The sequence below is a fragment of the Labrus bergylta genome, chromosome 15, assembly GCF_963930695.1.
Source record: "Labrus bergylta chromosome 15, fLabBer1.1, whole genome shotgun sequence".
Lineage (NCBI taxonomy): Eukaryota > Metazoa > Chordata > Actinopteri > Labriformes > Labridae > Labrus > Labrus bergylta.
Window position 1 is genome coordinate 27,296,397 of NC_089209.1, and position 108,471 is coordinate 27,404,867.

A 108,471-nucleotide genomic window follows, 5' to 3' on the forward strand; every position below is an offset into this window, starting at 1 on the left:
TGTTTTTTTTTTCGACTCACTCTCAATCAAGACATCCTGCAAAACTGCTAGAGGACCACACACGGAATGAGCAAAGACCAAATCATTGGGGCTAAAACCTGTACTTCCCTGAACCATATGCACCCAACATGGACTTCAATGTGTTATGAAACCCCTTGAGCGGCCCCTGGCTTTGGGCATGGCAAGTAGCTGCATGATTGTGCTTAACCCCCAGCTGCTTCAGGATCTGCTTTTAACTTATGGGAAGTAAAGTTAGAAACCTCTACACTCTGGATCACATGCGGAATACCAAAAGTGGAAATAAATTACCACTGTGTCTCCGACAAAATCAGCCTGATTCTATTATTTCCTATTTGAGTCACCTAACTTCTCCCAAGCGTCACAGCGCGCCGTTTTTACCCTGACGCCCCGTTTCTATTTTCCCCTCTGTCGCTCATTTCAAAGGACAGGCACTGAGGAAGGAGGGGGCTCTATATGCACTGACACTCGCTTTTCTCACTCAACAGAGCTTGGTAGCTCATCTTACAAAGGGGAAGATAACGGTGCATTGATAATGTCCACATCAGTGATTGAAATGTTGTGCTCTGACTTTTGTCAACACCGGAAAATAAACGTTTTTTCGGCTCACAGCGAGCAGTTTACCGACGAGCCTCTGTGTTGTGATTTCAGTCAGCTACTCGTTAATACAAAGCACCGCACATCCATTGTCTATGTCCACCTTCAGTACAAAAGCACTAGATGTTATTCTCTTTTCAAGGGGGGATACTGAAATTTACAGAGCATTGAATTCAATATTTAACGGATGCAGTGTAAACAGCGAGCGTGAGATCATGCGCGACGCAACATATAATGCTCACGTGCTGTTAGGACATGGTGTAAGATAGGGTCCTAACTGTGGTGGAATTTCTGTAGTTATTTAGATTATAATGTACAGATGTAATTAGGTTTATTCACTGTTCTCTAATGTCAGTCAGACCTAACAGAGTTCAGTTGTTATTAGAACACCAAGTACAGCTTAGAGAGTGTCAACTGTTCTTCCTGATATCTGCAAGGATGTTTGGTAGACTTATTGTCTGCTCCAGTGTTATAGACGTCACAGTTTAGTCTAAGTGGGTCAATGTGACACGACCCTGATAATGGTAATGTCTTTTAGGATATATGCGATGCCTTTCGAGAAGTTCGGCAGATGTGATTGAGCAAGACACGAGTACAGTAGTGTGATGTTGAATCATGTCTCCTCCGGAGTATTTATCTGATGTATAAACTTTCATCAACGTAAGCCATCTGAGTCAACTGAGTCTTATTGTATGGAGTCAAGTCTTAGTCATTTCGTCAACAATTTGGCATCACGAAACAGGATATCTACAAACAAAGACTGGTAAGTGCAAATAATTTGTATTCTTTGCTACTGCCATGTCTGAGTTTGATGATATCTAAAGAAACTGTAATTCGGATGAAATTATTGTAAGTTTGACAGCATGAATAATATTTATATATAATAGAAATTGAATAAATTATCAATGATTGAGAATCACTGATTGCTTGTATTTGCAAATTGGTGAGAGTTGGGCTGTCGAGCATCCTGCGGGGGTGTTTCGGAGGTCTAAGCCAGCTGTTCTTTTTGAGCTGTGACTCGACACAGATAAGATCAAACTTTGAACTTATATCCTAGGGGAGACGTTCCGGGGTGGATTACTAAGAATTCATTTCGATATAGGTAAGACCAGTAGGTGAATCTGTTGTCCGGCGGGACGTAGGACTCTGTAGTCATAGGGACGTCAGAGCCATAACAGTTGTGTGCACAGTGAAGTGATTACCTGTGGTAGTTGTTCAATATTAACAGACCCAACACATTTTTTTTTAAATAAAAAACGTATACATTGTTCTGAATATGCAAAGCTGAAATAAATGATAAAAGGTTGCTTAAGTGGACTCAGAGGCAGTTGAAATGTTTATGCAATGTTCTAAATGTTTCATTGTATGTGCCTGTTGCTTCTGTTTTGTTTAATGCTATAATTGCTTTATGCACGATGGGACATCATCAGTCCCCAACAGTGAATAAAACTGAATCTCAAAAAAAAAGTAAAAAAGTAAAAATAAACAAAAACACATAGAACATCCACACACACACAATGCTGCTACAGATAAAAGCACAACACCCTTAGGTGGAACACTCTCCACCATACAGACAAGAGATAATTTTATCACACATGAAACATATAATTTTAGTCAGATATACCCTGCTGATATGCCGGCAGGAGTTGTAGGAGGAGAGAAAGGTTGGAAGTATGTGTCACCATACCATACTTGTCACATAATTTTTTTCCAAACCTAAACTCTGCTGTGATCATTAGTTATTATCACCCTACATTGTGTTCAAGTGCTCATGTTTCTGTGAAGTTTGTTTTAAATAAGTTATTTGAGGTTGAAAAATGGGATTTTACGTCATATTTGACTATGATTGACAGCCGCCGATCTTGCGTAGCTCTCTTTGTGAATAGCAAAAGTTACGTAGTGAAGGAAAGCCGAGACGCCATTGAATGTTTCCGTTCAGTTTTTTCATCTTTTTTGAGCTGGCAAAATGAGTTGTTCTGCAGTAAACTGTTCTAACCGACCTGTGGGAGCTAAGGGATCTTTGCAGCTTTTTCGGTAAGTAAAAGAGTGATTTATGTGTCATTGGTTAAGGTCGTTATCTAGCTAGCTAACACATAAGCAGTCTAAGTTAGCTGAAATGTTGTAAAGCTAGCTATTAAATGAGCAAACCTAATAACTGACATGCTATGTTTCTTGATATTGTTATGTCGTTATTGTGATTGAAATTGTATTTAAAACCAAGAATCGTTATAAAAATCTGCTCATAGATGCGGTTCATTGACTGTACAGTTATTTTACAGCAAAAAGAAATAGTCTGGTAAGGTCTGAAAAAAGTATGTAGGGCAAAAACAAAGTCACATAATTTAAATCTGGCCTGCATCATTACTAATGTGTACATGTTTACAGTCTGAGTGATAAGTGGACTATACCGAGAGTAACAGGTTTTACTTTCACCGTGCAGGCTGAAATTCATAGTACTATATACGAGGGTATATAGTACTAAACATTGCGGTGATTGTGACGGTGTCTGTATTTAACACCTTTGAAAGGACACACAACATGCTGCTGTTACGTTAGTTAGGAGGAGACATAGGCACAATAAAAGAAGACATAAAGATCACGTTTTCCCCCACACATGTTAATATGTTTTAAATGTCATGCATTTATTTTTGATTTCGCTTCAATAATCGTTAACAAAGAGAAACACCAGGATTAAACTACAGGCTATTGTTGCCTTTTTATAGCCAAAGAAAACTGAACATTCACAGCCTCTGTATTCAAAAGAATTTCAACATGGACATTTATGTCGTCCTATTTCCCTCTTCTCACCAACATTTTATTTTAAACAGGGATTTCCTTTTTCTCAGGCTGTGCGTCTCTCCTCCAGCTCGCTCCCTCCGGTGCTCTCCTCTCCATAATGTGCTCGTCTCCTCCCTCTAAAGCTGCTGCTACTCTGTAGGACGCTTTGATTGGGGCACCTCATCAATGAAATACTATTTTATATTTTATAAGCAGTTTGCCACCACACTGCACTTTTACTCTCCAAAGGCATATAAGTATGTGCGTGACAACTTTAACAAAGCTTTACCACACAGTCACACCATCCGCACAGCTGATCCAGGATTTACTGTAGCATCTTTTACAGCACTAAAAGGTCATGTACAGGCAAACAGAGAGAAGGGAAAAGAAACAATCTGTGCTCTCAAATAACAAAGCAGTCTCAAATCTTTTTGAGGAATTACAGCTAAAAAGAAATTCTACTTTGCATACAGTAGATCCTCTGATAAATAAAGTGAAGTACTTTGATTGCATTTCTGTGGTGTTCCTGTAGGAGACCATGATGCAGCCAGACTGAAGCAGCAGGTTGTGAAGGTGGACGCCATCATCTTGTCTTTGCAGTGCTGATTCTGAAGAGAACGCCTTCACATAGGACTCAAAGGTAAAATGATCTCTCATATGATTGGACCGTGTTATTGTAACTGCTATCGGCATCAAAGTATTTTAGTAACAATTTATAATCCTTCTTAAAATGTAAGGACGACTAACAGAAGATTTTAACAGCCTCTATGGTTCTGCAAGAAGTTCATGTTTAAATTGTTCTTCTTTCTGTCTTCAAGGAAATCAATGCCCAAAGGAAACCGCAGTCCAGACTCTGACACACAAATTGGCTGTCTGATTATATGAGAATATTTAACATTAGTTTAATTTATCAGGCTGGCCCATGTGATGACAGTTTACAATAATCTTCAATAGAAAGTGGCAGGAACACTTTTGTATTAAAACATAAATTCATAAAGCTGATCATATTATTGGATTCATCATGTCTTTTATATATATATTTTGTTTTTCCCCATAAATAGTTCTCCTGTCTTAAAAACAAACTTTAGAACCTGAAGTTTAGCAGAACCTGAGGACAGATCTGATTTCAGGTCTGAAGCATAAACATCACAGTAAAATTCATTATACTTTACATTTAACTCCATGATTGTTTTTCTTTATTACAGAAGATGCCCTCAGATTCAGATCCATCAGCAACCCCTGACAACATGGAGGACTCGTCCCCTGAGTGTTTCCTGTCCTCTCTCGATGGAGTTCTTCTCTTCAGTTATTAACTCTTGAAAACAGCAGCACAAAATGCCAGACTGTTTGACAAGTCTGTGATTGAATAAATGGAAATGGAATCTCATACGTATCTTGCTATGCTTATAGGCTTTAAATGTTTAATATTAAATAAGTTTGAAGGCCATTTATCTCAGACGAGACCGGCTGTGACAAGCTGAGCTCGTCTGTTAGCTTTGCTGTTGTTGGTTAAGAAGAAATTATTGTCAGTTCAAGGCCTTTTCAAATGTGAGCTAAACTGCTAAATTATTTTACTGTGACCAACACTTTGTAGTGCTCCAGTTAATCAGAGACAGTCATAGTCATCAGATTTAAAAAAAGTTTATTTAAACATTTTATGAAAAGAAATCTTCAATAAACAACCCCTGGCTTCATTAACCATGTGGAAAATAAGTAAGGGAGACCATCAGGTCCAATTGCTGGGACATAGAAGAAAGTATTAAAAGTAATTTAACAAAGAAATCCCAACAAAAATCAAATAAAGTACAGAGATCCTGGATGATTGTTTGACTGTTAGAATATGACGGAAAACCAAATCCAACACAACCCTCCAGCATCTGGTCTTTCAAACACAGGGCAACATCATGTTAAGAAAAATAAATTAAATATTGACCAGGATCTCTGTGTTTTATCTGAGGATGACTATGGTAGCCTTCTCACTGTTCACTGTCACAAAGCACCAGACTCTGTCCACCTTCTTCAGACGTCGATCAGCTCCTCTGGGTGATGGCAGAGAGGACTCTTCATCTGGGAGAGCTGCTGGTGTAAGGTCATTTCTACCACAGTGGATGAGCAGGGCATCTGGCACAGCTCTTAGTCCAAGCACAGGTGAAAAAAGGAGGAGGTTCCTTCAAACTAAGCGACCCCAGCCTGACCTCTGTAACAGGTGTGCAGACAAACGTTGAAATTAGTCATTTTTAGGTTCTGTTGATTGTAAAATGGAAAAGAAAACATCACCTTTCTATTTAACATTTAGCTGGTGTATGACTCAGTCTGATTTTTAATTTTAGAAGACTGTATTGTTAACAATATCTTGTTTTGACAATCCTCTTTATGAAACTTCAAAAAAATCACAGGATATAAACTTTTAACAGATGATTTTAACTTACACTTCACCTCTGTGGAAGATGTCAGACCAGCTGCTTTTATCTCTTCTTTGCCTAAATGAAAATACAAAAAACGATTGATTTACTGTTCACTTAAATATATTAGAAAAGCAGACATGAATCACATTGCAGACTATCAGTTTCTAACAGAATACAACATATCTTACCACTTGTAGCCTACGGTCTGTGGTGCTAACCTAGCTTAAATATAGCTTAAATATAGAACGATTTCGGCAAAAACAGAGGACCCAGCAGCCCACGTATTTTCAATAATGATCAAAATAACTGGATTTTTTAAAACACAGTGTGTTTAAATATTAGACTTTGAATACGGTGGTTGGTTGTACTTACACATTTCTTCATCGTAGACCGGCAGAGCGCTTTCGGCGTAGCTGGGCTGCGTAAGTCATCAGGGCAGTACGCTAAGTGGGCGGGGCGTGTTACCAGGGCTCCTCCCTCCGGACCCTACTGCGCAGACTCTGGCTCCAGATGACGTCAAAATCGCAAGATGGAAGCGCCCCTAAGCGGCGTATTTTGGCTTCAAGAACGTTGAGTGGGAACAGCTACAGTGCGCGCCCACTGGTGTTAACACATATTGTATGATTTGGTCTTATTTCATTTTTATTTTAATATATATTTTGGTATATGACAGAGTTTAGGTTTCATTATTTTAAAGACTATCTCTCCTAGTGTTGCTTGGTTAAATTTAACTTTTGTCTTAAAGTTCCTAGTTTAGTCTTTCGTCTTTTGTATTTCATGTTTTTATTTTGGAAAGTTTCTCTTTTGTAGGGAGTATTGTTGAATTCTCGAGTTCTCTGTGTCTTTAATGTTTTGTGATTCATATTGTAGTTCTTGTCCAAGTGTGTCTTATCTTGTATTTTATTCATTTCTGTATGTTTTCCCTCCAGTCTTGAGTGCCCTCATTGTCTTTCCCTGTGTTTGTTTACCCCATGGCTATTTAGTCTCAGTGTTCTTTCCCTCTTGTTGTGAGTTAGTTGGTAGATGTTGTATGTCGATCTATGTCAGTGTTTCCCAGTATGTACCAGTTTTTGACTTTTTGAATTTTCTCAGTTTGAACCTTTGTTAAGATATAAAGTTTTGATTTACTTTTGTTTAAAAGTAAAATTACGTTGGTTTTCTGGAATTTCAATTACAGGAATCGATGCTGTAGTTCAATCCCTTTTAATAAAGGTTTGATGGTTGAAACTATCAGCCCATGTAACACTCCCATCTTGCCAAACCCGAAGCCAGGCTGCCCTGATGAATTGAGGTTTGTGCAGGTCTCAAAGATGTAAATAACATTGTTGTGCCTTCAGTTCCGATTTTGTCGGATGTAAATTCCACACTAACTACAGAATTCACAGAGATCAATTGAAAGGAAATGCTGCATATCTTGTAGCCTGGCACATCAATGTTAGCAAATAAGCACAACCAGACCTAGAAGGAGGCAATGGCCCAACACAATTTATAATCCAATGCTTAAAGGGTTGGCATTTGGCTGGAATGGGATTAAGCAGCCTGATTGGGTTTTCCAGTAAACTGATAAATGTGGCAAGACTTCGATACTTTGACACAAGTACCAAAAGATATAGTGTAGGAAGCAGTCATAAGTCTTTTTTACACCCAAATGTCCACAAGCATCTATCCAAGGTAACAACCACAGGTGGCAGTGGAACATCAGCCCACACACGGCAACCAGAGAGATCATTAACCTAAACCATAGACATCCCTTCAATTGGAAACTCAAGGCGCACTCCAACAGGAAAACACCCTGCACCAACACACAGTCCAACTTCAACAAAAGAAACGGCACAGTATTCAGACTACTACATCCCCTTATCAAAATGTAATCACTGTTTTCTGTCTCTGGTGAAAAAGGCAACACCGAGTCTAAAATAAAGATTTGCACCTGTATCGTGCAGTAACTTCATTGGAACATGTTTTGTCACTATCAACCAAGAATACAGCATCAACAATGAACAGCTCAAAACCAGAATTCTAATCTGGGTCCACACAAACAGGTACCGTGCCTGATACTTAATTCAAGCTAAGAATCAAGACTCGAAGCCTCACAAACAGCCTTGTTTGGAACTGTGGACCAAAGGGTTTAACGGTGGATGACCCTCCACTGGCACTATAATGTTGATCCGTTCTAGTGTAATGAATTTATTAAGATATTGTTAATCTTAATCACCATCATTAGCGTAAAGTGTAAGGAAAATAAATATACAGTTTAGTATTTCATTATTCAATCAATCTCATATCCGAAGAGTAAGTTCTCGAGATGTTTTAATCCAGAAAACAAACAGACAAAGTTCTGAATTGTATTTGTATGATGGGGGAATCCCCGGGCTATACGCTGTAGAGAGAGTTTGAATGAAAAGTTGTGGTTAAAATGATATGAATGGCAGCCAAACTTGCAGCGAGTCAAATGAACAATTGCATACTTTTTTTGCTAGAAAAAAAGAAGATAGAAAAGTACAACAAACTGGTATTAAATAAAGAGGAAATGCTGATTCACACTTTAACTATACTGACTAATTAAAAATGTAAAATACGAGCATGTTAAAGACTTGAAAATAACTATAAAAATGTAAAATTAGTTATTATAGTTCTTAAAACTATGAATTAATATTGTGCCTTAATCAATAACTAGCATCCATATAGAAGCAATCGCGGTTCAAACTCCAAACAGACTGTGTTCTGTGAGGAAGGCCAGCTTTTAAATGTTTTTGGAGGAAATTCGTAAAACATTCTGAAACTGCGTGTTTGCTTTCTAAAGAGACCTTATCTGTGCTTGTAGTCCAAACGGTTCCTCTGGGTATGTCTGAATAAATTTGCCGATAAGTTTATCGATTGGATAAATATAGTTCATTGATTGCATCTCAATGCTGTGTCGCAACACTTTTGATATTATAAATATTGGTTGATATATCCTCTTCCTTTTTGCTTGAACAATGTAAGGGGAATTTTTTATTTTATTTTATTTTTTAATGTTTCTTTTCTTTCCTCTGTCATGATGCCTTTGTCTTGTGTGAAGCACTTTGAATTGCCTTGTTGTTGAAATGTGCTTTATAAATAAACTTGCCTTGCCTTGCCTTCACTGTAGGAGATTGTGTCTGCAAAACACTAATTTCTTGATGAACTTGTCCAAATTCAGAGGAAGTAGAGAAATAAAGTCCTTATTTAGGAACATTGGAATTAAAGTCCAATTTGTGCAGGTTTCATCTTTAGCAATTACAGAGTCACTTTCAACCCAAAAAATGACATGTTTAGTCTTGGTATTATTGAAAAACAGGGTTGATTTAATTTTCATTTATTTATTTTCAACATGTAAAACACAAAAATTTAAAACATTAGTTGGAAACAAATAAAATAAATACACAACATCAGAAATAAATGTCAATGTTCTTCGTTCACTCTTACATGCCCTAAAAGGAGAAGGAAGAACTTTTTTCTAATTAACTCAATTTAATAGGTATTAATTATGCAATAATAATAAAATTTAAAATAATTACTTGTATACCAAAATCGAATTATCTAATTACACACATAATGAATATTCCATCACAATAATAGAACTATTTACAGTGTGCCATCACCAATAGCATGTCTAACAAAACCCACACACTAATTAACTAAACTAAGTAACAAACAAATAATAACAAACACACCACAGTAATTTTCTTAAAATCTTCTAGTTATTGAGTAGCTTTTTCCTTAGAATGAATCCTGGACAATCGGGTTTGTACTGCAACTCATTTCCTGGTTCAAGGGCGAGTGAGTGAGTTAATTTGAAATAAGAAGCATGAGGTGTTATGTTCCCCATTTAAAGGTGTTCAGTCATTGCTTAGTTTTTAATTTTTAGTCATTGCTTATACTAAATGTTCCTTAATGTCTGTGAAAATTGTGATAGGGCTACCTGAATACCTCTAAAATGGTACATTTACACTAACATGAAATCATTTGATTTATATAGATCCAGCATAGAAAAGATGCATAAAAAACAGGATTAAAAACATTTTCCAGATTTTGTTTAGATAAATTTAAATAAAATAATTGTATTCCTTAGACGGACAGGGCATCTAGTAATATTTTTTTCTTTAAATTGAATGTATACATCCAAAACAACAGATCAAAAGAGTTTTGAGTTAGCGAAATCTCTTTGGGCTATTTTTCCAGAAATTATCATCTTAAAAGCTGATCTAAACCAACTGTAAAACAACGCATAAATAAATGGATTCAGCATTGAATTTGACAATGTAAGCCAGTTAAGTGTTTCAATTACAACAATTGGTGTGACATTGTATGTTACAGGCTGAAAAATAATACAAAGAAAGTATGGAGTCCAACATAAGAGAAACACTCCCATAACAATAGCCAGCGTTTTGGTGGCCTTTCTCTCCATCTTACTGACTGTTGCTCCAGCCTTTGAGTTCTGACAGATTGTGTTCTGAATGTTTTTTGCCTGTCTTTGTGCAACAAGGAAAATTTTAAGGTAGATACAGAGCATTATAATAACTGGGATATAAAAGGAAAAAATACATGCTAGGGTGGTTGATATCAGAGCATCAATTAAACAACTTTCTTCACATTTCCCCTGATTAAAACCTGCTATTATGATGCCAATTCCAATTAGACCAGCGACTCCCCAGCTCACCAGAATCATAAACCCAACCACATGATTATTAACTTTACTTTTATAAGTCAGGGGCTGACACACTGCGTAATATCTATCAATAGAAATACAGCACAAGTTCAAAATGGAAGCTGTACTCAGTGTTACATCAAAACTTCCTCTTATTTTACAAAACAAACTTTCGTAATACCAACAGGAAGTCACTGTAAATGCCATGCTGAAAGGAAAGACTAAAACACCAACAAGCAGGTCAGCCACAGACAGAGAGAGGATGAGATAGTTGGTTGGAGAGTGTAGCTGTTTGAAATAGATAATGGAGATAACTACAAGAAGGTTTCCACATATTGTGACAACAGACAATGAACCAAGGAAAACATATAATAAAATGCATACGACTGAAGGGTGGTTTGAAAATGTATAAGTTGTATTATAGGATACATAGCAGGGATGTATGTCAATACCAGTGAACATCCTGTTGACAGCCTCTTCTGGCTCCATGCTTCTAGATTCACCTTAAAAAAAAGCTTTCCAATGTCATCAATTCACATACGAAAACTCAAGAGCTGCATTATTTAGTTCAGCATTTTTAAAGACCAAGACATGAATTTGTAAAGAACAAAAGACATTAGATTGAAATAACAAAAGACTTAACATTTCATTGTAGACACTCAAGTTAACCGACCAGTGTTGATTTGCTTCTGTGTTCAACCAGCCACTGATCACAACCTTTGGACTTGACAGTTAAATAAACAACTCCCATCCAATTGCCATAGTTACTTTGGTGTGTGTGTTCTTTTGAGTCTGGTACCACGTTTCCACAGTTACTTTTGAACAAGCACTTGTGTACTGTATACAAATGCACTACACTCTCCAAAACTTCCCTCCTGAAAAATTTGTCTATTCTTTTATAATGTGGCTGTGTCTGAAATCACACACTCATTCCCTTCTCCCTACTCACTATATAGTAATACGTTGTGGAATATAAGGTGCACTCACTCAGCAAAATTAAAAAACATTTTAGATACACTCACTCACTCCCGGCGAAACTCATAAACTCATTTATTCATGCTCACAGACGCTGGTCTCGTGTCTCATTAGCACAAACTACAGTTACTAACATTGACTTTTTAACAGATTGTAGATTTCAGTAAAAACACTCCAAATATGAAATTTATTGTGTTTCTATGTTAATGCTGGTCGCTCCTTTTCTCTGTCTGAGAGTAGTCAAGTCAAACGCCACTGGTAAAATCGCAGATTGTAAAAAATAATGTTGTAGTACTCATTTTGTGCCTTTAATGGATAGATAGGACAGTGACTAGAGTCAGAAATCAGGGAGAGAGAGAGTAGGGAATGACATGCTGGAAAGGAGCCACAGGTCGGATTCAAAACTGGACCACCCGCTTGGAGGACTACAGCCTCCATACATGGGGCACGCAGTCTAACCAGTGCGCCACCAGCGCCCCTAGGACTCCGAAGTCAAGACCGCTCATTACCAGCACTGATCAGCTTTTTTTTCCAAGTCATGTGATAAGAAGGAAATGTTTCTTTTTAAAAGAACAAATAACTTCAATTTATTGATAATATGATTTTATCCCCTGGTTACGGCAGCAACCTTCCTGGTGTTACGGTCTAAGTGAGAGAAAATGCCTGCTGCACACAAGATGATGATTTTTCATTGATATTTATGGTATGTCTTGATCTTGCTCTGCCTTAATCTTGGTCTTGTCTCGGTCTCGCCCTGCCGAGGTCTTGGTCTTGTCTTGGTCTCAATTCTTAAATGTCTTGGTCTTGGTCTCGGAGCACTCTGGTAGCCTGTGCGTGATATCGTTTATGGATAAGAATGAAATGTTCAGTAATAGTTATATTTTTACAGTCTGATGAAAGCTGGTGATAAAGGCACAACAGCAGGCTACTGCATTTAGAAGTGATGTCACGCTGAAACTTTTAGGTGATCAACACAACATGTTCACCTCTGGGTGACCTAAAAATGAACCATCTGTAAATAAAATCAGTTATTATTCATTTTAATTGACTGTTTTTACAATAACCAGAGGTAAAACTAGTCGGGAGATGCATCAGGCTCAACGCCAGTGTCCACAACCTACACTTTGTCTGGATTTGTGGAGACGGTCTGGGCCATTACGAATGGCGGAGATGATTGTTTTTTATTTCTGTGTCACCTCTCTCAGGTGTGATGTATTACCAGCGTAATGCAGTATTTTGCGTTTATTTGCCTCTCCCACTATTTTGCGCTTGCAGTCATCCTGCTTTCTGTCCAAACTCTCCATGATATAAACCAGTAGAACACGCAAAAGCCTAACTTAAATAGTACCACCTCCACAAGGTTTGCACCTGTTGTCATTCACACAAATTTTCTTGCATCACCTGCAAAACGCCCACCAACCAACCGTGCAAATTTTTGGAGTGAACACGCAATTTAGTACTCTTTACTTGGGAGCTTAGTAAATCTGGCCCTAAGTGTACTATGGGAGGTAAAGCCTTCAGTTATCAGGCTCCTCTCCTCTGGAATTGTCTTCCAGCCGGGGTCCAGGAAGCAGACACAGTCTGTATTTTTAAGAATAGACTTAAAACTTTCCTTTTTGATAAATCTTATAGTTAGGGCTGGTGCTGGTGTAGACCAGCTCTTAGTTATGCTGCTATAGGCTTAGACTACCGGAGAAACTGGCACCTTGAGCTCCTCTCTCAACCCAGTCTCATGTCAAAATGTGTAATACCTACGTTGGTCCACAGTGCAAAACATAGTAGTTTCACAATAAGGGCTGTAAAATTGTGACATGTCTACGTTTCCTTTTGTCTATTCTTTTGTATAGGCATACTTCAGGTCACGTGACTGTCCAGTTTTCCCCTGGCGAAAAAAAAACATGGCGGACATCCCTTCTATTTTCGGCGGAAAATGCAATATTTTAAGATAGTTTGAGGCTTAAGTGTCGTTTTGATAACCTTTCTGGCGACAAATGTACAATGTATCTTGATAATCTTCGTTCGGTTTATGTTTATGATCTTTAGTTTGTTCGTTTCTACGAAGATTCTTTCAGGTCTCGATAGAGAAACGTTGGGATATTACGTTTTCTACTGTTGCTATGGTGGTTGCTATGGACGCTATCAACAACGAACCGGAAGAAAGTGGACGTTCGGTTCGCGGCTCTTTTTTTCGGCCGCTCTGGTTACAGAATTACATTTTCCCATTCAAATCCTCCATTGATTTTTCACAAAATCCTTATATCAAGAGATTGGTGCCTGGGACCAAGACAACAAGCTACCCCAACACTCGTGACTATAGTACATTCAATTCGGCACCAAAACGGCGGTAAAAACGGAAACAAAGGTATAGGTTCAAGACTGTGTACATCATTTTCGTCCAGAGTCAAGGAACTACCCATCCCACAATCCATTACGAATGATATAGTTTATGCAGTCTTTCAAGTCTCGCCAGAAAAAACGTTGGGATATTACGTTTTCTACTGTTGCTATGGTGATAGCTATGGACGCTATCAACGAACCGGAAGGAAGTGGACGTTCGGTTCGCGGCTCTTAAAACGGGTTACATCAGACCATAGACATCAAACTAAACTCCTGACACTTAAGCCTCAAACTATCTTAAAATATTGCATTTTCCGCCGAAAGTAGAAGGGATGTCCGCCATGTTTTTTTTTTTGCCAGGGGAAAACTGGGCAGTCACGTGAGCTGAGGTTAGCCTATACAAAAGAATAGGCAAAAGGAAACGTAGACATGTCACAATTTTAGAGCCCTTATTGTGAAACTACTACGATTTGCGCTGTGGACCAAAGGTAGGTATTACACATTTTGACATGAGACTGGGTTGCTGCATGTATCTATCTGTAAATCTCAGTCACTAACCCCCTACTTTCCTGGGAGCTCTTGAGCTCTCTTAGGCTCCCGGATTGTTGATGGATGGCTTGCCTCCCTATCCCTTCTTCCTGCATTTTATCCCATCTCTCCCCCTATCCCCTTCCAAGCCCGGCACAGTCTAGGCCTGTGAAGGCTGTTTCATCATGAGCCGGGGATCCTGCCGAAGATTTCTGCCTTTTAATAAGGCAGTTTTTTCTTACCACTATAACTTTTGCTGCTTTGCTAAAGTGCTCATGATGGATAGGCCGGGTCTTTGTAATATAGCAATAAGTAAGGTATTTTACCTGCTTTTTGTTAAGTGTCTCAAGATAACACTTGTTATAAAAATAAAAGATGTTATCAAATAAAAATTGATTGATTGATTGATTGATTTTACATATACAACTAGGTACTTAGGAAATAAAGATTATATAATAAAAAGTTAGGGTGTTCATACCTGAAACTGACATAACTTTGTGAAACTGCACATATTTGAATCCCTCCCAAATAGTCATCATTAATAGTCAATAGTCTTCAACAGTTCAAAAAAGATTAGCCTCTAGAAGAAAAATGTCAAAAGAGAAACCATTTCATATGCACTGACATGCATATAAAATGTACTGAGACAATAACCTGGGTTCACGATTTCCCTTACGACCAATGCATTCCAAGTAATTTCCTTTCCACACGAACTGTTACTTGGAAGAAACTATTACCCATTGAGAAACAACTGTTGTATACTTTTTGGGCTACCATTGGCCAGGGGAAGACTGCTGTGCTGAAAATCTTGTCTTTACGTAATGCACACAGCTGGACTTAAAGATGGGTACACGTTCGTGTGACCTTTTTTTTCCAATTCACTTCAGGCGCTTTTGAAAAAAATAAATCCTCTCTTGATACCAAATAATTGTCAGTAGTGAAATGGTTGAGACCATAGACTGTAAATAATAGGGAGCCACAGGAATGAGTCCTAAATCCTGGAAGTAAGTTAGCATTTTGGCGCCATGGGGTCTATCGTCTAAAAGTCAATGGGGATTTTGAATGGGTTTGTGGTTAGATGCCTGAAATAAGGTCTGTGGTTAACACAAGCTTAAGAGATGTTGGTGTTTTGTTAGACGACATAAACTACGTTAGGTAATACCCCCACTTGTGAATTTTGAAGTTTTTATGCGTCCTTAAAAAGGTGTTTGCTAACAAATGGCTAAATGAGACTGCAGTGGTTGTCGGGGACATTACACGTCATCACACCGGACAAAAATCTGATTTAAGTTACAATAAGATGTGATGTATCCTGTAGGTTTAATCTTTGCGTTTAGGCAAATATTCGGTTAATAAACAATTTATTAAGCTTGCTAAGCTAAGCTTTACTAGGTTAGCACCACAGACCGTAGGCTACAGGTGGTAAGATATGTTGTATTTTGTTAGAAACTGGCAGTTTGTAATGCAAACCATGTCTGCCTTTCTCTGGTGACTTAAAAGTCAAGTGAACAGTAAATCAATTATTTTTTGTATCTTTGTTTTAGGCAAAGAAGACTTTATAAAAGCAGCAGGTCTGACATCATCCACAGAGGCCAAGCGTAAATTAAAATCATCTGTTAAAAGTTATATATCCTGTGATTTCTGTATAAGTTTCATTCGACGATTGTCAGGTATTTATAAAGACTGTTTTGACAATTTGTGTTTTGTTATACCTCTTAGTGCATTCATGACCTATTGGCTGTGGATCAATGGACGGGTTGTTCATCTCAAAAACAACAGGGTGAGGAGTCCCTCTATAATTATATATTAAAAGAATAATATGAATTTAATTTCTGCCAATGTTTTTTGTAAAGTGTTATTGTTCTTCAGCTGTTGTTATTCCAGCTTGTACATTGTTAGGAAATGTTTCACAATTAATCATTACATAATTGCCTGTTGACAATTTCATATTGTGCAAATACAAAGCACCTCTGGGACAAAGCAGAGCACTGTGCGTGCACCACCAGAGACACAAGTTGTTCACACCTCTAATAGGATGATGCAGCATTTACCATTATATTGCATCAGACCCTTAACAATCTTGTGAAGGACAAACATTAAGAAAGTTTTCATTTATGACCAAGTAAAACAACTTAATCTGGAAGTGGCAAGCACACATTCAGGTTTTAAATTACATAAAAACTATCTCATACAAATAAGATGGTTAGTGGGGGGAGGGGACAGGTAAGGAACAGGTAAGGAACTTCACGGTTTGTTAATGATCCTTAAAGGCTTTATATGTGATTTTTTGATCCAGCAGATGTCACCCTTGAGCACCAGCATGAAACCAAAACAACTCGCGGTGCATTGTTGTGATAGCATGCTAATGCTAGCGATAGCTTTATTATGCTCGTATCTTCACACTGCATGTAAATTTACCCGAAATGACTGTGATCTAGAAACGCAGTTAAGCATTGAGTACAGTATGTTATTCTTCTTTTCTCTAGTCCCTCAATTAAACAACTTTTATACGCGAAGGGAGGAGTCAGCCAACTTCTATTACAGTGTGAAAAATCTCATATAAAGCCTTTAAAGCCTGTGGAAAAATGTATTTTAGGATTCTGCTTGATGAATGCACTGATACCTTTTGCCTGACAATAAGAGGGAAATCAGTTTCTGAGATGGATGGTGGGGGTCCTTTATGATGCTGGAGGCCTTGCAAGCAAAGCGCTGATTGTAACTCTCCAGCAGGAAAGGGAGAGGGGCACCAATAATTCTGCTAATATAACTATATGGAACAGCCTTAATCAACTTAGGAAACATTGCCAAGGTACAACTTATTTTGTCACAGCAAGATGCTGAGAAGCTCATCCATGCCTTTTGTAGGGTGGCCTGTAGAGGTCAAAGGTTCGGGAACTGTTGAAATGACACACATTAAGAAAATCGTGCAATTAGAAATGCTGCATATTAAACAGCAAATGCAAACCCCTGAAACACACTGCAAAAGAAATAAACGCGCTGCTAAAAGGCAAAACAACTGCAGTTTGAAATAAATCTGCAGAGTAGGGATGTCAAAGTAGTGGGTGGGAACTGTGAGTGCATGGCCAAGAGAGGAAAATGCTGCAGTCTTGCATTCCTCAACACCAAACCTCTCTGCTCCAAAACTTGTAATGATGGTGGTCAAAGTCTGGAGTCGCCTCTCCACATCTCCCTTTGCTGTTGCTATGATGATTCTGGCTGCATCCTCGTCGAACTGGTGCCACAGCCTGTGCTGCTCTGCTGGGGGCCACTTGATCCAATGCTGATGAACTGTAGGAGTCTTATAAGTGACTTATTACCTATGCTTATTACAAGCGCCTTAATATGAAGTGCTACCGATTTTGTGCTAAATGTATCACTGGACCATCCTGCGAACAATTTAGATACACACATAACATAACCATTGGGAGACATGCAATACAGGAGTTTGTATGTGTTATATGATGTTTGAAGTTGCTATATGTTTGTGAACGTTTCCTTAGGTTCTTTAGCTTTTGTACTTATATTTCAGTACAGTCTATAATGCTTTGGGATAATTTTCACTGAAAATCTGAGGCCTTATACCTTTACCACACAATCACCTTTTTCCTTGTAAATTTTGCAAGTACTGGTCTCAAGAGTGTGAAGATCTCACAAGCCTTGCTTCTGCTAATTCCGAACCGTTTACCGAAGTCTGTAAACATTTAACCAAGACGAAGCCTCATCAGAACAAGTAAAGGCCCTGACACACCAAGCAGATGGCCAAGAACTGGTGGCGACGAAGGCAGCCTGTGGCGTCAGCGGGCGACGCCTTTTGTCTTGGTCAAAAATTTGCACTAGAACACACCACAAAGACTACAGCCGACGGCCAACCACCATGTACGTTCTGCGGCTGTGTGAGAGGCAATAACTCTCCATGCCAGCAGGGGGTGGTAGTCTGTAATCGTCATTCCAAAAAGGGGAAACCAAGAGAGGATGAGGAAGAACGCATATAAATAAAACGTTGTTGTGATACGAGAAGAAAATATTCTCACCTCTGGTGCTCAACACTCGTAATTCAGGTAATGGAGAATAATGTCTGATAAAAAGTTGAAAATGGCACTGTCGTTGTCAGCCCTTGGTATTTTATTAGTGGAACAAGAATAGAAGAGGCGCTTCCGTATTTCTTCTCGTGCACTGGCTCTCCTGTTTCCCTTAGCTGAACAGCCAATCAGAGAGATTCCTACCCCCAACCGCGACGGGTCCTCCGATTCAAAATGTAGAGTCTATCAAAAAACAGGCCAACTGGGGCGCTGGTGGCGCAGTGGTTAGTGCGTGCGTCCCATGTATGGAGGCTGTAGCCTCAAGCGGGTGGCCCAGGTTCACATCCCACCTGTGGCCTCTTTCCCGCATGTCATTCCCCACTCTCTCTCCCTGATTTCCAACTCTATCCACTGTCCTATCTATCCATTAAAGGCATAAAAAGCCCAAAAATAAATCTTAAAAAAAAAAAAAAGGCCAACTGCGGCCCAACTGGCAGCGACAGAGCTGGACACACTGCAAAAACTAGGAGGCGACCGCTCACCAATGGACCAATGGACCAACGGACCGACGGCCGACAGTCTTCTTGGTGTGTCAGGGCCTTAACAGTTGATCATGGACTGCCAACTTGGTGATTCTAAGCTGTGAGAGAAAATCCTGTAGGGTGCACTAAAGTTGCCAAAAACTAGCAATACCTATGCCTGTGAAAAACTTGGAGTCTCTATCATCCAAGTCATAGGCTGTCATTGATGGAGAAGGATCAGTTTGTGTTGCACTGTCTGTCATTGATTTGTTAGAACAGTAGGTTTGTTCTGTAGTGTATGGCCACTGGACGCCAAGGCAGATTTTCCAGATCCTCAATGTTCACTCCTACTTCAGATTCCATGCCTACAGGCACATGTAAGTGCACACACCCACTTATCAGTATGTTTTATTTTAGATGAGGTGTAAATGTCCTGTATGTACACCTAAACGTTGTATTATGGCAGCAAGTATATTGTTTCTTATGAAAACCTAGTTCATTATATTGCCCTAGTTAAATAAAATAATGTACTATTTCACAGTAATTCAACTTAGTTGAGTGACCAGTGAAGCCCCAACGGTCAGCTACTAATGTTAGCCTAGCCATTAGCTAGCTTAAATGTGCTACTCTTTAAACCACGCTAGGCTATGCAGTTGAATAATAGTCACCGTCAAATAACAATATTCCCCAATATAAACTAAAACCTACCTTGCTCTTTTCATTGGGAACAAAGTTCTTTCTGTTAATATTCTTGATCCACTGCTGGCGAACAGCTCCGTTTTCTGACAGCCCAGAGAATCTATGTAAACCATATGGTTTCAAGAAGGGGCACTCTTCGTGTAGTAAGGATCTGTGTTCAAAGCACTCGTTTTTTTTTCCAAACTTAAAGTTTGCCGCTGTTGTATGAGCAGCCAATAACTGCACAAGTTCTTCCAGAAGCCCCTGGCATAGTTACAAACTAAGATAGCACACAGAAAGAGCACAAATGTTAACTTCTTCGGACTGCTTGTATTAAAACACGCTAATGTTGTGGGAGAGGCCACCGCAGTAATGTCGGCTTGTCAACTTCCGGGTTACAGTCTATGGTTTTTCCCCGGATCGCTCTATGGAGAACACAAGAGAGGAATGCTGGCAATAATATATGAAAACATATTTAAATGTTTAAAGGTATGGTAGGTGTTAATCTTTGGCCCTCCATATCTTCAAATGTTATGCCAAATAACTGCTAACAGCTCTTTGCCGAATAAATGCTACCAGCTGTTAAAGGAAGAATGTGCAACTTTTTGATCCAGTATGCCGCCCTTTAGCACCAGCATTAAACCAAAATAAACTGCTGGGGGGTATTCCATCAACGTAGCTAAAGAAATTTCCTGAATCACACACATTCACAAACTAGACCTGTGGACATGCATTAGTCAGTCCCTCCAGGATTTTGCGGACTTTTTGCAGCCTAAAATGCCTGATTTCACTGCAGCTTTTCAAAAGAAAATTGCAATGCATGTTGGGTTGTTTTTAGACGTTTCTTTGCAATGAAATTTCTGCAGCAAGCGAAAATTTGCGATATTTTTAATGTAAAAAAATCTAGACTTTTTGTTCATAAACTATTTTCTTACACACACTTCGATGTGATTGAGTGATGCCTATATTTTTAACCTGAGCAGAGCCATTAGCTTTGTGAAGTTTACATATTCCTCTGCCTCACTCAGTGATGTCACTCTCTCTCTCTCACACACACACTTAGACTCTTCATCTGATTTCATTACACATCCAATTTCATATTTTGCCTTAAGCTTTTAAACCACATTTTACGACTTTTTATTCCTAACTATTTTCATTAATGCATGAGCGCACACACACACCGTTTGTTTCGCAATCAGACAAGCTCTACCCATGCTTATTTATTTAACTCGCCTCGCTTCTTTCCGCACTTACAATCGATCCAGATGCAGCAGCCTCTGTCACTGTGATTTGTCTTGTATTTTGTCAGCGCGTTTCACTCATTCTCCTGGTGTGTTTTGTGGTAGATTGATGACTTTCATTTGTGTTCCACCACCATGTGTTGCAAAAAAGTTTACCCCTGCTTCCGTGCAGAGCATCTGGGAATTGCTTTGCACGGACCTTAGCTGCAATTTTTATAGGTAAATGTGCTACTTTGTGTCGGACATGTCTGCATCTGCATATAAACAAGGAAGTGAATTTGATCAATGGTCACCAAACTTTGATGACGTATGGCTCAACATTTTCACAGGGGACTGTTATGATGGTGAAATTTGCAGAGGAAAGTATTTTGATTGGTCATATTTGTAGAAAGGTTGCAGTGATTAGACACAATTGCAAGGTCGCCCAGAATTCACGGGGATTGGTTGAATTTGCGTGAATTGTTGCAATCGCGAAATCGCAACTTCCTGGAGGGCCTAATTATTGGAGAGATGTCGGAGTGGGGCTACTACACACTGCGGAGTGGGGCTACTACACACTGTTACACAGAGAGTGCACCTGTCAAGCTACCAGACCAACTTCCATATTATGGTCCATATCGGGACTTGAACCGGCCAACCTCCGGTTCCCAACCAAAGTCCCTACAGACTGAGCTACTACTTCTTATTTCTTCTACTTACTTCCTCTTCCAAAGTTTTAATGGTGGTAAATAGTGGTAGATTGAAAATTTGGACAACCCACTCTGTAACACAACAGCACATACTATAACTGAATCCTAACGTATCATATTGTTAGTATCCCATGTGACCAGGAAACATCTGATTGGATTTCTAATGTACGTGTTCATTCAGTTAATGAGATGAGGTTTGATCAAAACTGTGCAAAGTCGAAAGATCTTTGTGTTGTGGCACAGTGACAAAGACCACACAACACTGTCCATGAATTGACAGTATTGGAGTATTCCAAGGTAAGAGAACATTGGATGATAATGAGGTCTTCTTTCTTGAAAAAAGATGCTGTAGTTTCCTTTAGATGCTACACAATCTGATATTCTTTAAAATGTTTTTAATGAAATACGTTTTTTTCTTAATCAGGAAGCATGGAACCAAAGTTGACTGTGAACGAGACCTTTTTCATCGATAACATAAATATCTGCAATGATTTGGATAACACAACTTATATATTTACAAGTTACCCTGGCATAATGTGTGTATTTGCATATATGTTCCTCTGTCTATTATCCATTACCACAATATGTGGAAACCTTCTTGTGACAATCTCTGTTATTTATTTCAGACAGCTTCACAGCCCCACTAACTATCTCATCTTTTCTCTGGCTATAGCTGACTTGCTTGTGGGAGTATTAGTCTTTCCTTTGAGCATGATATTTACTGTTACCTCGTGTCTTTATCATCAACATGTATTTTGTAAAATTAGAGACTGCTTAGATGTAACTCTTTGCACATCTTCTATTCTGAATTTATGTTGTATTTCCATCGACAGGTATTATGCAGTGTGTGAGCCTTTGACATATAGAACTAAAATAAGTGTTCATGTTACTATGCTCATGATTGCAATGAGCTGGTTTATTTCTGCCCTGATTGGAATTTGTATTATAATTGCAGGATTCAGCCAAGGAACATGTGAGGAAATGTGTTCCATTAAAATTTTAATAGCAAACACTATGGGGCCTGTTTTATCGTTTTACCTTCCAGCCTTCATAATGCTCTGTATCTACCTGAAGATATTTATTGTTGCTCAGAAACAAGTGAATAGCATCCAGAGTGTGACCTGCCAAAGTAAAAGGTCTGGAGCAACTGTCAGTAAGATGGAGAGAAAGGCAACTATAACTCTGGCTATTGTTATGGGAGTTTTTCTCCTATGTTTAACTCCTTACTTTCTTTGTGTCATATTTCAGCCTTTGTCTCGTAATCCCCCTCCAGTCCTTGTGATTGAAACACTTAATTGGCTCACATTGTCAAATTCAATGCTGAATCCTTTTATATATGCTTTCTTTTACAGTTGGTTCAGATCAGCTTTCAAAATGATAATTTCTGGAAAAATATTTCAAGGAGATTGTGCTAACTCAAAATTGTAATAATTATTGTATGTTGGTATAAAGTTTCATAAGGATGAAATGTGAACAATGGTTTAAGAAATAAAAAAGGAATGTTAGCGCTTTAAATGATTAAATACAATTATTTTAATAAATCCTAATAAAAAATAATCAGGTTGATGGTTAGTTTTGTGTTCCTTAGCTGCACAAAAAATGGTGTGTCAAAACTTTGATACTTAATATTTTGACATCTTGACATCAAAGTCAAATTTACTCTTTTTTTCAATGTTAAACTCAATCTTCATTAGGAACGGCTTGCAAACAAAACTTTCCTGGACTGTAGGATAGTTTCAGTACACCTGACGCACAATACATGCGATGTCACATAATCAGAAAATAGATTTCTTGTATGTCCTTTTAAACACACCACTTTACATCAAGTAATCAGAAATTTGTGTTTAACAAATACAAAGTTCTATGTAAAATTAATTTATTTTGTAAAACCTGACTTGTTGTGTGCATTAAGCAAAACACATTTTGAGGCATAATTAAACCAGCATCCCAGACACAAAAAGATTGTGTCAAAAAAGTGTGTCAAATTCATTATGCCTATGTAAAGTTAATTCAACACATTTTGTTAAACTTTTATATTCAGTATTTGTTTTCTTTGCTATTTCTTTTTCCAGTGGTTAAACAAAACCAAACCTATTATATTTAATTGATTTCATGCATTTTCATGCGTTTACCATCTAATAGTTGTATTGTACACACAACTAGAAATTCAATCATCTTTAAAGGTGCATTAGATTTGGTAGTGAAATAAATCTATGTTATATTTTCTGAACTAAACACACAAACTTTTCAATGGAAAAAATGGGTCCCTGAAACACTGTTTGGAGCTAAAAAAGCTACCAGGAGAGTTACGATTCACTGTAGCAGACCCCCTACATAACTTCTCGTGCTACATTTTATCTTCAAACAGGGTTACAGGGACCAAGTTTTCCTCTGAGGACAGTTTGTGTGTAGAGTTATGAACATATACCACAGAATCTGTACACTTCTCCAACTTTCACATTTCTCTACCAAAACTATAAAGTACCTTGTCTTAACATTCTCACTTCTAATACAAAATAAGAGGTTATGTAAGACAAATTGTGACCATAATGATCTTGCTTTTAATTTTTTTTAAATCAAACATGACATTACAAGGACACTGCAGGCTCATAACCAGGGCTGTATTATTTAAAGGGCTGCAGTCCTGCTACAACAGCTGAAAACATTGATAATAACAAAACTGCAATAATTTCACCCTATCTTCAATTTTTTTTTTGTAATTATTACTATAAGCTGTAAACTACGAAGATCGGTTAGGTGTCAATGATTGTGCGCTGGGTTTCAGTTTTCCAAATAAATTCGAGTTATGTCAAGACCATAGGTGTAAATTAGAAAGGTAAAAGTCAGGAGGAGATGGCTTCCCCCTCCCATTTAAAAAGAAAATCTACTTGGTGTTTTGATCCAGGTACATTTAAGACGGTGACTTAAGTATGTTCATTAATCAATAAATCAACCTATCAATCTATCCATCTTTATTTGTGTAGTACCAGTTCATAAAAAATGTTACTGTAGCTCAAGACACTCACCCACATAATCCTGTGTCCTTGAACACACCACAAATCAGGTTACAGCTTTTACAGCCAAGAAGGCCTGACATGAGGGATCGACATTCACCAAAGTAGCATTTCTCTGTCCTTGATGTCATCTTTGTGGCTATAGATATAGAAGAGGAACAAATCCGTCAAAAAGGCTTGAGTTTTGAGATGCCTCTACCTGAGAGTGTTTTCTCACGTATTTAACATAATTTAGTAAATTGATGGTTGCATCATTTTACTGCAAGCTTATATAAACAGGAATGAATACCAACAGAAGAACATTGCAGGGGATTTTGCCACATTTTTGTTGGGGCTCTACCCACACGTTTAGCTGTGTTGCACATTCCATGAATGCATGATCCTTACAAGTTATACCTCATTGGAAAGGTGACTAATCAGGCTTTCCAATGATATAAAATACAACACCAATTAGTATTATTAAAGGGGGAAATAATTGACTAAAATAATGTTTCCAAACTTGAATTTCACCAAATTCATGTTACATTGGTACATAATGTTTGATTGACCTCAACAGAGTCATCTGTAGCAGCAGCCATTGCTGCTCTCACAATCAAAGTGTTAGCATCATTGTCACACTGCTCCACGGTGATCTGATGTTTCCGAAACGTTAAAGAGGAGATGGATAAGCACACAATTGTTATGAATTTTGTTCAAGAACTTTGCCTGTGGTTTCAAATGTATGATATCTGGTCGAAGCTGAATGAAAAGTAGTTACCGTCCCAAATTCATTTATAAATAAACGTATGAAGATACTTTATAATTCACATGCAACAAACAACATTTATTTTCACCCTAACAAAGGAAACAGTGGGAAACCACCAAGGAGTGGTCTTGGTGCAAAATAAATGTTTGCAAAGGATTCAGCATCCTAAAAAACCCTTAAAGGGATACTACACATTTGCATTAAGCTTTGTATCATTAGAAACCTGATAGTATTTTTGAATGGTCGTGCATCTCGCCCTCATTTTCCCCTGAGATGGGAAATCTTTGTATTTCTGAGTCTGAAAAGGAGCTTCCAGTGACGCAAAAATCGTCATTTTGTGTCATTGGAAGCTTTTGCGGTTAGCGGGGTGAAACTACAACGCTAGTTCCTCACAATTTCGACCACTGAAGCTACAGACCAATCACAGATCAGTGGGTGGGAACTCACTCCCAGAATTGAAACTTAACATCCACCATATTGCTTGGAAGCTAAGCTAACAGGCTTTATGGAGAAATCTGATAATGGCGAAAAAATATAATATAGCGGCGAGATGGCTGCTGCCGACAGGCTGGTCTTGTGTTTTGGCTGCTGCGGCCGCTGACCGTCGCTAGCCACCGGGGCCGCCGCTGGCTGCTGCGACAGAAGACCGGCCTGTCGGCAGCAACCTCTCTATATTGCTGGTCGCTGCCAGCTCAGCGGCTGAGACATAAGGCCTGCATGTTGGCGGTGGTGAGGACGAGGAGCCGGGGCCGGCTCGAGCTGGGGCGGACCGGTAGTGTCTCACTGTTTGCCTATGGACACAGACATAGAGTCTGTTTTCTGCCAGGAATTTCCAAGATCAATTCTGGAAGAAATCTCTGAATCAGTTGATGAAATGGTCTTATGTGTTGTAGTAAACATGTCTGTAAATGTTTTTATTTCTATATTTCTACTGCTATACTGTATATTTTGGAGAAACTGTAACGATCGAATTTCCCTCTGGGATTAATAAAGTATTTCTGATTCTGAACTAGAGGACCTTAGTGGGAGTGGCCTGCGGTGCTGTGCATTCTGGAATTTGGTGTCTTTCATCCACATGAGCCAAAAAGACACTTCCTGTCTTTTCTCGGCCAAGAAGGCACCAACTTCAAAATGTATTTCACATTTCTACATATATGACCCAATGTCAATACAGATTCATGTTTCAATGGGTGAAGTATCCCTTTAAGCCTGGAGAGGTGTATTACTCGAATTCTGCGGCAGTATGCACCACTTACTAGCTATTTTAAGTCTTTAAGTAGTTTGCTTATTTAATTGACAGTAGTACAAGTGCATTACATGAGACTAAATATTTACTTTTGAGCACAACCTTTTTTTTATTTACAGATGAGAAACAACCAAGGTTTAGAAGGCTGGTGGATGCATTTTCCAACCCCCTGACAGAAGTCTACCTCCTCATCTTCCAAGCAACGCTACCATTGTTCTCCACACTGAACCTTCTCCTCCAGAGAGAAAAGTCCATCTTCCTGCTCCATGGAGAGGTAAAATGGAAAGGTTGGGCTATCCTGCTGCCCAGTATGTCTGCCTATTTTTTCATTGGATGATATGTGCTTTTTCAAGTAATACATGGAAATCTTTTATGAACTACAATTTTGCAAATGACGAAGATCATCTTGAAACTTTGTGCGAGGTTCATGAAGCCGATAGCACTACAGGGCCGACAAGTCCATGACATCCTCTACAATGACCCACTAAACCAACTGCCAGGTAATGCTTACAAGTCTCGTAAGGAGATAAACCTGTATGCTCATTGTCCACAAATACACTTTTTGTGAAGATTGTTGTTATGAGTTGGGTGAGATCTCTGATGTGATGGAAAAGGCATAAAATGTATATGTAGTCTACACTGTAAATACTAACATTGGTTTTAATTAGAAATATTGAGTTGACCTAACTCAGTTTTTATCAACCTGTTAATAACACTCATTATAAATAAGTTACTTGTACTTCTAGGTCAAAAAAGTTGCCAAACTCAGTTTACTTGAATTTGAAACATTGAACAAATCAAGTACTAGGAAATTAAGTGTTTTTGTTCTCAGTGGTGGAATGCTTAAGTGACAAATTATTATATTTTGTCTGCACAACACAAAATATGATGTTTTGTTTTGTATTTAACTCGTGCAGCTAAAATGTTTAGTTTAATAATCATTAGTTAGGAGTTAAGTGTGGGAATCATTTTGGTTGTTATTTTAATTTTCAGATGCTTTGACTGATGACTTTGTGCTCTGTGACTCAGGAGATGTCCATCTGTCTTTGTAAATACTCTGTGGTTTATGTCTGTAACTTTTTGTTGTGCTGCTGACCGTCTTGGCCAGGACACTCTTGTAAATGAGATTTTTAATCTCAATGAGGTTTCTCCTGGATAAATACATTTTAAATAAAAAAATATATATTTTTATATATAAAAATAAAAATTAAAGTTATGTAAATATGAGACCACTTTTCTCATGGCACCATACTCAGTTTTTATAATTAACTGTTTGTCTTGTTCCTTCATTTTCTGAAGGATCTACTTCTTCTGCCACCCTCTGTCACAGCATTACTTCAATATTCAGAAATACAGAGATCACTCCGCAACTGCGTGTTGAGTGCATTTCTAGCTAGCACGTGTTTTCAAAGATTGTGACTGTTGAGAAGGAGAAAGCATCAATTTAACTTTGGTAAGCAAATAACCAAACTGTCTGTTTTTAACTGTGTTTTTAAGTACTCAGGAAAACATAAATTACACGCTGTGCGACTAATTGATTGTGATTCATCATATATATGAAGAATGTGAGAAGCTTTGCATTGATGTAATTACTAAATTACCACATTTTTGGTTTATTTCTAACGCAATTAAAGATATGTTTGCTTTTTAAGTGTACATTTCCCAATCTGATTTAATATGACGGCGTTCTCTTCACAGTTGCTGTTCCCTGCATACAGGGGCTTCTATAAGTTATCTCTCCCTGTAATAGCCTTTTAGAAAGTGTAAAACTGTGACAGCAGTAGTTTTATATTAAACGGATAATGATGCACATCAATGCATTTATAAAATTAACCTAACTTATATTTTGTGAGTGCGTGCGGGTGTGTGTTTCTTGGAGTTCGTGAATAACCTGCTCAGGTGTAGAGAGCGAAAAGCAGGCAGTTCATTAAAACAAGCTTTTATCTCTATTTAACTTAGACAATTTTAACACTTAATATAAACAGACTGTGTATCGTGGAGGTGTGTATATCTCTGACTGCTCCTGCTGCACGTTATGGAAGTGAAAAGTGGAACGTGCATTTACAAGCGCTATATCTAAAGAGTTTATAACGCTGTTTCACAGATGGGAAAAGCAGTTCTTTTCAGTGTACTGAATCAGTAGAATCAGTTCAGTAAAGTGATTCGTTCAAAAGATTTGTTCACCGAATCGTTCAGTACTTCTCCGCAGCTCTGTCTGTGAATCAGAATTTAATAAGCTGAAACACGGCCGAACGTTTAGTTCTGCTCGCAATCGTACTGAGAACAGCCGGTGGTGAATAATAAGCCAATGAGCTGAGAATTTCCCGACCGTTCTGTTCAGTACGTTCAGGACACAAATCACTCACTGACTGACTGACTGATAGGGAGAGAGAGTCTCGGAGGCGGAGTTCTCGTTCAGTTCGTTCACTGAACGAGAACTCCGCTCTTACTCTCGTTCGTTCAGTGATTCACGTCGGAGCTCCCGTTCAGTTCGTTCAGTGAACGAAACACTGACTGAACGTGAACGAGCGAGACTGCGAGTCGCCAGCCTCAGTCACACACACACACACTGTACTGACTGAAACACGATTGTTAGTGGATGTTAAAACAGTCAGCTGAGTGAAATTAAGTTGGATATAAAAGCCGTTTGCAAACTGACAGCAGCTATAAAAAGCACATACATTTTCTCGACACCTAAATGTTAAATAATATATTTGCTACTTCCTCAATTTTGGAGACATAAGAGGGAGAAGTAGGGGCGGGCTTTAGTGACACAGAGCTCCCGACCGACTCCGTCCTGTTGCTTCAGTCAGTATGTATCACTGACATGAAAGGAGAGGGAGGGCGGGCTTTGAGCGACTCTTACGGTCTAGAGAGAGAGACACGAGAAGGGAGAGAGGAGAGCACAACTAAAGTTGAGAAATGAACAACTCTTTTCAGGAAGTGATTCAGTTCAGTTCGTTCACCCAGATGATTCGTTCGTTTTGAACGAATCGTTCATGACCGACACATCACTATTTCACAGAGTGTGTGTGGAGAAGTTCAGACAGCAGGCTGTGTCGTTTAGTTAGCTGCAGACACAGTGAGAGTGAACGGAGAATACGGATAAACTGTTAAACTTAAAGTAAACAGCTGCGCGCGGTGGCTGGCGCTCCAGTGTGCGCGTGTGCACAGCAGCAGTGCATGTTGGTGTGTCTCCGCGCTAGTGATGTGAAAAGCAGTTCTTTTCAGTGTACTGAATCAGTAGAATCAGTTCAGTAAAGTGATTTGTTCAAATGATTCGTTCACCGAATCGTTCAGTACTTCTCTGCAGCTCTGTCTGTGAATCAGAATTTAATAAACTGAAACACGGCCGAACGTTTAGTTCTGCTCGCGATCGTACTGAGAACAGCCGGTGGTGAATAATAAACCAATGAGCTGAGAATTTAGTTGGATAAAGCTACAGTTTGCAAACTGAAAGCTGCTAAAACAATCACATTTATTTTCCCCGACCGTTCTGTTTAGTACGTTCAGTACACAAATCACTCACTGACTGTCTGACTGAGAGGGAGAGAGAGGAGGCGGAGCTCTCGTTCAGTTCATTCACTGAACGAACTGAACGAGAGCGCCGACGTGAATCACTGAACGAACTGAACGAGAGCTCCGACGTGAATCACTGAACGAGAGCTCCGACGTGAATCACTGAACGAACTGAACGAGAGCTCCGACGTGAATCACTGAACGAACTGAACGAGAGCGCCGACGTGAATCACTGAACGAACTGAGAGGAAGAGCGGAGCTCTCGTTCAGTTCAGAATCAGTACACACAATCACTTTCACCAGTCAGTCAATGATTTGTACGATCATTAATTAATAACAATTAAGCTGGGTGTCGCGAAAATGTATGTGCTTGTTGTTATGAAGCTTTCAGTTTGCAAACATTATCATGAATGACAATTAATTTAACTTAATATAGGCTACAAGCAGAAAATATGCATGTAGCTTTGTTTTGCACTACAGTTTATTTTGTTTGTGATTGCACATTTAAGTTAATATTTTGTTTGTGACATTTTTAAAATGTAGACCATTGTAAATAGTTTCTACCTTGTCTATTTAATATTTGTTTTTGCACTGTAGTTTTAGTCTATATTTACTTTTTTGTATTTTCTTTTTGATAGCCTATTGTTTTTTATCTTTTGAGTTTTTTTTAATTGCACTGTAATTTATGTTTCTCACTTTTATTTTTTATTGTTTTCATTTTATCTAATTAAAAATAATTAACAACCTAATATTTATTTGCGTACATCTTTTATTTGCGTAGTGAAACCTAAAATATGAAAAACGGATGGTGAAAGTGATTGTGTGTACTGATTCTGAACGGGAGCTCTGAGTCTCTCTCTCCCTCTCAGTTCGTTCAGTGATTCACGTCGGCGGCGCTCTCGTTCAGTTCGTTCAGTGATTCACGTCGGAGCTCTCGTTCAGTTCGTTCAGTGATTCACGTCGGAGCGTGATTCACTCAGAACTCTCGTTCAGTTCGTTCAGTGATTCACGTCGGAACTCTCGTTCAGTTCGTTCACTGAACGAACTGAACGAGAGTTCAGTTGTGTATGTCCCCTTGCTCAAAATGCTACAGGCCATGCTAAACAATAGGGACATACTGGACAAGGCCATGTGACCTGAGATAAATCTGTCACAGGTATACAAGTCTTATAGGGATGGTTCCCGCTTTAAAGACAATTCTCTCTTGACAGAAGAAGAGTTCAGGATTGCTCTTTTTTTGTACATCGATGATTTTGAGGTGGCCAACCCCTTGGGAACCTCCAGAAACAAACACAAGTTGTGTGCCATCTATTGGGTACTTGGTAATCTGCACCCTAAGTATCGCTCTAGTCTTCATTCCATTCAGCTTGCCCTGCTTTGCAAGGTCAGCAATGTCAAAGACTGTGGTTATGGTGAAATTATTCGCCCTCTTATTCAGGACCTTGTTTTTCTTGAGCAACATGGTGTTTATGTCGAACAGCTAGGAGCCAGTGTCAAAGGCACTGTGTTATTTGTTGCTGCAGACAACTTGGCTGCCCATTCTTTGAAAGCTTCACAGTAAGTCAGCTGTGTCGATTCTGTATGGCCACACGGGACGACATACAACACAAAGAGGTACGGACAGGCTCATTTCAACCAAGAACAAAAGAAAATCACGACAGACATGTGCAAGATGTATTGCAAGATTCTACCATGGCTCAACAATATGGTGTAAAAAGAGGTTGCCCACTTACCAAAAGCTTGCATCATTTTCATGTTGTTGATGGTTACCCACCAGATCTTTTGCACGATCTTCTGGAGGGTGTAGTTCCAGCTGAAATAGCCTTGAGCTTAAGGGCACTGATATTAAAGGGATATTTTTCACTGGAAACCCTGAATGTGGCTATTAAACAGTTTCCGTATACATTTTCGGACAGAACAAATCAACCCCAGCTCATCACAAAAAACTTCACTACCAAGGGAACGATCGAAGGAAATGCTCATGAAAATTGGACACTTCTCCGACTTCTGCCTCTACTGATTGGTCATCACATTCCTGATGAGGATGAAACTTGGGAGGTTTTAATGAACTTAAAGGATGTGGTGGCATTGTCAATGTCTGAATCTTTAACAGAGGAGTCGGTCTACTTTCTTGACTGCAAGATTGCGGAACATAGGAATTTATTTCATAAAGTTTTCCCGAATTAAAAACTACGGCCCAAGCACCACTACATCGAGCACTACCCTCAAGTAATTCAAACTTTCGGCCCATTATCTGATGTGTGGACAATGCGTTTTGAGGGGAAACACAAGTTTTTCAAAGCTGTTGTGCGACAAGCTCCCAGTTTCAAGAACATGCCCCTTACTTTAGCTCTCAGACACCAGAAAATGGTAGCCTTCCATTTAGCTTCCAACTCTTTTTTCAAGCCATCTGTTGAAATGAATAAAGTGAAATCTGTGATTGTTGCTTCATTTCCTGAAAATGTGCAGAACTGTCTCTGTCAAATGAATGGGCATCAGAACACAGTACTTGAAGCATCTTCTGTCTGCATAGATGGCATTAAGTACAGTGCTGACATGGTCATTTCAGTTGGATCTTGCTCAGGACTCCCAGATTTTAGACAAATAGCAAAGATTGTAGTGATCAATACCAACATAGTTTTTGTCTGCAGAGTTATGACCTCATGGTATGATGAACAGCTAAGAGTCTACGAGCTCAGTGGCACCCATTTGTCCGGCCTCTCAGTTACCCAGTTGTCTGAACTGAATGATGTGTTTCCTCGGTCACTTTACCGAGTTAGAGGGAAACAGCTTGTTACACTCAAACGGTACATATTATGCTGAGTGACGTAAACAATAAAATATTGGACTCTCACACAAATGTCTCCTCTTCTTTCAGGATAAGTTACCAGAATGGCCCAGTTATTGCTGAGAGTTGTCATCGATGAAGATGATATAAGGAAGAGACCGGATTCCATTGAAGAATTAAAAGGGATATTGAGAGATAAACTGTCGCTGCTGTACGACTTTAAACTGCAGTATGAAGATGCAGACTTCAATAATGCTCTCTGCAATTTGACTGCAATAGAAGATTTGCCTGAAAAAGCTACGCTGAAAATCCTTCCTCTAGTGACTCTCCAATTAACAGCACTGTCGTCACCTCACACAACATCGGACACCGACAGCAGCACAGCTGATACAGAGATCCTGTCCACTGCTGGATCATCCCCATCATTGAGAAGACAATGGCCAGAGTTTTTTCGACATTTTCCCAATTTCTCAATTGATGTGGACTACAGACTTAGACAGGCAGATCTTGCCTTTATGAGAGATGGATCATGTATGGCTCTCCCAAGAGATATGAAGCATGACACTCTGGAAAAACTTGCAGAGACAATGTACACTTTTAAAGCATATCCTACAGATAAGGAATTCACCAGTGTTGCCCAGGCACTGACTAGCAAGCACCCTTGTCTTTCCGAGCCTGGTCCTCAGCCGGGATGGTATGGCTGGAAGAACAGTCTTAAATTTGAAATGGGAAACTTTCGAACAAAGCTCCGAAAAGCTGGATGCGAAGATGTAACAATTAACGGCGGTAAAAAAGTACAAGCAACCCAGCGGGGGAATCATCAAGCAAGAACATCAAACGGCCAAAAAGGGGTGAAGCAAATTATCTGCCGAATTTACCTGATGAAGTGAGCCTTGAAAATGGCCGAAATATTCTTGCAGAAGAAATTAAGAAAAAAAACTAATGGCACTCTCATCTCTCATTTGATGGACCAAACGTTCCCACTACGTAGGAGAGAGATTGTTAAAAATGAGCCTGCTGTACAAATCATGGTTGAAAGATGGCCAGCACTTTTCACAGAGAGACAGGTATGTAACTGCTTCTGTCCTGGATAGTGCATGACCGTTTTAAGGCTTAACTAAATGGAATCTGATTTAGGTCAATATAATTAGAAAACACTTAACCAATCTCAAACAAAAAGAAGAATTTCTGAGAATAAAACTCCTCCCTGTATATAGTGCCCTCTACCTTTCCTGTAGGTTTCAATATTCTGTCTGCAGACCCTTGTGTTTTGAGACAGTGCCACCTATTGGATGTCTGTAAAACTGCAAAGTTCCATTCAAATGCCACTTTTTGTTAAACCACTTGTAGTTTTAAATATTTGTTACACAACAAATGAAAGATTTGAGGCCAGAGATCTCTGCACATTTGTATGAATTCTAATATAAAGTATTTTCAGATTGAAAAAGTCTTGTTCTTAGATTTGGGATTTATTGAAACATATCATTGCTTTGGTTAAACAGTAAAACATGCACTATCCTGATGTGTCCTGAAAATAGTATATTTAAAGAATCTAGAATTACACCGTAATCGTCTTTCCATCTTGTAAGTCATTTGGTTGCTAGTTTGCACAACTGTTTTGAATCAAAAGGAAGTCTAAATATACTGGTCCCCCCCTTCTCCTCCTCTTCCCCCATCCCCATTTTAATTTTTTTCCCCAGGTATTTGCTGAGTTTAATAGAATTACCAATCAGAATCTTGAGGCAGAGTTCTTCGAGACATTGGACCAGCACACCCCACGTTTTATTGAACTTCAAGTCAAAGTCAAAAAAAGGAACCATTGGACATAAACTTACTGAATTGTTGGAGAGCACAAACTTGGTGGTAAGTAATTTAATTCTTCAACTTAGGCACTATGTCAATGTGGAATCCCTTAACCACAAATTGATCTTCTCTATCTCTGTATCATTAGACACCAGACGTGACTGCACTGCGGTCTGTTGTCCTCAAAGGAATTGCCATTGTAGTCGGTGATGACCCCAGTGAATTCTACAAGACATCTTATGTAAGTACTTTTACCAAAGTAGAATTGTCACAATGTCAGAATTTTGCATTTCGATTTGATGCTAGTTACAATCAAACAAACCTTTTTTTACCACAGCATAACAAAATGACTCCCTGGGGACAGATTTGTTATTTTTGATTCCCAGCCTGTATGTGGGTCACTAAACACTTTAATGTCTAATTTGATCAAAGCTACTTTTTCTGTCTTTCATTCTTTCTTCTCTCTCTCTCTTTCTCTCTCTCTGTAGCTTTGGGTTTCATATTTGACTGTATTTATCTTTTATTTGGCACTTTTTTGTACTATCAAATGTAAAAATAACACATATTGTATCTTTTTAAAGCATGTGTTATAGTATTGAAGATTGACAACCTTACCTAGAAGTTTGGTCTGCATTTATAGCAAAAAATTATATCCATTGGTAATACAGAACTAGAACAAAGGTGATTCTATCTGTATAATTTAAAATCTTTTATGTAGTGAATCGTCCTTCAATTTCTCCATTATTTGTATATGTAGGTAAATATTTTAATACATATTAAACTTGCCATTTAAACCTCAGTCTTTAATTAATTTCAAATCCCAGGAGCAAGAGTCTGGAGTAAAACATACGCACAGTTGTAAATTTCAAATCTTTAATTTATTGATACCACATATTTATTTGGCTACAGTGTAACAATTCAGAAACAAAAAACAAATGGTTTTCATAAAAAGAGATTCCTATGGCTCGCAAACAAATTTTTATACTTCAGGTTCCATGAACCTCACTAATGCTCATTCTATTAAAAACAACACAGCATTGAAGTGCATTGAAAGTCTGCTCTTATTTGATCAAGTGTACATAATATAGAAGGAACTGTGTTGTAAACCTCTTTAATCACAAAGAGATCATTTACTTTTTTGTGCATAATGTGTGTCTCTTGGCAGGATATGTGTGATGAGGCCCTTGCGTCCATCCCAGTTGGCATACTGACTGTTGTCACTGAAGATGATCCTCAGAAGAGTCCAAGCGCCATGCACCTTCAGCCAATCTCAACTGCCATTGTCCTTGAGGGCGGTATTGTCATGGACGATTTTAAGGACTTGCTGCTGGCAGTTTGCCTACTGTTTGGGCTCACATATGCACTACATTTAGACTACCCAAAATATATGGCAAATACACTGAAATTCATTCAGTCAGTGATGCTTGGTTTGGGAACAAAAGCTCTCCCTCCAAAACTAATCACTCTAAAAAACTGCCTTCTGCGTTAGACGAGGATAGGCAACGATGGATGGATGCACACACACACACACACACACACACACACACACACACACACACACACATAGTAGAGAACAAAGCCCTATAACCACACTATTTTTTGCAAACACAGTCATTGAAATGCAGGTTCATGAGTATTTTCTATTTTGTATCTTTTATATGGCATGTTGCACAGTTGGTTGCAGTCAGGAAGTGGCAGAAGCAACGGTTGCGCATTTGTGTCTGTTTTTTAGAAATGCCTTGTTTTGGAGCAACATTACAGTTGATTTTTTTTCTTGACATTATTTATATTTTTTTTTTTCAGTATTAATTCTAACCTTAAGTTATCTGGTTCAAAAGACTTTTTGAACATGTAATCACAGGCGCCTTAATTTACACGTCTTTTTGTGTGTAATCAAGAATTTTAATGTTAGCAGATGTTGTTTGTTCCTCCAACAGAAAAAATGTGACAGTGTTAGTTAACATACTACATTTAGTAGCTGTTCATTGATGGCCCTTGACAAAATAAATGTTTTTTGGCAGCTGAATCTACCAAAAAGTGTTCAGTACAATGTTTTAAGGGGATTATTTCAGTTTTTACAATGTGTCTAAAGATTGTGTTAATTTAAGTTTTAAACAAGTTCCATTACGTTTTACACTTAAGGTATAATTATTGTATTCTTAATAAAAAGGTTAGCATATTGCACTCAAAATAATTAAGTTAGTGAAAGTGTAACACTCAAAATAATTAAGTTAGTGAAAGTACTGCACACTCGAAATCATTAAGTTATTTCAACTTATAAATCACAAGCTTACATTTTCCATAATTTTATTAAGTAAACTCAACTTATTAAATCTTACAGTGTATGGGTAAAACCCATAGATATTGTTTAAACTACCTGTACTTAATGTGCTTTATCTCTTTCTTTTCTCTCTCTGATAGGAGAGAAGCTGAATGTTGGCTTCACCACCAGAGCTACCCTCAACAGGCTCCTGGAGGCTAGAGACAGGAGACATCACACCTCAGGAGGTGCAGCTATTCCAGCAGGCAGCACTGGCGTTTCTGATCAGGGCTGTGGAGTACAGCATCAACAAACTCCCCCTGAAGGAGGCCTGTATGAAGCACGCTAAATTCGTGGACGTGCAGCTGAGTGTGGGGTGGAAGATGTCTTATACTTTGTAGACAGGCAAGGGTTTCCACATTTTCCACACATTGATTAGTTTGTTCAGTTTAATGATGATCATGGTCACAAAACAAATCCTGTTTTTTCCCCCACGGTATCTTAATCAGTTCTTTACACATGGTTTGTGTAGCATGTTCATTAGAAAGTGTAAACCTGAATTTCCCCTTGCGGAATTAATAAAGTATAAATTATTAGACACTCGACACAAAATAACATAAAAAGTCTTTCTCACTCTACATCAGTTTATTTATTACAAGGTTACACATGAGCTGTCTGAAGAACTTGTGCTACCCAACACAGAGGCCTCCAAGGAAACAGAGTGACAGAAAGAAGAGAAGATATCAGGAGAGAAGAAGGATCCTTACACTGTAACTGTTTCATATAAACCCTTTACATTCAAACATCATAGCTGCTCCCAACTTGTTATTCCCCACTCTCTCTCCTATCTCTAAAATAAAGACATACAAAAGCCCATAAATATATCAACAAAAAGTGTTTGATGTCACAGGAGGGATATTACTTCACTGTTCTTTTCCATCACTGCAGCTACTGTCATTAAAAAACATTCATTCATTTCAGACTTAATCTCACTGTGATTAACACATTAACGTTTACAGCCCTACTTTTAATATTTTAATTGACATGCTCAAGAAAAGCATGATAAGTTAATGCTACATTTATATCCTGTCCTGTGAACTTGTTGCTATGGATGATGTCATTTTAATTCTGTTGAAGAAAATGAATGGATTATCTGTTACGATAGTTGGGAGAGAGATTGCTGTTGGGCGAGCTGAGCTACAGTGAAGCTGGCACACTGCGCTGTCAATGAGGTTGAAACAGTGTGCTTTCAAATGAATTCAGAGACTATCGGCCCCACATGAACCTCCTGACCTTTCTACCTTTGTTTCTAGGATTTTTCTATCTCAATTTGAAATGCTTCTACGGCTATGAATGAGTAATAATAACTTTATTTATATAGCACCTTTTAAAAACACAGGTTTACAAAGTGCTTTGACAAACAGCAAAAACAAGAACAAACTAAACCAAACACAGAATGGTAAATGGACTTGAGCTTATATAGCGCTTTTCTAGTCTTCTGACTACTCAAAGCGCTTTCACACCACATGTAACACCTACACATTCACACCCTTTCACACACTGATGGTAGTGGTTGCTATGTAGTATCATCAGAAGTAACTAATCCCATTCATACACCACCACTGAGGGAGCAATTCAGGGTTAAGTGTCTTGCCCAAGGACACATTGGACATGTTGCCCAGCTGGGGATTGAACCCTCGACCTTCCGGTTAAGAGGCGGCGACTTTACCAACTGAGCCACAGCCGCCCCAGAAGAACATAAACAACAGCAAGAACATAACAAATGCAAAATACTAAAAATAATTAAATACAATTCAACAGAAAAGAACCCAAAGTGCACAATACCCAACAGACATATATAACCCGACCATCATGAGAACCCAGGCAACACAAGAACCCAACAACACGAGCTGAGACATAAACAGACATAAAGAAACATAAATAGACAATAGAGTAGTAACTCTCTCAGCAGAAGCAGTGTCAGTCACAGTGGATGAGATCTAAGGCTGAATCATTTAATCGATGCAGACTAGACGATTAATGTATCGATGCAGGGACAGGATGTAATCGATGCTGACAAGGGTTAGAAAAAAACATCTGCTAACCGCTAAATGTGGTTGTTTTGCGCAGCGTTGAGTGAGTTTGTTTTACCTAAACACACACGGTGGTGTGTAATGAAAGTAACGTAGGCTAACAGAGGGATCTGTGACAGAAAACAACATCAATTGAGTCCCGGTCCTGGTCTTGCTGACTTTATGAGCAGAGTCAGCTGGTCCTGCAGGCTCAGACCACAGTGCTCCACTGCAGGCAGAAACGACTTGACTCGGTGTCTCTTTAGCTGACCGCAGCTCGGGTTAGCATCTTCATCACAGTTAAAGGTGTGTTTAAAGTGATGCCTCGCTGTCTTAAGTCCAGGATAACTAAAAGAAGGGGGCTGTGGTGGTGACTCGGGATAAAGTGAGCGGCTGTAAACAGTTGTCACAGTTGACTCCCGACCGTATCACCGCTAAGTGCACCTCCGCTAAAGCTGCGTTCCTTCGATGATAAACACTTTCTACTTCCGACAAGTTCTTCACAATAAAAGTCCCCTGCCTATCTGAAGTTGAAGTGCTTTTAATGTGAAACATCCATGTCAGGAAATGGGGTGTTTATGACAGTAGCAACTTAACACAACTCGTCTGAAATAAAAAGGAAAGAAACAAAACTAACCCTGAACAAAGCTCACAGCTAAAGACTACAACGTCCTGAGAAGAGAACACACAGAGACTTAAAAACATATTTTCAACTAACAGAAACTTATTATCTATAATGTAGGCTACCTCTATAATTGATTTATTATAACTTCCAGCTAGGCTAAGCTAAGTCAACCAGCTACAGGTGGCTGGCTAACTACTGCTGCATACGATGGTTCATCATGGCTGTGACTCAGTGGTGCGATCTCTTTAGACACCCTCGCCTCCAAAGCTAAAAACAAACTACATTTCTTACATGTATCATTATCAGTAAAGGAGGACGAGGAGTAACTTAACATCTGACACGTAGAGCAGGAGAGACAGAAAAAGAAGCCATTGTAAGCCAGGTTTGTCGCTAGAGAGATATTACTTCTGTTTGTCTAAACGTTCAGGATTTTAGAAACAACAGTAAGAAACTATGCAAAATGAACAATTAAGCTTTTAGTTCTATTGAACAGCACAGAGGAGAATAGAACAGGAAGTGACGCAATACACTCACCGTAGTACGTAGTAGAGACCTCCATCTTAGCATCATCGTGGTCTTCAATCTCCGAGCTACTGCGGGCTGAAGAGAGCTTCTTCTTCGTCTTCATGCTGCAGTTTCCGGAGCACTTTATGGTTAAAGCGTCAGTATGGTGTATTAGAGATTCATACGATCACATAGAAGTGAGTTGGATGGTAAAGTGTGTGAAAAATCGAGACAAGCAGACGGAGCTCAGAAAATACGCTGCACCAGGTCCGCCATCTTCTTTTTCTTCTTCGATTGAGTTTTATGGCGGTTGGCAAACAAATTGGTGCATTTCCGCCACCTACTGGTAAGGAGTGTGACTCAAAACATCTAACGTATACTACTTTCTGTAAATAATAACAAAAACGAAATGAAATCTTCTCAATCAACTGAGTTTGTCTAAGGTTCTGAAATAGAATCCTACAGTTTCATTTTCTGAGTTCTTTTGTAAGATATTTATTAAATGTACTTTAATAAATATCTTACATTATTTATAGTAGTATATATTGCATACTGATTTAGATAGTAGTATGTAGTACGTGGTTTCAGAAACAGCCTCAGTGTGTCTGGTGTCTCCTTTGTCATATCTGTCATTTTCATTTCACTATGTTTATGCAGCCTCGAAAAAAATACCATGTTGGCGTGGAGGTTGGGTGTTAAATTACAGTTCCTTATCTTACTGTTTTTATGTAGTTAGTTTGGATTCTGGATGTTTTTAATTTAACAACAATGTTGTCAGTTCATTGTTACATTTTCCCCATGTCAGACTGCTACTCGTGGCTCCTTGTTTTCCCTTTTTTGTTGAGCAGTACGTTTTTGTTTGCCTTTTTGTTTAAATAAATCTTTTTGGTTACTACAATTGGGTCCAGTTCCCTGTTTTTACATTCTGTGACAGGATGGTTTTTCCCACATTAACATAGAGGGCTTCTTTAACATAACTTTCAAACCAACAGTCTTCCCTGTCCAGGATGTGGTCTTTGTCATCCTCAAAGTAGTGTCCTTTGTCCTTCAGATGTAAGTGGACCACAGAATCCAGTCCTGAAGAGCTGGCTCTCTGATGAGGAGTGTGTTTGTGTTGTGGTTGTTTAGTATCCAATGTATAAATCCCTGCACGCCTCTTCACACTGGATAACATAAACAACATTGTTTTGTCTATGTCTGTGAGTTTTGTCCTTGGGGTGGAGCAACTTCTGCCTCAAGGTGTTGGCTGGTTTGGATCTTCAACCAAGTCTGGTTTGCTTTACACACACACACACACACACACACACACACACACACACACACACACACACACACACACACACACACTTTAAGTTTTCCCAACTCAAATGTATTACTTTTGAAAATTATATTTTCAAGTTATGGATACTCGCCCTAAATTGATTTGATGACACTCATTCAAATTAAACCCAACCAACTCTTCTACTCAATAAAATGTATTTGTGCTCAACCCAAAGCCTGGGGGAAATCTAATCAAAAAATTAAATTGGGCTAAACTTATACACCGAAGGAAAACAATAAACAAAATAATTTATGTGCAGGTCACCTTTTTTATTCCAGTTTAAAACAGTCTATACAACTTGAAACAACTGGAATGGTTTTGTTGATCCAGTCACGTGCACTGTATTTTAATGGAAACATTGACAGTGTTTATTTTACAAAGGATTTAAAGAACTTTAAACTGTGCTAAAAGGTGCAAATTAAGGACATTATTATAAATAACCAATAAATGTAAACAAAATATGAGAAAATAACTTTTGTGGAATCAAAAGCAAATAAAGATCCAAAGAGTGAACATAATGAATCACACATATTATGTGCTGAGGTAGATAAGGAACCTTATAAAATGATTACCTTCAGATAAAAAACAACATTATGAAAATGTCCATCATCCAACCTGGGGAGACCCGTCACATCAAGGTCATCAAGACAGCAGTACATCAAGGAGCTCCACAAGCTTCAGGAGGAGGAGGAGGGTTTGCACCTTGGAAGACTGTATTCATGCTGTTCAAATAAAAATAGATCTCCTCCAAACAACTTGCAATCAAACCATTTTCTTCCCATTTTAAAACCCTTTGTCCAGTTTAGATGGGAGAAGTTGATATTATGTGATATTGATCTGGGAAGACTACATTTCTAAATCATTTTTAACTGTGTTTTTATTCACAAGTTATTGATCTTATTTACTCTCCATGTATCTTGATTTAAGAGTGGGGCTGTGTTTAAGGGCATATTTTTGCAATGACTCTGTTCCATCCCACTTTCAGAAATGAACTACATTAGTATTTGGTAAAAGAAAATGTCGAAAGAATAAGAAGTCGTGTAAAAGTAGACTTCCTTCCCTAAGCTATTGAGTTGAGCATTAATGCACATTTTAGTCTTGTCATTTCAAATCTGAAATGTATACTCATAAGTAGACATAAAGGAGTGCATTTATATAGAAATATTTATTTACCGTATTTTCCGCACTATAAGGCGCACCGGATTATAAGGCGCACCTTCAATGAATGGCCTATTTTAGAACTGTTTTCATATATAGGGCGCACCGGATTATAAGGCGCATAGAATAGAACGTGTTTACAACTGAACAAGGCTGGGAGATATTGTGAATATATAAATATAAATACGTATAAAACGTAACGTATAAAACTACAAAAACAAAAGTACATAAGACGATTTCCCCAAATAATAAATTATTTCTTTGACGTTTCTCTTAACTCTCAAAACGTAGTTTTATACGTAGTGCATTCACAATAACTCAACGTTGTTCAAACGTTAATGTGCATATTCACAATATCTCCCAGCCTTGTTCAGTTGTAAACACGTAAAAGAAACACAGTCTGATACCGCTAATTCAAACGTTAGTGCAGGGGTGCCCAAACAGTCGATCGCGATCGACAGGTAGATCGCTGACTGATTCTCAGTCGATCGCGAGATGTTTTGTCAATATAAAATACAATTGTAAAATAGAAAAGTGATTTCAATTTCATCTCATTGCACTGTTTCCCACACACAATACCTGTGTTGGGAGCCCAAGTATACTTCCGACCTGTGTGTATTTAATTTTTCATTTATTCATGAAATTGCTGCGTGCATGAGAGAGCGAGCGGCGGAGATAGAGAGAGAGAGAGAACGCGCGCAAGAGAGAGTGCAGGCATGCGCAATGACGTGCAGGTAAAACCGGGGGGGTAAATGTTTTACCAAAAAGTCATATATAGAAACTATGCTACGAGTATTAAGCGCATTTGATGAAGCTGCAGCTACTTTTCTCTGCTCCTCTCTGCTGTCATGACTGTGAGCATCGCAGGGGACGAGACACACCAACAAACAACGCACACGCACGCACACACACACACACACACTTGCACTGGAGCGCCAGCCACCACGCGAACCTTTTTACTTTTTACTTTTAGTGCTACAGCACACAGTTGATCCGTGATCCGTCCGGACCGAGGTGGGAACACACGTGACCCGGTCAAACAGTCGGTTGGACTTTACTCCGTTCACTCTCACCGTGTCTGCAGCTAATTTAACAAAAGCAAAATCATTTCACAGCAGCCTGCTGTAGTCTGTAGTCTGCATTATTTTTTACAGAACTCTCATTTATTATTTTCTGCTTGTTGTGTGAGTATTAAATGCGTTTGTAGGCTGTTGGTAAAGGCTATGGCTCACTATGTGGACTGGTAGATCTCGGCAGACTGGTAACTTTAAAAGTAGATCTTGGTTCAAAAAAGGTTGGGCACCCCTGCGTTAGTGCATAACTCAACATTGTTCAGTTACGTATAACACGTAAAGCTCACTTTTTCAGTTCATTCCCCGTCCATGAATCCCTCGAATTCTTCTTCTTCAGTGTCCGAATTGAACAGTTGGGCGAGTACGGCATCCAACCATCCCTCTCGTCATTATCCGAGTCAGTGTCGCTGAGCGCCGTGTACAACCAGTATGGATCAACCAATTAACCAATTGATCCATATATAAGGTGCTCCGGATTATAAGGCGCACTGTCGTTTTTTGAGAAAATTAAAGGCTTTTAAGTGCGCCTCATAGTGCGGAAAATACGGTAATCTGAAAAACAACATTAAAAAAAATCTGTTTTTACAGCAGAGATGAACATGTTTACAGCTTTGTACAAAACAAACAAATAGGTGTGATTAGCTCATGTCTCACTCATGGACACACACTGTACGGGGGGGTGAATGTTTTGATGACTCACCATTTTGATTTGATGAAGGATAAGAGTTATTCACAATAAGGCGTCTAGCTGACCAGCTTGACAGGCGGGCGTGGTGTAACGGTTTGTCAAGAGGCTTAAAACCCGCCTCAGCTCCAGCTCTCAGCCTGTGGGTGACATCACTCAGGCCATCCGGGGGAGACCTCCCTCACAGCGAGCTGTTGAAGAGAAGTAACTGAAGTCCACCCCAGAAGAACCAACAAATGCAGATGTTGTTGAGGCTCAGGCTTCTTCCTCTGTCTCTGCAGCTCTCTGGGCACCTCGATGGACAAGTCACCAATAATCCACACTGTGTCTATAGGAGAAATACAAAGGTGTTCAATTAATACCTCAGACAAGACAAAATGTACAGTTAACTACATGTGACAGCTCAGGGTGTTTTTTTGTTATGAGCCACATCTGCAGGAATAATATTGAACAAGGTAGCTGCAACTCCTAATAATAGATGCCAGTCTTAAACACTATTTTTTCTAATACTAAAGTTTTTGTTGTGAAGCTGACACTGTCCACAGACTCCATGACTTCACAGGGTTCTATAGAAAACAAATGTCTTAAAATAAATACTAAATAATTATATTTCAATTGTCATGTTCACCTCATCGCTGTTGACATCAGTAAATATAAGACACAGACATTCCTCTTTTTGTCAGAACAGTAACATGAACTGTATGCTTTGTAATATTGATTTCTTCTGGATGTCTCATTTATTTACAGTCTATGGATAAAACTTTGTTAATGTATTGCTCTGCTGACACTGACTAAGTCTAACTGCTCTGACAAATAACTAATAACCATGATTGTATATTTAAAAAAGTGTAGTTTTAAGATTTTAATTAAATATTTGGGTTGAATATAATTAGTTTTAACTGTGTTGTAGAAAAGTTAAATGTTAACTTACTGTTTATAGAGTTTTCTCAGGACGAGCAGCAGTAGGGGATGATAGCAGCCTAGCTGTTAGCTATGCTGTCAAGTGGACTGCTAACGTCGAGCTGAATGGGCAGAGTTAAGTCCAGCCGGTCCCGCCTTACTGCTGTTGCTAGGTTGATCCGAAGTTAGGTTGAAACTGCAAATCCAATATGGATGCGGCCGTTGATTGGACTCATTTTCTGCCTATGTCACAGACGGGTCAGGGTTCGTCCAGTAATATTTACAGTCTATGGTGGAGACACGTAGAAGTTTTTAGGAGATGGCCCAAAAAGGTAAAAATGATCGGTGTGTCTGGGAGCTTAGATATCGTTACAGTGAATGACATAGATGCAGCAATTCTGTATGTATGCATTGCCAGTTGCAATCATCACACTCTTCACATGTTTTGATGGTCTGATTCGCGTTTTTGGTAACAGATGTGATATTTCACGGCAGTGGGAGTGGTCAACAATTAGATTTCAGATTAAAGAAGTATAAGGATGAAAAGGCATACATTTCATGGTTATTTAATACATTTAGGCTACGTGGTTAAACTAAAGGTGTGAACTACTAAATAGTTTAGAAAGTTGCTTCATGCACTTGATAAAGGTGGTAATGGTTCATTATGGTGATTTGTTTTGAAGGGGAGTGTGTAATGGATATAAGATTAAAGTGACTATGATAATACATGTTAAAACTAAAGTGTCTTTCTGAAATGTTTGGGTAAATATCCTTTAAAATCGAAAAAGCTAGTTGTTGGGTTGACTGCTTCAACTGGTGGGTCGGCTGCTTCATCAGCCATGTTACCAGAATAAATGAAATGAAATGAAATTAATTAAAATGTTATACCACTCCCCATACTCCCTCAGTTATGACTAACTTTGTAACCTCTCAGCCCTTCAAGCTCCAACGAGGGACCAGACAGGGATGTCCCCTCTCGCCCCTTTTGTTTGCATTAGCAATTGAGCTAATGATAGTAGCTCTTATTTCATCTGTTACCCTGGCTCTGGTCCTTCTTTGAGCTCCAACATGCATTCTAATTCCTCTCCCTTGTCGTTGTCTCCCTCCTTTCCCATGTCCTGGTACTCGTATGCACTTTGACACCCTGGACACTTTATGCGCTGACACTTTACTCTTTACACTGTTTACATTTTCTACATTTTGAATATTTATATTTCTCTTTTTTTATCTTATCTTACAGTATATTTCTACATTTACTGTATTTGTATTACTGTAGTAATCTTTGAGTGTTTATTGTATGGCCTTGCGGAACAGTCTTTCACATTTCACTGCACATCTGTTCAGCATTTGACAAATCTTGAATCTTCCTCTCCCTGCTACACGTCTTCCTCTCCCTCTCAAGGCATTGTATTTACATTCTTTATGTTGCTCTATATTGTTCCTTTTCCACACAAGATCAGCTCAAAGAGGTCCTTTTTTTACTGTATAACATGTGGGAACCTCAACACCTGAGTGTGTTCCTATGGGAATCAGCTGTGATTTATCTTTTTGTATAACTTCAATCAGCTGTTTCTCAGTAGCAATGGAAAAAATACAGGGGATATATTTGTGTTTCAATCTACAATATGAACAGCTGTTCACTTTGACTTTAGCCTATAGGTTAGGTTTCGAACATGATGTTATCTGTTCTGACATACAGTGTGAAATCATTAGTAGATTTGGCAGTAAAAATCCATTGTTTTGGTCTTGGTTGAGCTTGTGTGTAGTTCAAGCATTTTAAATTTGTGTTAAATGTATGCATTTTGTGTCAAAGCAACAAAAAATGTGTTTCTTGTATAGCCTACACAGACAGATGTTGTGTTAAGAGTTTAGGAAAATTGTTAAAAGTGCTGAAAAAAATGTCATAGCAATCGAAAAAAACTGTAAATATGAAACACACAAAGGGTCACTTCTCCATTGTTTATGGTCCTGTTCAAAGTTACAAGAGTTTTGGAGAGAGGTTGTCGAGACACTTTAATACATCTGAGGTGAATCTACCCATGTGCCCAAAATTGAGAGTTTTGGGACTTATACCAAAGGACATTAATCTCAATCTAAGCCTACTTCAAGCCAGACAGACTGTTGCAAAATGTTTGAAATCTATACAGAGACCGACTACAAAGGGCTGGCTAATGGACATTGTACAAGTTATAGCCATGGAAGAACTAACATACCCTTTGAATGGAAAATACGCACTGTTTGAAGAAATATGGACTTCCTTCTTGGACTTTGTGAAGGGCCCTCAATTTCTTATGGCTCTATCAGACATCCGTTGAGCAACACAATGCCTAACTATCCTTTGCCTCTGTACCAATGACTGTGCCTTCAAGTTCAGTGTCTTTATTCTTCTTATAATTTAAGCTTATTTAAATTTAACGTGTTTGTGTCTTGTTGTTCTTTGTAAGAAAAATATCTAATAAATACATTTGGAAAAAAAAGAAAAATATATATAACATGCCGCTGCTACGTCGCAGTGTACGTAGTGATAGACGTATGGCACATCGCCGCCGTTGCTACGTCCTGACGTCACACGTACTGTCAGTTTCTCTGTTAAATACAATAGAATGGAATGGATTGTGTGGCATATGTTTGACAGCTAAGTTATCCTGTCAGTTAGATCAAATCTGACACAAATAACATGTAATAACACAATAATGTGTGTGTGCGAGACTGAGAGAGTGTGTTTGTGTGTGTGTGTGGGTAAGAAAGAGTGTGTGTGTGTGTGTGAGTGGATGGGTGTTTGTGTGTGCGCATGTGTGTGTCCTAGTCCTGGGTTTAGCATTAGATTAAACTGGTTTCTCTTGTTTCTTGTGTTTTGATCTCACAGTGAGTGTTTCTTTTTTCCTCTCAGACTGACTTCAGATGAGAACATGAGTGTGTGTTTTAGAGGAAGAGGAGGACAGAGCAGAGTCTCCTGGGGGCGGCTGTGCGTCTCTGAAGAGTGATCTGTCCAAAGATGAACCTCCATACTTCAGTAATGAACCTTTACCGTCACACATAAAGTAAGCCTCCTGACAACAGAAACAAACCTGGTAGCCTTCTCGTTATCTTTTTATATTTACAGCTGCTTTTATAGTATTTTTCATCAGATAGTTTATTAAAGATTCATAGTCAAGTAAAAACCTCTAAAGGGAGGCATCCAGGAGGCATATTTAACAGATGCCCAAACCACCTTAACTGGCTCCTTTCGATGCGAAGGAGTAGCGGTCCTACTCCAAGCTCCTCACCCTATCTCTAGGGCCGAGCCCAGTCACCTTCCGCAGGAAGCTCATTTCGGCCGCTTGTATCCGCGATCTAATTCTTTCGGTCACTATCCATAGCTCATGACCACAGGTGAGGGATGTAAACCAAGATTGACCGGTAAATCGAGAGCTTTGCCTTCAGGCTCAACTCCCTCTTCACCCAAACGGTTCGGCACAACGCCTGCATTACTGCTGACGCCGAGCCAATCCGTCGGTCAATCTCACATTCCATCCTCTCCTCACTCGTCAACCCTGGCAAAGGCCAACAGGCACCAGGAACGTGTCTGACTTTGTGCCGAGGATGCGGACACAGCTCCCACTTTTGTCATCTCGGGGCGAATCTCATCCACACCTGGCGCCTTGCCACTGAGGAGCTTTCTGACTGCCTCAGTGACCTCTGCCAAGGTTAGTGTTAAGGCTTCCCCCGGATCTTCAGACTCTGCCTCCTCTTCAGAGGACGTGTTGTCTGGGTTCATGAGTTCCTCAAAGTATTCCTTCCACCGCCCAACAATGTCCCCGGTCCGGGTCAGAAGTCCTCCACCCCTGCAGATAACAGCCTGGGGCAAACCCTGCTTTCCCTTCCTGATCCGTCGGATGGTTTTCCAGAACCTCCTTGAGGCCAACCGAAAGTCTTTCTCCAAAGCCTCCCCGAACTCCTCCCACACCCGGGTTTTTGGTTCCGCAACCACTGAAGCCACAGCCCTCTGAACCACCCGATACCTGTCAGCTGCTTCCAGAGACCCCTGGGCTAACCAAGCCCGAAAGACCTCCTTCTCCACTGGTGTCCACCAGTAGGTCCTATGGTTGCTGCCGTGACAGGCACAGACGGTCTTCTGACCGCAACTCCTAGCTTCCACAAGGGAAGTTTTGAATATGTACCACTCGGACTGCATGTGCCCAACCTCCCCCGGGATGAAAGAGAAGTTATTCCGATGGTAGTAGTTGAAGACTCCTTGAACAGGGACATCTGCCAGACGTTTCCAGTTCACCCACACTACACGTTTGGGTTTACCAGGTCTGTCCGGCAGCCTTCCCCGCCATCTGATCCAACTCACCACCAAGTGGTGATCAGTTGGTGGTGGTCAACCGTCAGTTGACCTTTCTTTACCCGAGTGTCCAAAACATACGGCCGCAGATCTGACGAAACAACTACAAAGTTGATCATTGATCTTTGGCCAGGGGTGTTATTGTACCAGGTACACTTATAAACATCTCTAAGCTTGAACATGGTGTTTGTTATGGTCAATCCATGACTAGCACAGAATTCCAACAACAAAACACCACTCGGGTTCAGATCGGGCAGGCCGTTCCTCCCAATCACCCCACTCCAGCGTCTCCATCGTTGCCCTTGCGCGCGTTGATGTCCCTTAGTAGAACTACAGATTCCCCAGGCGGAACCCCTTCCAGGACCCCACCCAGAAACTCCAAGAAGACCGTGAACTCCAAACTGCTGTTAGATGCATATGCACATACAACAGTCAGAGCCTTCCTCTCTGCAACCTGAAGTCGCAGTGAGGTGACCCTCTCGTTCACCGGGGAGAAATCCAACACAGCAGCGCTCAGTAGGGGCTTGTGAGTATCCACACAACTGCCGAGTGCCTCTCACCCTGGGCAACTCCAGAAAAAGAGAGAGTCCAGCCCCTCTCCAGGAGTTTGGTTCCAGAGCCGGTGCTATGCGTTGAGGTGAGCCCAACTATGTCTAGCTGGTAGCACTCCACCTCCCGCACCAGCTCCGGCTCCTTCCCCGCCAGAGAGTTGACGTTCCACATCCCCTGAAGTGGTCTGTGCTGCCCTAACCCTCCGCCTGCCACCCGGCTTTGCATGCACCACGTCTCTCACTGTGGGTGGTGGGCCTACAGGGCAGCGGTTCCACATTGTTGGTTTTGTCGGGCTGATGGAATAGGGCCCCCCCCATTCAAAACAAGAACATTACCTTGTCTGAATGCCCAGAATTCTGTTTTATTTTTAAATAAAATAAAATATAAAACAAGTTTGTTATTGCAGAGTTCAGTGGAGCACACAGAGAGCAGAGTCTCCTGTACCCAGCTGTGTGTCCCTGAAGAGTGATCTGTCCAAAGATTCTCCCCCAGACTTCAGTAATGAACCTGGACCCTCAGATACAAAGTAAGTCTTCTTACTAACTAATTTTCACTTCACATTTAATTTCTACTCACATCAATCTACCAGCTTAAACTGTCTGATTCAAAGAGAAATCATTTGATCATCTTTAAAAATCCTCCTTATTATACCCGTCATCCATTCTGTTTGTCAAATGTTAGAGTATTTGTGCAGTGATCTTTTCCGTATCACCACTGTGTGCAGTTTGGTCATTCAAAACAAGAACATTACCTTGTCTGGATGCCCAGACTTCTGTTTTTTTGTTTTTTATAAAACAGAATATAAAACAAGTTTGTTATTGCAGAGTTCAGTGGAGCGGACAGAAAGCAGAGACTCCTGTACCCAGCTGTCTGTCTCTGAAGAGTGATCAGTCCAAAGATGTTCCTTTATGCTTCAGAAATGATCCTAGACCCTCAGACACAAAGTAAGTCTTCTTACTAACTCCTTTTTTTTTAATCTTCTTTTTATTTATGTTTAACAAACCTCTAACAAATAGTATCTCTTCCTCTTACATATTAAACATGCATGTCTGCCACAAGTGGCAGAACATGACAATCCAAGGTGTTTAGTATAGGACAGGATATCATCTAAAGAACAACAAGTAACTATGTACGGGCAGGAAGGGATCATTAATGTTTCAAGAGACAGTGAGAGAGAGATGTTCTTTAGTCTTTATAACCATTTTCACACATACAGAAATCTCCTGAAAAACTCCGGAGATTTGGCTCCCCGGAGGGACTTTAGTCTATGTGTGAACGCAAACAGCCGCATTTTTCGGGCTGACTTTACCTGGAGTTTCTCCGGCTAGACCCCTAATATTTTATCTGCAGAAAATCTGAGTGAGCTGATGTGAGAACGCAGCAGCATATGGCGTTTATATACAGTGACTGCCACACAGTGCATAAAGTGTCTGCACGTGACCACTACGATCTCCATGCACGTAATTAAACGGCTGCATTATCTTTTCTGCTCGTCAGTATGTTGTTCTCCTCTCTCTTGTGGATGTTATCATTCCATTGGATTACACATAGCATTGATATAAAGGCAAATATTCTCATTACGTCTTACCTCTGGAAATCCCCCGAGCCCCCTCCCCTCTGACAGGGATAGTCCCCCGCTGTGAGGAGCATATGTGAACGGCTAGGTCGGGAGAATCTCCGGAGAAGTCCTCCTGTAAATATCTAGATATTATCCGGAGTGCATATGTGAAAACGACTTATGAAAGCAGGAGGGTTAGAATACAAGAAACAATCATCTCACTGCAGACTATGAGCTGAATACAAACATAAGAAAGAAGGTGTTGCCTGCTCTCTATGGTCATCTGAGTGTTTAGATTTTGTTTGATAAATCTTCATATTTTCTATCAGTAAACAATCAGCTTGGTTCTAAAGATATGTCTTTACAGGGGGAGGAAGAGGAGTCATGTTATAGAGGAGCAGCCGTCCTGTCCTGTGTGTCAGGACGTCCTGAAGGATCCCATCTCTACCAGCTGTGGACACCGGTTTTGCAGACAGTGCATCACCTCATACTGGGACCAGTCTGGTTCACCAGGAGACTCGTCCTGTCCTCAGTGTGGAGAAAGATCCAAAACAGGACCTGGACTGCAGCCAGTCAGTCAGAGCAGCACTGAACAAAGTAAGACAGTACACCTTTCTGCTTCTGTGATCTCCTCCTAAAACAGGACTTTTATTGGTAAATGTATAGAAATTAAAACTCTTTTTACTTATTTTACAATTACATTTTAAAGCAGATTCTATAATTCTTTCTTCCAGTAGATAGAGGTCTGCAGGAGGTTTTAGATGAACATAAGGTTAGTCTCAGGAGGAGATGTGAATGTGTGACTGAGGGAAGTGATGAAACAGGAAGTAGAACCCTCCTCAACAGGATCTACACTGAGCTCTACATCACAGAGGGACAGAATGAAGACGTGAACACCCAACATGAGGTGAGACAGATTGAGACAGAATGTAAAAAGAAGACCCTCCATGAGACTCCAATTAAGTGCCAGGACATCTTAAAAGCCTTACCCGACCAACAGAAACAAAAGACAGAAGCTCAACCCAACCAACAGAAACCCATCAGAGTGGTTCTGACAAACGGTGTCGCTGGTGTTGGAAAAACCTTCTCAGTGCAGAAGTTCACTCTGGACTGGGCAGAGGGCTCAGAGAACCAAGACGTCAGTCTGGTGATCCTGCTTTCATTCAGGGAGCTGAACTTGATCAGAAATAAGCAGTACAGTCTTCTTGAGCTGCTCCATGTTTTCCATCCAGCATTACAGAAGGTCGTAGCAGGGATGCTGGCTGTCTGTAAAGTTCTTTTCATCTTTGACGGCCTGGATGAAAGCAGACTGTCATTGGACTTCAAAAACACTGAGGATGTGTCTGATGTCATACAGAAGTCATCGTTAAACATACTGTTCACAAACCTCATCAAGGGTAATCTGCTTCCCTCAGCTCTCATCTGGATAACTTCTCGACCTGCAGCAGCCAATCAGATCCCTCCTTCATATGTTGACAGGTTAACAGAAGTACGAGGCTTCACTGACACCCAGAAGGAGGAATACTTCAGGAGGAGGTTCAGTGATGATGAAGATCTGTCTAGCAGAATCATCTCACACATCAAGACATCCAGGAGCCTCCACATCATGTGTCTGATCCCGGTCTTCTGCTGGATCACTGCCACAGTTCTGGAGCATATGATGACCACAGAGCAGAGAGGAGAGCTTCCCAAGACCCTGACTGACATGTACTCACACTTCCTGCTGGCTCAGACAAAGAGGAAGAAGCACAAGTATGATGAGGGACGTGAGACAAGTCCACATGAGCTGATGGAGGCCGACAGGGAAGTTCTTCTGAAGCTGGGGAGGCTGGCATTTGAACATCTGGAGAACGGAAACATCATGTTCTACCAAGAAGACCTGGAGCGGTGTGGTCTGGATGTCACAGAGGCCTCAGTGTACTCAGGAGTTTGTACAGAGATCTTCAAAACAGAGTGTGTGATCTTCCAGAAAACAGTCTACTGCTTTGTTCATCTGAGCGTTCAGGAGTTTCTGGCTGCAGTCTACATGCTTCACCAACAGGAACACAATAGTTCTGAAGGGATTTCTGGGAAAAACATATATAGATTCAACTCTTTAAGTTCTCCTAAATAAAGCAATGATGAAATCCCTGAGAAGTAAGAACGGTCACCTGGATCTGTTAGTTCGCTTCCTTCATGGTCTTTCTCTGGAGTCAAACCAGAGAATCTTAGGAGGCCTTCTGGGTCAGACAGACAACAGTCCAGAAATGATCAAGAGAGTCATCAAAAACCTGAAGGAGATGAAGAACAAATTCTCTCCCGACAGAAACATCAACATCTTCCACTGTCTGACAGAAACAAACGACCTCTCAGTACATCAGGAGATCCAAGAGTTCCTGAAATCAGAGAACAGATCAGAGAAAAAACTCTCTGAGATCCACTGCTCTGCTCTGGCCTACATGCTGCAGATGTCCGAGGAGTTTTTGGATGAGTTGGACCTGAAGAAGCACAACACATCAGACCAGGGGCGATTGAGACTAATTCCAGCTGTGAGGAACTGCAGGAAGGCAGAGTAAGTCCAGATGTGATTAGTATTATAAATCTGTGTCATGTACTAATTTACTAATTTATTTTTCCTCACTGTTCATCAAATAGTGTTCCACTGTTAATGTTCAGCAAAAATAATCAGTCGTAGTTTTTTTTATATATATTGTTTTAGCTTTTTGGCCTGAGTTCAAAAATTGCTTTGATATTTTTTGTGAACACATTCAGGAGGGAATTCCCAAAGAACTGACTGAGATGGCTGATAGTGTTAATTCCTGAAAAGGGAGATATCAGATGCTGTGAGCGCCCCCTTCCAGCCTCTGAAGGCATTACAAATCAATTATGAGCATCATCTCTTAAAATCTCAGCAGGTAGATCACAGAATAACTGTTCTTACAGGAGATCCTTGACCTCACTACGTTTTATTCTTTGCTGACTTGTTTTATTTCTGGATCATTACGCAGCAGTCCCTTTTATAGAAGAGTGCCATACAGCACAAGAATGAGATCCTCTTCCTCGAGAGTTACTGTTCAGTGGGTTTAAAATGGTTTTCTAATCCAGAGAGAGCAATCTGAATAGATCACACTTTCGATCACAGATAGCCATTAAGTAATCCTAAATAAAACTGCATTTGTTTCCATTCATCTGCAACATTAAGTAAACGGTTGAAAGATGAAAAATTTGTAGGTTTGAAAATGAGTGATGAGACTTTTTTGTGTCAGTGACAGATTCCACTGATGTGTAAAGTTGAGACAAAACAGGACATGTCAAACTGTTAAATCATTAAATGTGAGACTTACATATCAAAGTCATATTTTTCTATTATATGCCACAACAGTCTTTCTGGCTGTGGACTCTCAGAGACTCACTGTGACGTCATGGTCTCAGCTCTGAAGTCCAACCCCTCCCTTCTCAAAGAGCTGGACCTGAGCTGGAACATCTACCTGCAGGATATAGGAGTGAAGCTGTCTGTTGGACTGCAGAGTCCAAACTGCAGACTGGAGTCTCTGAGGTCAGATCACTGACTGTACTATATGTGTATAATAAAAATTGTGTCTGAATTTGAATGCATTAAAGGTTAGCCCCTTCAGATGCATCATTAAATATTTAAAGGGGTCCTTATTAATAATTAATAACTGTATTTAATAAATTGAAGGCGTGAAATCCGTACACAAAGCCTTCGCACCCAGCTTATATCACAATGTAAATACACCAGTAATCACAAACAACTGCTCTCTTAAAATTATAACAGAATGAATGAACTTAATCAAACGAATAACTATCATAAACTAATCTAAGCAACAAACATTATCAAGCAAGGCGTGTGTGTGTGTGTGTGTGTGTGTGTGTGTGTGCGTGCGTGCGTGCGTGCGTGCGTGCGTGCGTGCGTGCGTGTGTGTGAAGGGGGGGAAGGTTGCTTCGTCCCACGTGGTCGCCCTTCCGATGGCGTACACCTAACAAAGACCTAATGTGGCCTTAATGTCTAAAAGAGACCGAGTTCGGCCCTACACGATCTGTGTCTCTGAGGCGCCTGGATGACAGGGAGTGAATAGATCTGTGTGTGTGTGTGTGTGTGTGTGTGTGTGTGTGTGTGTGTGGCCTATGTGCGTAATGGTGCGGTGGTGGAGTTAGTCTCCAGATGTACGTTTACACGGGAATGTGTGTGGGTGTATGTTCGTAGAGGGGGAAATAAAAGAGGATAAAAGAGAATAAAAGAGAAATGCGTGCCTGAAGAGGCCGGATCACAGTCCGACTCCCGCGCCACAACTCGGAGATGTTGCCATGAATTCCCTTCATTCACAGAAACAAACCAATAGCCGAATTCAAGTTAATACGGCTTACACTGGCCTTTCTGATCAGAAGAGTAATACCCGGTTATAACGCTGTTACACTAAACATATATAGGACGCAGCGGTCCGAAACAACAACAAGAGTTTTAAAACAGGTAAAACTCAGGACGCAGCGGTCCAACAAAGATAAAAAATTACAGTTTCTGCTTTGATCAACAATTGTTAAAAACACTCTCTAAAGCTAATTCTGCCCAGACCTAATTAAGCCTCACTTGTGAATCGCTTTGCCCGCGATTGGTGAAAGGAAAAGAGTCCAGCGATGGAGCAGATCTTCTGTCCGTCCTGGTGCAGAGGCGTCTGATGGAGGCGAGGGTACCTTACGGCAAGAGCGGCTTCGATGGTTCTCTGTCGAGTGGAAAGATGTCCTTTGATGTCCTTTCGTTGCAGGACGGAATAAGACCGTTATCGTTCTGATAATCTATTATAGTCTGACGCTCTCCGAGAAACTGAGATGCGTTCACTGGACAATCCGAGCTCAGAATTTCGAACACTGCTGGCCGCGGATTACCTGTGCGCCAAAACTTTAAAACAAAGGAAGATTTGTTGCAGAAAACAGGAGGTGAGCTTGGGTCTCCGAGCACTTGAAGTCAGTGCGTGGAAAGAGAGAGAACAATGGAAGTCTTGGAGCTTTGTAGCCTGGCCTGCTCCATGGGGGGTCTACCTCAGGTCTCCTCCAATGAGGAGAGAGAGGTTCCGGTCCCCCCTTACTTCACGCGTAGGTGTGAAGTACCGCAGGGGATTCTGGGATTAAGAGTCCTTTTAGGCCTCTTTGTGATCTCAGTGAATAACTCAAATGAGGCTTTTACAGAGGTGCAGGCCCATGTTCATTGTTTGACTGTCCTAAGCCTGCGTGGCCCAACAGATTATGTAAGAATTTATTACAGAAATTGTGAACAATATTGCAGATTAATAAAGTAAATATCAAAGATTTTAATTTGTATGACTTTAATACCGAAATGATATAGTTGTATGACAAATAAAATAGTTTGATTCTAATTGACCGATCATAGTAGCGTCATAATGGTGAAAGTAACAAATAAAACGATAAATGGTTTTGTAATGATCTGAATGAAAAATGTGATTGAGAGAATTATGTTGTGAGAAATTAATAACCTGAAGCTACTGATATGTTGGACAACGACCCTTTCTCGAAATCTCTCCAGGCAGAAGCTGTTTCAAGAAAGGTTACTTTATTGATGTTCAGTCAAACTTCCCCCGTGTGGTCAAGCTCAAAGGTAGCGATAGATCGCTTTCTGATCCACCTGAACTTCTACCAGCCAAATGACTGTCTCAACAGTCAGGTAGAAGTGACGTCACACAGCAATGTAAAGTTGATGCTCAGCAGCTGAAGCCGTGTCGTCTGTCTCAGTGGCTCCGAGTATATCAAAAGAATTAAACTCTTGTGAAATAACTAACTAGGGACAAAACTTGTTGGCCAATTCAAGTTATCTCTAGTCAGATAAAAATGAGTTGTTTACAAAAAGAATGAATGCAAAACGAAACGTGATGTTTATATGCGGCGAAAATGTGGAAAAAAGCAAACACAAAAGATGACACGAAAGATTAGCGGTCAGACCAGCAGACCAACTCAAGAATTTAACCATACACACTAGAACAGAGAAACACAAGGACATGAACTACAAAATAAAAACAGGGAAACACTAAAGACTAATCTAGGAAACATTAAACAAACACACAAAGGAAAAAAGCAAGAAACACTAAATCTGAACTCTGCAAATACAAAACTAAACAAGACCAAATCATTACCTTTTCAGTCTTACCCTGTGTTAAAATCTGAGGAAATGTATTTTGTTCATGTCGATCCTTCCAAATGTCTGAACAGTATGTAAAGTTACTCAAAGGATAGAACTGAAATATGTGATTGGCTAGTTTTCTGTGCTAACAGACTCAACATTGTGCTCCATCAGTCAGAGATTGTAACAGTCTGAATATTGTTGTAGTACCAAATAACTCCACCAGGTGGTGCCTCTGTTATTTTTTGAGTGTGTGAAGTTGTTGATCTCTGACATCCGTCTTCATGTGTGTAAGATGGTGAGAAGGACTCTGAATCTCAGTGATGCGTTTATGCAGATTACGTCTTTATATTACTGCTCATGTTTGATGAGTGAATACAGCAGCGTAGAGACATGGCTTTGTGTGCTCCATATGAAGTATGGTAGAATGAAAGTGCTGTGTGGAAATCCCTCTGTTGTCTGTCAGCTATCTGATGCTAACCAGCTATCCCGGGACTTCTGCTAATTACTACCTGCCGCTAACTTCTCCACTTGTACCAGCCACGTTACAAGATAATGCCGGTGTTGATGTAACTGGTCCAGAGTTAACTCCATCAGCTGGGTGGTGTGGTTAGCATTCAAACAGAGTTAAGAGTCATAAACAGTCTAACAGAGGCCAAAGAGTCACACCAATGCAGGATTCAAGCTCTGCTTGAAGATTTCAAATAGAAACACAGAGGAGGCAGGCGTGACCAGTCAGAGAGTTTATCATTAGAGCAAGTTTAGATTGAGTTTTGATAACGTTTCTATATCCTGTTAAGGTATTCCAGATACTGGAATGATTTGAAACGTACTGTGAGGAGGTTTAATCTGCTGATGAAACAGACTGAAATGAATCCTGATTTCTCTTGATGATTCCACCTGGTCACTGTCACATGAGGAGACGCTGTCTGGAAAAGCCTTTATTTACATTTTCTACTGAAGAGATTCACACTGACTTGTAGCTTGTAGAGTTCAAATAAAGCATGAGGGGTGTTTTGTTAGGGAATACTGTACAGGACAAGATCAGTAAAGAGATAAGAGGTTTCACTTTGTCCACAGGGGGCCCCAAAATGGACACGTAATGAAAGTTCCTCACCAGAACTTTTAGTGTTTGAATCTAAAGCCGTTTTCACATATGCACTCCGGATAATATCTAGACCACTACACAATGTTATAATGAGAATATTTGCCTTTATATCAATGTTAAGTGTAGTCCAACGGAATGACAACATCCAGAAAAGAGTGGAGAACAACATACTGACGAACAGAAAACATAATGCATCCGTTTAATTATGTGCACGGAGATCGTAGTGGCCTTGTGCAGACACTTCAGGCACTGTGTGGCAGTTACTGTATACAAATGTCTCTGGGGTCCCATTGGCTTTAGGTGAATTTGTCATGGTCTGTAAAAAACTAAGGAGGTGGACCTAATTGCAGAATCAAACTTAAATATTTATTTAAGCAAAAAGTCAAAACAAAAACACAACCTTCTGAAGGAAAAAACTAGCCACAAGGAAACCACAAGGAGCACGAGGAAAACTGATATCTATTGACACACAATAAATTTCAACAATGATCTAACACAAAGGGGAAGAAACACAGAGACTAAATAGACATGGGGTAATCAGACATAGGTGAGACTACGACACAGGTGTAGACAATCAGGGAAATCAAACTGGAGGGAAACACACAGAGGCAGGAATGAACACAAGACAAGAAACACTGAGGACAACTACAAAATGAATACATGAAACACTGAAGACACAGAGAAACTCAAGAATGTAACCTCTAGAACATAGAGGGACACAAGGGTACAAAACACTGAAGGCTAAACTAGGAAACAATCAACACTAGGAAACATTAATTTAAAGAAACACTAAGATAACACACAAAGTGAACAAGCAACATTAGGATAGACATGAAAAATAACAACAAGGAAACCTGAACTTTGAACTAGACAAAAATACCAAACATACTAAGACCAAAGCATAACAGAATTCTCTGGAGAATATGCTGCTGCGTTCTCACATCAGCTCACTCAGACTTCTGTGGAAAAAATACTAGGGGCCTGGCCGGAGAAATCTAGGTGAAGTCCGTGTGAAAATTTTCGGTTTGCGTTCACATATAGCCTGAAGCCCCTCCGGGTAGCCTAATCTCCGGATTTTTCAGGAGATGTGTGAAAAGGGTTTAAGAAGGATCAAGAAGAACTAAAGTATTAATGCACCCTAATAAAGTCCTTCAATGTTGAAATGAACAGATGATGATCACGTCAATGTGTTCATGTGGACAACATCACACATTCATGCATAAAGCTCACTGTCATCTACATTTAAATCTTTTCTTCTTTATTCAGATTGTGGCACTGCAGTTTGTCGGACATCAGCTGTTCTTCTTTGGCCTCAGCTCTGAAGTCCTACCCCTCCCATCTCAATGAGCTGGACATGAGCAGAAACAACCTGCTGGATTCAGGAGTAAAGCTGCTGTATTATTATCTGCAGAGTCCAAACTGCAGACTGGAGACTCTGAGGTCAGATGACTAACTGTGTCATTCATTTGTGTCATTTCAATACTCATCCTCGGATGTTTTTCAAGTTGCTGAATCAGATGAAATCTGAATTACAAGATTTGACGTGGAATTGTTTTCTGACTATGTGAAGCCTCTGGTTTCCTCTGGTTCTGTTAAGAAGTTAATTCATGAAGACTTATGATTCAATAGTGTCTGATTTGATAAAGGTACTAACATCACAGAGCTGACTGAGATCAGCAGCCTGTTATTCATCTGTGCACATGAACAGCTGTATGAATGTTGTGCTGACATTTGGAGGATTTAGATTCAGTGAATACACAATCAGAAATGATCCTCTGTTCATTTAGAGAAAACTTTATTCATCAGGACAAAGTGATGTTGGGATACTCATCACAACCTGAACACATGTGAGTGGATTATACATTATTTTTATTCTTCATTTATTCTCTATTCAGATTGAGTGAGTGCAGTTTCATAGAGATCAGCTGTTCTTCTCTGGCCTCAGCTCTGAAGTCCAACCCCTCCCATCTGAGAGAGCTGGACCTGAACTACAACAAGCTGCTGGATTCAGGAGTGAAGCTGCTGTGTGATTATCTGCAGAGTCCAAACTGCAGACTGGAGACTCTGAGGTCAGACACCTTTTCTTTCTTTGAGTCTGTGCTACTGTTAAACACTTCAGGAATGATGAACACTGTGTGACTCCAAACCTAAAAACAAGCTGAGCACCATGAAACAAGCTTACATTATGGAATCATATTCTTACCAAAACTTCTGAAATTGCAAACAAAATTAAGACTTCAAGAGAGATATAATCTCATTGAAGCAAAAAAAGGTCTTCTTAAAAGTAAAACGTTTTACTTGCAATTCCAAGATTTCATCATCATCATCAACCTTTATTTATTTAACATACTACCACAGAAAATAAAATCAATAAAAGAGCAATAAGAACAATAAAATATATACACTAAAATAATTTAAAAAAGCTTGAAATGACTACAATGATAAGTCAGCAATTTGTCTAATAAAACAGTTACAGTCAGGTATTGGGCGGTTAAAAGTAATATTTCTAAAATGTTAAAAATGGACCAAGGTTCAGATGTAACAAGGTGGTGACATAAGATGGAAGCTTTCCGGTAAGGGCTTTATAGTTAAAAAGATGCCAGTGGTTATTGCGTCTCTCAGTAAGGGAGGGCCAACCAACTTTATCGCCGGAAATGAATCTAAGCGCAGAATGGTAAACAGCTTTGAATCCGATTGGACACACAGGTGCTGACACGCATTGCACAGAGGCAAAGCATAACATTGACGGCAGTTCTTGAGAGCTCTAATCAGCATAGAAACCATCTTAAAAGTTGTAATTATCAAACAAAAACCATCGTCATTACCATCATCATCATCTATAATATCGAGACCATCGTCATCCTCATCATTAAGGTCATATGTATTCATGAAAGACCTGGGTCTTTAGCTTTTTCTTAAAGGTGCAGAGGGACACTGCAGATCGAATGGAGTTTGGAAGTTCATTCCACCACCAGGGGGTAAACAGAGGAGAAGAGTCTAGTCAGCGTCTTAGGATATTGATCTGTGGTTGCATGGAGGGACTGGCTGGGATGACAAGGAGCTCAGTCTTTGAAAGATTGAGTTGAAGGTGGCGTTCATTCATCCATTTAGAGATAGCAGCAAGGCATGACGAGATTCTTGCTGAGACTGTAACACCATCTGGCGGGAATGACAGGAAAAGCTGGGTATCATCGGCATAGCAGTGGTATGAGAAGCCATGAGAGCGGATTATTGAACCAAGTGAGCTTGTGTATATGGAGAAGAGAAGGGGACCAAGCACTGACCCTTGGAATACCCCTGTGGATAAACTGTGCGCTTTGGACACTTCTCCCTTCCACAACACTCTAAAAGATCGCCCAGAGAGGTAGCACACGGACCAGCAGAGGGCAGATCCTGAGATGCCAAATTCAGATAGCGTGTATAGGAGGATTTGATGGTTGACTGTGTCAAAGGCAGCATACAGGTCTAGCAGTAATAGAACTGATGACTGACCCGCAGCTCTTGCAGCTCGTAGCAATTCTGTTACTGACAGTAGCGGTGGGGAACAAACCCATTGATAGAGAGGAGTTGATGATATGCTTAAGTGCAGCATTAAGCGCAGAGGAAATGGTCTGCAGGAGGCTTGATGGTATTGGCTCCAGAGGACAGGTGGTGGGCCGAGAGTCTAGCACAAGCTTAGAGACTTCATCCTCAGTCAGAGAGGAGAATGAGTCGATTGGGCACTTTTGGTTGATGCCTTTGGGCTGAGTTGGTCATGCTCAGAAAACTGGTTACTGATGGTTGCAACCTTTTCAGTAAAATACAAGGCAAACATGTCTGGTGTGAACAGATCAGAGGGTGGAGGAGGAGGTGGTTGAAGCAGTGAGTTAAAAGCAGAAAACATTTTTCTTGTATCTGTGGCATTGCATATCTTGTTCTGATAATATGTTGTCTTGGCCGTTTTCAGGCTGGAGGAGAATGAGACAAGTCTTTGCTTATAGTCATTGAGGTCAGCGGACTGTTTGGATTTTTGACATTTTCTCTCTGCTGCCCTCAGCCCTTCTCTTTGCTCTCCTATGACTTCAGTGAGCCATGGACTAGGGTGGGTTTTGCGAGCGGGTTTGGACACCAGAGGGCAGAGTTTGTTCAGAGATGAGGCTAGTGTGGAGCAGAGTATGTCTGTAGCCTCGTCTGTAGAGAGTGTGGTAAAGACCTTATGGGCAGGCATGGCAGCCATTACCTCGTTAGACAGCTGAGCTGGCTTGAGCGATCACATGTTTTGGTGGTATGAAACCATTCATGGCTGTGCCTGAGGGAGTTCCGGCAAGGAGATTGTGAATTGAATAAAGAAGTGGTCTGATAGATGCAGAGGGGTGACAGTCAGGTTTGCTGTTGAGCAGTTCCGAGTCAGAATTAAATCAAGTGTTTTCTGGGCAGATCCAAGTTTCAGTTAGGGCAAGTGCCTGAATGTTTGACATTTTTGCAAGTGCTTGGATGAATTCAGTTTTATTTGCAGCAGATTGACCGTTCCAGAGGCCAAAAGTAAATGAAGGGTGGGGAGAAGAGGCTTTCTTAAGCAGAGACTAGTGATGTGTTGTTTGTGAACAATCCGTTTAAAAAGAGCGAATCATCTGGGTGAACAAACTGAACTGAATCACTTACTGAAAAGAGTCGTTCATTTCTCAAATTCAGTTGCACTGATATATATGATTGTTTTAACCACTTTCAGTTGGCAAACTGTAGCTTTATCCAACTAAATTCTCAGCTCATTGGCTTATTATTCACCACCGACCGTTCTCAGTATGATCACGAGCAGAACTAAGATTTCAGCCGTGTTTCAGCTTATTAAATTCTGATTAGTAGGCAGAGCTGTGGAGAAGTACTGAACGATACGGTGAACAAATCTTTTGAAATGAATCACTTTACTGAACTGATTCTACTGATTCAGTACACTGAAAAGAACTGCTTTTCACATCACTAGCAGAGACAAGTTGTTAAGATTGCATTGTCTATGACAGGTGTGTCTCTTTCTGTTCCCATGAATGACAGAGATTTCTTTGTAGCACATGTTGCATTTAACAGATGACCAGAGGAAATAGGCAAAGCAGTAGTCGTGGATGCCCAGGCTCTGTGGCCACGTTGAATTGTCAGACACTTCCTAGTTTTCAGATCAGAGCTTGTTCTGCTGGCAGTTTCAGATTCAGACTCTTTTAAACTTGGATTTTAGTGAAAATCCAGCCCCAGATTTTCAGCTTGCAATCAACAGATGGTGTCACATGCGTCAACTGCCTCTCCTGTTGATGCTCAGAGAATGAAACTGAAGTGCTCAGCCCAAACAAAGCCTGACAATGACCCACTATCAATCTTTACTCAAAGGAAGTTTCGATTCACCCACCTAGCTGATAAGACCCTCCTAGTTTTCAGATCAGAGCTTGTTGTGATTCCCAGGTTCATTGATTTCCGTTGGTCGGTAAGGTAGTTCAAAAACCATGCATCCAAGAATTAGCAAAAGCAATGAATGGTCAACAGTGTCAAATACTTTGAAGAGGTCGACAAAGATGGCAGCACAATGGGGTTTTTTTTCCAAAGCATTGACAACATCATTCAACACTAGTGTGACAGCAGACACTGCAGATCACAGCAGAGATCTGAACCCAGACTGATGTGGGCTTAAAACAGAGTTTGTTGAGAGAATTTCCTTGAGTTGGTGATTCATGAGAGACTCTAACAATTTTGATAAGCAAGGCAATTTGGAAATTGGCCTATAATTATTAGGGTCACTCGTATCTCCACTGTTATGTAAAGGGGTAACATAAGTGGTTTTCCATACTTTGGGAATTACTCCGGATGAAATGGAAACGTTAAAAATGTGAGTAAATTGCTCAGCAATCAGAGAGGCTGAGAGACGGAGAAAGAGAGGAACCAGTTTTTCTTCACCGGTAGATTTCTTAGGATCTAAGGTTTGAAGAGCCTCTATAACTACACTGATTGAGACAGGAGATAAGTTAAACTGAGAAGTATGATTTAGATTGGGAATACAGCCATTGTCAGTGGGAGGAAGGTCAATACTTGGAGGGGGTGATCTTTTATCCACATCCTCAAAGATGTGACCGGCCGCTACGAAGTGAATATTGAAGGCAGAGCATATCTTACTAGGATCATTCACTAAGCAATTGTCAAACCTGACATGAGTATTAGGTAGGAAGGTAGCAGCGTTGCTATTATTAGAGTTTACCACCTTCCAGAATTTTGCAGGGTTGCAATAGCAGCTAGAGACCAAATTCAAGTAATAAACCAATTTATAGCTTTTCTCACAAATGAAGTGCATTTATTTCTGAGTGCTCAGTGCCTCTCCCGTGCATCTAGCTAAGGACCAAGCTTTGTTTCTTGATAGAAATCCAGCTGACAGTTCAGGGGAAAACCATGGACTAGATCTATTTTTAGATCCTAACTTTTTTAAAAGGTTCATGCTTATTTACCACAGAGAGGAACTTATTAGTAAAAAAGTCAAAGGCTAGTTCAGTATCTTGAAATTAAGATGTAAGATGGCTGTTGCTCTCAAATAGGTCATTCATAAAAGCAGGTTCATTAAAATGTTTCATATTTCTTTTAACTAAAATATGTGAAGAAGTTCTCTTCAGATGCATATCCCTAATACAAGTAATAGGTCAATGATCACTGTTGGGTGGAAATTGTTGCTGCTGTATGAATCCAATGATGAAATCACGAAACAGACTGGATATTCTACTGTTAAATCGGCCGAGGTCAGACAGTTACAACAGAACACAAATTGTTAACAATCAAAAACTGAAAAAGTACTGACAAAGTTTCTATGTTAACAGACTTACTTATATTCTGCTAGAAGGTACATCTTACAAATTCTTGGCTACTTCAGTACATCTCTATAAGGCAAGAAAGCAGATATCAGCTTGACTCGTAAATGTCAGACGCTCCAAAACAAATGTCAGACGCTCCAAACCAAATATAACTCTGCTGCTATGAGATGATTTACATATATATTGTTACAGCTTCAACCTAAGAGAAGAGTTACTCTTAGATGGTAGACAGCTTTAAATGGTTCATTTGCCAAGTTACCAAAATGTATGAATTAATGAAAATTTGTACTATCAATCACTTAAACCTAAGTCAAAGACACCACTTGCAGTATTTATTTCACTTCTGTTTGAGAACAATAAATCAATCAAAGTCGATCTTTAAGGATTCTTCAATTTGTGTCTGGTGGGTTCAATAATTAGTTGAGTTAAATTGAGACTGGATGAGATTTTCTTCAGATAATCAGAGCTTTTGGTCAACCAATCCAAGTTTAGATCACCCATAACTATGATTTCAGAGTTTGTATACTGAGAGAGTAATATAGCTAGACAGTCAATGGATCCAGTTTCAGCTAATGGGGGACATTTTGAATAATATCGACTACTTTAAAACCAGAGAAACAGTATGTGATGCCACAAGGGACTTTGAAAAACCTGGTGGAATTTCAGGTTGACCATTTAGAGGGTAGCACACTGCCGAGACGATGCAGGAGCAGGAGATCCAGCGCTAGTATCCAGCGACCGCTATTGGGATGTTATACTTGGCTCAGGGGCCGAGCACTGTGCCCGGGGACGGTTGGATTTAGGTTTAGGTTTTTCTTGTTGATTTAACTTGGTGGAGAGCGGAGGAGAAGAGAGCTGGGACGTTTCCTTGACGAAGACGTGGAATTTGTGTAATCGTGTAAATAATCTGCCTTTTACTTTTCTTATCATCAGTCCTTTTGTTTACAGTTCCCTCTTTTTCTTTCTCACTGATCAGACTTTTGCTCTACAAGCCAGCTCTACTCCTTGGACGGACCCTGCCATAGAATGGACTGTTGTGAGCAAAGGGACACACAGTGGCAGACATTCCGAGTTTTCGACAAACGAGGGAATCCTGCTTGACAACAAGTTTCACATCCTCAACATGCAGGATTTCCCTCCATTGGCCATTGCCCCTCCTGATCCTGAGACAACTGTGCCAGCTTTGGTCCAATGTCCAATGTGAAAATCTGTAATGCCGGCGTTTTTTTTTTCCCCCACGCTGAAGTGCTGGATATCGCTGACATCCAGATGGCCTACACCTGAACTGAGTAGGATCGCGGGTCCTTTCAAACATTTTAACGTTTGAAACCCTTCCTGCTCTGCCTCCACACAGGAACTTTGAATGCCCCACTACGGCGTGCACAACCGGAAAAGACCGGCTTGTAAGTCAGTGACATTCTCTGGGTCCCTGTCCCCTTCTGCAGAGCTCCACTTCGACAATTCATTCAACTACAGGACTTGGACCTTTCGAGGCTTCTGGCACTTTCAATATTCCCGTGAAAATTGAATCATTTAATTTTACACAGCATGTCTCAGGTCCCACTCAAAAACATGGCCACACATTGGACTTGGTCTTGTCATGTGGTCTTCCTGTTAACAATTTGGAAATAATAGACCCTTGCCTTTCAGATCACAGTGCCATTATTATTAATGTGTCTCTCTTTGTCATCAAATGCTCTCCTTCCCATGCGTTACTCTCGTTACATTAACTCCTCCACTTCCAGTTCATTCTCTGCTGCATTCTTAGCTGCTCAAAATACTCAGTCCATTGAAACTTCTCCTACTGAACTCTGCACTGAGCCACTGGCTTTCTGGTGTTTAAGTAACAGTTACTGAACTCAGCTCAGAGAGCTCAAACTATTCAGAAAGGTAGCCACACGGGTTCCTTTGTTGTCCACCATTTTGTCACCATGTGACAAAGCCACATGGTGCATTGTCTCTCTCCACTATCTTGTTTTCTCTGTCTCTCTCTCTCTCATGCGCACACACACACACACACACACACACACACACACACACACACACACACACACACACACACACACACACACACACACACACACACACACACACACACACACACACACACACACACACACACACACACACACACACACACACACACTTACACTTACACTTACACTTCATTCACAAGTTTTGCTTGATAATGTTTGTTGCTTAGATTAGTTTGTAACAGTTATTGGTTTGATTAAGTTAATTGATTTTGGATTGATGTTGCTTTGTTTAAATATATTCAGTTATAATTTAAGAGAGCAGTTGTTTGTGATTACTGGTGTATTTACATTGTGATATAAGCTGGGTGCGAGGGCTTTGTGTACGGATTTCATGCCTTCAATTTATTAAATATAGTTATTAATTATTAATAATATTAGTAATTAAGTAATTGATTTGAGTGATATTTTGGTTATATTTCCTGATTACAGGGTGGTGCCCCAAGAGAGATTAAATATAGTTTAATGATATTGTTATTTATATTATTAATAATTAAATATAATTATTAAAGAATATAACCAAAGTTGTCTTGATACAACCCCAACAAGGGTCTGCTAATCACGTTTCTTGTAGTTTGTAGAGTTCAAAGAAAGCATGAGGAGTTTTTTGTTTGAGAATACTGTACAGGACAAGATCAGTAAAGAGATAAGAGGTTTCACTTTTTCCACAGGGAGCGCCAAAACGGACATGTAATGAAAGTTCCTCAAAGGAGCTCTGAGTGTTTGAATCTAAAAATGATCAAGAAGAACTAAAGTATTAATGCATCCTAATAAAGTCCAATGTTGGAATGAACAGATGATGATCACATCAGTGTGTTCATGTGGACAACATCACACATTCATGCATAAAGCCATAGTCATCTACATCTACATATTTTATTCTTTATTCAGATTGAGTGACTGCAGTTTATCAGAGACCAGCTGTTCTTCTCTGGCCTCAGCTCTGAAGTCCAACCCCTCCCATCTCAGAGAGCTGGACCTGAGCGTCAACGAGAAGCTGCAGGATTCAGGAGTGAAGCTGCTGTGTGATTATCTGCAGAGTCCAAACTGCAGACTGGAGACTCTGAGGTCAGATCACTGACTGTGTCATACATTTGTATCATTTCAATCCTCACCCTCGATTGTTTTTCAAGTTGCTGAATAATTTAGAGATTTGATTTGAAAATAGTTTTATGACTATGTGACGTAAAGTTGAACAACGTGCACATGAAGCCTCTGGTTTCTTCTGGTTCTGTTAAGTGAAATCATGAAGACTTTTGATTCAATAATGTCTGATTTGATAAAGGTACTAACATCACAGAGCTGACTCAGATCAGCAGCCTGTTATTCATCTGTGCATATGAACAGCTGTGTGAATGTTGTGCTAACATTTGGAGGATTTAGATTTAGTGAATACACAATCAGAAATGATCCTCTAATCATTTAGAGAAAACTTTAATCGTCAGGACAAAGTGATGTTGAGATACTTATATTTTTACATTTATTCTTTATTAAGTTTGATGGTCTGCAGGTTGTCAGAGATCAGCTGTTCTTCTCTGGCCTCAGCTCTGAAGTCCAACCCCTCCCATCTCAGAGAGTTGGACCTGAGCATCAACAAACTGCAGGATTCAGGAGTGAAGCCGCTGCGTGATCTTGAGAAGAATCCAAACTTTCGACTGGAGACTTTGAGGTTAGTCTCTCAGTGCCCTTTACTAAACCCTCCACATATCAGGTGATACATAATTTAGATTCTTGTTGTTTTTGTCTGAGAAATCCTTTTCTGGGGTCTATACTACGAAGCAAGTTTGACATACCCAGGTTTTTTTATTTCTGTTATCTGGCTTCATTAACCCTGACATAAGAGATTGTCCTGAACAGTAACATGAAGCTGGTTATCAACCTGATAAGTAAATATAGAGTTTCAGCGAGCTTGTTCACATAAAATGGGCAGAGTTAGCTTAATATAACCTATCACAATCATAACTGAGTCTGTCGTCAGCAGATCATCATATCTAACAAACTCTGAACAAACTATATTAATAATATAAAGATGTTTAAGACAGACAGGTTTCCAAAGACTAAAGTTACACAGCTAAAGGAATAGATGCTGGAAGGACAACTGGCAGATGAGAGAAAAATCGGCGAGTTTAAAAGTACAAAGGTGGAGTGGGGGTGGAGCTTTGGTTCAGCGCTGTGGGGGAATCTGATGACTTACAGCTGATGAAGGAAGTCAGTGTAGAGAATGATTGATGATTTCTCTGATCCGTCTTCTTCTCTCATTAGGTACCAATGAGGTACTCTGTAATAATGTGAGAGCGATCAGGACGCTGGTGGTGCAGAGAGGAGCAGCTGTTTCCTGATGATCCACAGAGGATGAACCTCCACCATTTACAGTATAAACTAATACAATTTTGGTAAAATGGCTTTTATTATAAACTCAACACTTGGAAATTGTAGTTTTTAATGTTTTTTACCAGATTATGTTATTTATTCATTTTTGGCTAAGGGGGCAATTTCATGTAATATTCTTAGTTTCCAGTAGGGGCGTATGATGGCTTACTGCACTCCAATGGAGCAAATTAATTACACAATTTTGACGTAGGTGTGATCATAAGGATGTCAGTTAATGATTTGTGTCTGTGCATGAAAAAAAATTGTGTGTGCAACACAAATATGTATTAGCAAGATAGAGTTAAATAAATGATGATGTATTTCTGTTGATGCAGGTTATTGAGCTTTGAGTTTCCCAGGCACACTTGGTTTTGATGCACATGTTGAAAGCACCTTCAGCTTTTTTCTTTTCATAAAAAATGCCACACACATGCTTACACACCCAAATATCTACTCTCCAAAATAAGAAAGATCACAGGACATGTTGCAGAGGTCAAAGGTTCAGCTGCAGGGGGAACGAAAACAAACCCTGGCACTGTTTATAAACCTGTCCTGGAGTTCATGCAGGTGCAGTCAATATGAATTCTATAAGTAAGCCTAACAGCTCCCATATCATTTTGGCTCTGGCAAGATGGCAATAAGGTCATATTCACTGCTTCAAGCACTTGACTATGTGACACGCTCGGAGAGTGAAGATGGGGAGAAATCCTCTGCACGAGAAGAAGCGTCATCTTCTACCCAAGATGGATGAAGGTATTCATGTGCTACGTGACATGTACGATAAGTAATGGGTTGTGTCCCAAATCACTCACTCATCCCCTACTCACTATATAGTGAGTTATATGTAGTGGATAATATATATATGTATATATAATTATTATATAATGCACTTATTTAGCAAACATTCAAAGCATTTCAGACACTAGTCACTCACTCACCGGCCGTTAACTGTGACATCATTGTTGTCGCACAAATAACTGGTGTAGCTTAACCCCAGTCAATGATCAATAATAAAATGTATTATCATGATTTTGAAAATGTAGGCTAACACTATTTGATTTAAAAAATAGCCCAATGAAAACAACGCAAATCTTGAAACTGACAACAATTATTGTTTTTTTGGAATATTTCATGCCCATTTTGAATTTGATGCCAGCAACTTATTTCAAAAGGTTTGGACAGAGTCATGTTTACCTCTCTGTTAAACGGCAACCACTAGCTACAGCTGTGGATAGTGTGCCTGCAAGGACCACTCTACAGTGGTTTGCACATCCTGCCGCTCTTGAGAATGTACACACAAATATTCATTGAAACATACTTTTAAAAAATCAACTGTTGATAGTAGAAAATAATCTTATGTGGTATTTTTACAGCATTTTGTAAATGGAGGAGGACCCAGATGCAGAACCAAAAATTATTTAATTAAACAAAAACTCACTTCAGAAACACAATTACAAGAAATTAAGAAGCCACGAGTAAACTGACATACGACACCTACAACATACAATGAACTGACACAGAAGGGAAGAAACACAGAGACTAAATAGAAATGGGGTAATCAAACACAGGTGAGACTAATAACACAGGTGAAGACAATGAGGGCAGTCACAATGGAGGGAAACACACAGAGGAAGGAATGGACACAAGAAACACTGAGGACAACTACAAAATAAAATACATGAAACACTGAAGACACACAGAACTCAAGAATGAACAAAACACACAAGAACATAGAGAAACACTGAAAATACAAAACTAAATAATACCAAATCATGACAGTTACATGTCATGTCATGTTATTCTGCATACTATCCTTTGATTTGTTTTATAAAACAAAATTAATGAATCCAGCTTTTAAAACGGCTCAGAGTTTGTCCCCCTCGTAGAACATGAAAGAGCCCCTCCCAACCTTCGTCACACAGAATGACCAAAGGACTGTTTGCCGACTCAGTAACACTCTCTTTTATTTTTGTTCACGTTGAAGTTGGACCTGAAAATCAGCTTTGCCATTCTATTTCTTTGGTCTACGAGGTAGATTATCTCACTTTTCTTTAAACATCTTAATTTTTCTTAAGCGTGCAACTTTTAAGCTTCACATTTGTTTTGTTTTTTAGTTATTAAAGGACTGGTTGATTTGGAAATAATTTGTTGGTACCTGAAAGCTGATCCAGTGGAGGAGTCCAAACTGAACAGAACCAAGTAAGATCCGTTCATCAGCTCGTGTTGGAAACCAGGAGGGTCATGTCCATCACAACTAGTTCCAATTTCTAAAGCAAACTCTTGATCCACATTTTCTTTAATCACATATCCGTAAACATCAAATCAAACCGCATCATGTTTTTCTCAAATAGGTTATTTTCGCCTTGTAACCTCACCATACCAATATCTTTGGCAATATACTTAATATTATTATATACATTGATCTTAGGTTACTGCATTAATCTGCATTATTGTTCACAATTACTTCATTAAATTCTTATGTAATCATTAAGAACTTTGTGTTTATTTAATGATTAAAATGCTCCTAGAGAACTTACTATTCTGATATGAGATTGATTGATTAGTTAATTAGTGTGGTTAACTTGTAGAAGGCAGCCACACTCTTATAATCTCCATTATTTTTATTAATATATCCCCAAAGTTTGGCACGCTAAGGCTCCCACAGCGTTTGCGCCACACATGGGCTTCTCACTCTAACTGAATTTGAGGATTTCACAGTTTTGACTCAAGTTTTCAAATCGACATGATTAAAAAACCATCTAAACATGCGGCTAGCTGTGCTTTCTGTCCAATCAGATCGGTGATACCATTTTTAGTTTTCAAGATATTTGATGTTTTGCGGGCAGTGGTAAGCCCATATGAATACATTGGTCTGGCAGTTGGGCTGTTGGAATTTGAATGTCAACCAATCAGCAGCAGGTGTAGAGTGGTGACATCATCGATTGAGTGGGACAGAGTTCTGAGATTGTTTAAAAATCTCCCAAACAAATTTAAATAATGACCGCAGTTTTCACCCCACACACCTGAATTTACCCCCAGAATGTAGGAAAACTTATAAACTCTCACACATTGCGTTTTCAGGACAAACGTAGCAACCGTTTTGACACTGTTAGCTTCAAAACAGCAGGGGGTCCAAATAACTCTCCATCTGGGGTAATGTTAAATTTCACCCAACTTTCCTGACCAAACTTCTCGGGACTATGTTTTTAGATCGCTGTGGTTCCCACATTTCTTACGTCCCAGACATAAAAATCACATCAATGCGTTCAGCCGTTTGTCCTCTCTTAGCCACCAACTCTTAGTTGTATCCCTTAAAATTAACACTTTTAAGGGTGACCTTTTTCCCATTCTACTCATCTGGAGTTTTACACGGTCTCAGTAACAGTAGTAACAGTAACTTCGGCCAATTGTATACAATATAAACACAAGCTAATAAAGAAAGAAAGAAAGAGTAGGTTTAAGTGCAACAGCCATTACTGTTTCTATCTATCTGGAGGTTATCTTCGCAGCTATTAGCTTGCTACACGGTCTCGGCTACCGACTATGTCACATAGTGACAGTAACTTTTTTGAGATTGAGATGAGAAGACACATCTTTCTGCACTTTGAAGCGAATGTTTGATGCCGTGCATTTCATGAGTTTGGGAGGTGCAGCAAAGGACAAAGAAGAGTCCCACGTGTTTCCCAAGGTGTCTTCTACAAACGTCTCAATCCCTTCATCATCAGAAGGACGACCATCCTCGTTGTGGTTCAATAATAACCAACTACTAAGGCTAGGTTTCATAAGTTTCATGTACAATCAGTCAGTTGAAAGAGTAAAAGACATATGATTACAAAAATAATTCAAATATGATTTAAAGCGAAAGGAGTTGCGTTGAATAATGGTTGGAACTGTCTCTAGATAAAGTCTTGTTTTGACCATCGACGTCTTCACCTGACCTCAGGGTAACCCCAGCCTTAACCTAAACTCAGGGTAACCCTGACCTTAACCTGACCTCAGGGTAACCCCAACCTTCACCTGACCTCAGGGTAACCCTGACCCTGACCTTCACCTGACCTCAGGGTAAGCCTGACCTTCACCTGACCTCAGGGTAAGCCTGACCTTCACCTGACCTCAGGGTAACCCTGACCCGACCTTCGCCTGATCTCAGGGTAAGCCTGACCTTCTCCTGACCTCAGGGTTACCCTGACGTCAACCCTCTTATCACATCTGTAGCTCAGTTGGTAGAGTTGTCGCCTCTCAACTGGAAGGTTGAGGGTTCAATCCCCAGCTGAGCAACATGTCCAATGTGTCCTTGGACAAGACACTTAACCCAGCATTACTCCTGCTGCTTCAGTGGTGGTGTATGAATGGATTAGTGTTGTACTTACTCTCTGATGTACATTTTGTTCTCACAAATTATTTTCATTTTTCCTTTCTTACTTTGTGAACCAGAGTAGTTTTTGTATTATCACCTCAAGTTTGTAGATGTATGCAATAGTATGATTTTTAAAAAATAAAGACAAACAATATTAATTGTTAAAATAATGAGTCGGCAGTGATTTGGGCTACACAATAACCCATTTTTATTTAAAATATGTTTGTCATTTTTTGCACATAACATTGAGAAATCACTAATAATTGATGACAGTGGTACTGATTTAGGCCTTGATCAAAGTTAGAATTATGCACTTTCGGGAGGCAAGCTGGAACCATACATCAGTATGTATTCACTATGAAATTTGAGAAGAATCTTTGATATTTAAACATGTTTAGTTAGGAAGCTATTTTACTATGGACAGCTCTTCCCCTGGTCAAAACTTTACAACTCTGAAAGGCTGCTTTTATACATCTGCTTTTCACATGTAAGTTTGTAAGGAAACTGACCACATGGCAGCATTCAGATACATATGTATGGGACTGTTTCCTGGTCAATTGCAGAACACAGGACATCCCCAGTGATTGGCGGTTGTGGTGAGAGAGGAATGAGGACTAGCAAAAACACTGCCAGGAGACCAGTGGTTTGTTTCAAAATTCAACAGGTTGCCATTAGTACTCTAATACTGCCATCTAGTGGGCACATAGGCGAACACAACATGTCATGTATGATACTGTGAACAAGCTGCATGTACTGCAATTAGTAACCAGTACAAAAAAACGCAGGTGTTTAATGTCACTGTAAATCAATATTATTTCTTAACCCCAATTTATACAAGGTAGGTGGGGAATTGATTTCTCTCTTGTAATGATTGTATATATAGGGTTTCCCCTCAGAAACTGATGAAGTGGTAGCACCCAAATTTAAACTGCTACATCAGCATATTTAGACTCACTTTTTAGTAGTGAATGAATCAACTTTTAATTGGCTGGTGTATTTAAACATGTCTACCTATGAATTGTAGAAGTTGAAACAGTTAATTTCTCTCTCTGAACACACTGAGATTAATATGAACTGACTGTGTTGTTGTGCCCACTGAGTCCTCCTGCCACTGGTTGCAGCTTTCAAGACGCTCGTGAGAAAGGTGAGTTGCAATGTTTATTTGAGTTGAGTGAAGATGGAAGTTAGAAACGTTGTGGGTTTACACCAGGGCCTGATATTCAGTTTTTTAAATTTTAACATCTCCCCCAAATTTAGGCCATGTGCACTAACCCTAACCCTACATTGCACTGTAAGAGCTAACCAACAGATTAAACATGTAATTGCTGAGATACAATACAGATGAAGCCTGCAGGTGGAGAAAATAAATATAAATATCCACTGAAGCCCCCCTCAGTGCTGCTCCTGTCTCTCTTCAGTAACCCTTTGCCAAGTTAATTTGCATGAAGCTGCCCATCAAAACTTATAATACTTGTGATTGCATGGAAGGATTTGTTCATTCATTTTGAGTCGAGTAAGGAGCTCATCCTCCGACATCTCTTGCAGATGCTGGTGTGGAAAAAGGCTTTCAAATGGATAATGAAGAGACACCCAGCCAAAGGTAATCACACTTCTGTAATTTAAAAAAGGTGAGGATTATGGAATTGTCTTAAAGATGCACTATGTAGTTTTGGTAGAGAAATGAGAAAGTTAGAGAAGTGTACAGATTCTGTGGTATGTGTTCATTCTGTACTCAAACTTCACTCAAAGGAAAAAATGGAACACTGTTTGAAGATAAAATGCGATGTGAGAAGTTCTGGTGGGGAGACTGAAGTGAAACTCTCCTGGTAACTTTTTAGCTACAAACAGTGTTCAAGGGACCCATTTTTTATTTGAGTAAAGTTCAGTTTAGTTCAGAAAATAGAGCATAGAACTGTTTCACTTCTCCAACTTTCAGATTTCACCACCAAATCTCCATAGTGCACCTTTAATGCTTACATTCAGAGGTGGAAAGTGTACAAGAAGATTGTTCTCACGTAAAATAACAGTTACTTAAAGTTTTGCTTGTTCAGATGTAAAATTACTGGTCCATTACTGAACTGGTCTTTACTAAAAGTACTGAAAAGAAAATATGATGTCTTCATCCTATGTCATGCAAAAACAAGAGAATATGAATCTCCAACCAAGTTGCTTTTATTAAAAGACCAACTGTCCTGTAAAGTGCAATGCAACAGTCTATTTTTTGATATGTGGAATCAATACTCATGATCCTGAGCAGTTTAACTAAAATATATATGAAGTGGTATATAAACAAGCCATCAAAATATTTACATTGTATTTCATACAATGCGAAGTGGTGGATAATTTGTCTTCAAACTAATATCTTACTGACATACATAAAATATTACAGAAATCCAAATAACATGAAATCTTACAATGGTGAGACCATTATAGGTGGTTGTATAGAGCATATGGTTTTCCTTAATGTTAAACGGTACATTATATCTGGGTTTGTTCCTGAAGTATATCCAGGTAACAGTTAATTTATATCCTTTTTATCACATTTTGGTCTGACTCGTCGATCTGTCTCCTCCTCCTCCTTTCATCTCCTTCTTGCCTTTTTATTTTTTTTACCTGGTAGCAGATGCTATTTAAGTTGTAGAAAAGTACAATACTTCTCTCAAAATAAACTTCACTAAAAACCAAAATTACTGATTTCAGAAACTCCTCACAAATAGGACAGCTACACAATAATTACTCAATTATACACGACTCATTTCATTTGTCACTTCACCCCTGCTTAAATTGAATGCATTTAACTTTTCTTCTATATTTTTTCTCTCTAATCACTCTCCTTAATGCGTCATCTTGCCCTTCTACCATAGGGACCCACAGAAAAGCCATTTAGAGTCTTTTTCTTTGGTTTCAGATGGGAGGTCAGATGACGACATGACACTGGCTGGGGACATGTCTGCAAAATGTCAAAGTAAAAAAAGGTAAATTATTACAACACTCAAAATGAAAGTAAACCTTGCTTTATTAATTACACCCCTGGGGCCTATACCATAAAGCGAGGTATCTTGGGTTATCTGTCTTCACTAAATCGGACAAAAGAGATCATGCTGAGTCACGTGAAGCTGATTATTAACCTGATAGATCAACCCAGAGTTTCATAATAATAAAAATACTGTTTTTATTTCTCAAATTCACACTGCTAACATGTTTTTAGCCAGGATCTTGCCCAATGGGATCATGTTACACTGCATGCAGACTTTCTTTTTGAAGTTATTTACAGTCTTGTGTTTTCAGGTTCATCGCAAACCAAGAGAAAAAAATGTTCGGAAGAGGAAATGCAGGCTGTTGAGAAGACGTTCATGGACTTCATCATGACAGAAAAAGGTTCCTGGTAAAGCGAAGTGTCTTCAGTGCATACAGACTTCACCCACAGCCCTTCAAGACAGGAGTTGGGAAGCAGTTAAGATCTATGTGAAAAATCGCATTGACACTCAAAATCAGGAATCCCTGAAACAGAGGTAAGCCTTGAGATGCACGAAGTATTTCCTCTGATCACATTTTATTTGTCTGATCACAGATTTGAAGACTGTAGAAAGAACGAGCAGGGGAAACGTTGTAACTGTGGAGGACAACACAGGGTAACATATGGTGGCTGTGAGATCAGAAAGAAGGCTGTGGAGATTGAACATGTGAAATCAGTGAACAACATGAGTTATGCAGAGGCAGTGAAGAGGATTCAAGGACAGAAGGTAAGGGGAGAAACTGAGGAAGTAAACGAGAAGTCAAGAGCAAGGTCAGGTCAAATAGAGGAAATTAATCCTACACTGACAATAGATAAGTTGGTTTTGTTTGTGGCTTTTGTGATAAATTGTACCAACCAGGTCAAACATAGAAGAGAAAAAAACAAAAGCATTGTGAAGGGAGCTGAGAGGTTTTTGGGTATTAAAGATGTGTCCTGGGAGCAGATAAATAAGAGACTTGAAACAGATGCAAGGCAGGGAGGATCAGCTGGTAGGACAACCTGAATCTTCTGCAATAGAAGTTAAGAAGTCTGTCAGCAAATGGTCAAGAGTTTAAAGGATTCATTCAAAGTCTGTAAAAGAAACCAGAAATCATCTTTAAGAAACATGGCTTAAGTCTCCATTAGACTTTATTATTAGTGGTTATGACAGTATTCGCAGAGATAGAAAGGAGGGTAGTGGAGGAGGGTGTGCAACATTTATAAAGCAAAGAATTCAGTACACAGTGTTAGGAAAAGGATCAGAGGTGGAATACTAAAGTTTTTATTTGAATACCTTAGACAAACTCAGTTGTTTGAGAAGATTTCATTTATTTTTTATTATTATTTATTTTTTGTTATAATTTACAGAAAGCAGTCGGCTACACTCCTTACCAGTAGGTGGCGGAAATGCAACAATTTGTTTGGCGTGACCGGAATGACGTAGCGTTCATATCCGGCTCTTTCGCAGACAACACGTAGGCTACGTCTGTAACTTTGTAGGTTATCAGAGTATCGTCAGTGTTGAGTTCTTCTGTGACTCTTGGATGTGTGTCAGATGTCCGGGTTTCAGGATCTTAAAGATTTGTTCAGACGGCGGCTGCTCGCTGCGGTTATCAGAGATATATCAGAAACAACAACATGTGGATACGAAGAGGAGCTCCACCGACAAAGAAAAGTGCTGGATGTGATTTTAATACCTGAAATCAAGCTGCAGAGAGCAGGTAGGTTTTCTTTCCACTGCTGGAAACGTGTTTCCTGCTCATGTTTCAGGGAGCAGAGCCTTTAGTCCATAGACGCACACAGCACAGTGTTAGCCGCAGCTAGCTCCTGCTAACAACATCATTGACTTTACTTAAAGACTCTTTAGTCTGGACCTATTGAATCCACCAACGGATCTGTGTCTTCATTTTACTACTTAAAGTAGATATGATTATTGGAAATACGTTAAATACATGCTATTCACAAGGGCCGGAGTGGGACTCATTATCAGCCCGGGAGTTTCATGGCTCAGACCAGTCCACTGTACTGCCCTACAAAGCCAGTGTGTGCAGTATCTGCACTTTTTGTGAAATTCACTTTTTTTCACAAATTGTAAGTGCAGTATCTGCTCCTCAATCTGTGAGAGTTTCGTAGTTCTACTGCTTTATTTCCCAGAGATATTGTTTTTTTTTAGTTGTAAAATACACTGTGAAACCAAGGCAAACTGCAGTAAGTGACACTTAGGCAGATTGTCTTTATTTTACCATGAAGAAAGTGTCAGATACTGTAGTTTGTCTTTGTTTCACCATGAAGGTGTCACTGTAGTTTGTCTTTGTTTCACCATGAAGGTGTCACTGTAGTTTGTCTTTGTTTCACCATGAAGAAGGTGTCAGATACTGCAGATTGTCTTTGTTTCACCATGAAGAAGGTGTCAGATACTGCAGATTGTCTTTGTTTCACCATGAAGAAGGTGTCAGATACTGCAGATTGTCTTTGTTTCACCATGAAGAAGGTGTCAGATACTGCAGATTGTCTTTGTTTCACCATGAAGAAGGTGTCAGATACTGCAGATTGCCTTTGTTTTAGGATCAACCAAGATAAGGCTCATAACCAGGATACTCAATGTAAACGCACTCAATTTTATCAGAACTGGGGAGGTTATTTACATCACTCATGTAATGGGTAAAATATGCAGAAAGGAGATATGTAAAGCAAAGTTGTGAAATTGTTTGTTATTTTTGATACCACATGTTTAAAACGATTCAGTCACTCTTATGTTACAAGCCAAAAGTAGCCTACCTGAAGTAAAAATAAATCTACAGATCTTAAAGTAATTTGTATCCAACGACTGCTGCAAGTGAAAGACAGAACAGTGGTGGTTTCCGTTTATTGAGTACTTTTGAAGTCTCCAAAAGATGCAAAAGTTATGTTTATATCTCTCACAGCAAGCAGTACATTTTGGTAATTGATGCCCAGGCTGATAAAACTGTTGAAATTACATGTGTGTCTCGTAGAACGCATTCATGTGTTGCATTCAGTGTTAATTAATTAATTGATTGATTTTAATCAATTGTTCAGTTCATATGAATTGTTGCTCACATACCCAAACATACAGGCCTGTAACTGTAAGATGTAACTATAAATATATTTTAATCTGAGCTATAAAATAAAATAGGAAACAAAACAAATGAGTGGAAAAGAATATACATCTTTGTCTACTCAATTACATAAAAACCCATTAACAATTGAACTTTGCTGCAGTCCATCAGTGTTTGGCCATATAATTATTCAGCAGTAGAACAAAGGCAAAGTGCAGTTTTAGCCGTAAAACTGAAATGGTTAACCTGAATTTCAAATTACAATATGTTTCAAATTCACTTCACTTTCATCTAATCAATCATAGAATTGTTTTTTAAATATAATTTTATACTTGCGCTTGGCAAACAAAAAACACAAAAAGCTGGTTTTCTCAGTTTGTCATTTTTGTAGATACTGCACTTTGGCTTTGTAGGGCAGTGTAGTATCCTTTCGCTGGAGATATAGACTGTAATTCTAGCTTAGTACATGAGTCTGAAATAGTTGCCTATTCTCTACAACCTTGTAGCCTAAATCGTGTATTTCATAAAAAAATTAAAATTCAATTCAAAGCATTAGCCTACAGTGTTTCCCACACGATTTTATGAGACTATGGTGGTGGGGACACAGAAACGCCTTGGGGGGACCAGGGAAAAAATGTATACATTATTAACTAAAATAGATAGATAGATACCTTATTGATCCCGAGGGAAATTCAAAGCATCCAGTAGCAGGTTACAAAGATGTACAAGACATGAAACATTTGTTAAAAATGAAACCACAAAACCAACGCCCCCCTCCTGTACATATATATTAACCCGAAAAAAAGATTTAAAGAATACCTCTAGACGAATCAAAACTTAAACTGTGCAATTAAAAATAGATTTATACAAGAAATGTACATAACCCGTGTAGGTATAAAAATATGTGTAATTTAAACAAGAACCTATAAACAGTTGAGGAAAAAATCTGTAATTAGACCTGAATATAAAAAAGTGTTGACCTTCTGAAATTGTGTTGTTTATATGTACAGCAATGTTTAAAAAGCAGATAGTGCAAAATTATCAAATAACAGGCAGTGCAAACATTAAATTTAATGTGTATGTATTGAGGTAATCATGAAAGTGTCCAACTAGAGGCTGACTCTGGGGACAGCTGTGCAGATGGGAAGTGGAAAAAGGAAGATTAGTCCAAGTGTGTGCTTTCCCCCTGCCATAACTGTGAGGTGTTGTACAGACGTATGGCCAGGGGGACAAAAGAGTTCTTAAGTCTGTCTGTGGAACAGGATTGTGACAGCAGTCTGCCACTGAACACACTCCTGTGCCTGGTGAAGGTGCTGTGCAGAGGGTGGTGGGTGTGATGGAGAGCATTCTGTTCAGGGTCCTTCTCTCTGCCACTGTCACTAAAGAGTCCAGCTCTGTGCCCACCACAGAGCCAGCCTTCCTCACCAGTCTGTCCAGCCGTGCTGCATCCCTCTTCTTGCTGCTTCCTCCCCAGCACACCACAGCATAGAAGAGGACACTGGCTACCACGGACTGGTAAAACATCTGCAGCAGCTTTTTACAGATGTTGAAGGACCCCAGCCTTCTCAGGAAGTACAGACGGCTCTGTCCCTTCCTTCTTGCAGCCTGTGATGGGTTTCATGCCCTCCCAGACCTCTCTCGTGTTGTTGTTCTGCAGCTTCTTCTCCACCTTCTGTACTCCTCCTTTGCCTCTCTGAGCCGGACCTTGAGTTCCCCCTGCACACGCTTCAGCTCTGCCTGCTCTCCTTCCTTGAATGCCCTCTTCTTCCTGTTAAGGATGTCCTTGACATTACTGGTAATCCAGGGCTTGTTGTTCGGGAAGCAGCGCACAGTTTTTGTGGGAACTACAACATCCATGCAGAAGTTCACATAGTCAGTTGTGCAGTGTGTGACCCCCTCAATGTCCTCACCATGTGGCTCTTGCAGGGTGCTCCAGTTAGTCGGCTCAAAACAGTCTCTTTGTGTCTCCACTGCCTCAGGAGACCACTTTCTGAAGGTGCGTGTGGTTACTGGGTGTCTCTGAATCTGTGGTTTGTTATGTGGGTTAAGAAGGACCAGGTTGTGATCAGACTTCCACAGTGGTGGTAGAGGGATGGCAGTGTAAGCTTCTTTCACATTTGCATACAGGAGGTCTATTGTCCTGTTCTTCCTGGTAGGACAGCTTACAAACTGGTGAAAGTCCGGTAGTGTTGAGTCCTATGTAACATGGTTAAAGTCCCCAGAGATGGCAATGAATGCATCAGGGTGTTGTGTCTGTAGTCTCACGATGGTGGAGTGGATGACATCACACATGGTCTCAGCGTGTGCTCGCGGAGGGATGTAAACACAAACAACAATGGCGTGGGAGAACTCCCTGGGCATGTAGTATGGTCAGAGACCTACCGCCAGCAGCTCAATATCCTTGCTGCACGTTGCCTCCTTCACAGTAACATGTCCCTGGTTGCACCATCTGGTGTTAATAAACAGCGCAAGCCACCCTCCTTTCCGTTTGCCACTGCGTTTAGTGTCTCTCGCTGTTGTGAAGCCCGGTAGATCCACGTTAGCATCGGGGGTCTTTTGTGTTAGCTAGGTTTCTGAGAGGCACATTAAACTGCACTCTCTAAATGTCCGGTCGTTCCTCGCAAGGGCAGCCAGCTCATCTGTCTTGTTGGTTAGACAGTTAACGCTCCCCATAACTATCGACGGAACACCGGGCTTGTACTTCCACCGCTTAGCCGCTAGCCTAGCTTTTACCTTGGCTCCGGCTCTGCAGCCTCTGTACCTCCGTCTCAGCTCCTCAGGTATGGGGTGAACGATGCCGGATTGTCCCATTGTTCGGAGTGAGAGCAGCTTCTCCCTTGAATAACCAAGTTTTCCGCTGCTATATTCCCGAAAAGAAGAAAGAGTATCCATAGGATACAATGTTCTACACCGTAAGTGTATTTTAAAAAAGTAAGGTTAGCAAAAACACCAATAAAATATTAAAAACGAATACGACAGGGACGGAGCTACTGGATATGCGGCCACTCGCGTCGGTGCCGGAAGAGTTTTGCATCAATTCTGTGCAAAATTATGAGGCTAAATGTATTTGGTGTCTTTTAACAATTGTGTGCGGTTGTAGTAATTAAACACAAATTGTCAAAACATAAAATCCAGAGTCTCGGACCATTGATGGAGACCCTCAGGCAGGCGACCAGGTCTACACTGAAGATTCAGACGTGGCATATGACCAGCTTATAATTAATAGCTTTTAATAAGCAGAGCAGTGAGGGTGATGTGCAGATGCACAGACAGATGAGCACTGAAAGACATCAGTCTGCCATGTAGTTCACATACTTCACTGGTAAACATGTAAACCGTAGAGCAGATTATCAGTTTACCTTTTTGTTTCTTGTCCGTCCAGTTAAGGGCTTTATATGCGATTTTTCACACTTAAATGTAATAAAAATCAAGTTTATCCTCTGAAAATAACTCTGTGAGTCATGACTGTGTAACACCAGAGTCCCACTGTCTGTGATGTTTTCAGAGTTTTCTGAGTCCTATCTTCACTTTGTTTGAAACATCGCCGGGCCGGTTGACTCCTCCCCTCGCGTTTAAAAGTTATTTAATTGAGGGACTAGAGAAAAGAAGAATAACATACTGTACTCACTGCTTAACTGTGTTTCTAGATCACGCTCATTTCGGGTAAATTTACATGCAGTGTGAAGATACAAGCATAATAAAGATCGCTAGCATTAGCATGCTAACACAACAATGCACCGCAAGTTGTTTTGGTTTCATGCTGGTGCTCAGGGGCGACATCTGCTGGATCAAAAAAATTACATATTTAAGCCTTTAAATACGCAATGGCACGTTCCCCGACTCTCGCTTCTCTCCTGCTCGTGTGCGCAAACCTTTGGTAGTGGAGAGGTCTCTGAAGCGGTTACAGGCACACTTGTGTGGGAGAGGTTAAGGTGGAAAGGAAAGCAAAAAGAGTGGAAAAAATGGCCTTCGTCAGGGTGTTAAGCATTGCACTGGTGTGCTGGGATAGAAATGGGTGAAAGCTTGCTTGTTGTGCTGGCAACCCGACATGTGACATCCCGTGTCGTGAAAACGTTGCATAATAAAGTAAATGAAAAAATGGTAAACTGCAGTGGACAGAAAAAAATGACAAAAAGGGTCTGAAATCAATTTCCTCATTCAGGCTGGGGAGGATCATGGCTGGCAGTTTGAAGATCCAGAAAGTTTCAATTTGGAGAAGTTTTTTTTAGTTGATCACCCCGTCTTGTGGTGGTTTGATGTGCTCTATACCTTCGGCTCTTCAGAGAGTCTCATTGCTGGCGTGATGCTGGTGAAAATGTTTTGACATTGGATACTCCATATTGTTTTTATGCCGTGTTTGCGTTCACTGATGCAGTCCATTAGGCTTCAACATCACATGTGGCTGGATAGTCAAAATGTTTTGTTTTTTTAAAGATGATCTTTTTCTAAGTACCTGGTTGGTGTCTTTAATATAGGATGGGAGTAGCGGGACCAGAGGCTTGATGAAGTAGTCAATGTATGTCGATGCTGGTTCCTTGAGGTAGTTGTTGGGGAGATGTGGTCTGCCTGGGGGGTCATCTGAAATATATCCTTCTTCTCTAGCTTGGCTGAGAACATTATGGAAATCTATTTTCATAGGAGTGAGAAGGTTCACTTTTGAGTTTAACAGAAGATGCTGTTGTTGAGCTGCCGGTGTGCCTCCGTCATGTATTTTACTTTGTCCATTACCCCTTTGCTCCTCCCTTGTCGGCTGAACTTATGATGATGTCATATTTTGATTGATCATCTATATTGGTTGTTACACCTGTTAGATAGTTAACCAATTTCGTAATCAACTTCCTTAGTAAAGGTAAGTGGTGTTGCATTATTGCATACAGGGCTGAAAGTTGATTTTGGTCTAAAAGATGTGGCAGGTGTGGGACCAGTGGGCATTACTTCTACTAAGGGTCTTTGTTGGGAGGCATACCATGTCTTCAAGTTCAAATTGTGGTAAAATCTGAAAAGATCTATCTTAATCTGAAACCATGTGGTGGTGTAAGAAGGGCAAAACATCAAACCTTTGTACAAAACTTGTTTGGCAATATGTAATATTTGGATTTTAGAGAGATTGATTTTTTGTGACTCAAACTTCAGGCCACCCTCTGCATAAGTCAGGGCCCGACTCAAAGAATCTGGATCTGTCCGGATCTGTCCTTGCTTGTTAAACTTGCAGCACGTCATGTTACTTAACTCAACATCAGATGGATCTATGCAGGGCAGAGGGTTCTGTTGACAGAGGGGACAACAAGTGAAAGACAGGAAGTCAACTTTCACCCAGGTAAAAGCCAGACAACTTGTGAAGGATGTCCATCTTTCCTTCATTGATCTCATCCACTGTGACTGACACTGCTTTTGCTCAGAGAGTTACTACTCATTTCATAGCCATAGAAGCATTTCAAAGTGAGATAGAAAAATCCTAGGAACTAAGGTAGAAAGGTCAGGAGGTTCATGTGGGGCTGATAGTCTCTAAATTCATTTGAAAGCACACTGTTTCAACCTCATTGACAGCGCAGTGCACCAGCTTCACTCTAGCTCAGCTCGCCCAACAGCAATCTCTCTCCCAACTATCGTAACAGATAATCCATTCATTTTCTTCAACAGAATTAAAATGACATCATCCATAGCAACAAGTACACAGGACAGGATAGAAATGTAGCATTAACTTATCATGCTTTTCTTGAGCATGTCAATTAAAATATTAAAAGTAGGGCTGTAAACGTTAATGCGTTAATCACAGTGAGATTAAGTTTGTCAGTAGCTGCAGTGATGGAAAAGAACAGTGAAGTAATATCCCTCCTGTGACATGAGGAGAAACCTCAGTCCTCACAGCCTTAGGCTACTGTCACTCTCACTTTTTTTTTTTTTTTACACAACCTCTTTGGCTGGTTTCATTTACTTTTACTTTTTTATCTATTGATTTTCAGCCATTAAAAATGAAATCATTTGAAAGTCCTTATTAATATTAAAAAATCAGTATAAGTACCGTTAATGTTTGTTTACTGTGTCCTGCAGATGTCCAGCAGCTGTTGGTGAGTAAAGAAGAGCTTCCACCTGAGCAGCAGGAGTGTAGCCACATTCTGGACCAGGAGGACACTAAGCCCCAACACATTAAAGAAGAACATGAGGAACTGTGGATCAGTCAGGAGGAAGAACAGCTTCAAGGACTGGAGGAGGCTGATACCACCAAGTTCCCCTTCACTCCTGTCTCTGTGAAGAGTGAAGATGATGAAGAGAAACCTCAGTCCTCACAGCTTCATCAGAGACAAACTGAACAGATGGAAACAGGAGTTGATGGAGAGGACTGTGGAGGCGCAGAACCAGAGAGGTACTCAGATCCAGAGAGAGGTTTACAACCAGAGACTGAGGTCGAGACTAAAGACTCTGATGAACCTGAGACTGATGACAGTGATGATTGGCAAGAGACAAGAGAAGATCTGTCAGAATTAAACTTGAAAAATAAGAAACTAAAAACTGGTAAGAGACCACATAGCTGCTCGGACTGCGGTAAAATATTTAACCGAAAAGAGCATCTGACCAAACACATGTTAGTTCATACAGGAGAGAAACCCTTCAGCTGCTCTGAGTGTGAGAAAAGATTTAACCAACAACAGCATCTGATCAGACACATGCTAGTTCATACTAGAGAGAAGCCCTTCAGCTGCTCTCAGTGTGAGAAAAGATTTACCAGTAAGTCTAATTTGACATATCACATGGCAATTCACAGAGGAGAGAAACCCATCAGCTGCCTTGAGTGCGGTAAAAGATTTAACCGGAAAATATATCTGACCACACACATGTTAGTTCACACAGGAGAGAAACCCTTCAGCTGCTCTAATTGTGGTAAAAGGTTTAGTTCTGAGGGAAAATTGACCAGTCACATGATGATTCACACTGGAGACAAATCTTACAGCTGCTGTCAGTGTGAGAAAAGGTATACCCATAAGGTCAGTCTGATTTATCACATGGCAACTCATACAGGAGAGAAACCCTTCAGCTGCTCTGCTTGCAGTAAAGCATTTCAGCAAAAAGGAGACCTAACCCGACACATGTTTGTTCACACAGGAGAGAAACCCTTCAGTTGCTCTACTTGCAATTCAAGCTTTACCCAAAGAGGAAGTCTGGCCACACACATGTTAGTTCATACAGGAGAGAACCCCTTCAGCTGCTCTGAGTGTGGTAAAAGGTTTCGTTATAAGGGACATCTGACGAGACACATGATACTTCACACTCGAGAGAAATGCTAATTCTGTGCAATGGTAAAACTGATCCAAAGGAATCCAAGTTAACAACATCAGTAATGTGTATATATTGGCTAACAGATGTATAACTGCTGTTATGAAGGGATATAAGACAATTCTATTTCCAGAAATTGCTCTATACTTTTTTGACATTGATGTTTTGTTGCTGACATATGAACCAGTAAGTTGGGAGCAGCTATGACGTTTGAATGTAAAGGGTTTATATGAAACAGTTACAGTGTAAGGATCCTTCTTCTCTCCTGATATCTTCTCTTCTTTCTGTCACTCTGTTTCCTTGGAGGCCTCTATGTTGGGTAGCACAAGTTCTTCAGACAGCTCATGTGTAACCTTGTAATAAATAAACTGATGTAGAGTGAGAAAGACTTTCGTCTTGTGTTATTTTGTGTTGAGTGTCTAAAGTCTCTTTGGTAAAGAAAAGGAGTTCTGCAGATCCTGATGCAGAGCGACCACAGTCAGATCAGGTCCAGGTTGATTTCACTGAAAACCTTTAACCCTTAATAAGAATCCTGCAGTCAGAATACAAAATAAAGAAAATCTCAATGACACCTGAACATGCACGGGATTAAGTAAGTAAGTAACTTTATTTGTATAGCACCTTTCACAGCTAAACATCACAAAGTACTTCACATTAAAAGAAGTACACGAGATAAAAATAGCAGATAAACAAGATAAGATAGCAGAGAACATTTAAAGCGCAGGGGAGAACAAAATGAATACTAATAAAACAAGTAGGTACCGTGATGCATAATGGAAAATGCCACTGGGAGATAAAAGCAGAATAAATGAGACAATTGATGCAGTAATTGGAGTGGTGCAGAAGTGGAAGAGTCAACCAAATGCTTGCCTGAATAAAAATATTTTCAGCTGCTTCATAAAAGTGTTGCAGGAGTCTAGGGACCGCAGAGACAGTGGTAGTGTATTCCAAAGACGGGCAGCAACAGCCTGGAAAGCACAGTCACCACGTGTTCTAAAACGGGTATGGGGAATGGTCTGTAGATTTTGGTCAGAAGACCTGAGGGGCCTATGGGGATTGTATGGGAGCAGCAGCTCAGTGATATACTGGGTTGATAGGCCATGTAGGGCTCTAAAAGTTAGGACAAGGATTTCAAATTTTATGCGGAGAGGATAAAATTGGGGTGATGTGAGATCTTTTGTTAGTTCCTGTTAAAAGCCAAGGTGCTGCATTTTGGACATTTTGAAGACCGTTTAAGGAGGTCTGGTTTAAACAGCTAAAATCAGCGTTGCAATGGTCACAATAGATCTCAGTTTAGCAATGTTCCTCAGTTGGAAAAATCAAGAACGCACGAGCTGGCTGATATGGTTGTCAAGAGACATGGACTGGTCAAAATATACACCCAAATTCCGGAGGTCATGTTTAGCACAAGAGTTTAGCATGCCCATATGCTAATGAATATTATCAATGGCATGATCTGGTGCAATAATGAGAGTTTTAGTCTTTTTAGCCTTTAACTGAAGCCAGTTATCAGACATCCAGGTCTTGATGGCATCCAGACACTCATTTAAAAATGTACAGTTGGTTAAAATCATTAGGTTTAAAGGAGCAGTACAACTGTATATCATGTGCATAAAGATGATAAGAAATCCCACTAAAACACTCGATGATCTGGCAAAGGGGCAGCATAAGAAACAACATGGGACCCAGAACAGAACCTAGTGGTACACCACATGACAGAGGTGCTGTGTCCGACATGAACTGGCCCACAATCCAAAGCACTACCAGAGATTCCCACCAGCTGATTGAGCCTACTTAAAAGAATAGCGTGGTCAACCATATCAAAAGCAGAGCTCAGGTTGAGCAACACCAGAAGAAAATAGTTCCCATCGTCAGCAGCCATAATTATGTCATTAGAGACTTTGAGTAGGGCCGTTTCAGTCGAGTGCAGTCTACGGAAACCAGATTGAAGAGGGTCGTGCAGGTTATGTTTCTCCAAGACATCTGTCAGTTGCCTGGCAACCACTTTTTACAATAGTTTGGATACAAAAGGCAGCTTGGATATAGGTCTATAGTTCATGGGGATGGTGGTTGTTTCGTTTTTTTACACAGGCTGAACTATAGCATGTTTAAAATGGCTTGGAACAGAGCCAGATAAAAGGGACAGATTGATCATGTTTAAAATAGTAGGGCCAATAGAGTGAAAAACATTAAAAATACAGAGATGAGGGAAGGATGTCAAAGGGACCAGATGAGGGCTTAGCAGCAGATTTCTGATGTCCAACAAGGAAACGGGGGCAAAGGAGTCCAGGATGGTGGTGCATGAGGCAGCCATGAACTCATGGTTGGCTGATAGAGGAATGTTTGCTCTGATGTCACTGACCTTTTCTATGAAACATTTCAGCAAGTTGTCACAGTCAGAGTTTGAGGAAACAGGCTGTTGCAGAGAAGTAGGAGAGATGATAGAGTTAATTTTTTCAAAGAGAATCTTTGGATTTATTTTGTTAGATGAAATGCAATTAGAAAAATAAGTAGTTCTTGTGTCCTTTATGATTTCATTTAAAATTAATAAAAGTTCTTAAAGGTGCATTCAATGGACCTCTAATTTGGTAGCTTTCCAAAGGCGTTCCGATTTTCTATATTTACGCCTAAAACTACGGATAGAATCAACAATCCAGGGTGATGATTTGCGAGATGAGGTAAGACTAGTTTTAAAAGGAGCCACACTATCAAGTAGGCAGGAGCACTGCTCATTAAATGACTGGACCAAGGTCTCCACATCTTTGTAGTTTTGCAGTACATTGGGGTAAAATGAAGCAGAGATTTTTTTTGCTGTGTTCTGATTAATAATGCGCCTGTGCTTCAACTGTTTGTTGGGTTGCTGGTCCAAATTGCACAAAACATCAAATAAAACATGTTTGTGGTCACTTGCAGGGAAATCTTCGAGAGTGATATTATCAATAATTTGGCCATGTCAAAGTCCAAAGTATGCCCAGCACTATGGGTGGACCCGGAGACATGCTGAATGAAATTAAAAGATTCAGTAACGCTAAGAAATATTGCAGCCTTTAATCACAAACTGAATGACAACACCTGTAGATGTCATCTGGCATTCTGGATTTACTCAGCATATTATTAGAAGAAACAATAGAAATGCATTATAGCCTTCAGTGTGTATAGCTAAATGGTATATGGAAAAAAAACACTTCAATTGTGTGTATATATGTTCTGTTATCATTTCTCTCTTTGGCTTCCTTTTTGCTGATTCACTGCTTTTTATACATTTTCTGTTAAGAGGAGAATGACTCTTGGATTGGTCTTGGCACTATCCAATTCCCACGGTAACCTGACTTTTCTTATTTGCAATGAAAGTAACTGCTTTAATTTTTTCATATTTCACCTACAAGCAGACTTGTCTATTTATTTCATGAAAAAGGTGAAGCCAGGATGCTACAGTTGGTGGAGTTTTGAACGGCCCCTAGAGGTCAGAGGCCCCTGGACACTGGTCCAATCAGCCCTGTGGTTAATCTGTGGAAGCACCTCAATACATTTATGTTACTGTATCAGAGAAAATACCAAGTTATACAGAAATAACAACAGCGCTAGACACATTGTCAAAGTATCGCTCAGGTATTTTGAATTGTTTTGAGGTAACTATTATAGTAAAAAGAAAAAACATTTGGTTTAGTTACAGTGTGAACAGTACAGAGTCCACAAACCTCTAATCCCAGTCAAGTCTTGAGTCCCAAGAACTGAAGTCCAAGTCAGTGAAGATAAATCCAAGTCGAGTCCCCATTACCTGTGCCCGAATTGAGTCCTCAAGGTTGAGTGGAAGAAATTAAAGATGGCTGTGGGGTGACCTGAAGAGGCCTGTGAACAGGAAATGCCTTCACAATGGAAGGAAAAGTGGGCAAATATTGCCAAGTCAAGATGTGCTGATAGACCCTTACCCAAAAAGACTGAATTGTGAGGACGGGAGGGGAGGTTACCACTGTTTATTGTTTGTGGTTCTGAAAAGCAAGGAAAATATCTAGCCATAATTCTTCCCATAAACATTCCTATTAGAATTGTAATGTAGTCTGGTGAAGCAGTTTTCCACTTTTACGATGTAAAGACTCAGTATTCAGAGAACTGGGTTATTATTCACTAGTACTTTTAGCTAGCGCACCTCGTGGCGCATTAATAATTTTACAAACAGAAACTAAGACTTACACAAAAGTATGCAAGTTTGAATAAAATAAACTTATCCTACAGTTGAGGAAACATTAACAGATTCTCACCTGATTCACTCACACACACTGCAAAGGAAATTAAAGACTTAATTGTCCATGCTGAACACTAATAAATCGTCTGTCACTGCTCCGCAGCCGTACTGACTATGAGTAGGTGTGTGCTCCTCTGACATGTGTGAGCAACATACGCTCCTGCCATGTGCCGATTGTAAAGGAACATGAAGAGGGGTTTTTGTACACAGTCGCCTCCGAATTTCTCTGGAAATATGAGAAACCGGGAGAAAGCCAATTCAGGCTCTCCCTGGAGTGTCTTCATCATGGAGCTGTGGCAGTGGAACCAGGCAAGCTACCGGGCAAACATATGTCTTATCTTTAACTTGGACAGCTGCTGTCCTTACACATCCGTCAACTCCAGGGTGAGTTTAAATCACTGTTCCAGTAGGCCAGAGGGCCAACGGAAGATGTGGATCCACAATGAGAACCACCTGATCTACCACCAGTGTCTTGCTTTCCATCCTCCCCTTCTGACTCTCCTGGAGGCTAGGCAAGTAGTGGCGAATGAATGTTGACCAAAAGTCGTCAGACAGGACCTGGCTGTGACAAGTAGCCCAAAGGTTTGGCATTCAGAATACCCTCGACTTCTACTTTCAAAGTATGCAGCACTGGTTAAGGAACAGTCTGTTCCTGGAGAGTGACCTTAAGGGCTGCTTTGATTGATTTCACTTCCCTTTCCCATTATTTTCCTTTGTACACTGACATGGGAGCTGAACTGACTTTCCCAAAGTCACGTCTACTCTAGTCCTCGTAACGTTTTGGTCTAACCTTTCTTCGGGTTGGCCTTGGACTCCTTGGTCCAACTGGGTCTGTGGATTTTCCTGTAGAGGCATCACAGCCCTCTGGAGCCCTTGACGACTCATGCTCTCGAGAAATAGACTCTGTTGTTTCTGGGACATGTTGTAAATCAATGTCACCAAATCGTCTTTCTTGCTCATGGACTGACAAGTCATCCCTGACATCATCAAAAGTGTGATCAAAATCATCATGCATAGCCCCAACATGGTCAATCCCTTCTTCCGGATCTTGACCTTGGGGGTCTGCATGAACCTCTACTGCTTCTGCAGCTTCTGTTGGCTCTCTTGCGCTTTCAACATCTCGGTTCTGTGATCGTGGAACCTCTTCTGTTGGCGCTGTGATGTGATAAATGATACCAGGTAGGAGACCCTTTAACCTGGACTGCAGTTCCCGTACTGCGGACAACTTCAAATAGTCCTTCGCGGTGTTCGTTAAACCACTTCCTCCTAAACACCTTCACGAACACCTTGTCTTAAGGTTGCACTGCATTCGTCTTTTGCTCATCGAGTCTCTCTTGCACCTCCTCTCGTTTTTGCCTGTCAGAGACATATGTGTATATTCTCTTATGTAAAGCAGCCATGTAATTAACATACACTCGCATTTCATCTTCTAAAAGGGCTAAACTTGGACCCTTGCCACTTGTGCGCAAACAAGGTGTCGGCATCCGTCTGCCCATTGCCAACTCATGGGGTGTCATGCGCAAATCCTGGAGCCCACTTGAACGACACACCATTAACGCCAGCGGAAGCGCTTCCACCCAATTCAAACCTGTGTGTTGGCAGATTTTAACAATGCGGTTTTTTAACACACCATTCATTTTTTCACAAGCACCTTGGCTTTGCGGATGATAAACAGCTCCTAGACGTTGTTTAATTCCCAATTTTTGCAGAATTAGTCTTACTGTTTTATCCACGAACTCTTTCCCATTATCTGAGGATATGTCATCATCTCTCTGACTGTTCTGGGCTTCGGCGCCTTTCGAATGGCTTCCAAATGGTTGTCAGAGATGCCTCTGTGTCCCTGAGTTATTGTTTGACCCAGATACACCACCTTCTCCTGACAGAATTGCAACTTCTTCCGAGAAGCCTTGTGTCCTTTTTCTGCCAATAACTGCAACAATTTAATTGAGTCCTTGTGGCACGTTTCCTTATCTGGTGAACAGATGACAATGTCATCTACATACTGAATAACAGTACTTTTCAAAATCTGATTTAACCCTGCCAAATCATCCTTCAACACTTGAGGGCTATGTTTGAATCCTTGAGGGAGCCTCTTTTTTCGTTTGCAGCTTCTAACAGTTTCTGTCCTTCATTTTCAAACAACTGCAGAACGCCAAGCTCAGTTTGTTTTTTCTCCTTACGCCTTTTTCCCTTTTTCCCCTTCTTCTGCTTTACCTTGTATGTAGACACAAGTACCTGTATTGTTTTGATCACATCCGGGTTCAAAGTCCCTTCCACTGGCCAAGGCTGGTCAATGTCAGGCCAACGCTTACTCCATTTTTCTGATATTTTTGGAATATTTTTAACAAGAGGATTAGTCTTCTGTACTACATCAACAGGAGTAATTGCTTTTGTAATTTTGGTGTCCATCTTTGACATTACAATGACCCTCTTAGTTCCTCGTATTGTAAGTCAAACTGAAATTAGTCAAACTATTTAGAAAGTACTGTTACCACACTTGAAAGTGAATGAATTTGCCAACCCCAAAGGAGACCAAAGCCTTCTTACTATGAAAGCAAAAGCACTTGTTTATCACCTAATGCATCTAATCACACTTATTTATCTTAAAATTATGGAAATAATGTCAATGTTCCATCTCAAAATAGCCCAGGTCAAGCTAGACCATACTCAGACAATGAAACCAGCATTCACAGCACTCAACCACATTTGAATCAAATCAACTTTTCCATAAATGATCAATCAAATCAAAAATACTCCATTATTGACCAAATGCTTCAATTAGTCAGTCTGTTGCCAAGACTTCCTCCTATATAATTGTAATGTGATACATAGAAGAAACAATGTAAGCCTATATGTGAAAACAGACTAAGCATGTATCAAAGATGTTGACTATAAAAAATGTGTATACACAGATAGAAAAGTTCAGGTGTTTGTTGAAAGAGTTTGTGGATAAAACTGCACTGGCCTTGATCAAGCTGGATTCAGGATCCCTACATGCTGTCATCCGCAAGCTTCCAGTGTTTGTGAAGTACCCGCCAGGTCTCTCCTCATCTGCCCTTTTGGACTGATCCAGTTCAGACACAATCCATCTGTCTGTCTTCCCTTTAGCTCTCACACAGCATAGTACAGAGAAACAGAGAAAACAGAAAGAAAACAAAACAAAAGTTTAATCACTCTGAATTCATATAGACAATGCAATATCAATTCAGTAAAATATGCACACATAACTGTCATTTTTATCTGTTGCAAAAGCTGTCTCCCTGCCTGGGGTGTGTGTGTTTTTTATTTTTATTTTTTTCCTTCCCTCTGTGTCCCACAGAGAGAAGAAGGAGAAGAGGGGGCTACCTCTCCACTCCCCTTAACAGGAGGAGTAAGCTAATTGGCTTTCTATGTGAGGCAACGCCTCTTGGACCCGCCTCCTAATTTTAGCAAGGGCTTCCAGTCTAACCTAGCTGTCAAAGGGTTAACATCGTCTCCAAACCCTATGGTCCAAACCTAGTGCATTTAATGCACAGACCGGCGCATCTCACCTGTGGGTGCTGTGGGTGCTGTGACACCCATACTTTCACTGAAATGTACACTTTTTACTAGTGGAGTCATTAAAAGAAAACTTATTGGTCAAGTAAGATTTATCAAGTGACAACTAAGCCAATCATAGCTATTTGATTACAGTTGAAGCACGGTAAGGTTACATTTGCATTTAATCCTCCTGTCACTCATCACTGAGTCAGAGCTCAGAGCTAACAAATGGAAACATGCTGCATGTAGCATCCTTCTGAAAAAGAGTAAGTCACCCAAACAGAGGTTTTTAAGATAAATCCACCTCACAAAACAATGTAAGTGTAACATTTTCTCCTCTTGGTTGTTATTTTAGCTGTATGTATTTACTCCCGTAACTTTACGATGTAGCAGAAGTCCCCTTTGCAGTTTTTCTAAATAAAAGCACATTTTATGTGAAGACCGGAAATAAAGAGACTGAGGCGTAAGGCAATAAGAAAAGCAAAATAATGGCATCACAAAGAACCGTTTTGAATCTGGTTTCTAGAGCTGACTGGGTTACTCACAATGGATGTTCATAAAGTTAGTGTCTAATTATCTTTTGTAACTTTGTCTTGTTGTATGATGTTTCAGCTAAACTTAGTTATTGGACATTAAATGAAACAGAATGTGTTGATTCCCTAGAGGGTGGTAATATACTAGCACAGAACACACACACACTTTTAAGATCACTGCTCCACCCCTGTGCACAGAGTCTACGCACACACAGAAATCAGCACAGTATCCTCCCAATCAACAGCCAAATAGAAAATGTATTCTCTAATAGTCAAAACCAACTTCTCCACCTATTTTAAACAAAACTATATGTTCTTTTGAACAGACAAAATTCGCAGCATAATGTGGTCACACACATACACACAAACAGACAGAAAGAGAAGAAAAGTTCACACTCTATTCAGCTGGCAGTTTGAACTTTATCAGATGATTTTCTTTTCTCTATTCCTACTCCCTAAATATGTACAGACTATTCTAGCTGGTCTCTCCACTTTTGTTAGAAAATAGATACTTTATGTACTTATGTATAAACGTCCTTTATTAGGCTCATATGTATTTATATCAGATTAAACAAAAGTCCTCTGAGGGGCTCATATTTTATCAAATCGAATATATAAACGTCCCCTGAAACAAAGGGCTCATAGGTTTTTAACACTGATGAAGATCAGATAAGTAAAAGTCCTCTGAAACAAAGGCTCATATTTTTTATCAAATCGGATATATAAACGTCCCCTTAGACAAAGGGCTCATAGGTTGTTGTTTTTGTTTTTTTGTTGTTGTTTTTTTTTAACACTGATGAAGCAAAAATGTCCCCTCTTATGAGTTACTAAATCGCCTTTTAACCAATCACCTGCTATATATGCCTATTTAATAATACATCTATTCTATTTATCAATCACACATATACAAGAACATTTCCGGATCATTTAAACAGCAACAGAAACATTACTCAAGCCTTTTACACATATTCACATTCCAGCGCACAAACAAAACATAGACACAAACCTCCCAAACACATCTAAATCACAGCGCAAGACACAGACAGAGACCGTCCAGCAGCCTTCACATAAACGGAGACACATCTCAAGAACTGTCGCGGCTCAGCGAGCGCACACACATTTCAGTTCAAATTTTGAAGTCGACTCATTTATAATTTTCCTCTATCAAATTTTTTTACTTTGGTCAAACTTTTAACAAATTGTCTTTTAACAAATTACTTCACACTGCATGCTTCAATGCACACTTTTTCCTTTACTCAGCGCTTATTTTTCCACTTTTCTCAAAACTCTTATCTTTATTCCTTATCTTTTCATCTTTTTACTTCTCATCTTTACACTTCTCATCTTTATTTCTTCTCTTTTATTTACCTACATTATACGTTTATAATTTATCCAAATACCCTGGCCAGGGATCCCCTTTGTTTTATTTTTACTCAATTTGACTACTTCTTAAAGCCAACTTTCACTTCAGTGTCTAATTTACACATGACTTACTGTTAAGAGGATACGGGCCCTGTCCTTGTTAAACTTGCATGGTTATTTAGCTAACTGGTCTCGTTACTCGTTGCGCTTATCCTATAACATTACCTTTCAACTTTTTATCTCTCATTCTCTTATTTATCTCTTCTTTATTTTATTCCCCTTTATTTATATACTTTTTAACTCAATAAACCCCAATTTAGACAGAGAATTACTCCAACATCAACACATCATTGCACTTCAGTTCTTTGACAGTGCGGCCAAAATTGCCGATAGACGACAGAAACAGCTCCGCAATATGTGCAGAAAAAAGAAACACTTACGAAGTGATGGAAATAATGAACAAGCTGTGGTCCACTGCAGAAGGCCCCAACTGATCCTGTTCGTGACGCCAAAATTGATGTGGATTTCCTTGTTGTTGATATGTTTGATGATGAAGAAATTCGCCGTTGAGACTGACTTGCTTTCAAAGAGTATAATTTTATTTAAGCAAGAAACAGAGTCACTGGTCACGTCTGACCAGGAGGATCAAGAAGCCAATAATGAGCTCTCCCGAACATACAGAGACAATCGCCTATATGCATCTAAACATCTGCTTTTCGTCATGGGTCATAAAAACATCATGTAACACATCCATATATGGCAATACTCCTACACAACACCTCAATGTAAACATTCAACTTGAGGCGACTCCTAAATCTCCTTCAGATACAAACTATCTCCAGATGTGCACGTTATAAACTTAAAGGAGCAGTATATTATCTCTGTCCTAGTTACGTCAGACACTTCAAGGGGCTGAATATAGACTAAAGGGCAATGAAAAGAGTGAGTTAGGGTCAGCATTTGCATGATTGGTATGCCATGTAAACATTGAGATTATGGCCTCAGCCAAATTTTGAGGGTTTCAAGACAGAAGTGTGAAAGGCCCCACAATCCAACCACTTGGATAACGTTGTGTTCAAGAGTGAGCTGGGGGCTGGAGCAACTACTTGCTCAAATTAGAGTCTGTTTGGGTTCACAGACTCAGGACTGGAGGTAAAAGTCCAGAGTTAATAGGGAGCTACAGCCCCATGACTGGGGGGATAGGTCAAGACAGAGTCTCGTGACAGGCCCTTGAGTGAGAATGTGTAGGGGGGTTAGTGCCGCAAAACTTTGCATCCATGTCAAGAATGAGTTTGGAGTTGCAGCCTCTGAGGGGATAATTTTTTGCCAAATGCTAGCATGCAAATTAAATGAATGTCTAATTAGTGCAAGTACTTCATTTGGTTTTTGGTTCTTACTAGATGACTATTTTGATTTACTTACCTTTGCTTGGCCTTTTGGGTTAAATTCTATTTGTATACGTGAAGTTAATTTTTACATATACCTGTATAAATTACCTTGAACCTGGACATTGAAGAATATACTGAACTATTTCTTGTAGGAAATAAAAATGTTAATAGTTTTGCTTATACAAATACACTCACAGCGAGCATGCACATTTTGATGGAAACATAAACACTAAAAAGCTTTGTCAGGAGTCGTTAGGCACAGCTCCTCAACTGGACAGCCAGTTCAACAGCAAGTAAGGGGCTGGGGTTAAAATTGACTTGGCTTTCACTGGGCATTGGACAAGAACCCTTCTTGAAATTATGTCAGCCAATTGCTTTTATACTTAAGGTTCATACCACCAGTTACTGTATCATGGAGTCTAAATTAATTGCCCTTAGATCATTTTACATCGTGAACAGCTCATGTTGCATGATTATTATTTGTGATGTAGTTGAACTCAAACAGCTGAATTTACTTTGTGCATTGCAGATTTGTATTTATAAACTAGATTAAAAAAACCAGCAATAATACTGTGCAGCCCTACTTTAAAAAAATACAAGTCTCAGTCTGATAAGAACTTAAACACCCTACATGTGTCCTTCTTTATGTTAAGACCACTGCTCAGGGGTTAAACATGAGTCACCAATGAAGCAAAGTTCAGCAACGGTATAAAACTACTTCATAACAAGAATATTCTTAAGTCCTGCAATAGGACTTGATGATATTTTACATAAGGATAAGAACAGGCTACATCAAGCACAATAGTTACGGTACTCTTTGCAGTATTAATACATCACCTTCTGCTTTTTATGAATATTTCTGAACTGAGTTTGAGTAACTTCTTAACTCTTTATATCTTTGGGTTTTGTTATATGTATCATATTTTATATATCGTTAAACTACTTTTACTTGTTGTAAAGTTCGGCAGAGAGTCGCCTCTATGGCACAAACTTAAAAGGAGTGATTCGGACTGAAGTCCGAAGAGAAGCGAGCAAGAGCTGAAGCTCTAAACCTTAACAAACTAAAAACTAAAAACTGGAGATCTGAGCTGAGTGTGAACTCTTATCAGCTGCGGGAGAAGGAGGGGGCCTGCAGGAGAAGGGTCACTCCCACTCTGACCGGAGGACAATTGTTTAAATTAAACCGAGTTTACTCAGTAAGATTAAGAGTAAGAATCTAAACATATATATGTCACCATACATTCATTTCGATATTATTTCTATCAGATCCACGTTGATGTAGGCTTACGTCATATATTTAGACAAGCATTTCTATCAGATTCATGTTGAGATGAAAATCACACCATCTGGGAACATCCTCAGTTAATCCCAGCCTGTAGGTGAACAAAACCATGTTATACAGTCAACATTCTTAATAAGACATATTAATAAAGTAGGAAAATAAATTGGTGTCTTTAAATAACACCTTCTATAGCTAATATTAAAGAGTATGCTATATGACACATCTAAATGTATAATTATGAAGGTTACGTATTCATGGATATTCCAACACTAGATGGCAATAACGCTCCATGTCAAATTCCTATTAAAACTAAGGGTAACTCTTATTCCTATTCTGAACATCAGATTTGATGCAGAATTGAACGCTGTGGTTTAATTCAGCTCTTCAGCAGCATTTCCACAGATGGTAAATTTTATGACTTTGCAGAGACTGGTTTCGGTCATAGCTCATGTCTTTGGGGTCAATTCGTAGATAGCAGAATGTTCTGTTTCCACTTGGTTGTTTACTCAAGGCGTTGTAAAAGTTTATAATATCCTGTCCTCCAGAGCCTGTCTGAGAGGCAGACTTAAATCATTGATGAGTTCCTTTGTTTCTTGGTAAAAAGTAACCAACATGTTAATCCACAGTCCTGAGTCCTGCAGGAAGAGAGGTTGTAAAACATGGCTGCTAATATCGGCTACACAAGGGAATTGAAATGCTCCTCATCAAGGTCCATCTCTCCCTCCTCACTAAAAAGAAGAGTGTAAGAGGAGACTGATTAACCTGAAATAGTATTCTTTTGATTTAAAGGTCCCATATTATGCTTTTTCTGGTTTAATATGCCCTTGAGTGTGTTTTCCAAGTGTCCTGTGTATGTTTAGGCACATCGATGTGCAAAAATTCAAAGTCCGCGGAAACGCGGCTTCTCCTACGTCCTCCTGTTAGCTGTAGCATTAGCTGCATGTAACGCTCGGTTCTAGCCCCTCTCGATAAAAATTTGTCAGTGCGACGTCTTTGTCAGTGTGAGATCACTGATCTAAGCCCATTGGCTCGTTGTGGCAAGCCCTCCAGCTCATGTTGAAATTTACGAGAATCGTGCTGAGCAACTGACCAATAAGATTTAAGATTTACTAAGATTAAGATTTAAGATTTACTTTTATTGATCCCCGCAAGGGGAAATTTCAGTTTTTACACTCTGTAAGTCATGAACACACATAGGCGGAAATATAGAAACAGGATCCTATGGACATGCACTAATGAAGAGAAGCCAGAGTGATGTAGCGGCCCACAGCTGGCGCTGCTGAGCTGATGGTGGGGAGGGGGTTTGGTGCCATGCTCAAGGGCACCTCGGCAGTGCTCAGGAGGTGATCTGGCACCTCTCCAGCTACCAGACCAACTTCCATATTTGGTCCGCACCGGGACTTGAACCAGTGACCCTCCGGTTCCCAACCCTACAGACTGAGCTACTGCCACCCACAATAACGACAGAGCGGATCGGCAGACCAATCAATCTGCTCGAAATTGCGATTTAAAGCAGATAATAAATGAAAATTACCTTGTTTCTAACAGTCCATGCACCTCAGACGCATCAACTGTGGTTTCTCCAACACCTTGAATAAGCTGTTCCACACCTTCCATGTGAAATTGTTCTCTATAAAACAAATTGAATGGCATAAACAGGTAAACTTATAATGAAAACAGAAAAATACTCCTTCAATGCAAAAATTCAATTTTTTTGCTATAAATACTCGGCTCACAAATATGGGACATGCCACACTTCTCAATACTTCTTACCGCTCAGAAGCAGAAGCCTCATCAATGCTTGAGAGGGCAGGAGGCATAACTCCCAATCTAGTGGTTTTCAGTGGTGTGGATACATCAGGACCCTTTTCAAATCTGAAAGAAATAACAGCACACGTGAATTCCATTATCCTTAGAAACAGTCAGTTTGATCTCCCCAGCCAAAACATTGTTTTCATGCATCTGTATTGTAGAGAATCTCAGTAGCTACATGTAAAGTATTTATCACATGATGACAGCAACAACAAAGGCATTGCGAAACTTAGCCTCATGTGATTTCTGCATAATGTGTGCCAAGCTGATAGCGTTATTTAGATTAGTGACCCATGTAGTGGAAAAATACTATCTGTCTGTTGCCTTCGTTTGACCTTAAAAGATTAGGATGATCTTGCGTCATTTAGCAATTACAAACTGTATCTCTGTATGGCCTTGGTCTGTATCTCCAACAGGTACGCTCCTCAGGATCTGGGTACAGTATGACCTTAGATCAGTGCTCTCCTGACAAAGGAGTTTCTGTTGATGTTTCTCCGTACCTGGTGCCTTATAGAAGCTTGCATAGGTAAATCACCAGGCAAACTAGCAGAAGGCGTAGTCACTAGGGCAAGCTGAAACCAATGACGATGTCTCACTCATGTATATGCAAAAATACTTGAAAGTATAAATATGCTCTGCAACCTGGACTGCCCCGGGAATCTTTGATGCACTTGTGACTGATGTTACTTTTGTAGCTGATTACCCCTTTTGTAAAATAACTTTTTACTATATGCAATAAAATACACAAAGACAAAAGACTTTGACTTGAGATCTTTCATTATCAACAGAAAAATCCACAACACCCACCATAGTTTAGCCGAGAGCAAGACAACAGACAGCCTGAGCTTGGACGAGCACAAATTTCCAAGCCCTTGTACAGATACAGACTCTCGTTACTATACGAGATTTCTAACTACCGTATCTGCTATATCATAGCTGGAGAGTAGGGAAATTTAAAAAACAAATGACCGTATATATTTTCGTAATAATACCCAACTGTTCATAACCGCTCATAAGCAACTCGTTAGCTTTGCAACTACTTAGGCTTGGCCTATTCAGATGTTGCCTAATGCTTCGGAGCCAGTTCTGTTGTACTAAAAAGCAGCAAATGAGAATAACCACATTGATCAAACAAACAATCGATGGCGTTTAAATATCTAGAAAGAATGTATGTTTTAGCTCGAGCCTGTGGCCGGCATTGTTGTGCTAGCAAGCTAATGTTAGCATATTGTAGTTAGGTCGTAGCTTTACATTGCACATTAGACGGAAAGACCGTGCTTTTAAACACTTACGTACCATTCAAAGAAGCAGAGCGTATGATAGTCTTTTTTTTCTCTAGTCAGTGACTAAAAAATAGAAACGTTTATGCCTGGACCACCAGGAATCTATCGGGGTACTTACGCATCCAGCAGAAGCAACACCAGCTCAAAGTCGTGTTCGAGCGCCTTCATTGAGCGTAGGGATCTCCATCGTGGAAAAGCCAGACCAATGTTGATTCGAGTTCTACTCCGGTCTTTGTCTGCTGCTGTTCTAGCAAAAGACCAATATTTTTTAGGTGGGGGACCAGCCGGTGGAAGGTCTTCTGTCGTACGCTTCGCACTAGAGTCCGGTATTTGTATCACTTCTTCCCTCCATTTGTAGGGGCGGTCTGCGGCTGCGCTTTTATACACAAGCGGCGGGCCTAAAGGAGGGGGCGGCCGTCTCGGCTATTTAAACATTGCTTCTATATCAACAAAGCCAGTGGGACTGGCGCTTCTCACTCATTGTAAACAGTCATGACTCAGAGAGTTATATACAACGGACATACTTGATTTCTGATACATTTAAGTGTGAAAAATCACATATAAAGCCTTTTAATGTGTTGTGACTCAGACTGCACTCTGACTGTGTCATCTGTCATCTACCTGCCAGCCTCACATTCATTCAGCAAAATACACATCTGAAGCTACACACCTCAAGTTTCATCAAGGCTAAGCTAGCTGCTTACATAACACAGTTAGCCTTAGCTAAAGCTGCTAGCTTAGCTGCTAATTGATCTCCCCCTGGCTGTTATCTGTAAATAGAAACTATACTTTTGATAAACTCACATCTTGTGTTCAGTCTTTTTCTCCATGACTAAATGAAGCAGCAGCTAAATGTGATTACGATGCTAACTAGCTTAGCATAGATCTCAGTGACCTGGAGGGGAATTCATGTGATTTGGTGCTTAAACTACCTTTGTATCACAGATTTAAATATCATGATATGTTGATTTATTCCATGGAAATATACTCAGAGATACATTTAGACTGTAAATCAATAGTTTGTGTTTGTAGCAGCTTTTATATCACTGATGTTCACACATTAAATAGACCTATTACAGCCTCTCCACCTGTTTGTCTCCATGGAAACTTAAAATGTTTTTTCCTGTACTGTACCTGCAGTTACTGCTCTCTGCCTCTAGGGGGCAGTATAGCTCTGTACACCTCCAAACAAACCTGAGTGTAGTGAAGAGACAGACTCTTGGCTCAGCTCATAAAAGTCTCAGACAGGCCGAGTCACAAAGAACTGACCAATGAGAAACAAGTGAATCTTCATTTATACATGTGTATGAACTGGTGTGTATTTAGACTTCTTCTTCTTCTTCTGTGGTGACATGATGTGAAATAACTCCAGTTCTACATGAAGTGAACACAATACATCAGTGGAGTGTCCTGGAGGTGATATCAGCTTCCTGTTCTCTGTGAGTCACAGCTAACACTCTTACCTGTGCTGAGTTCAAGGGCTGCATGGATCGTCTGTAAAAAACAGAAACAACTGTTAGAAAATATCTGGTTCCTTCATAAGAAACATGAGGACATAAAAAGTGAAGTCGGAGGCTCAGTAGAGGCTGAGCAGCATTTCATCACAGAGCTTTAAACTCTGCTCTGAATCCAGTCAGTATATTTGTATTTTTTATACTTTATATCATTTATAAACACACGACTGTTCATCCCTTCAGTTTACAGTTTTTAACCAATATTCTTTACTTAACCTCAGTGTTCAGGGTAAACCTGTTGGACTACACTTCCCATGATTCTTAGGGTTTTGTTGATGTAAACATGGAGTGAAAAGTCTCCATGAAGTCAGTGAGTTAGCTTTGGGCAACACGTGAAGCTCTGTTTTTTATATTGGTTAACATTTAGTCAAACAGTATCCATGAACAGTGAGCTGAATGAGCTGTTAGCAGCTCCTGTTTGCTCTGTTCTCATGTTGTTCAGACAAATATCACTGGATAACTTTGATCCTGAAGAAAACGTCCAAACATGAGGATTCTCAGGCAGCTTCTGCACTTATCATCAAAGCAGATTTCAAGTGTCAGTCACAGCCAATTGAAATCTGTCTGTGTTCACACCTGATACAGGTATGACTGCACTAAAGAAGGGACTACTACAGGTGATGTACAGTACCTGTGTGTCACTGCTGAAGCTCCCCCTGCTGACAAACTACAATAACTAACTTCCTGTTTCACCTGCACACACCTGTCCCTTTCAGCCCTCACGTCTCTGCTGCCAGCTTTCCTCACAGTCTGAATGCCTCTGTTATAGAGTCAACTACTGAGAGTCAGTTATATAGAGAGAAGAGAATGAGGGATAAACACAGATTTCATAAAGAGCAGCAGTATAACACCTGGACGTACCTGCAGGATTCATGATGTCATCACTAGTTAGGAGCCAATCAGAGTGCAGTATGAAACGTACAGTGTGATGAAACAACAAACACAGAAACACTGAGACTTTACAATGAAGTAGGAGACGTGTTGTGTCCAACAGTTTAACAAATGAAACATATTGAAATATTTAGTTTTCACATGAAGAGGTTCTGGGTTTTTACATGAGGTGTAAGGAGATGTCATTATAATAATTTCTACTTCGTTTTATATTTTTTTTTCAGTAAAAAACATGTCAGACACAAACTATTATTCAAGGTAGAGCATTTTAAACGTCTTTAAACGTGTCCTAACTCTGTAAATGTCACATATTGATAATCTTTTATGAAATGATCCTCAGTAATAATCAGTATTAGGTCGGTTTGTTTGACACCTTTCTGACTCAGGAGACTCCAGCTATCATAAAGTACAGTTAGCTCCGTTTCAGCTCATGGAGGAGAGAAAACTCCAGGTGTTTGTAAAAGTTAGTTTGAGACACTGTGGCGCTTTAGATAAATCATACATCACTTACCTGTGCAGTAAATAAAATCTCAAACTCCACATCAGAAGGTTTTCAGTCCCAGACCCCCTCCAGGATTAAACAAGGTGCCGATTTTCTCCAGTAAATGCACGGAGCCTGATTCAGGGAGCCTGGGAGAGGGGAGCGTTCCCGTTATTATACACGATACATTAGCTCGATATTTTACCAACATATTGATGTATTTTCTACCAAAGTCAAAGCTTTAGTTTTAAAGTATTGCTTCAGATATTCTTGAACCTCTTTATTTGTTATTTTAACCAGAAGTTTACTTCTGTTCAGCTTTTCCTGTGAGGGAATGTGTCAGAAATCATATCAGAGGTACAGGCAGCTGCACGAAGGGCGGGAGTTGCTATGGAGACATAAGTAGCTGCACAAAGGGCGGGAGTTGCTATGGAGAGAAAGAGACACCTTGTTTTGAAATATGGATGTTACCACAGACTCGCAGTCGTATTCTCACACTAACTTCGCCGACCTCTGAAGCTATTCCCTGTACAGTATTTTGTTTGTTCCCATTTCATACACGTGTTTCTCATAGCCAGTTTTACGGTAAGACTTCAGCATTTAGTACTTTTGTTTGGAAAAGGAGATTAATAACGGACTTGCTCTCTCTGTTACTCCTGCTGGCTCTGGAGTATGGAGCATTTACCATAAAGATCAGTGTTGCCAGATCTTGCAAAAGAAACAAGCAACCAGCTCTATGGTTATCGACCTGGTTCCTCAAATACATAAAATGAAGCCCAACAGGTGACCTAACCTACCACATAGTGTAAAAGAGAGGTCACTTGATAACAGTATATATATATATATATACAGTATATATGTATATATAAATATATATATATATATACACACATTTATTTTTGTTTGTCTTGTCTCATTTTGTTTTGAAACAGTGAAATCGATGTCCGTAAGCCTCATGGATTTTGGTGAAGTTTTTTTTGTGCTTTTCGGTGCCAGCATCATCAGCATGCTGTATTAAATCTGCATGGTGACCTATTTCACACTTATAAAATCGGCAGAATGCCTTCGAGTCATCTCCCACCTGAGGTCGGAGCCTGTCTCTTTCTCCCACTCTTTATGATATTTTTTTCCATGTTTCCCCCCTTATTAGCGAGCATTGTCACTCTGTCGCTCTGTCGGGTGTAGTTGTGTGTGTTAGGCGTGTCAGATCGGGCGAGCGAGCTAACCAAGGAAACAAGGGTTGTGGACGGATCCTGGCAAAGGACAAACTAACTATTGCGATCGTGTTTCGCTTTATTGTGGAGAGTTGGGAGTGAATCAGTAGGGGTTCATACAGGGAGCAAAGCAAGCCCAAATAATCGCTAGGGTTTCAAGAGGTTCGTGCTCGGGCCCTAACAAGCAACTGCACTTTAGAAAACAAGCCCAAAAACTGACGATATTTGCAAGCGACTTTACGGAAAAACAAGCCCAAAGTCGTTTATAACAAGCGGACCTGGCAACACTGATAGAGATCAGAATACATGAGCACTTCAAATTTAGGGCAGCTCACTTGACCATGTAAAAGTGAGGAGCGGCTGGCTTGACTGCAGTTATTTGCCCTCTCTTCCTTATAAGAGAGCTCCAAATCTGTCAGATTGTGAAGGTATTTCCTGTTCACAGCCCTCTTCAGGTCGCCCTACGGCCATCTTTAATATTTTCCACTCAACCTTGAGGACTCAACTCGGGCACAGGTAATGGGGACTCGACTTGGATTTATCTTCACTGACTCAGACTTGAGTTCTTGAGACTCAAGACTTGACTGGGATTAAAGGTTTGTTGACTCTGTACTGTTCACACTGTAACTAAACCAGATGTTTTTTCTTTTTACTATAATAGTTACCTCCAAACAATTCAAAATAACTGAATGATACTTTGACAATGTGTCTAGCGCTGGCGTTCATTTCTGTATAACTTGGTATTTTCTCTGATACAGTAACATAAATGTATTGAGGTGCTTCCACAGATTAACCACAGGGCTGATTGGGCCGGTGGCCAGAGACCTCTGACCTCTAGGGGCCGTTCAAAACTCCACCAACTGTAGCATCCTGGCGTCACTTTTTTCATGAAATAAATAAATCAAGTCCGCTTGTAGGTGAAATATCAATGATATCGTTCTCCTCTTAGCAGAAAATGTATAAAAAGAAGTGAAGCAGCAAAAAGGAAGCCAAAGAGAGAAATGATAGCAGAACAAATATACACACAATTGAAGTGTTTATTTCCATATACCATTTAGTTATACACACTGAAGGCTATAATGCAACTCTATTGTTTCTTCTAATAATATGTTGAGTAAATCCAGAATCCCAGATGACATCTACAGGTGTTGTCATTCAGTTTGTGATCAAAGGCTGCAGCAGTTTTGTGC

General features: G+C 39.9%; 3 protein-coding genes and 1 pseudogene across 3 annotated transcripts; 3 read left to right on the top strand and 1 right to left on the bottom strand.

Annotated features, from left to right (window-relative positions):
• Window positions 1-9,025: 9,025 nt before the first annotated feature.
• Window positions 9,026-11,149, bottom strand: LOC136182681 (trace amine-associated receptor 1-like). The gene has a single exon (XM_065963390.1). The coding sequence runs from the start codon at window positions 10,954-10,956 to the stop codon at window positions 9,955-9,957; it is 1,002 nt and encodes a 333-aa protein (XP_065819462.1). The 5' UTR covers window positions 10,957-11,149; the 3' UTR covers window positions 9,026-9,954.
• Window positions 11,150-21,829: 10,680 nt separating this feature from the next.
• Window positions 21,830-22,883, top strand: LOC114920854 (trace amine-associated receptor 1-like). Its single transcript, XM_029279372.2, has one exon. The coding sequence runs from the start codon at window positions 21,885-21,887 to the stop codon at window positions 22,881-22,883; it is 999 nt and encodes a 332-aa protein (XP_029135205.2). The 5' UTR covers window positions 21,830-21,884.
• Window positions 22,884-37,003: 14,120 nt separating this feature from the next.
• LOC109991664 (NACHT, LRR and PYD domains-containing protein 12-like) lies at window positions 37,004-69,403 on the top strand (annotated as a pseudogene).
• A 9,451-nt stretch (window positions 69,404-78,854) lies between these two features.
• On the top strand, window positions 78,855-88,145 carry LOC109991665 (zinc finger protein OZF-like). The gene is made up of 2 exons (XM_020644011.3): window positions 78,855-79,131; window positions 86,539-88,145. The coding sequence occupies exons 1-2, from the start codon at window positions 78,966-78,968 to the stop codon at window positions 87,768-87,770; spliced, it is 1,398 nt and encodes a 465-aa protein (XP_020499667.2). The 5' UTR covers window positions 78,855-78,965; the 3' UTR covers window positions 87,771-88,145.
• Window positions 88,146-108,471: the final 20,326 nt, after the last annotated feature.

Excerpts from the sequence above, each read along its gene's own strand:
- LOC136182681 (XM_065963390.1), bottom strand. The coding sequence starts at position 10,956 with ATGGAGCCAGAAGAGGCTGTCAACAGGATGTTCACTGGTATTGACATA.
- LOC114920854 (XM_029279372.2), top strand. The coding sequence starts at position 21,885 with ATGGAACCAAAGTTGACTGTGAACGAGACCTTTTTCATCGATAACATA.
- LOC109991665 (XM_020644011.3), top strand. The coding sequence starts at position 78,966 with ATGTCCGGGTTTCAGGATCTTAAAGATTTGTTCAGACGGCGGCTGCTC. Across the intron at positions 79,132-86,538 it reads AATCAAGCTGCAGAGAGCAG|ATGTCCAGCAGCTGTTGGTG; the intron begins GTAGGTTTTCTT and ends TGTGTCCTGCAG.